Source organism: Ascidiella aspersa, chromosome 2 (assembly GCF_963924565.1).
Source record: "Ascidiella aspersa chromosome 2, kaAscAspe10.2, whole genome shotgun sequence".
Classification (NCBI taxonomy): domain Eukaryota; kingdom Metazoa; phylum Chordata; class Ascidiacea; order Phlebobranchia; family Ascidiidae; genus Ascidiella; species Ascidiella aspersa.
The window spans coordinates 5,596,163-5,737,678 of record NC_139448.1 but is presented as its reverse complement, the minus strand read 5'-3'; the positions used below and the strand labels follow the sequence as shown (position 1 = coordinate 5,737,678).

At 37.2% G+C, this 141,516-nt stretch overlaps 13 protein-coding genes and 1 non-coding gene across 15 annotated transcripts in view; 6 read left to right on the top strand and 8 right to left on the bottom strand.

Annotated features, from left to right (window-relative positions):
- LOC146163308 (low-density lipoprotein receptor-related protein 2-like) overlaps positions 1 to 11,856 on the top strand; it is an 11,869-nt gene extending 13 nt beyond the window's left edge. The window contains exons 1-13 of the mRNA XM_083380438.1: positions 1 to 308; positions 1,423 to 1,488; positions 3,496 to 3,673; positions 4,490 to 4,720; positions 4,955 to 5,092; positions 5,950 to 6,106; positions 6,792 to 6,945; positions 8,049 to 8,177; positions 8,430 to 8,537; positions 9,695 to 9,832; positions 10,326 to 10,500; positions 11,596 to 11,735; positions 11,819 to 11,856. The exon at positions 1 to 308 is cut by the window's left edge and continues 13 nt beyond it. Coding sequence (XP_083236564.1) covers positions 236 to 308; positions 1,423 to 1,488; positions 3,496 to 3,673; positions 4,490 to 4,720; positions 4,955 to 5,092; positions 5,950 to 6,106; positions 6,792 to 6,945; positions 8,049 to 8,177; positions 8,430 to 8,537; positions 9,695 to 9,832; positions 10,326 to 10,500; positions 11,596 to 11,735; positions 11,819 to 11,856 — 1,725 coding nt within the window. The 5' untranslated portion in view covers positions 1 to 235. The remainder of the gene's footprint in view (positions 309 to 1,422; positions 1,489 to 3,495; positions 3,674 to 4,489; positions 4,721 to 4,954; positions 5,093 to 5,949; positions 6,107 to 6,791; positions 6,946 to 8,048; positions 8,178 to 8,429; positions 8,538 to 9,694; positions 9,833 to 10,325; positions 10,501 to 11,595; positions 11,736 to 11,818) is intronic.
- Positions 11,857 to 12,009: 153 nt separating this feature from the next.
- Positions 12,010 to 16,112, top strand: LOC146163307 (uncharacterized). The gene is made up of 6 exons (XM_083382639.1): positions 12,010 to 12,181; positions 13,055 to 13,227; positions 13,673 to 13,810; positions 14,173 to 14,286; positions 14,822 to 14,959; positions 15,813 to 16,112. Exons 1-6 carry the CDS (start codon positions 12,162 to 12,164, stop codon positions 16,046 to 16,048), a joined length of 819 nt encoding a protein of 272 aa, XP_083238765.1. The 5' UTR covers positions 12,010 to 12,161; the 3' UTR covers positions 16,049 to 16,112.
- Positions 16,113 to 21,004: 4,892 nt separating this feature from the next.
- LOC146163306 (solute carrier family 35 member G1-like) lies at positions 21,005 to 24,396 on the top strand. The gene is made up of 3 exons (XM_083380437.1): positions 21,005 to 21,343; positions 22,718 to 23,245; positions 24,262 to 24,396. The coding sequence occupies exons 1-3, from the start codon at positions 21,005 to 21,007 to the stop codon at positions 24,394 to 24,396; spliced, it is 1,002 nt and encodes a 333-aa protein (XP_083236563.1).
- Positions 24,397 to 28,036: 3,640 nt separating this feature from the next.
- On the bottom strand, positions 28,037 to 33,799 carry LOC146163305 (solute carrier family 35 member G1-like). The gene is made up of 4 exons (XM_083381318.1): positions 33,631 to 33,799; positions 32,305 to 32,915; positions 30,995 to 31,315; positions 28,037 to 28,183 (listed from the first exon to the last, which is right to left on the bottom strand). Exons 2-4 carry the CDS (start codon positions 32,911 to 32,913, stop codon positions 28,037 to 28,039), a joined length of 1,077 nt encoding a protein of 358 aa, XP_083237444.1. The 5' UTR covers positions 32,914 to 32,915; positions 33,631 to 33,799.
- Positions 33,800 to 40,076: 6,277 nt separating this feature from the next.
- Positions 40,077 to 42,671, top strand: LOC146163304 (solute carrier family 35 member G1-like). Its single transcript, XM_083382472.1, has 2 exons — positions 40,077 to 41,360; positions 42,102 to 42,671. The coding sequence occupies exons 1-2, from the start codon at positions 40,428 to 40,430 to the stop codon at positions 42,237 to 42,239; spliced, it is 1,071 nt and encodes a 356-aa protein (XP_083238598.1). The 5' UTR covers positions 40,077 to 40,427; the 3' UTR covers positions 42,240 to 42,671.
- Positions 42,672 to 46,560: 3,889 nt separating this feature from the next.
- LOC146163303 (sodium-dependent phosphate transporter 1-B-like) lies at positions 46,561 to 68,396 on the bottom strand. Its single transcript, XM_083380436.1, has 15 exons — positions 68,052 to 68,396; positions 65,285 to 65,439; positions 64,541 to 64,700; positions 63,708 to 63,848; positions 62,948 to 63,033; positions 62,437 to 62,533; positions 61,960 to 62,091; positions 60,810 to 60,916; positions 57,593 to 57,695; positions 53,075 to 53,118; positions 52,648 to 52,728; positions 52,030 to 52,172; positions 51,094 to 51,279; positions 47,752 to 47,836; positions 46,561 to 47,209 (listed from the first exon to the last, which is right to left on the bottom strand). Exons 1-15 carry the CDS (start codon positions 68,098 to 68,100, stop codon positions 47,054 to 47,056), a joined length of 1,725 nt encoding a protein of 574 aa, XP_083236562.1. The 5' UTR covers positions 68,101 to 68,396; the 3' UTR covers positions 46,561 to 47,053.
- A 3,398-nt stretch (positions 68,397 to 71,794) lies between these two features.
- On the bottom strand, positions 71,795 to 79,656 carry LOC146163302 (uncharacterized). The gene is made up of 4 exons (XM_083381974.1): positions 79,308 to 79,656; positions 76,511 to 76,664; positions 73,231 to 73,368; positions 71,795 to 72,595 (listed from the first exon to the last, which is right to left on the bottom strand). The coding sequence occupies exons 1-4, from the start codon at positions 79,437 to 79,439 to the stop codon at positions 71,988 to 71,990; spliced, it is 1,032 nt and encodes a 343-aa protein (XP_083238100.1). The 5' UTR covers positions 79,440 to 79,656; the 3' UTR covers positions 71,795 to 71,987.
- A 348-nt stretch (positions 79,657 to 80,004) lies between these two features.
- Positions 80,005 to 93,312, bottom strand: LOC146163300 (regulator of MON1-CCZ1 complex-like). 2 transcript variants are annotated; one of them, XM_083381093.1, is made up of 18 exons: positions 93,121 to 93,312; positions 92,453 to 92,614; positions 91,804 to 91,863; positions 91,642 to 91,728; positions 91,150 to 91,221; positions 91,000 to 91,068; positions 90,259 to 90,362; positions 89,704 to 89,790; positions 88,832 to 88,937; positions 88,354 to 88,465; positions 87,624 to 87,787; positions 86,864 to 86,933; positions 86,089 to 86,195; positions 85,239 to 85,427; positions 84,620 to 84,793; positions 83,811 to 83,864; positions 83,163 to 83,328; positions 80,005 to 80,753 (listed from the first exon to the last, which is right to left on the bottom strand). In XM_083381093.1, the coding sequence occupies exons 1-18, from the start codon at positions 93,229 to 93,231 to the stop codon at positions 80,683 to 80,685; spliced, it is 1,965 nt and encodes a 654-aa protein (XP_083237219.1). In that variant the 5' UTR covers positions 93,232 to 93,312; the 3' UTR covers positions 80,005 to 80,682. The 2 variants fall into 2 exon arrangements, with proteins under 2 accessions (XP_083237219.1, XP_083237220.1); XM_083381094.1 differs by lacking the exons at positions 80,005 to 80,753; positions 83,163 to 83,328 and adding an exon at positions 83,640 to 83,729.
- Trnaa-ggc (transfer RNA alanine (anticodon GGC)) lies at positions 85,726 to 85,800 on the top strand. Its single transcript has one exon. It is a non-coding gene; the product is annotated as a tRNA-Ala (tRNA).
- Positions 93,313 to 93,818: 506 nt separating the features above from the next.
- LOC146163299 (RING-type E3 ubiquitin-protein ligase PPIL2-like) lies at positions 93,819 to 95,450 on the bottom strand. Its single transcript, XM_083381096.1, has one exon. It carries the CDS (start codon positions 95,402 to 95,404, stop codon positions 93,851 to 93,853), a length of 1,554 nt encoding a protein of 517 aa, XP_083237222.1. The 5' UTR covers positions 95,405 to 95,450; the 3' UTR covers positions 93,819 to 93,850.
- Positions 95,451 to 95,464: 14 nt separating this feature from the next.
- LOC146163298 (mitochondrial inner membrane protease ATP23 homolog) lies at positions 95,465 to 96,627 on the bottom strand. The gene has a single exon (XM_083381092.1). The coding sequence runs from the start codon at positions 96,571 to 96,573 to the stop codon at positions 95,809 to 95,811; it is 765 nt and encodes a 254-aa protein (XP_083237218.1). The 5' UTR covers positions 96,574 to 96,627; the 3' UTR covers positions 95,465 to 95,808.
- A 1,675-nt stretch (positions 96,628 to 98,302) lies between these two features.
- LOC146163297 (uncharacterized) lies at positions 98,303 to 105,024 on the top strand. The gene is made up of 8 exons (XM_083380435.1): positions 98,303 to 99,729; positions 100,443 to 100,573; positions 101,227 to 101,340; positions 101,902 to 101,993; positions 102,394 to 102,624; positions 103,532 to 103,664; positions 104,342 to 104,469; positions 104,908 to 105,024. The coding sequence occupies exons 1-8, from the start codon at positions 98,414 to 98,416 to the stop codon at positions 105,022 to 105,024; spliced, it is 2,262 nt and encodes a 753-aa protein (XP_083236561.1). The 5' UTR covers positions 98,303 to 98,413.
- Positions 105,025 to 108,320: 3,296 nt separating this feature from the next.
- Positions 108,321 to 114,947, bottom strand: LOC146163296 (ficolin-2-like). Its single transcript, XM_083380434.1, has 6 exons — positions 114,518 to 114,947; positions 113,900 to 114,024; positions 113,158 to 113,254; positions 111,250 to 111,346; positions 109,261 to 109,328; positions 108,321 to 108,579 (listed from the first exon to the last, which is right to left on the bottom strand). The coding sequence occupies exons 1-6, from the start codon at positions 114,945 to 114,947 to the stop codon at positions 108,341 to 108,343; spliced, it is 1,056 nt and encodes a 351-aa protein (XP_083236560.1). The 3' UTR covers positions 108,321 to 108,340.
- A 9,552-nt stretch (positions 114,948 to 124,499) lies between these two features.
- LOC146163295 (uncharacterized) lies at positions 124,500 to 127,360 on the bottom strand. The gene is made up of 4 exons (XM_083383104.1): positions 126,901 to 127,360; positions 126,218 to 126,320; positions 125,703 to 125,818; positions 124,500 to 124,706 (listed from the first exon to the last, which is right to left on the bottom strand). The coding sequence occupies exons 1-4, from the start codon at positions 127,358 to 127,360 to the stop codon at positions 124,621 to 124,623; spliced, it is 765 nt and encodes a 254-aa protein (XP_083239230.1). The 3' UTR covers positions 124,500 to 124,620.
- Positions 127,361 to 141,516: the final 14,156 nt, after the last annotated feature.

Here is a 141,516-nt window from a genome sequence, read left to right as displayed (position 1 = left end):
TACAAGAGATTATTGTGTTAAAATTTATTTACTAGTTAACGGAGTTCTAGTGCTTTTTGTTATCAAAATCTGAAAAAAGAGTACATGTTTATTTAATTTAGACGACGATTGAACTAAACTTACCTGATTTTAAAACTTTGGAGCAAATATCGTAGTGTAATAGAGTGATAAATTATTATCAGACACTTTAATATCAGTTGTAATTTGTACTTCCATACATTAAGGCGGCATAAAAATGGAGGCGTTTGTGAAATTCCTTCTGCTTGTTTTTATCAGCGGACATTTAATGGAAAAGGTTTTATCAGCAGGTAACTACTTTAGTCGTAATGCTTTGGTACAGTATACTATACACGGATCTGTAATGTAGCTTGATAATGAATGTCAAAATTGTCAAGTAAATCTACATCATACAGTGTGTTACGCACTTGTATCATCATCATCGGTTAATGTCTTGTATTTTGATCTATAATTCTCATTACCAGTAATGGTTTAATGGTTTTCATATATCTTAACGTTTGCAAAGTCTACCTGCCTGACCCAGGTCGTGTAAAAACGTGTGGCGTGTGTGCTTTTAGGTCTTTGATTGTTTCTGCAAATCTATTTCATGGTTTCTGCATATCAAGCGATTTTACGAAAAATGGTTATTGTAACAAGTATAAACTGGAAATTTGCTAGGCTAATTTTGGAAGTTGTATTTCAATTTGCTGCTGTCGTTTCGAGTACGAAGCGTGTATATCGCGATGCCTTTGATAGCCCCAAGCGTTCATATTTACGCAAAGTCTAAATATACGAACTAAGTGCGTGGTTCTCACGTTGTGCACACATATCAAGGTGACAAAGCATGCTTGACACCAAAAAGGCGACAGACTGCTTAACAGGTATATTTTCACTTGGCCTAATATACATACCACATTCACAACGAATCAAATTTAAATAACAGATGATTAAGGATTTCAATAAAACTACCAAAGCCATAATGTTCGATAAAATCGACATTTCGCAATTTACAGACGCTTCAGCAATAACTCATGCGATCATTAGTGTAAAAATCAAGTGAAGAAAAAAGCGTTAAAACGAATATTATGGCTTGGAGTTTTTATTAAAATTACTGAAATTGTGTTCCAAAAATCATTAGGCGATTTAGGGAATTCTTGTTTTCTTAAATTAAGTGTTCTAATGCATTCTTCTAAAAATTAAAAAGTCACTTCATTGATCCGTAATCTTTTTTCAACGTTTTTAATAACAAATCTAGTTTGCGTTTCAACAAGAATATTTTTTTTAAGTTTTCGAATATATTTTTTTATAAATCCAAAATGCTTAGTTTGGAAGCTTTCAAGCAACATTGCACATTTATATTTCCTTCGACTTTGCACATAGTAGTCTGGATATTTTATTTTTCATTTTGTTTTGGTTTGTTGTCAGCTGTCTACGCTGGGGCAAGTTCGGGCGACGGAGATCCATCAGCCTATCTGGCGAAAAGATTGACAGGTAAGAATTTAACGAGGTGGAAATTCCCTGACGCATTCCTAATGTAAAATTAAAAGTCAATTTTTCGTTGAAACATGGTTTCTTTCTCAATACCGTACTCAACATAGGTTATTTTCTGCTTTATTTCTGTCATAATTATGCTTAAAATCTTAACAGCACAGCTGACTTGAGGGTCTATTTCAGGGGTTCCTAAACCTTACCCTTAAAAACCCTTAAAAAAAATATTATTGCCTTGCCTGAGCCAGGGCGGACAAGTATTTTTAAAGATGACGTCATGAACTGACGTCACAATACAAAAAAACTTCAGAAATCTTGTGTTTCAGGTCCAAAAAATGTGAAACTGAAATAGAGTCTAAATACATTTCAGTGCAAAAACATTTGTTTCAATTAAACTATTTTCTTAGAAATTAATTTATTTTCAAATAGACACTAATATTTTAATAGGACCTTCAAGGACCCCATAAACAACTTCACGAATTCCTAAGGGGTCCACGGACCCCAGTTTAAGAACCCCTGGTCTATTTAGACCCCTCAATGTGCCGGCCATGTTAAGAATGCAGTTTAATTTTGAATTCGACAGGTGCCTATTTCTGCCTATCGTTAACATGGGTGACAACTAAAACTTCTTAGTAATGGAAAACATCTATTTTGGTTGTGACGTAATTTGATGCCTAAGCGTGATAACCTCGATTTTTTCGGATCTCAATTTAGGTGAATATTTATCAACGTTTTGATTGGGTGGTAAAGAAGATCTCTTTTATTGCACTAAATCTGACCACATCTGTGGTTATGTTTGGAATTATTTTTGTAACTCTGTGGTAAACAATTTTGTTCGGGCAAACCGGTTCACATGGGTTAGGGCGAATTCGGGAATTTTTTTGGCGTGACATTTTTCGTGCGTCACAAAATTACACCGATAAAAATAACAACACAAAACGAAAAACTATTCTGGTTTATCTGCGGTCGAAGTTTCGCACTAAGTTAGCTGCGCCCACTTATACACGATTTTGCAATTATGATCACGTCTATATACATTCCGGTCTTTTACGCCGAGGGCTTAATGTGATGCAACGGCTGCTTAAAATTGATTGCACGAACTTCAAAAAGAATGCACTTAACTATAAGCTACTATATGCGGCCACTAAATAATGGCGTATAGACAAATTTAATTTCCAAGTTTAAGTATAGGTAAAATATTGGGTTTATCTCCGTTGATACAAGACAAACAGATGCCTTACCGATATTGAGCTATGAATTTTTAGGTATACGCTAAACTGTCTGTTTTGGGTACCTTGTTTTGGGTAATCGAGTTGGGTTAACCTGAATCCGGTCCCCTACCCTTACGCATTGAAAATTGTTTATGCTAAACTAATCGTTTGATTGGGAACGACTGAGCTAAAAGCAGGGATGGAAGCAGAATAATTTTCTCACCAAAACGATAATTTTTTTTTACCGAAACGCGTTAAAACTTTTAAAAATTACGTCACAAAGTTACGTCATAACAGGAAGTCTGAATCAAGTAACATCAAAAAACCTAGAGGATCGTTCGATGTAGTGTAGAGTCAAATATGCAACCGAAACGTTAGTTCAAATACATTGATGGCGAAGGCGGAAAGGCCTGGTAACAAAATTATATTTTACCGGATGGTTGTTCCGCCAGAAATATATCGCCGGAATGCCATTCCGGGCTGTACCGATTTGCTTTCCCCATTTGCTAAAACAGTGGTCGGGAACTTTTTTTAGCTAAGGGAGCCATAAAAGTCAAATATTCTTTGTATTTCCATGAGAGCCATATAATACTTTTTTACATAAAGTTAGGAGAGCGGTCGTGGCCGCTGGGAGTTTTATTAAAATTATACTTACAATGACAGGTTAGATTTCTCTGCAAGCAATATTTTTTCATCAAAAGAGACATGTAGCGTTAGACAAAGAGCCATATACGGCTCGCGAGTCACAGGTTCTACAATGTTAATATCTTTCAGCTAATTGGTCGATAACATTGAGCAGAAAATCCACCTCAGCTGCTGATGTCAACTGGTAGCGAAGGAACACAACTTTGCTCAGTGCCACTGAACATCTCCACTCTTGAACCCGAAGTTGACAAAGTAAAGTTTCTTACTTCTGGCGAGTTCGCGGTTATGGAACCGAAACATGGAACCAACAAAGTGTATTTTGCAAGCTCCGGGTAAGTAAGCTTGAGCGTTTAAGCTGAGAGAGTGTTGTAAAAACTTAAGCTAATGACTTGACTTTAGTGGACTAAAGTCGCTCTTTTTCAAGTGACTTGACATGACTTAATTTCTTTCGGTAAAATCACTTGACCTGACTTAAGTTTTATGGACAAATGGTTTTAAATTATTTAGTTAAATGACTTTTTTGTACGTGAAACGATTTGCCTGCTACATGTTACCTTGAAATGGGACTTAACTAATTATTTTTGCAAAAGATTTGACTTGGACTAAACTATACTACAAATTTCTTGACTGAGACCTAAGCAATCACTTGTTTTCCACACTGGTCTGAGAAGCCTACCTGACCTTTGAAGCGCACAACTTTAGACCATTATATGCAATAGGCTTGTTATGGGATTTGTGACATTTGTGAATTCAGCAATTGACCATGCTGTTCTATTTAATTATTCAACTGCGGTTGTCATCACTGTTACGTCATAGTGTATACTTGGCGTTTTGTGATGAATTAAGTAAGGCACAGCTATTTCAAAATTAGAAGCTGACACCTGTGTTAAATATAAAAAGTGGTGAAACAGTTTAATCAGCTTGTCAAACTATAGTATTCTTTACAGTTTATTTATACTTTACACGTCTGCTGTGTACTATGAACAGTATAGGTGCCACACATAAGCTGCCTTAATGGTTGTCTTTCCAATCATAAAAGCAAGTTCAATCATAATATCCAGTTTGAAAACGTCTGGTATGAGCACTGTGGTGCGCAATTATTACGATGACCCCTTGCCTTAATTACGACTAACAAGGAATATTGTTAGGTCGTACAAAATCGGAATCTACGACACAGGGACAAACACGACCGAATATCACGTGCCCGGCGCCGGTGCTAGCTTCACGGGGATCGCATACGATTGGATCAACAGAAACCTGTATGCCATCGACCCTACCATGCAGGCCATTCTGGTTATGGGCGATCGTCTCCGTTACTCCAAGACCATTTACTCCAGCACGGCTGCGCTTAGCGTTATCGCTGTACAGCCGCTGAAAAGGTGGGATATGTAGATCAACCAACAAGTGCCGGTATTAGTACACACCAGTACATACTCAAATGATCTCAGTTAGAACCCGATATGAATTTAGTTTTCCTGTCGTTATTGATAAAAGTTTGATGGCCCTTGTTTAACTAGTAAAATGTATGATTTTTACGTTTGACAAATATAGCGCTGAATTTTACGATTGTCAGTATATCCCATGCCTGGTCAAAAACAAAGAAGTATTTTTAGGTACTTGTTCTTCTCGTCACTCTCGAACCAATCGCAATTAATCCGAAGCAACTTGGCAGGCGAAGAGAGAACGGCGATACTGCAGATTCAAAAACATCACCGCATTTTGGCCATTACTGTGGATTACGGGAATGACAGGTAGATCCTCGTTTAACATCCTTGAAATGTTGTAGTTACGTCGAAAGCATCAAACGAGCTGGGGTAGTTTCACCAAAAAACCCCGTTTGTACCCCGGTTTTGTTTTTACTTATCAGTGTAACCGTGTTATATGCATTTATTTCAGTCCACCTGCTCAACAAATGATGTAGATTACGCGAGATTGTTGTTTAAATTGTTGTTTGTTTTAATTTCGAGTACTATAGGTTGGATATGGTTTGAATTCAATTACTATTTGTGGTTCGTTTTTTTTTTTAATATAGAAACCTTTAAAACGTTATTGTACCCCAAATGTGACGTTTTGACAGAGATTAATTTAAGTGTATGAGAAGCTATCTTTTAGCGCTTGATAGCAAATCAGGTAGTATCGGCCAACTTTTCGAATACATTTAATTTTAAACCAATAGATCCGTGTTGGTTTGTGCTTCCTGCACAAAACGTCAGGTAATAATTTGTTATCACTTAAAAGCGAATGACAAAACTAGGTGAACTTATCATCAGAGAAAAGTTCTCCAAAACACCTGCTACTTAGTTCTCCAAAAACACCTGCTACTTGATTGAAACTGCCGCGCATGGAACTAAAGCGCAATATGCTTAAACTTTGATCAAAGTATTTTTTAAAACTTATTCTTTAGACTTTACTATCTTTGGACAAAGGCAGACATCATAAGTGTCTATAGAATAATTTTAAGTCTAAAGGAGGAAGAATATTTGCTGTCATTTGACGTCATTCAGGGGCGATGAGATATCTTCATATTTCACACATTCAGTTTGTCAATGATTTTCATAAATTCTGATATATCCCTGCAGCAAAACTGACTATTTTTTTACACCATCAGATTGTATGTTGTCCACGAGTTCACCGATGATTACGAAGAAGAATTTCCGTTGCATTCCGTTGCCATCACGGGAGTTTCAACTGACGGATCCCAGAAGAGAATGATGGACCGCTCTTACGCCTTTAGCAACCAGTTGCGGGGCATCGTGTCATACAAAGTAAGGAGAAACGCTGCTTTTGGAAACTTAAAAATACTTTTAATCATCGGGGTTGTAATAACTTAATTCAATCATTGTCAATGACGATGACTTGACATGAGTGCACTTGAGTCACTGTTTTTAAATGACTTGACTTGAGACTTTTTAGCAAATACCATGATTTGACTTAAATCTTTTGGACAAATAGCTCGGGTTAAAATACAGTTTTTCATTAAGCATATATAACGCATTTTATTTATAAAATTGGGTTATTTATCTTAATTTTTGCAGATAAAACAGTTTGCTTGCTGAGTGTTTGCGTTTATGATATATTTTACTTAGAGTGTTGCTCATAAGACGAGTATATCAGTTAACGGTTTATTTTATGACAAGGACTTGACTTTAAGGTAACTTGCTATAATTATGACTTGAGTGGGACTTGAATTGGGCAACCTATGACTTGAACGTGACTTGTCTCTTATTCGAAACGACTTGACTTGGACTTAAGTTATTTTAAGAATGACTTGATTGGGACCACATATTCGTCAATTTCCTGAAAACCATTGTGCACACGCGCACCAATTTACCGCCGTTCTAATATAGATTCGCAGTTTAGGATTTTAATTGGGAATGTCCTGTACTCTTTCTAATACGATTCCGATTGCGAAGCTAGTCATTCTATTACAACTCCACGATTTTTCTGCAGGAGTACATATACACCGGCGAAAATCGACACAGCTCAGCCTTTATCAAGCAGATTGGTATCGACCACATGACCAGAGCCCTGATTATCAGCGACAGTCCTGTCCGCAACCTCGTCAAGTCAGCAAAGGTTTCAGAAAATTCTGGAATTAGCAAAGGTAAGGGGTCGGCACAAGGCCCGTCTGAAAATAAGGGTGGCAGATATTTTCGAATCGGAGACGACACCCAATGGCAACTGTGAGTATCGGTGCACGTCCGATACTGGAGTGTTGTAGCTGCCTACTAAGTGAAAGCCAAGGAAATTCAGAGATTCAACGTAGGTTTTCCATTAAAAAGTTGTTGCTGTTTTTCAGACAAAAAGTAAATTACCAAAGTAAATTACCAAAAAAGTTTCACAAACGTTAGCGCTGACGTTTATGGTTGTTTCTCGACTCGTTCCCTTCTGACCCTGCATAGCTCAGTTGGTAGAGCGACGGTCCCGGCTTGACCGGAGGTCGTGAGTTCGAACCTCACTGCAGGCTAGTTGTTTTTCTAGTCTGCTCTGCTTGCATCATAGATCAACAGATTCGGTAAGTCTGCGATGGCTTTTGTTGTACTAATTATACGTAAGCCGTAGTCGTTGGTCAAAAAGCAGCTTCGAAGGGCTAGATCTCAGTTATTAACACACATATGTGTGAATGTTTCACAAACCTTAAAGCTGATTTCCGTTTTGAATCTGGCAACATTTCCTTTGCAATCAAATTTTTACCTAATTCATCACAAAAATTCACCTAACTCTTCACAGAGTTCATGTGTTTGGTAATTGATTGAACGGTCGAAGTTTTTGCCGAACATATCGGGTATCGTGTATCGGACATTTCTATCCGTTGTCTAAACGTTATCGCAAAATAATGGCGAAAATGTACATTCAAATAACTTATAAAAAGGGTAAACGTTGTTTTTCGTATTTTAATTTGAAATGCAGTATTCTTAGTGAACAGCAACTTTTAACCTTTGTTCACAGGCCTCATAAGTTAATAAAAGACAATTCAAACACTTACAAATATATTGGAAGATTTTTCCGCAGCCTATAGCTTGCTAAATTGGCATAAGGTATTTTCTACGCAATTATCATGAGAAATAAAAGAATGCAAAGCTAAAATATACGCTGATGATTACTAATTGACTGTGGAGATTGTATTGAAAAATGTTTGATGTTTGTTTATTTGAGTGGCCCATTTTTTGTTTCGTATTCAACGATTTTATGATCGTTCTTTACCAGAAGGACTTGGTTCGTGCTCTGCCCTGCCACCATGCGAGCACATTTGTCTGGCTCAAATGAACACTAGTAGGATATGTGTTTGCTCTGATGGATATCGCAAGGTTGGAGATACTGGATGTCAGAAGTTAGGTAAGTAAACGAAATTAACCTAAACGTAAAATGCAATTTGTCAAGATCCACTGTTAGCCAATGTGTTCAAGCAGTTGTCGACGAAATACAAAATCTTGGTAAAATGTCATGGCATATATATATTAGAAAAACACTATTCAAAACGCGAAACAAGGTTTTTTAAGGTTTTACTGAATAAAAAAATAAATGAAAGCTTATGTACGTTGTTTTGTGTTTTTTTTTTCAATACTGTTTTGTTGTTTCCGTTCACAGAACCATTGTCTGACAACTTTATGCTTGTTAGCGACGTTGGTCAGAACAAACTCTTCCAGTTATCAATGACGACAAATTCTAGCAAAAACTTCTACAGCTACGACAAACGTAAGTCTTGCATTTTGTGCCTTATATAACCGTTCGTGTTTTGGTGTGCATAAGTATAAATTTTTCACTGCAAGTATTCGAAATGAATACCCCGACCGTTTCACTTTTGTTTGCGATATGTTTGCTCTATGCCAAGGATGGCCAACCGTTTAGCAGAATGGGCCACACTGCCGCGATTTAAAATTTCGATGGGCCGCAAACACTATTCAATTAAAGGGGTGACGTCATACATCGTAAAACAATTTAGCTTATAAACACCCGCTCTTCGAAAGTGAACGTGCGCAAATATGCAAGTAAATCTTGACCTCATCGCGCGAAGCACGAAAATTTGAGTTTACATGCCGACCGTATCATGTCATGGTACGACACATTTGGGCTGACAAATTTCCTTAAAATGGCCCACAAAAACACACATTTTGTCTAACAATGACAGGTTCACAAGTGTTCGATGGATGTTGAAATGCGACATTAGACTCGAAAATAGTCTCTAAAAAAATATAATATTAGGCCTACATCAAAATTCTGTCCGTTTAAACGGACAGAATCCATCGAACACTTGTGAACCTGTTTTAATGATAGTCAAACAATTGTTTTAAATAAAAGGCTAATGAAAGTTAGAATAACCGGTGGCCCCCGGGCCGCGGGTTTGACATCCCTGTTCTATGCGGACCTTGCAGCTATAAAATAGGAAATATTTTTGATACACAATACTAAATTGCCGTTTGAATCCCGATTATTTTCTTATTCTGAGGGATAAATTTTAAGGGAATCACGAAGCAAGCGACCATTTAGTGTTGAACGGACATATTATATTATCGAAATAGGAAATGGGATATGCAAATATCTGAAGTAAAAACAAAGTTCAAGCTGAACCTATATGCTGCATAAAGCAGGCCTGCGTGGTTAATTCTGTCGGCTCACGAATACAGTTTAAAACTGAACCATACCTTCAAGAAGCTTAATAAAGATTTGGTTAATTTTGTAAACGATTTTTGTGCACTTCGTAAACGAGTTTGACTTGAAATAATTTTGACTAATTTGACATAACGTATGAATTTTAACTATATTTACCAAGTTGAAGAATGATCGCCCTACACAATGGGAATAATACCTTGTGTTTCTGTGCCATTTTTTATTGTTTTAAACTGCGTTTTCAGCGTTTGCGACAGAATGGTCTTTGGTGGTCGCCGATGCCTTAGATGCAAGGATTTTCTGGGCGGACAAGATTAAGAAGCAAATTAACGCCATGAAGTCAAACGGAGAGTCGGCCAGCACCTTGGCCAGCAACATCACTGGTAAATGTTTATCATATAGTGTTAGTATTGGCCAGTACCTTGGCAGTATATCGTTAGTTTATTGATCTTTGTGTCCAAATATGACATCATAGAGCAGTGTTTCGCAACATTTTTTGGCTTGCGGTACAGCTCAAAAATAATAAATAGATTTTCGGCACCCGACTTGCGTTTTCGTTGAGTATTTTAGTGAATAGTCGCTATAAATGAAAATGGAACAACACAATCAACTTTCAACATGTAGGAAAATGTCATTTAAAATAACGGTTTCTAATCGTAAACAAATGGTTGTATCAAGAATCCTACCAATTGAGCAAATATCAGATTCTAAAAATTCGCAGCACCCATTGGCACCCTTGGGCATTCGGAATGGCACCCCAGGGCGCCGCGGCACCCGGGTTGAGAACCACTGTCATAGGGCTTTACCATTTTGTGTGACGTAACTTCCGTTTCACCACGGCGCCAAACCGTTTCGATAATTTGTTTTCGCCCGCAGTGCGCGACATGGTCTACGATCCTCTTGACGGAAACCTATACGTCATCGATGATGTCACGCAGAACATCCTCATGATCGGCGGGACTAGCGGTCATGTGGCCACAGTCCTCCCCTTGGAAAAGAAGCTTCAGGAGATTAACACGCGCAAGAAGCTGGCGGTGGATGTTGAAGGAAGGTTATTGAGCGTTGTATTTATTTTTTTTTTCAAGAAAGTTTTGTGTGTATTTAACTTTTTTTATTGTATAAATGTTTCTCACTATTTGTTTTATTTTTGGTGTTTGGAGGTGCTGTAAACAAGTCATTGAAATGACTTATTTCCAGTCATTTGTAAAAACTAAAGTCCAAGTAAGTCAAGTTATTTAAAAAAACATTGCAACTCCGAATCAAAGTCATCAAATGCCCAAGTCAAGATCCAACCAAGTCATTATTAGAGCAAGTCGACTCCAAGTCAAATCATAAATATCAAACTAAAACGATAACCTTTTAAAGTTAAACTCGTACGCTTGTCAGAAATAAGTCAACTATCAAATACCCCCAAAAAATTCATGTAGCAACATAATTGTTCCAAGTGCAAAACGTTCGATAACGTTTAATTGTCTAAAATCTTGCGTTGAACGAAACAGATTAACCTATGTCAATATTTTGACAGTTATTTTTAGTGCTGTGATTTAACTTATACATGATTAGAATAAATATGCTCTAAACTTTTTGTGTACTATAATAGTTACCTCGACAAAAAATGAGACTAAAAGTAAAAAACTTTAAATAAATTGCTTAATTTTAAACAATAATGCTAAATGAAACACCTATTTTTAACCCAAGTCATTTGACTCAATAGCTTAAGTCCCAGTCAAGTATTTTGTCTAAAAGACTTAAGAAAATTAAGTCAGTTCAATTTTACCAAAACGACTTAAGTCAAGGCAAAACATCTAAAAACAGTGACTTACGTCATTTTAACACTGGTGTTCGATATGCGAAAAGTTGCTTTAAATAATATTAATTTACTAGGTTAAAGGTCTGACATTTGTTTCTGATGTCTATGACTTGAATTGGAATTGTATTCGATATGGGGCAGATTACTTTGGCTGAGACTTTAGTTTGTTATTTGTACCTTGACTTGAACTTAGGTCATTTTAAATGACTTGTTTACCACACTAAACTGTGCATTAACAAAATATCTGCGTGTCTGTACATCATTTGCACTGATACGTTTTGTATATTATTTTGCGTGACGACACTTTAGGCTACTATTCTATTCGTTTTTACTCAGGTACATCTACTGGAGCTTGATAAATACAGTGGCTGAACCTGAGAGGGGAGAAATCAGGAGGGCCAAGTTGGATGGTTCTGAAGAAGAACTGTTCGTTGAGAATATTGTCCAACCGAACGGACTTGCCGTCGATCAGATCCGTAAATTTAAAATAGTGATGTTTTTGTCTGTTTTCAATAGTTTATGAAACAATGAGTTCTAAAAATCACCCTTCCTTCGACAGACCAACCCAATCTGTCAAAGGTTTTCGGTGTACCATGATACGTAATTTGCTTTAGCGTTGAAAGCATAGTGTCAAGGCAAGGAATTGAGACAGCAACGAATTACATCATGTGATTTTATTGCTTTATAAATAAAGACTCTATTTCTCACCGACAAGTTCTTACCAAAAAAGTCAAAACAAAAATACGACAACAAACCGCCATGTTTCTGTTTTTGTTTCAGGAAAAACTCTTTTCTTCACAACAAACCCGAATTACGGCGTATTAGAAATTAACGCTATCAAGCTTTCTGCAACACCGTCTCCAAGCCATGAGCAAATTGCAGAGCTAAAATACGACAATCTAATGGAGTTTGAATGGAGCGAGTGAGTTTTTTTATTATGTGCTAGAGTATTTGCCAATGTTGTAAAGCATCGATAGGCAACCCGTGGCTGCTGAAACCTATGTGTCTCTTTCATCTCTTTGAACTGTGAGTCAAAGACAGTGCATGGGCTTATTTTAAAAACTAAGTTTTGTCTTACGTTTATGACCGAAAGGGTTATCCTATAAAATTCAGGTGCAAGAATACAATAACTATAGGTTAAATAATTAAAACACACATATGTTAAAATAATTTATCAGGCGTTTTATAACATTGTGTTGTGACAAGGTGTGTATCCCAATCAGAAATGCTGTTAGAATATGGGATGCTAACCAAAAAAACACAACCACTCTGGCAAAAGTCAGTTACTCCACTTAAATGTACCTAAGTCACTGTTTCGAATGCTTGACTTGATGTAGGAAATTACTTACAAGACATATTTCTTCAATTGGTTGTTTTCATAAAACAATTTTCACAAAATTTGTTATGTATAGACTATCATTTTAATGCATCTAAACTATTTGCTTGATGTTTTGTTTTAGTTGACTTTTTGCTATAATCGGACGATTAATCAATTTTAATAGTTAGACGTTTAATTTTTATGTCAATGACTTGACTTTGGGCTTGACAAAATACTTCAGTTACTTTATTATTGACCTAATTAGGATTGAAGTCTTTTCAAATGACTTGTTTACAATACTATCAGACACACGCATTGTACGATAGCAAAGCATGAGATAACAACGGAATTATGAATATAGGCTGCTATAGTTGTATTAAGACGCTAGATCTTCCTAAACTAAACTTTTATTAGCTTTTCTAACATGAACCAATGTTATGTTTGTCTTTTGCTCTTTAAATCATTGCCAACCTTCAGTATAAAGGCCATCAACGGGCGCGTGTACATTTCTGGACAATCAACGATCCACGTGGTAGACGCAAACCTGTCCCCCAGTGACCCGGATTACAAGAAGAAATTCGTTTCAACCAGATTCCGAAAGATGTCGAGCATCGCAATTTACGACCAAGTAACTTCGGAAAAAGTTACAAGTAAGGTTTCTTTTTTTCCGTTCTCAATTGAAATTTTTACAAGGTATTACAATATTAAAATGTGCTATGATGAGGCCATGACTTGATGTAAGCATTTTAGATAAATCTTACTTAAAATTTAAGCCTTTGATGAAGTGTACAGTCATATTAGCTTTGTATAGGCTTTCTTATAAATTATTTTAGTTTCATAATAAGAATATCAAAGCCCACACAGAAGTAGGTATCATTTTGAACGTTCTGTGTGGGCTTTGATATTCTTATTACGTCTTACTACAACCTCCAACCATTATGCTCCAAAATATTTTAGTTTCATTCTTGCTAAACAGCGATATAGGCTACTATTACTACTATTGCGTCCTTTGAGTAATAAGATACAAAAGAATGAATTTAACAAAAATCGAAACAGCGCCTTCAAGTTGTTTAAACGTAAATTTGATAATTCCAGAACAACTTGGATCACTCTGCGAATTATCAGGTTGCCAACATTTATGCATTTCTACGGGAACACATGAAAGCAAATGCCTGTGCAAAAGTGGATATCGTTTTGTAAACCTCACGCATTGCGTGGAATACATGCAAACTGGTAAGGCTGGGAATGTTTATAGTGATGTACTGCTTGTTTTAATTTAATGTAATTTCACACTGGTTGTGTAAAGTATACCAATTACCATACGTGTACTTAACTAACCTTCAGAAGTAACCAAAAAAATTAAGAAAAAGCCCTCCATCAGGCCATTTTATCTGACTGTTAAACTAGAAACTAAACATGTTCCAATAAAAACACCAATGTTGTATTTCACTTTCAGTTATTTTTCCGAAACCATAAGATTACATACAGATTTTAATTCAAACGTCTCTTTTTTTACATCTTTTACAGTTCTTTTTCAACAACTTTTTTCATTAGACTACCAATATAATATATTTACTGAGCAATTTGTTTCGAAGATTATCCACCCACCTACGTCACATGCCCACGTGATCAAATACTTTATCAAAATCCGTGTTTGAACGTGACGTCATTCACTTGGGAAACTCCGACATGGTTGGATGACCACGACGGTATAAGCTTATGGTTAATGTACAAATTTTTTACAAGTAATGCAGCAGTTTTATGTCACGCAAGCTTTAAAACTAACAGTTGGTTAACAAACTGGATTATTACTCAAAATACATACCAGACAGTTGTAATTACTTGAGTCATTTACTCCACTTAAGTGAACTTTAAGTCACTGTTTTTAACTGAGTTTAGTTTAATTATTGCTTATGATCGGACGAGTTTACCAATTTTAATAGTTTAACAATTTACTTTTATGTCAATGACATGACTTGAAATTGACTTGCTCTCATAATGACTTGACTGGGACTTGACTTGGGCAACCGATTAATTGACTTGTTATTTTTGGAACAGACTTGACTTATAAGTTATTTTTAAACAATCTTGACCGGGACTAAAGTCATTTCAAAATGACTTGATTACATCACTGTAACAGAACTATTCATTAAACGACAAAGGCAAATGCGAATCAAATACTTTTATCATAAACGAAAACATCTTGACTCCAATAGTTTGTAAATAAGTCAAGTTTGATTTCAGCTGCCGCAAATCTGATCGTGACGTATCCTAAACTGACGTCACCAGCCAGTCTAAGAATCGGCGTCCACAATTTCAAGTACACTGCAACCGACTCGGCGGGCAACGTTGGCGTCTGCTCGTTTAAAGTCACTTTGCGAAGTAAGTTGATTTTTTATTCAAACCAAAGTTTATTTTAAGTTGTTTACTTAAAGACCTTTAACTAAGTAGACTGTTGACGCCTGAATTTGCTAGAATTCGGCCACTGCCTTAAAAACCGAATTTTGTTTGCGCATAGGTCGAAATAGTCAAACTAAAATCTTAAACACATATATTTCGATACTCCACAAAATCACAAGTGTTATAAAACAAGGTGTAAGACCTAACTTCAACTGAGGCCGATTATAACAGTTTTTCCTATGCTTGGACAACAATTTTTTATATTTTTTTTTTTTGATTTTGCTCAAACACTCACTTTAAATAACAACATCGTAATCGGTCAAACTATGCACGGATCTGTAATGTACCTTGATAATGAATTGCAAAGTCAAAAAGGTCGAGTAGATCGACATCATCTCGTTTAGGACGTTTCGATGCGAGCTTGTACCATGTTTAGTTAATGTGACTGAGAAGTAATTCAAGCATCACTTATGAAAGGTGAAACGCAAGTGTTTTCAGTCTGAGTTTTCTATGGTTTGGAACATATCGTAATCAAGATGATGTCGATCTACTCGGCCTTTTTGGCTTTGCAATTCATTATCAAGTTACATAGTAATCGTTTTACGCAGATTTCGAAACAGCACACATGGAATATTTAAACCAATTCCTAGCTTTTTATACATGTAAAATAAACAAAATGATGCACCAAGACGTGTTTCAAATAAAACAATATTATAAAAAAAGCTTCGTTTTAAGGAAATTTGAACAAAATGATGGGAACTTTCAACTTTTTACATCTTGAGATGATTCTTGTGCAGCTCACGAAAACACTAACATTCATTTCACTTATCGTCAGAGTTCACGGCCAAGTGCTACTTCGAGACCTACACATCAAGTCCAGCGTCCATGAAGACGAGTAGGGAATGCGTAGGTCCTCATCTCTTCGTGACACTCACCTGCCTAGAGCCGCCCAAGTACGGATTCGGAACGACCAAAGCCCCAGTCGAGTTTGACCCCAGAAGAAACGTTTGTGTTCCTGAGGACGACTGGATATTTCACAACTATTTCGATTGTAATAACTCCTACTATTAGATCGATGCTTCTCAACAAATTGAGCGCGACCCTAAATTGGGTTAATTGCTTTAAGTCGGGTCACCGACAGCAGACTTGGACAACTAGATTTATTTTAGCTTTTTAAAATTAGATTAGAATTAAAATTAGAGCACTTCAGTTTGTCCAAATTAGATTAGAATTAGAATTAGATCATTTTAAGTTTTCTCAAATTAGATTAGAATTAGAATTACCGAATTCTTAAAAAAACGAATTTAAACTAAAATTACATTTTAATATTCACAATCAATTACATTTAAATCGAGAAATATTTTATTAGGAATGTGCATGTCAATTATGTGTGTGCTAATTTTTAAGCATTTTAGCATAGCAAATGATTTTTAGTCCGTGAAAATTACGTTTTAACCAAAGAGGTTGAATTCAAATTCTTTGTTTTTACTAAGAGACTAAAAAGGTCGTTGGACAAAGTAGGATTTTTGGTAAAATCCGAATTAGATTAGAACTAGAATTAGAGCAAACAAGCGATTCACAAATTAGATTAGAATTAGAATTTGCCGCATTTTGCTCTAATTCATTGAATTAGAAAACTAGAATTATCTAGTTGTCCAAGGCTGACCGACAGTATAGGTGTTCACATTGTTTTGCTTTAGATTTAATGAAATTGGCTCTGAGAAAAGTGCTCAAAAATTACAAACCAACAGTCAGAAGTTTTAGAATTCGGTGAGTTGAATTTTAGTAAAAATCATGGCGAGCACAAAATCCTAACCCTGAAATTACAAAATTAATAAAACACAGGTTTTCTTCAGTATGTTATACAACATGTTCTTTATTGCCAATTATTTTTTTTGTGTAAAACCTATCTGCAAGAAAAAAGGTTTACTAATGGTGTGGTCCTTGGGGCAAGTTATTAAAAAATGAAACTCGGCCCTCTGCGTAAACTTTCGCTTAGTATTTGGGTCGTCTCAACAATGCGTTTGAGAAACGCTGCTTCTAAAAACGCGTGCCCCCAAAAGCAAGTTTTGCAGGCCAATTTTACTCCCGTTTGAAACTGCTTTAAAAAAATATTTTTGGGGTTTTTGTAAAATATTTTTAGTTTTGAGAAATTTTGCTGCAATTTTTTACAGTTTTTCTTTATTACTTTCCCAAGAAGCGGTTCTTAAAATTGTTGCCAAGGCTACAATTTTACCGGAAATTAACAATTTTTTTAGTGTATGAAGCACTACTTGCCTTTTTCCTTTTAATTCGACAACAACAGTGCATTCAGGATTAAGTACTTTTTATTTATAAATAAAGGGCCCTAGGTTTGCATGCTTATTGATTCGGGTTAATAGTAAACTACTTTAAAACTACGACGAGTAAGCTTGATAAAAAGGGAGGCCGTATTCTAAAATAGGTTTGGAAACACTGCTTCCAACGTGAATAGTTTGTCTATTGTTCGTTATCATAGTAGGCATGTGGCAGTAAATATCGTATGACCAACAAAATTGCGCAAATACGCTTGTGGAAACCTTGGAGATGTAAACATTGACAAGAGGCACAAATTCGCCAAGTCTTAACATCCCGCATAATACTTCATTGTTCACAAACTGATTTTTTTGCCTTGCCTCTAACTTGACTTTCGCCCGGGGGTGAAAATGGAATCATTTCCTTACCACAAACTTGCGTCACAACCGGACGTCTAGAACAAGAAGCCAGAAAAAACCTAAGGTTACCTTTCGATGCAGTGCGCCAATAGGATACTGATCATATCAGATAGTTTAAGTACATTCAAGGATATGGCGGGGTGGCTGGGTGAAAAGGAGCATAGCTCGGCATAAAAAGAAAATTGCTTTACTGGTACCGCGTCCTCGAAAAAATTATTTTACCAAAATCGTCCCGCCTTACTTTCACCATTGCTTCGGTCTGCTTTCTATGTTTTATTGAATCCCGTTTATTCATTTAATGCCAATTTACTTTGCTTTTCATTTGTTTTCGTTTTTGCGAGCTTTGCTGTACAGCTGCTGAAAACAAGTCAATTGATGAATTTGAAGTCCTATTTTGTCAGGCAGTACTTTAAAGTGGCAATAATTTTGACTTGTAGAAAGTCAGGCAATACGTTCTACAATCACGCCCCACCTTTTATAAGTGATTCTTTGATTTACTTCTCAGTCTCATTAACTGAAGATCATACAAGTTCATATCAAAACGTCTTTATCAAGATGATGTCGATCTACTTTTTTTCGCTTTGAAATAATTATTATTAAGTTGAGCAATTGTAAAAATATAAAATACTTTTTTTAGGAGTTAAAATTAGGAGTTGAAGTTAAAAGCCCAAAAAACAAACGAAGAAAAATCACATAACATGTACAATCTGCCAAACATCTTTACAGTGCTCCAAAAGAGGGCGTTTTTGCCAGCAATCACAATGCGAATGTACAGTATAGGCTACTGTTTGGTTTAAAATTTTTATCTTACCCTTCATATACTTACAAACGCCGCAGAAGTAACGTTAAAACAGCCAAAACAACGCAAATTTGTTTGCTCGATTCCAACCATAAAAGTTGGTGGTTGCTTAAATTGTTTCACCCAAAAAAATGTTGAATAAAAAAACGATTGCCCGACACTGTATGAGAAAAGTAAATAGGCTTGACTATAGGGCCCGACGTCTAAACAGCACAAAAAATATGTTGAAAATATAAGAAGTTAACCACAAAATGCAAAAAAGGAGGACATTTGGGGATGTTTTGTTGTCCTTGAAGGTCATTTATTTAAAAAGATCTACAGTAGATAGAGTAAATAATAAAAACTAAATAAATAATAAAAATATTGCTGTTTTCGCTATCGAAAACGGGAGCGACTTTGGCCGTGTATCCTGTTAGGTAAAGGTTATACTGGCATCAAAATTTACTGTGCCAGTTAGTAAATCCTTGATAGCTTTTTGTTCAGTAAAAGATATAAGAACATACAGGCAATGTGTTGGTTTGTTGGGACTGTAAAGTTGGTTTGTTGGGACCTCAATCGTGTTTTATTCTGAACAAAACCAACTTATTATTTACTGTTTATGTTTTATGTTGATTAATCAGAGTTGTTTACTGGATGCGGAATAAGTCGCTTAGTAGGGAAGGTTATCTAAAATGAAGTGCAATATTTTTCATTTTTTATAAACAAGACTAGTAACATTTGTTTAAGCTTCGTGCGAATCCTATTTGTCTGCAGGTGGCGATTAGTCCGTTTTACGGAATCTCTTATTGTGTTAAAAAGACGTGTTTGTATTATGGCAATCTGTAGTTTGTAAAATTAGCCGATGTATTTTTTCGCGATTAAAGGGAGCTTGTCTTTTAAATAAGAACAAAATAACAGCCCTATTCAAATCAATATTTTACCAACAAACTCGATGTTGAAACATGTTAAATGACTCTCATCGAAATACAACCAAAAGTATTCCGCTTTCATGGCTTCCTTAGGTGAAAAGGTTCTCGACCCCTGCTATATATAAAACAAGGCAAACCAGCTGCATATGAAGCGCCCTTCAAAACCGACTGAGGGAAGGGCAGTAGGCACAGCGGCGTGGTCAAATATAAAGGCCGGCATTTGTTAAAGTAGACAAGTGTGGGTCGATATCCTCAGTAATGGAAAGGCACTACCAGTAGCAGCTGGTTACAAAGTCCAATTACCAGGCTTTTAACACGCGTACTTCACGTTGTTTGTTTGTTGTTCGATACCCGCCAAGCCCTTTATGACGTTTAACACGTTCAGTCGAACGTTGTTTGTTTGATTGTTCGATCTCGTCAAGCCCATTATGACGTTTCGCCGAATGCGAAAGACTGAATGCCGATGAGCAAAAGTCCAGCAGCCTTATTAGTGGTTGACCTGTTCAGTTGCGAAAGGCTAAGAGCAGTTGCGGGTCAGTTGAGGCGAAATTCACTGGCGCTTGTCAAACATTCGAGCGAGGGAAATGCTACGGTCAGTTATATATAGGAATTTGGTGTTCTGCAAATTTGCGTTGGAAGTGCGCTACAGGTCTCAGGTTAAAGCTACTGTTCATCGATTATACTACATTGTATTATTATTTTTAAGAGCAGTTTTGTGTAGATTTAACAACTACCAACATGCATAGAAGACTTAGTCCATTTAAATGTTGTAGCTGTACAGTAACATTTAACACGAAATTACAATACTTTTACGGTGTCTAAGACTTAGCTGCAGCATTCCCGACAAAGTTGTACAGATTTTTGCAGCGTTGTAGACAAATAATTTGTAAAATAACGTAAGTTCCAGTCAAGTATTTTCAAAAATGTCAAGTCACGCTATTATTAGATCGCGTCAATTTTCAAGTCGTTGATGTAAGAATAAAACGGTTAACTGTTACACCGCTTAATATATGTATAAGCAAGTTGTTTTATGAGCAAAAATAGGCATAAATAACCAAATTTTATAAAACATGCTAAATGAACAAACTTAATTTAATTTCAACCCATCATTGTACCGAAACGACTCAAGTCAAGCCAAGTCATTTGAAACGAATTAAGTGCACTTGAGTCAAGTCAATACAACTCTGGAAGCTTACTAGGGAAAGCTATAATCACATCAACTACAAATTAGCTGAATAAAATTATCTTGGGCTTATGCTGCCAATATGTTTGAATGGTTTTCATGCGTTTTTCGATGAAAGTGGTGTTTGGTTTACAGATAAGAGCAAAATTACAGACGAGAAAGTTCGGCAGCGTGTTAACTATTCCAAACGCTAATGCAGCTAAATAGCCGAATATAGTTAATGATTAACTTGTCAGCAGAACAAACTAAATGGGCGAACATTTAAAGTGTTACAGCCGAATGCATTGGCGAATATAGGTCACAGGTTAAGGTTGATCTGCTTTCTAAACTGTCAGCTGCAGCTGCTGAGAGGGTATTTACATGATCGAAACCGTCCGCCCGTGCTCGCCCAATGCAAATGCAAGCGAATTGGAGTAAGCGACCGACAAGCGTACGAACGGAGCCATGGCATATTCCGGCGACCATACATCCCAAGAAAACAAATCAAAGTCAACCGAAAAGGACCAAAAACCAAAACCGCCATTTCCAGGGGCAGGAGTGCTGTGCTGCATGGGAGCCAGCCTTGCTCTGTCGTTTCAGGCGCTCGTGGTGAAAATGGTGACTTCTGTAGGCGCCATGCAGATGTCCACGGCCCGCTGCCTCGTTCAGTTCGTGGCCCTGCTGCCCCTGGCCTCTTTCGGGCGCTTTTCGGGCGACGGGGACCTGACCGGTTCCAGGCCCCTGTTTAAGTATTTGCTGCTACGCGGACTGCTGGGGTCTTTTGCCGATGCGCTGCTCTTTCAGGTAAGCGTTAAAACGACAAGACAATTATTATACGTTTTAAGTTATAGAAAGCTTAAACTGCCCAAAAATAGAAATCTAATCGAATTTTAAACATAGGCGTAGCCAGGTATGTTTTTTGTAGCATTTATGAGGAGTACCACAACAGTCGATCAAAGGATCACACAGATCACCACACCTTCAATTGATCTAGTTATTACTACGTTTGCTATACTTATTAATGTAGTTTTACTACTTTTTGGTCATTTTGTTTTTTCTCTTTGAACGGTTTTGGAGTTTTGCCTTAAAAGTCAGTTGGTTGCTGCCCGAAACGGTTTGCTAGCATATTTATTTGTATTCGATACGGCAGTCCATACAAAAGCTAAACAAAAAAGTTTTGGGTTTAGTTGTCAAATCGTTTGTCTTAAATGTGTACTTAATTCATGAAAGATTAACACTATATTGACTATATCATCTCCACACCTGAATGGCGGCACCCGCGATCACGTAAAACGTTTGTACGAAACACATAAGAGGAATACATTACGGTAATCATGTTTTTTTTAACTTTTTCCCCCTCCCAAAAAATTTCGGCTGGCTACGCCAATGATTTCGAAACACGTTTCTGCATTAAACAGTGTGAACAGCAAAGACAATAAATTCCAAAACTAGGGTGACCCTAATTAAACAAATAAAGATAAATTTTCAAATTTAAATTCATAGGAGTGAATCAGAGAATCTTTAGCCAAGGAAACGTTTGAAACCCTGGAATCGTTCTATTTAAATAAAATGAAATATGCGATTTACCGCAACAAAGAAGTCTAACTTTTTAATAGTAAACTGGAACGCTTAAAACATTAATTTTCGCTTTTTTTCATACAATGTTTGCTCGTTTTGAGTTGTTTTTTTGATAATATACAAGTAGTTTATAAAATTGGCTGACAAATAAATTGTAAAAAATCTGCACTCGATTTGTGTTTCATCGTATTTTCAAAATTGCACGACGTTTGGGACAAAATTGCACGACCAGGACTCGGGACTCGAGGACTAAGTCTTCATAAAACTGTCCGAGTCCCGAGTCCAACGTGCGCATACGCATTACCAAATTTCGAAAGTGATAAGGCAGCCAACTTTAAATTCTAAAAGTGTAATAGCAAATGGTGGAACATTTTCCAACCGTGTATTGTGTGTGGATCAGTTATGTGACACCCCTATAAATGGATTGTTAAATATCCACCTTAATTAGTTACGTATTGGTGAAATGCTGGCTGTAGTGCCAGAGTCGGACTCGGGTTATTTTAAACCGACTCCGCAGCTCTGCGTTAAAACAATAAATGCAGGCGGGTAGATGTTTTACCCAAACCAGCTTTATAATCAAACAACTATTATCTTCCTCAGGCCATCACGCTCCTGTCGCCTGGCAACGCGGTCAGCGTCATGTTCACGGTGGTCGTTTTCACAGCGCTCCTGGGTCGTCTTTGCCTGGGCGAGGCCTACACGCCAGTAGACGGACTCTTAAGCGTCACAACCCTACTTGGCGTTCTGCTCATCGCGCAGCCTTCGTGGATTTTCGGCAGCTCGGGGGATGAGTTTGACTTTTATAAAGCTGTCGGAATCGCGTGCGCTCTGGGCGCCGCCGTACTCATAGCGTTGGCCTATGTAGTGCTGCGTAACATTGTCAACCGTACGCCGACCGTACTCAACGTGATATACTACTCCGTGGTCGGTTTTGTGGTGACCCTGGCCCTGACTCCTGTCACCGACCAGTTTCGTCTGCCCTGTAGCTCGGATTTGGGCTACCTGCTGCTGATAGGGGTGCTGGGAATCGCTGGACAGCTGCTGCTGACCGTAGCGCTACAGTACGAGCGGGCAACGACTGTAGCAGTGCTGAGAAGCTGTCAGATCGTGGTGGTCTTCATTCTGCAGGTGATGTGGTAGTGAGTTATATGTCAAATTTGGTTTGACCTATAAATGCCTGCGAAGGTTGTAAAATGTTGCGGAGAAAGCTAAATATTTGTATAATATGTTCTTCAAAACAATGCTTGTAATTAAATAGTTCCTACAATTTATAGTTCTATGTAAAAGTTTTATGCCAGTACGTTAACTTTACATGACTATTAATGTAAAGTCTCGTTTCAAACTAACATGACTTAAGATTGTTAAGAAACTTGTGATTTGGACTACGACATTTCGTTGCATGTGTTATTAATCATAACCAGGTCTGCGAAGTCGGACTCGGGACCCGACGGTTTTTTTTTTGAAAAACAAACGTGATCAATTTTGTGCGACTCAAATATTAGGACACTTTTCAGTCGAATGCGTCCAACAATGGAATGCTCATAGTCTCAATATTTGCGTTTGTCATAGTTTGATATTGATCCACGATTGCTGGACTCTGGTCAATCGGAAATACCAAGCTCGTAATATTCTCGTCTCAGAAAAAGCATTTATAGACAAGATCGGTGTTAAATCAACGAATTTGCCAACGGTTTTTATAGTTTAACCCGTAAACCCCACCAGGTCTTTTAATGCTTCAGGTTTTAAATATTAAAATAGGTAAAATTCGCATTAACTGGGCTTTTCTTTTCTTAGTGACACCAAGAGGCATGGAAATCACGACCTTTGTAATAAACTCAATTTATTTTATTGTATCCAGCGTACGCAAATTTTGTTCACAACATTTGGGCGCAAAAGGTTATTTTATATTAAGTAAATAAAAGATGGGAACCAATATAGAAATCAGTTCTTCTTTCTAGTCTTTAATTTTTTTTTTCTTATTTCGTTACAACCTTTCAATAAAATATTTTGTCACTATGAAAACTACGCCAGAAGCAATTTTATATACGTATCGACAAAATTGGTCGGCCCTCACAAACTCTAGATTTCTAGAACTATATTCTCATCAAGTGATAAGCATAACCCGACATGTTGCTATATTCCAGGTTGTCGTTCTTGAAGATATTCCGTCTGTTTTAAGTCTGGCTGGTTCGGCGGTCATTCTCGTTACCGTAACGCTTATGACGCTGCGGAAGATTTGGAACTCAAGGACAGCTGGCAAGAAGCAAGGAACCATTTAAGTTTTTGAGGTCCTGAAACCACTTTTCGGAGGCTTCTTTTTAGGAAATGATTTTAATATACATATTTTTCTTATATGTCGGGTTGCTCATTTCACCGCCAGGCCTTGCGCCTCTACACAGTTGGCATATTTGTATTAACCAGGGAGTCGAACCGTTTGACTTTTGCGTTCAGGTTCGGTTCGGGTTCAAGGATATTTTCGGGATCCGGTTTAGTTTCGGTTTGGAGCAATTTAAAACTTCCGGTTCAGCTCCGGTTCGACTAAATTTAATTTCAAAACCGGTTAATAAAATTTCGGTTCGGATACAATATAAGACGCGTTCAATCTAGAAAATGTGGGTCAATAAACGTAGAGAATAATTATTGAATTGTAACTCGTATTTAAACTACGTTTCGTGACGTATCAAAAAACAAGCAGCTCATTATTGAAGTATGTGAAAATACAAAAATGGACGTTTTACTTATTTAATATTCATTTTTTTAAATAAAACTTCGAGCACGGCATAACCTGACTCTGTAAAATATAAGTTGTGACGTCATGCTGGAGTGAAATATCAAATAAAGGTCGACCAAATCACTCAGAATAAAGGCAGGCGTTTCACTCAGAATAAAGGCAGGCGTTTCACTCAAAATAAAGGCAGGCGTTTACACAGAATAAAAGCAGGCGACCGAATCCTGTTTAAAGTTCTCTTTGTCTCAAAATCTCCCATTCAATTCATTTGTAAAAGTAAATTAAGTCCCAGTCAAGTCTTCTGCAAATATAACAAGTCAATTCCCAGGACAAGTCACAATTGTCCAAGTCAAGTCATTGTGAGAGCAAGTCAAGTCATTGACATAAAAGTAAAATGTTATAAACTATTAAAATTCGGAAACTCATAAACTCGTCCGATTACGAGGAACAATTCAACTGAAAAATAACACAAATGTAACACAAAGTAATAAAAGCATTTCATTTGCAAAACTTGAGATAAATTTTAGGAAATTGAAAAGTTATTTGACAAAATGAAATCCAAGCCAGGTCAACATTTTGTCAAACGACTTAAGTCATTACAACCCTAACTTCGACTGGGTTTTACACATGTTGGATTGATGGTGTTGTCGTGCAATTAAATTACTGCCACTTTGGCCATAATAATTGGAAGTTTATTTTATTTAGGCGTTTTATTCAACTACAGCTAACTCCTCTTGTAAATGACAAAAAAACTGAAGACTCGTCAAGTCAAACTGTTTCTGCAAAACCTTTTATTATCAACTTTTTATCGAATAAAATGTCATTATTGTGTCCATCTTTCAAAAGGCTGATATTGTTTTTTTTTTGGAGTGAGTGCTAATATAACTGGTGCTAGACCAGTGGTTCTCAAACTGGGTCCGCGGTCCTTTTGTTGTCCGCGAGACAATTTCTGGGACCGCGAAGCACCTAACAAAAATCAATAAGACTCTCCTGAAGAAGAACATTTTTTGTGCAATAAAATTTTTAGGCAACTTACTTTTCCAAACCAAGCTGATTATTATTATCATTAGTTGTTCATTCACGTTATTGCACGCTTTAATTTGAATTGTCCATTGTGACGTCATAGTGTTGCGTTGTGCTAATTAGAATTACTTTTTACAGTTTGCTGCGCTGGCATATTGTGGGCAATACGCGTTTATACGGTCACGGTTGTAAGACTGTTCGTGATTGCTTCACTCAAATAAAGTGATTCGTTAGAAACATAGCCGAACATATAGCAAGCAAAGTGTATCCGTCTCATTGATACCATTAAAAACAAGGTGTAGTTTTGTGTTTTTTGCGTATATTTTTATGGGACCGTGATCAATTAAAAAAAATTGCTGGGGGACCGTTGCGTAATTTTTTTTAAAAAGTTTGAGAACCACTGTGCTAGAGTGTTCAGCTAGTATAGGCCTTAAACTTTTCGTTTATCAGAATGAAGGCGTTCGTGCTTTTGCGTGTTTATTACAGGGCGGAATTTGTATGACGAATGCAATTACGTTTGAACACCAGGTGGAACTAGATTGGGACAAGCAATAAGTTTACACTAAGCACAGCTGTGGCCATTTCAAGCTGTACAAATCGAATTCTGCCAGAGAACTTTCTAGAAAAAACATCAGTACGGTACGATTATATACCTAACAAGGCGAGTTGCAACCAAAAAACAGGGTTTTGGAAAAATACTTCAAGAACTTTCCATAAATGTCATGCACAAAGCAGATTCATTATTATCTAATCGTATAAAAAACAAGTTGTAAGTTACTTTTAGAACTTGAAAAGGACAATCCGCTGCAAAAATAAACAATATTTCAGCGCAGCGCGTATATAATGCTACATTGCACTTTTCTTGAGTTAATAAAACGATACAAAAATGATAGCACTGCACAGAAGGATGGATCAATTTAAAGTAAGGCTGAAGACGTTAAGTCACGTTGAAAGTGCGATTCTAACGAGCTAATACGCATGCCGTTTAAAAGACAGTGTTTTTATATGCAATTATAGTTTTTACTTTTAGGCAAACATTGAATAATATTTATAAAATTATTTTTTTAAGAGTTAAGTTACCAATAAATAACGAGTTGTTGTAGTTTACAATGCGTAAGCGAAATTATTTTTTCAGTTCGAAGTAAAAAAAAAATTGTTTTAAAAACTATGAATAAAGGTTGGGCAGTAACATTTCACTTTTTTTTTCAAATGATTACAAAAAAACGAGTCTTTGTGTGTAAGAGAAAGGGGGGGGGGGGTCTTTTTTGCTAAAAAGTGTTTTTTTTTGCTAAAAAAGCGCAACCGTACCGTTCTTATTGCATTCAAGCGGCAGGCAGCAGTAAGACCAGTCGATCACGTTTAGCTAAGTCTAAAAAACTAGAACAATTGAAAACTAGAAAGCAGTCGCCTTAAGCTCCACAGTATTACAACAATGCTGGGTGTACAGTATATCGGTCGTAGGACGCGAGTTTGGCAATTTAGGATGTAGCGAAAATACACAGAGGGAATACATGTGCTGTTAGTTTGACTAGTAATTACACTTGGGTGGTTTGGACATCGAAAAAGCAGCACTAAATAGATATCACCTTATACACAAGCTGCTTCCAGTTTATGCATGTTATAAGTAAAGAACTTTATGGCAAGCATAGTGTTTTAGGTGGTATGTAAGTGATTGTCAAATTGTGTAGGGAAGGGAAGGAGGAAAAAACAAAAAAAAATCATTTTTTTGATAGACCATAATTTACCTACATCGAAAGAAAATTATCGTTGTTAATTCCAGGTATTAGCCTGGTTGAAGAATGTGTCCCTACAAGATGAAAACAGAAAGTAAAAAATGTTATACTCTTAATATATGGGCGATTACATTTTTAAAGGGGTTAATTTCGGCAACAATATAGAATGATATATTTTCATGCTGAGTAGCAAAAAGTATACTAACGTTAAAAAAAAATTAGTCTATAGGTACAAAATTAGGCTTTTTCTTATACCAACTACTTGCGGCCACAACGTAATAATTTTTTAAAGTGTTAATTAAAATTTACGTTATTTCGCTTTAGGGGTAACGACACTACAAAAGGCTTAGAACCACTGTTTACTGTATATATAAATGTACAAAAGCAAAAACAAGAAAGAGATTAGCGCCTTCTCTTTTCAGTACCCGTTTAAATCTAGTTGTCCACGACGATTTTATTATTGTTGTTATTAGCACGTCGGTGGTTGTGGCATTTTCTGGCTGCCACCACAAGCATAGTGAGCAGTATAAGAGCTGATCCACCAATGCTAAGAGGCGTCGGAATGTCGTTCAAGAACACCACCTGAAAAACACAATACGAGACCGTTTATAGAACAGTAGTTCGTTTTCATTTCACGGCCATAGGCGAGTAAACATCTTAAATTGATAGTTTTTTTTCTGGCCTACATTTCATAGATAAGTAGGCGGTACGCGATACTAGTAATATAATTGGATTGTCGATATTATGTCGTATTAGTCCCGATCCCATAACAAACTGAAGAATATAGTTTGTTAACGGTTTTGAGACACGGTAATTTTTAACTTAAAAGGTAAATTTGTGACAAGCCGAACGGGGAATACTATTCTGAGTAATTCGCATACATTAAACACCCATTAATCCCAACACGCTTCATAACCGGTAGACCCTGACCGTTCGCTTCCTGCTAGCTATTGATTTAAAAGAGGAAGCCCCAGACTCTTAAAGACCGCAGAGACCTTTCGTTGAGCGCAAAACACTCGCGTCACCTTCTCCAATTTCACCAGGCGTCGCGTGTTTGTTTAGTTGAACTGGGCGTAAGGTCAAAAGCTTTTTCTGCGCTTCATAACTGTAGCGCCAGCGAAGCTCATTCAGGTGGGCCTTGTTCTATTTATAAAGATCATTTTGACCCATTCGCATATTTTAGAATGCTTGTTGATTTTTTCTATGGTCAGATTTTACAATTAAAGTGAACTACGTTATTTTGTGATATTTATGTTTGGCCATGTCTTTAATAATTGTTTAAACCACTTGGTCAGACAGAATCATATTTAAATTTACCGATGTCGTTGTTAAAAAACACACTCTTCTTAAATGTAAAAAAATTGTTAACTTTGTTAAAAATAAATAACAAATTGCTACTTTTTTTAAATAAATAACAATTATGCCATACAAAAAATATAATTTGTAATGAAATTAGACAATGTTGAACACTAAAAAAATTACATGAAAAACGTTTAGTGATGTTTAGGGATGTTCAAAGTAGAATCCCAAGGTATTCTAGAATACCGAATCCTAGTATATTTTTATTAAATTATTTAACCTCGATTTTGTTTGGGGAAGGGATTAATCTTAATCTACCCTACAGGGCCCACAATCACAGCAATAAATCGTAAACAATTTGCTAACATGTGTACATTATAATAAAAAAATCTGCCATATGTTTAACATTATTAACAACTGTCATTTGAAGCAGTTGTGTAAACTGTATTATGTCAACTGTACAAGTTGTTGCCAAAACTTATATTTTTGCCAATAGTGAGTACAATGCAACGCTGCACACAGAACACTTTAACAATTCGGTCCTGTTTTTGAAAGCATTGTTCGGTCTTAGTGCTTCTTTTTTGCCTAACATGGTCTGTTATGCAGTCAAATAATGTACTGCAAAGAATACAAAGTTACTATTGGCATAAGGAATACTTGACAATCACGCTGTGAATAACTCCATAACCTCACTGAATATTGGCCTAAAGTTGACCTTAAGTAACCCTATAGCGCATTATGTCGACGGCCAGCACGTTTTGCAATGCATTGTTACTTTTGCAACTTAACGCACTTAGGGAAATTTCGAACTCCGCACCTGGCATTACACGTTAGTCGCTCGCCCAATAACGCTTGATTGACACTTAATTATTAGACGAACGTTATCGCGAGACGCGAAGTAATTGGTCGCCCGAAAAAACGCTGACACTGCACTACGAGGCTACGTTTAAAGCAAGCACTATAAATGTGTTGCCGCAGCGACTGGCCAACTTACCACACGCGTTTGTACAATTAGGCGCAACAATCAGCGGTAAAACATTAAATTATATCGGTTCCAATTACCCGAAATAAACGGCAGAATTGGATTCGATATTCTACTTTGAACATCCCTACTGATGTTTTCCGCTTATGTATTTTCTTGAACATTTCTCCAACTTCTAGCTACAACCTATAACCAATAATTGATCTATACTAGATTGTTCAAGTAATTCAAGTAAAAGTTCAAGTAAAATTTAAGTTTGTATTTTAAAATGACGACCGGTGCGCTATCACAGCGGATTTTTAACACTTTTAAAACCTTTGCACGCAAAATCGATGTTGACAATCATTTAAAGGCGTTGTAAACTGGCAATCAACGGAAGAATGTGTATTGTGTATACCGCGTAATATCCGTAAATAAGGAGGCCGTCATATGTGCAAAAGCAAAAAAGTATCTCAAGAAAACAAGTAATTGTACCTGAATATACTTTTTACCGGGTATTTTTAGTGTATTTTACTTTTTAAGGTTGCGATTTTTTGTTTTTTTTAATAAGTTTTGCAAAGGGTAAGAAAGATTTCCATAATTTTGACAATGACAAAACTCCGTCTGAAACGTAAAAAGCGTTATTAATTTACGACGAAAATGTGCTAAAGGTTTTGCTACAATTATTTCAGACTTTGATAACTTACACGCGTGAATCTAACTTACATAAACAAAAGTAACACGAACGTTATAATACTAAAAACGATAGGTGTACAACTGTACACTCTGGATGACGGTTTTCTTTCCTTTGTCTTAATTCCTATAGTTTAAAAGACAAATATGGGAGGTCCAGTGCAACAACAAAACTATTAGGTGCCCGCGGTTTCCCGTTCAACTGTCGTTGTCTTGTTTTCGCTTTAGAAACACCGCAATTTGTTTAATACAACGGTGGACACCTGCGCGACGTCAAAAAACAAAATAGTCAACTCTACACCGAAAGCCATTGGAGACTCACCGAATAATATGTACTAATGATACGTAAGGTTTAATCGTTGGTCAAAAAGAAGCTTCAGAAGGGCTAGATCACAGTTGTTAACACACATATATTTTTGAATGTTTCTTTGTGTAGTTACCTGTAGTACGAAGACGATCAAAATCTGGAAAGACCTCAACACGGCGAAGGTGCCCGATCTTTCGTACTGCAAGCCAATGGTGAGCAAAATCTGAGCTGCTACACCAAACATTCCCAAGAGAAATACGTAGGGCAGTTCATGGTAGCAGGGATATTGGAAGGTGGACGCGGCGGCGGTGTAAAGGACGGTGATAAGGGATCCTACAGTTGAATAGTAGAGGACGCTAAGCACGGGGTTGGTCTGCTTTCCCAGCTTTCGTACTGTTACGAAGGTGACAGCGGCCATAAAGGCACAAGCCACCGCACAAAGAACACCAATCACCTGAGAATGCAAAGAAAAAATGCGTATTTTAATTTATTATGCTCATGGATTTTGGGCACGCTTTATAGACGTTTAAACTAAACCCGATTTTTTGCATACTTAAGGTCAGTTAAGGTTTAAATACAAAATTTTAAAACATTATCACTAGGGCAGGGGTTCTTAAACTGGGGTCCATGGACCCCTTGGGGGTCCGTGAACTAGTTTTAGGGGGTCCATAAAGGCCTAATTAAAGAACTAGTGTATACTTAATAAGTAATTAATTTTTCAAAGAAAACACTTTAATTAAAAATTAAACAGTTTTGCACTAAATGTATAGTTAGATTCCATTTAACTTTCACATGTTTCCTACCGAAATAACAGTTTTATGAAGTCTATTTATATTGTGACTTCAATTTATGACGTCATCTTGGAGCATTTCTTGCCTACCGGGGTCCATGCAAAGCCAAAAAAAATTTAGGGGTCCGCGGTAAAAAAAGTTTAAGAACCCCTGCACTAGAGTAATTAGAATACTAAAGCAAAAAAAATAAAAAAAAAAAAACAATATAACTTCTGTTTAAATATCATCAAAAAAGCAAAGGTCAACTATACTATATAAAATTGAAATAACTAGGAAGAAACCAAATTACACATTTAGATTGCTTTAGTTAAACAAAAAAACTTATACTAAAAAAAGGGTGAAACAAAATTAAAAAAACAAAAAGGCTAATTAAACACAATTAAAACCAAGTTACTTAAGCTGAATTAATGGAATGTTTATATTTTTATTTACTTTATAGTTTAGGCAAATATTGCATGGACGTTATGTTACAAAAAGCAAAGGAAAAAGAAAGATGAAACCTAACGTCTTTAAGATATTGAATGCATAGCAATGTTATGTTTAAAATGACTAGCTAAGTTAGGTTTCTGAAACAACACTAACTCTAATATCAATCAATCACTGATTCTTAGACCGTGAAACAGTTTTTATCTGTTCAAAACAACATATTCACCTTTTCAAGGTCAAAATCCTGTCCGAGCCCGCCAAAGATGAAAGATGGCTGGGAGATGAGCAGAATACCGACCATAGTTATAACAGCGAGAAATCCATCAACCATTGTGAATGACTCGTGAAGGAAAAAGAAGGCAAGAATCGACGTGAAAACGATGTTGGAAAAGGAGATTGTAATGGCGTCGCCTAGCGAAAGTCGAACGACTGACTGGTAAAGCAACATAGCAGCAATAGAGCCAGTTGTCCCACGAAGAATCAGAAACTTCAACATTCCTTTTGGGCCAAGCAGGTCGAGATTTCCTCTCCACTTTTCGAAGGTCACGATCGGCAGCAGAATGAGAAACTGCACAAAACAGCGTGAAGCCATCATCTGCATGGCATCGATCGATGTTATAAACTTCACCACCAGGGCATTGAGCGAGAAAAATATGCCGGAAAGAATGCAGCAGAGAATGCCAAAGCCCAGGAAGGGTTGCTTTATCTTGGGGACAATACTCTTTCTTTGGTTCCCATTTGGTACTTTCGAATTTGGCGATCCACTAGAGTCCAGTATGGAGGTCAGTGATGACGAGTCGGACTTGCTGCGACGATGTTGTTCTGTTAGCTCCATAGCTTAATGAAAAAAAGGCATTAAACAGAATACCGAAAGAGTAAAATTTCAAACAATGGGACTCTTTTTTACTTTTTGAGTTAAATTTCAATTTTAGAGAGTTAACTTTTAATTTTTATCATAAAAATCCCCTAAAATACCCTAATTTTAATCCCCTTATAGTGCGGCCCCTTTTAAACACCTTAATTGTTGCCCCTGAACCAGGTTGCATTCCAATGCTTTTTAGCCAAATATCTTTGGGGCGGAATGCTTGCCCAAAACCATGCCAGTGATGTCATTTGGCATAAAATATTGCCAGCCTAGATAATTTAGAAATAAAATTAAATATATATTGTCATATTTTGGCATGGGTTTTGGGCCAAAAACATTTTTGGTGTGATTCTCCGACGGCCTGATGGGAAAATCAAATATTTTTTTTTATTATGTTTTAACACAATCCTTTTTAAGACACCACGTTGGATGTATCATTACAATGGCATATGTTGAGAATTATTAAGTAATGAAATTTAAAAAAAGTGTTGCTTAGAATTTACAAGCTACATTCCTGCATAATATAACATAATTATCCTTTAGTAAAATAAAAATTTTAAATAAATTATTTATTAGATTATTTTTTATTGGTGAGTGGTGACCAATATTTCTAACATAGAAACTGCTTACTACTTTGACAAACAAATTAGAAGGTTACAAATTTGACACTAACATGTTGCATCTTACCCGAACTTTAATAATGATGTTGATAAAAATGCTGTTATGTTCTGCTTTTCCATTCCCGTTACGGAATCTTGTTTGTTGAAAAGAAGGTTGATTCGAAGATTAAAATAATGATTAAATTAGGGTAGGGTAAATAAACGTTAATTAAAACAAACAGGTTTCAGTGTTTTTGGCACCTGTTGATAAAACAAGAAAAATAAGTAACTTTTTTAGAAAAAGGGGTTCTTGAATATTTTTATAACGCAGACCCTAAAATGATTTTTGGTTTGCATGGACCAAAGACAACAATGACTTAATTAAATAATAGAAATCTGCAGTTTTTTGTCTGATAAAAGGTAAAATTCAAATAAATTCAAGAAAAAGGAAGCAAAACAAAATTTATGACAATTTTCAAGTTACAATCCACAGTTCTAAAGCCTTCATGGACCCCCTAAAACTAGTGCATGTTGTTTCGTTACTGTAAAAAAGTGGTAGGATTGTAGGCCAGCATCTTTTCTAGAGATCGGCCGATATCACTTCTTTTTACCGATACCCATAGCCGATTTTTTACAATTTTGTCAACCGATACCCGATACCGATTTGTTTATTTACCTAAGCCTGACTGCATTCCAATACGACGCAAATACGCAAAAAAGACAATTTTGTCTTGGTAAATCCACTAGGCTGGCTGTATTTCACGCCAAATGACTTCACTGGCGTGATTTTTGGCAAGCATTCCACGCCAAAGATCTCTGGCGGGAAGGCAATAGAATGCAATCAGGTATTAAGAAATGTTCAAAATTTGAATTAATTGAAAATGAAATCCAAATAATGTTTTTTTGTTTATATACCTTTATTAATTAATTAACTATTATTTTGCATATTAACTTGACTTGATGCTAAAACTAATTTTTTATTAAAAAATAGGTAAGTTGTTTGTTGTACAGGAAAAATTATATCATATTTTCGTACTAAAATATCCGCCTAAGTATCGGCTTACGTTTACCGATACCGATATATCTAAGGGAGCCAAATATCGGCCGATATTATCGGTCTATCTCTAGTCTTTTTATCATATTAAATAAATTAGGGTTACTCTAAGACTCTATTGCATTCCATGGCAGATCTTTGGCATGGAATGCTACGATTAGAATGCCAAACCCAGTGACTTACTGGCGCTCTTTCACTATTGTACGTGAAAAGTGTGCTCTTTCACTATTGTACGTGAAAAGTTATAAAAAAAAATTCTTCAAATGCCGCATCCCACAACACATATTGTTTGAGTTAGGGTGCGGGTTAGCGTTTGGGTGAGGGTGGGTCAAGTAATATTATGTTTATTATTAATAATAACTTGACCCACCCTCACCCAAACGCTAACCCGCATCCTAACCCAAACAATATGCGTTGTGGTATGCGGTATTATTATTATTTTTTTTTTTTGCATAACTTTTCACGTACAATAGTGAAAGAGCGCCCAATTACTAAATTAGCTACGCCTTTAACACCAAAAAAATAGAAATAACTTTTAACTACCCACCTAACAAAAAAAACGCATGTACTACCAACAGCAGTATCAAAGAAAAATGCGTATTTAATTGTACATCAAATGTTAAAGACCAATTCTTGACTTGTTATACCATCAGCTACAGAACAGCTGTCTGGGTTGACTCTGCTCTTTCTAGGTGAAACTAGTGACTAAGCGAAAACTGCCTTTGTTATTGTGACCTCGCCAGCGATCTTCACGCTTCAGTGGGCCTAAGAAAGTGAAAACGCGAAAAGGTGACGCAACGAAAGGAAACACGTGATTGTGATGCAACAGTCGGAAAACGCCGTTGGTGACGCAATTGGCCGGTAAGATAAAATACCAGCAGATAAACTGTGTGGCATTTTCCTGTAATACTTGCTGGAATTACATTAGCTTTCCTAACATCACGTTTGTATTTTACATCCACTGAGATGTGACCAAAGCCAAAGTTAGCATTCTCTGCAGTTTTCTCTACACTTGCATCACAGCGTTAAGTTTGTGTAGCCTATATGCTAAAATGTAACTTTCATTATAGTCGAATAGCAATATTAACTGGCTGTAGTGACCCTGAGAACACCTGACGAAGTTGAAAAAGGACAAGTTTACTAGCGGCTCGTTCAGTTGAAGTCACATATGTACAAAATCATGTATTGTAATAGACTTATAGGCAGCTATCAGACATTACTCGCCTTGCTTATCCTGACAATACCAATCACTAAAACTGTCAAATGAGGATTTACTTCGTTCGTCCTTCGACTGGCTTACAGTTGCATGATTTAAAAATCTTGAAACGGGTTCTCTTAGCACAAAATAACCCATCCAGGGTTTCCTAACAAGGATATGGCTTAAACGCAAGTGATTATTTCCACCAAAATTGTATTTGTTGCCAATGACTACGTGACGTACGACTCAAATACGGTATACGGCGTTCTTATTGGAAATGCCTTGTATATTGTACGTTAAACTTACCATACCAAACTGGCAAAAAAACGCTGTTTAACCAATAAAGACAAACATGTTTGTTTTTTAATTTTTAAGCTGATTTGTGTTTGGGAACATACCAACATCCACTTTTGTTTTAACAAAAATAAATAGTTAAATACAGGTTTATTTTAGTAAAATATTATTAATTTTTGCAATGATGAAATCTAACCTTACACAACTCAGCACAGAACAAACACTTTATAATTGCTTAGGGCTTGTTACGGTCGATTACCGAAATAATATTTTACTACACACATTGTCCTGTTTTTAATTGCGTTCGTTAGTGTCTGCTACTCGGAACTGGTGTTGAAAAAAGGCAGCACATTAGCCTACTGCAATACCAGTATCAGCTATTGCTTTCGCATATATGCATATATCCTTGCAGTGTAGGCCTACATTAACTAATAATAATTTCAGGCCTAGTGACTGATGGAATTAACAAGGAAATTATTAAAACATAACATAAAATAATCAGCTAGGACGCTGAAGAAACCGCCCGTTGACATCAATAGATTTTTGTTTATACACTATGATCTTTAATATGAGAATCTCAAGCGTTTGAAAGCATTTTTAATTATTTAGCCAAAAACAAATATCGATTACGTCTGTATGACGTCCTGAACATGATATTTTTTTAGGGATTTTTTTGTTGCGAGTTTCTGGCATCTTTCTTTGATAAAAGAACAGAACAAAACTTCTGTTTTAATTATTTTTGAGGTTTGGGTCCTTTTTAGGTTGCTTTCGCATATATCCTGACAGTATACCTACATTAACTGATAACAATTTCAGGCTGTAATGACTGATCGCATTGACGAAGAAAGTATTGACACATCCAATGAAAGAATCAGCTATGATGACACCGAAAAAATACCGCCCGTTGACAGTAATACCGAAAATAGTAATAACGAAATCGACGACAGTGACAAAATGGTACCCCCATTTTGGGGCTTCGGAATCCTGTGCAGTATTATGAAAGCGATACTGTCAACTTTCAGCACATTATTTGTCAAACTTATAACTTCGATTGAGCCTATTCTAATTACAGCCGGTCGCTGTTACCTTCAGTTTCTTGTATTTTTTCCAATTCTATGTTATCAGTGGCGAAACAGCGGACTGAAGGTCTTTGGAACACCTGGAATGTTCAAGTTTCTGGTCCTCAGGGGTATTACTTTCCACTATAATGCTGCACCAAAGTATTGCAAGGTTGCCAATAGGCGACGAGGTGACAATATCGTTCACGAATAGAGTGTATGCCATGTTTCTGGGCTGTATTTGCCTGGGCGAAGCTCTCATCCTGATTGACATTGCGTTGACAGTGCTTACAATGGCGATTTCTTATGGGAAATACGCTCTACGGCGTTGTGTTCGTCATCGCATCCGCAATTGCACGCATCTACTTTTATACTCGTGCGAAAGCTGGGCAAAACTCCAGCGCAGCTCAATATATTTTACTACTCGCTGGTCGGTGTAGTGATCACTTCTGTCATGACTGTAGCGAAAGACGTTTTTCGCTTTCCTTGCACCACTGACCTGCCTTACCTCGTTCTGCCCACCGCCTTTGGCACTCTGGGACAACTGGCAATGATAACTGCCCTGAAATATGAAAGGGTCACCACTTTTCCCATCCTGAAAACAGCGCAGATTGTCTTCGTATTCGTTATGCAGATAAAGATGGGATTGGAAACCTCCTTTTGTTCGCAAATCAATCACGTCTTGAATTTTAATTTTTTTTTTTTCAGTTGAATTCCAGCAATAGTTTTTCACGTCTTAATTTTAAAGAAATATATTCTTTCAATAGGCAATGTTATAACAAATTTAGATTGAAAAAATTACTGAAATAAAAGTTTATCACATACTCTCGTCTTAGAACTTTTGCAAACTTTCCTGCTAGCCACATGTCTTAACGCCCACGGACTACGGTTATTTATGACGTATTGTTCCCACAGGTTGTAATTTTGAACGACGTACCATCACTGATGAGCATCATAGGAGCAAGCCTGGTTTTCCTAGCCATGTTAATGATGTCAATCAGTAAGATATGCAACCAGCAGCGAAGGGAAAGAAAAGACACTAAAGACGAATAAGGCGCAAACTCAAGCACCCTGTTTTACTTGATTTCTCGTAAAGGACGCAAATATAATAAGGGAATTGCATAAGCCGCTAGCACGTGACCTGTTTAGAACAATTTAAAGTGTATTTAATAGTGCTATTGAGTACTTATGCACGATAATTATTTTAATCTAAAGTTCTAAACTATTATTGTTTGCTTTATGTCTGTTATTAGCACTTCTCTTTTTGCTTAAAGTCCAAATCAGTTTATTTTGTTATATTCCAAGTCTAAGACTATATGCCTCTAGTCTGATCATTCTCGCTTTTAAAAACTCTTCAAAATTTTGAAAGTATAGGGGCTCAGCTTAACAACTATAGTTTTTTTTTGTTCTGTGCTTACACTTACAGTTTATATGTAAAATGCTGTTTTGCTTTTGGATTTTATAGCCTTGATATTCGCTCTGGAAAATTGAAACTCCTGATTTTGACATGTTGCAAAATAAAAGGGAGCCTGACAATAGCACATTGGATTGGCCTATTTTTCGTTGTATAAAAAGTGATAGCTTTGTCGCTGACAGTTTAAACCAGCTGCTGTAAAAGTATGTAGGCCGATTAAGGAAGAAATTTCCAATTCGTTGACAATCTTGTTTACCGGTATACAATCAACGTAGTTTTTTGTAACATAATGTATTGTACGCCAACTAGCCAAACTAAAATGTTCAAATATTACTTTTTTAACTAGGTAATAAAGACAAAAAAACATTTTTATAGCTGATTTTAGCTTGGTGATATGCACACATACACTATAGCGATTCATAAACATTTTATACCATTTCAAATAAATGCAGGTTTAGTTAAGGAAAGGATTCATACTTTTGCAAACAAGGACAAATTAAAATTATTGTATTATAAAAATGATAATGCTTGTGAAAAACTCGTAAAATGGTTTTATACGACATGATTTTACAGTTTATAGGTATCAGCAGGCATGTCTATTGCATTGTCATATAGCTCCACCCTTTGCAGACATATAAACACAAATACAGGCTTAGGAGTTGTTCAGTTAGGATAATGAATGTGCTTCCGCTGTAAACGACTGACAATTAATAAGTTCTCATCAGCGTTGAGCATCTGTTTCCTTTAATAAAATCAATAGCCTCTTCACTTTTATGTTTTTGTCAGTCAATAATACTAAATCACCACAATGCAACCAAAATATTATGCGAATCACATCTACCGTAGAATTATAGAATACTAATTACAGCATTCTATGGTAGAATTAATTAGTATTCTATGGGTAGAAGATTGACGTCCTGGTCACCTTCATGCTTCAACGGGCAGGGAAAAAGAAAAAGGCGAATGTCAATATGTCGGGTTAATAAGGCTTGTATAAAACATTAAGAAACAACACGCAAAACGGCTGTAAGGTGAGGTAGTTTTCGAAATGGGCTTATTTCGGTTTTCAAGTAGTTCAATAACCTTTGACCACTCTGCATTTCAGAAGACAGAAATTTGCTAACAAGTAAAGCACTTCAGCTGTAAACTGTAAATCATATCTAGCCGGTCACCTAGTTTTGAAAAAAGAAAATTTTACAAACTGGTTTGTTTAAATTTGATGTGTTTCTACGGCGTGGAAATTGATGTTGAAATTTCATACGCCCTGCCTCATCAAAATGTCAAATTCAACCTTCCTGTTTAGCGAGTGAGTAATGAAGAGATAAAACCAAAATAAATAGATAACCTCGGTCAGGTCGCATGACAAGCACCTTTTGTTTGTAGAGCGCTAGTCGACTGCGTGCGCTGATAAATGACCAAACATCTGTTTAATGATAAAAATTGCCTGCATTGCAAAGGGTGTTTTTCGTTCAGTCGAAAAGTTTAACAATAGGTTTATAGCCAGGTTTATCGCCTACTGAGTACTGACAAGGCCAAACCTAGTTGTATAGCTTTTACTGGAACGGCTCACTGTAAACTATACTTTAGAAAGGTACATTGTAGCCTGTAACGGAAAGGTTCGTATTAACCTATACTGGAAAAAGGTTGATTTTGGACTATAGTAGAAAGGTTCATTGAAATCTTTACTGGAAAAAAACTTCATTGTATTCTTTACTGGAAAGGTTCATTGTATTCTTTACTGGAAACGTTCAGTGTATCCTATACGTAAACGGTTCATTGTAATATTATCAGGAAAAAGCTATACCACCTACTGAGACATTGTTATTGCTGACAGCCACGCAGCCTAAACAGGTTGCTGTTCATTGTTATGCCTGTCGCCTACAGCCATGCTGATGACGAAATCGCAATTGCATCAAATGAGAGCAGCACAAGTAGCACCGAAAAGCTATCCTTATCCAGCCGTAGCGATGACGAAAGCGAAAAACTGGACGTAGACCTCAAACCGGTGCCACCGTTTTGCGGTTTTGGCATTCTGTGCAGCTTTGTCAATTCGTTATTGAACGCTACGAACTCCTTATTGGTGAAACTCATTACCTCGATCGAGCCGATTGAAATAACAGCGGTCCGCTGCTATGTGCAGTTTCTCATCATTCTGCCAGTTTGTTTCTACAAGTGGCGAAAGAACGGCTTGGACATACTGGGGGGACCTGGTATGCTCAAGTTTTTAGTTCTCAGAGGCTGTACAGGCTCGGTAGGCGCCCTACTGCTACACCAATCCATTACCAGACTACCAGTTGGCGACGCCGTCACCTTATCGTTTACTAATACTGTGTTCGCGATGTTCTTTAGCTGCATTTGCCTGGGCGAGGCCCTAACGCTGGCGGACGGGTTTTTAGCCTTACTGACAATGTCAGGTGTGGTTTGCATAGCAAAGCCGCCCTTTCTTATGGGAAGTGACGCTGCGGCGTACGACTCTCAAACGTTGTACGGCGTTCTGTTTGGTATTTGTGGTGCAGCCTTGCACGCATCAACTTTCATCGTGATTCGAAGGCTGGGCAGAACCCCGGCGATTCTCAACATTTTCTACTACTCGATAATCGGAAGTCTGATCGCTTCGGTTGTAACTCTCGCCACCGACGTTTTTCGCTTTCCGTGCACTTCTGACTTGCCCTTCGTCTTTATACACGGGGTTGTCGGCATTCTGTGTCAGGTGGCTATGACCACGGCCCTGAAATACGAAAGGGCAACGACCTACACGATACTGAGAACATCGCAGATTATCTTCATTTTTTCGATGCAGGTAAGTCTACTGTAAAGCATCATTAAAGCGGTCGAATTCGCGAAAATCGCAAAATTAAAATGTGCAGTTGAAATGCAATTTTTTTTGCGTGAAAAATTTTATTTTCCATCGCATTTTTACTGAGTATGTTTCTATGAAAGCACTTTTTAACCTAGTTAAAGCTGCAATGTATCGCAAACCAAGGTCTAACGCGTTTCGGTGTTCGAACGGTATTGATACGCTGGCGCGGTTTAGAACTTAGTTTGGGGGAGACTATGAATTTTTTTAAGAGATGACGTCACAAGTCACGTCATAACATGACGTCACAAAGTTATAGATAACGTGAAGCCACAAAAACGAATTTTAAGAACACCACACAGTTCGTTTATCGTGATAAATTTTTAGTTTTTATAAAGATGTTATCGATTCGCTCAAAGCGCAAAAAAATTATATCGTAAGTTTCGCAAACTTTAAGTTTCGATGGTGCGAAGGATCGCTTGACGCTTCTGAGCTAAAATAATTTAAGACATAGTTGAAACGTAAATGAGATTTTTTTCATTAAGTATAGTTAAAATAGACAAAACATACAGTATGGGTAAGGGAGAGTGCCCCATTCTCCCCTCCCCCTCTTTGAGTCGCAACTGGTTATACCATTATAATATCGAACGAACAGTGGAAACTAACACATGTCATCGGGTGTGAGCTTCACCTGAAATATCACCTATTTTGTTTCATAGAAAATAAGCTTTTCTTTTTTAACAGGTTCTTTTATTGCACGACATACCGTCACTGATGAGCATCATAGGAGCTAGCCTGGTTTTTATCGCCATGATAATGTTGTCAATTAGAAAGATATACAACCAGCAAAGGCGACAAAAGGCCGAAGCCAAAGACGAATAAGCAGTGAGCGAAAGAATCATTCTGTCTAATTCACTCGACTGCCTTCCATAACTTTGGATTTTACTCAAGCGATTGTCGCAATACGATACAATTAGTCGCTAGAGCCTTTAAAAAGGGATGATACTGATAATCCGTTTCTGATAACTTTAAGCCTCTTCGGCACATGGTTTGCGAGTCGACCCGGACCCGAACCGGATATTTGTGAACTGGTTGTTTCATAATTTTTCCGAGCCAAAAACTAACCCGAACCTACTTCTGTATGGGCTTTGATGTTTTTACTACAAACTATGACCAATATAACCCGGCCAGTTTTTAATGAGAAATAGTAAATCCGGACTAAACCGAAAATTTTAAATAAACCTTAACCAAACCAGAGTCTCCATCAAAAAATGCAGATCACCCCAGCATGACGTCAAAAGTTATGTTTTGAAGTATCAATCCTTGAATTTTGTTAGTGACCAATGTTTTTTCAGTTTTTTATGTGGTTGTGTGCGCCATTATAGACATTTTTTAGATCAGTATAATACATTTCTATTTGTTATATTAACTTAAGTACGTCACTGCAAAAATACCATGTATTTTTTACTGAACCACAGTTAGCGCGGCTTGCCCATTTTTGAAAATTCTTGACGAAAGTGCCTTGTAATTTCTAATCTTTTTTTAAACAGCTTTTAGCTGCCTGCTTAACTGTGTTTGATACGTCTTAGGGATTTATAAGACCACATTGGCTGATTTTTTAAACCCTCAGACTGATTTTCGAATTTGGCAGTTGTCGTAACTTATCAGCTTTTTTATTGTCTTATATAAACGGTTACTGTTCGGTATGATGTACATCAAACAGCTCTTGATACCATTAAATCTAGTATTGAATCAAATTATAATTGTCTCAAGAGCTTGTTTGGATTGTTTCTCATATTTTACTTTGTATTATCCAAGTGTATCTTACTTGCATTGTAAAGTGTCAAAGAGTAGCAGTTATATGGGTGCAATATAATTGAAAAGTTTCAAGTTCCTATGGCTGTGCAAGTTTTCGCGTATTTCGTTTTTATTACGAGCTGTTTGCATTTGTTAAAGTATTTTTCATGGTCAGAATTTTGTTTTATTGCCGGTTTAGGCAAAAAAACAACGATTGAGCGTTTTTGTCTATGTTATTCAAGAACAAAAAGGACATAATTATATCGCGAAATACACTGCGACAAAACACCATAAATTTTTTTTTATTAAAGTGAAACACGATGAGTTTGACTCCAGCCTTACGAACGAAATAACAACAAAATCAACGTCGGAATCAAATACAGTTCGAAACAAGACCAAAATACCACCTTATAGTTGTAACAACGTCTAAATCACAAAAAATTCTATATGGTTATGATCAGGCATATAGAACCTTTCACCTACTAACCCCACCCCTAAGTACATTACTAACTGTCGTAATAATTTAAACGACCCAATTCTAACCTCAAACAGGGACAAAACATACGGAGTCAAAACAGCGGCGCCCTAACAGCGCCGTTTAATTATGGCGCCCAAACGTTGATCAATTAACGGCCAATGGCCCCCGATCGTCCCATACCCTGTCCCTCCTGTTTCGGGTGTTATTTTAGGGATTTATACCTTTCCCGGTGACATAGGAATTGGTCTGACTGGTTTTGGTCTTAGTCAGGCGATTGAGATATTTATTCTGTCGTGGATAATACTGGGTATTTGTCTTTGTTATGTCGTTGGTCGTAATATTATAGATTATTCTGAGTAGCTTGGTAGGTCTTATGATGTGTTCCCGATAATTTGAGTTTCGACTATTTCGAAAGATACTCACCGTCTAACAAAAGCACATCTTGCTGCTTACTAACGGTTTCTGATTTGCTGCGAGGTATTAATTTATAATCGTCACAGTCCAGCGTCGAAAGAACTTCACCAAGGCTGTTTTTTTAATCTCACGAGACATATAAAAAAACAAACAAATCCAGTCCAATTGAAACACGCCTATTATGGCACGGATCAGAAACAAACTGCATGGAATATTACAAATATACATTCTTAATAAATAAGTAAAACGCATTTTACGAGTAACGACACCAAACAATTTAAATTCACTTGCTATCTACTACCGCGCGATGGCAGAAAAGAGCTAGAAAGCTGCTTACCTGAAGGAATGCAATCTCAGGTTCAAGGAGCAATAGTGAAAGTCAGTGGTGTGATTTAGCCGGTTCTATAGAATCGTCTCACGACATTTTACGGATCAGCGAACCGGTTAGCATCACTGGTTACTGTCAATGGATTTTTTGCATCTCATCTGATACACCGATTTTTGAGATCCAAGTAACTCATGTTTTTTTAAATGTGCAATGGTCAAGTTCGCACGTATCAGTTATACGTTGTGTTAATTTTATAACTGCAGAAATTTTCAGTTTGTGATTGTTTGTTTAAAAATTTAATTAGTGCCTCATAAGAACAAGTCATGAGACTTTATGCATCAGAACCGGTTGGAAAATATAACTTTTGTGATAGAACCGGATGACAAAAAATTGAATCCCACCACTGGTGAAAGCACAGCATTGCAGAACAGACTCAGAGTGACAAACTTAATATTTATTCAAAAGAGATTTTCTTGCTTTTGCAAGTAATTAAAGGGTATGACTTTAAATTGAAACAAGTATTATTTTTCTGTCGTTATGTAAGTAATTCAATTTAGAAGATGTGGACAGAAATATGGTTATATTGACAGAAAAGTTTACAAAATATTTAGCTTTTTTCATATGTTCAGATAATAGAAAGTTTCCTTAAAATTTATAATAGTTTATTAAAATATGAAAAACGAGTTTTCAGATATCGAGGCAAATTATAAAACCACGGGTGCAAATTGCTTTAAATATTAATGCCATTTCAATTCTTGTCAAAATACCTGCTTTTTAAGTTAACTTAAACTCAACTTAAAAAATGGCAGCTCTATGGGACTTTAGTTTCATTACCATTTTTGTAACTCTTCAATACTTTGATTAAATTTTCATTCAAAGATATAAAGCTCAGACCTTAGAACAATTTAGCTGTCCTGTAAAAGACCGCTTTCAGACTGACGAGATTGTTTCCCATTAAACAAGCAAAAATGCTACAAAACGTCGTTTATTGAGCTTAACTAAGCGAGGGTATACAAAACGCAAAAAAGGGTAAAAGACAAAGTAAACCTCTGCAAAATATTAACCATTGAAGCAACAATACTTTCAAAAATATGGCATTTGCATTGAAAAGGATCTTCTGTAAAATCATGGGTTCAACAATTCGGTCGACTTCTCCAAACAAAAACGTCACAAACGTGTTGCATCAACTTGTATAATGCAAGTGATACAGTACATTGTATATTGTAGTACTATACGTGAACAATCAGTGTCATATACGTCTTCGGTTATTAGCAGCAAAACTTAATAGTTCGCCAAAAAAGCCGAATTCGGGATTCAAAGAGGTTAACTCAAATGATAAATGAGCAAAAAATTGCCCAAAACACATGAAGAAAGAAATGCCAAACATTACTTCAGTCATGGTCCGAGTACTGACGTTTAGGATTGCGTAATATTCGTTAAGGTGGATTAAAGTGGAAAACGTATAAAGCTGTATAGTTGCTATTTCATAAAATTAAACGTTTCTTACACGACCGACTGTTACTTCAACCAATATTATCAACAGCCATAAAATAATTCATTCAAAATGTGGAAACATCTAAAGTGCTGTGGATATTCGAAACGCCTCACATACCACTATCTAAAGGCAGTAGGACCGTTTTTTAGGGATAAACCATCTCTCCAAAACAATTTATACCGAGTGGACAAGAAAAAAAGGTCATTTATCTTGTTCTACACACGCGGCAAAAAAGCACAATGATATAGGTTAAATTGTGAGGTGACGGTGTTTTAATTGCTCTGTTGTCGTTCGGGAAAAACTGTACACGACAAATTAGGCATCGTATAGTAGATTTCGTAACCGCAACGTTGTTCTATCCCAGGTGTAGCCAACTTTTGTTTGATTGCAATCGACTGAAATATTTTTTAAAGCCTCTCGATCAACTGGTTCGGTAAAAAAGTCACAAGAACACCTAATAAAAATGTTGAGAGTATTTCAAACCAGCAACGGAGGTTAATTTGTTACGTCAAACAACAAAGCCTAAATATTGCCGAAATAGTTGAAAACTCGCAAGCAGCGCGACTGTATATTTGAGGAAGCTGTTTTTACTGCACTAAGATTCGGTAAAGCGACGACAAATTTAAATAGCAGAATATAAACGCGAATGCACGGTAAAACCTAAAATCGTTTTTTTTTCTATTTTTTTTTTCTAGCGACAGTCGAAATTACCGCTCTGCTTTTAAGCCCATTTGTCCCTATATATAAAACAATAAAAAAATTTAAAGGTGGTATAAAATTTAGTTTTATAGTAGCTGAGCACGTAAATTATATTGAAAAGTTAAAGTCCCTTAAGAATAAAAACGTTTGAAATTTTTTTATTTTTTTTTTTTATTTTTTTTTTTATCTGACGTAGTTTTTAGCGAATTGCCTTGCAGTTAAGTATCCCAAAAGTTGAGTTAACTTTCCAAGTGGTAAAAAAATCCAGGTAGCTAGAGTTGTCATTACGCCGCATAAAAATTCCCGCTTCGGAAACCACCCGCCGGGAAATCCCCAAATCCGAAAACAATTGCCGGCTAAAAAACTGGAACGATGAAAAAAATCACGCGTAAGAAAACAAATACACAAAAAATCAAATTAAAAAACAACAAACCAGGAAAAAAAGCACGCGTCATATAGCGTGACGTTCCACCGATGCTGTGACGTCATAACGCGACGGTCATAAGCAGCCACATGGCGGCGGCACTAAGCAGGCCGGACACTGGAAGCGTAACGAACCAAGCGAGGGCAATGTTTCGCGCCAGTGACCAATCAACGGCCGTCCTGGAACGTAACCAGCCAACCGAAACGACGGCACCGACCTGAGAAAAAATGGCGGGAGGTTAAGTTTAAGTGAAATCGTTGACGTGAGTTAAGTTGGTAATAATTAAACTTTTTGGATCATTTATTTAAGGACCATTTTAAAAAGTCGGGAGGTTAAGTTTAAGAAAAATCGTTGTTGTGCGTTGTGTTAATAGTTAGGCTTATTAGATCATTCATTGGTTTTACCCGCTATTTTTACTTAATCTTTTTAGTTATCGTTTTAGGGTCTTAGGAAAGCAATGTTTAAATATATATAGGGGAAATGAGAGCTTTCTCATAATAAAATTTAAGAGTAGCGGTAAATAAAGCTAATTACTCCTTTTATTTTTTTTGTGATGGTCTTCTTGAATCGATTTTTGTGTATCTATTGCAGGGTCGTATTAAATCTAATTTATTTGTTTAATTAGTTTCTGGACGGCTGCATATTTTTATTTTTATTGGGTAATATTAAAATGTAAGAAAAACACCTTGTTTGTTTATATTTGGTAAAACAACATACCAATACTTTTTGAATAAAATAAAAAAAAAATCGCCCGTTCACCTTGCAATGAGTAGTGGACACGGGGATTCCCGCATTGGAGGCGACCAGAACGGTGATGGCAGTCATCAACTCGATGCAGAAGCCACTGAAAATAAAAGGAGTGTAGCAGTGTTATAAACAGGTAATTTCGAAATGACGTACGTTATGTCCCAGTCAAGTATTTACAATACAATAAATCAAGTACAATACAATAAATCAAGTCCCAGTTTAAACCAGGGCTGCGGAGTCGTAGTCGGGACTCGACGGAGTCGGTTTGTTTTGCCGGAGTCGGACTCGGGACTCGAGTAAGACCGCGTAAAACTACCCGAGTCCCGAGTCCGACGTGCGCATGCGCAGTATCAAATTTTTTAACTGTTAAGGCGGCAAAATGTAAGTTGTAAAAGTTTAATGGAAAATGTGAAATATTTTTAAACCATGTAATGCGGGTGGATCAATTATGACACCAATATGAGTGGATTGCAGAAAATCCACTTAAATTTAGTTGCGTAAATAGGTAAAATACAGGCTGTAGAGTCGGAGCTGAACTCGGGACTCGACAAAATCTTACATTTGGCCGGAGTCGAACTCGGGACTCGGGACTCGAGAGTCGGACTCGGGTTGTTTTTAACCGACTCCGCAGCCCTGGTTTAAACCTGGTTTAAGGTTTAAATCAAGTCAATGTGAGAGCAAGTTAACTTCAAGTCACATCATTGACATAAAAGTAAACTATTAAAATCGGTAAACTCGTCCGAATATGAGCAATAACTCGACTAAATAATAATACAAGTCAATATACAGGAATAAAAACGATTATCGAGCAAAAACTTTTTATGAATTTAATAATAAAACACTTAATTTTAACCCCAAGATATTTGGCAAAAGTCCAAGTCAAGTTATTTTGGTGCCAAGACTAAAGTCAAATCATTTCAAAACGGTGACCTAAGTGCACTCAAGTAAAGCCAATGACTTGAGTCAAATCAATGATTGATTGTCATTCCAACACTGACATATACTGTTAAAATAAGGCAGGTGAAGCAAGTTTTCGGCGAAAACAACGGCCTACGCGAAGGGGGTGTGTCGAGGGCGTGTCTATGGCGAGGTTGGAATGCTGCGGTTAATTGCTCAACATGTGTCTTTTTAACATGTGCGCTAGCCGACCTATAACTGCCTTGTAGACGCTTTCCAACGACAAGTTATAGTAATGCCTCCTTCCACGCTTTGAACAGCTTTTTACCAAAAACAGTCATAACATTGTTTTTTTGATTTTATTCCCTAATAAGCGATTGTAAAGCGTTTTAAAGACCAGCTGAAACCTTCCGAGGATTTCCTGATCGTCCTACACGTTTTCTTTAGAACAAGGAGGCATTTGCCTTTGTTTTACGGGCTTGGAATTCATCATAGGTTATTGTGCGGATAGAGCTACACTCATAGGGTCTTCACAAAATAGTATGGAAACAATTTAAAGACATTCAAAGATTGTAGGTTTTTACAGACGACCTAAAATTGCTCGATGTTTTTTTAATATAATTTTTAAAACAAAACACTATAAATGCCATAGTAAAAAATAATAATAATAAAAAAAAAAAATAAATGCCATAGTAAACACTATTCAAACTAGGATTTTAATTGTTTTTTATAACGACAAGACTCTTCAAAGACTTTTGAAAAACAAAGGTTTTTTTAAAGACTTTTCATGTAAATCACATGTAATCAAAATCAAAGACATTGAAAGACTTTAAAGACTGAAAGACTTTTTGGCAACCTTGCACACCGTTTCGCACGGTTATGGAGCGTAAGTTTGGCCGCGAAATGCGGGTTACGCAACTATGCAAACCACGTTATAACCAGGCGTGGGAATGCCGTGTAATTCCTGGCATAAAATCATATTTTGCACCGCAAACCACAAAATTGAGAACGTGCGAAACATTTAACCACCGCCACCTCAATGCTCTCACGAAAATTAGCGTCCACAAAAAAGAACGAGCGCTGAAGAGCCCTGGACTGCTTATTTTGCGCCTCGAGTGGATTATGGAACCTCTGATAAGGTAGTGCAAAAAATGTTGGGCTATTCGTCAATTCGCAATTAAAATGAGTCGCTATTATTTAATTTGGCCTAAGTTACCGGCCAACCAAGAAAGTTAGTGATAATGTTAGGGCTGAAGTTTGGGGTTGGGTAAGAGGTTTTCTAGACCTTATTCCGACTATTGGGTATTATTGCTATTTTGGTGGATATAAACATAAGCTTTAATTCATGAGCCGTATGATTTTTTCACATGCTTAATATTTAAAAAATGGACAAAACTTTACATTTTTTTATAATACATCTGGTGTAACTGTACATGGTTACAATGTGCAATAGGAAAACATTTCGATACTACATTTAATAAAAACAAAGTTAGGTGTTATATGCTGGAATGAGGTTAGGCTTTGTTAATACAATAGTAAGCAGTAACCGTGTGTAATGTATTTAGTTTAGTTAATATCCGCAATGAGACAAACTAAAAGTGCTGAAACAGCATTCCAACACGTTTCGGCACCCCATACGCCATACAGGTGTCGACCTCCCATGGCACTAATTCCCAGTAATCAGCAGCCGTCTGAAATCGAGCAACCTCAGTAGCCACAGTATTATAATAAGTCAGTGTTGTAAAGAATTATGCACTTGTTCACTGTTTTCAAATGACAAGCCACTGTTTTTCAAAAGATTTGATTTAAGCGTTTGTGTTATTTTTTAGTTGAATTGTTGCTTATAATCGGACGAGTATACCAATTTTAAAAGTTAAACAGTTTACTTTTTAATGTCAGTGACATGACTTTGACTTTTATAATAACTTGAAAATTGACTTTTATAATAACTTGACTGCGAACTGACTTGGGCAAACGACAACTTGGACTGGTACTGGACTTGTTATTCTTGCAAAAGACCTGAATAGACGAATGATTTGACTGGGACTGGAGTCATTTCAAAACGACTTGACCGGGAATTAAGCTAATTCAAAATGACTTGACCGGGACTTAAGTCATTTCAAAATGACTTGACTGGGACTTAAGTCATTTCAAAATGACTTGACTGGGACTTAAGTCATTTCAAAATGACTTGACTGGGACTTGACATAAGCAACCGATGACTCGGACTGGGACTTCGGACAAAGATTTGACTTATACTTAAGTTTTTTCAACTGACTTACCTATGACTTAACTAATTTCAAAATAACTAGACCGGGACTTGAGTCTTTTCAAAATGACTTGACTGGGACTTAATGACTTGACTGGGAAGTCATTTCAAAATGACTGGGACTTTTTTTTACATGACTTAATTGGAACATCAAATGAGTATTTAACAGCATTAGCATAAGTACTTACCGCGAAGGAGTGACCTTGGTGAGTTTGGAGCCGATCGTTTCAATCACGCGCCTTCCGAGAATCCAGAGACCCGCGCAGATGCCGACTCCACCGTACACGAGCAGGTACCAGGGCGTGAAGGCCTTCTGGACCACCTCCCCCGACCAGAACACGATCCACAATGCGATTAACGGCCCGATGGCGTTGCTGCGACAAGCGACACACGTTTAGAATCGAGTTTATTCTACGGCCGTGAAACAAATTGGCACAAATCTCAAAACAATTGGAAAAATTCGCGTTTTTTGTGCGACATTTTCAAAAATCGTTTGAAGAGCGTAAAAATGAAACAATGAAATTTTTTGAAAACATTGGAACAATTGAATGTTTTCCTGCGACAATTTTAAAAATCGTTGCCTATATAGTTTTGTGCGCATTGAAAAGTTTACTCAATATAAAAAATGGTAGCAAAAAAATATTTGTTTATCTTTAATTTGCAATTGTTTGTGCATGGTTTTCACGCGACACATCTGGATGCGAGTTTTGTTTCAGTTTGTAAAATGAGACGCAAAAAACACCAAAAATTGGCTAGAAACGTTTTGCCGCAGTTTTGTTAAACGTACATGTGAAACACCGCACGTGGTTCATAGTTTTTTTTTTAAACATTATTTCTCCACTATTTCAACTTTTCTAAAGGTTCAACTTTTTTTAACCTTTCGTAACCTTCATAAGTAAATGTTCAATACGGTTTGCCATTTTTCTCATTTTCATCACTATTGTTATTTGCACTCTTTCACACCACTGTACAAATTCTTTTTACTTAAGACATTTTCGTTTCATCCATATTTAATCATATTTACATTGTGGATCATTTTCTTACTTTTTTCTCGTGAAGAACTCATTTTCGTGATAATATTCTCAATTTTTTTTAGTGATAGCTTTCGTGATGTGGGCTCTCACCTGACGTCATTGCCGCCGTGAGCGAAGCTGGCAAAGCAGGCGGTGAGCACTTGTAGTGAGGAGAAGAGCACTTTCACCTCGGGAGCCTCCAACTCCTCCTCCTCCTCCTCTTGGTCGCTCTCACTCTTTCTCGTTTTTTTGCTCTGCAAGATAAAACATGATTTTAACCCAGCAGAAACCAGCCGTGGGAGTTTTAAAATAAAAAGTTACTTCCTTTAAAACGGAAAAAGTTGTTAGCTTAATTTAACTTTTAAGCTGGTTGACCTGACACCAGGAAACGTGGCTGACTTCATCAAGTTTGTACTTAAATTTGTTGGCCAATATTGTCGCCTGATTTTCAACCATATTATATAGGACAATTCGGCTAACAACTTAGATTATTTATTTGGTCAGTGTCTTTTGTTTGTCTTTTCTGCTAACTTTCACGGAGAACTTATAACAAAAAAACAGGAAAATCTTACCTTTTAGTTATTCTAATTTTTGACAGAAAAAACTTTCAATTTAGTTTTAGTTAACTCTATAAACTGTAATTCTTTTTTTGGGGTGGTGACAGTTATACAGTTATATACAACAAGAACAAAATCATCAAAATGCATTTCAGAAGGATAACTAACTCACCTTTTTGCCGCCGTCTTCCATTTTTACATCTGTGCTCATTACGATTAATTCGCTTCGGCTGTTGTTTTGTTTCATCCACGTCTAAGAAAAAAACATTTTATTTAAAAAAACAGAAACCAGCGTTGTGGGGAAAACGATTTTGTACGGATATTTATTTCTGGGGGCTGTAAACACAATTAACACTTTATTGTTAAAAGTTACTGTAGGTTTACGTAATGTAAAGTAATTACCGAAAGGTTGCGTTTAACATTATTCGTTATTGTGTAAAAAAAAACAGCAATTCGGCATGTAATATTTGACTAATGAAACCAGCTCAAAGTTAATCGCAAGATGCTGAATTTAGATTAAAACCAAATCTAGAGGTAATTCTAATATGCTTATGTCAAAAGATTACCAATTATTAAAAAATAAAAATAATAATACTTACGCTGTCATCGGTTTCGTTGGATAGATTGGATTGGTCAAGGTCATCTAAATAAATAAAAAATACATTACAGGTGACCTCTAAATGAGTTTATGTGTGTCATTTTTTTATCGAATAAAAAAGAGTTCATTAATTTTCGTAAGAATGCTCGCGCGCGTGAAAATGTGTCATGGGATGCAAACTGAAGAAATAGAAATAAATTTATCACAAATCCGTCAGACGGCGCTGTCGAGTGTTAACCACAAACTAATTAGCAGAGCGAAATGTGCGACAAGTCTTTACTCAAGGTACAGTAGCCTTGTCAACAAATAGGTAGTTGGGTCAGTTGAACTTGGATTAATTGGGTAAACTGTTCCGGGACTTTGGGCAATGAGTTAAATGGTTGCCTGTCAAAAAATTCACCGCCAAAATGTTGCTTGATTTTCAACGTAAAAATGCTGACCCTCTAATCCAGTGTTTTTCAACCCATGGGTCGCGACCCAAAATTGGGTCTTGGTTTAATTTGGTTGGTTCGCCGACTGCACTAATAATGCACTAATAAAATTTGTGAGATTGGGTTTGAGCAGAATTTATTCAAAATTTGAGGAAAGTGCGGAGGTAATACGATAACATAGCTCATATTATATAAATCAAAAACAGCTCCTCTGGTAATTGTTACAATTTACCAGAGGAGCTGTTTTTGATTTATATTACCATGCCTGGTAGCAACAGTTTATATATCGCTCATATTAATTAAACTCGCATCTATTTATAGTATTCGTCCTATGTTTTGTTCAAAAAAAAAAAACAGTGAAGAAAATTGGGTCGCCAAGTTTCGCTGTTATACTGACGCTAGGTATTTGGGCTGCCGCCAAAACGTTTGAGAAGCACTACTCTAATCAGTTCAGGGTCTATAGGGAATATTGGATTACCCATAACTAAAATGGAAGGACGTTAATGGCATTGGCGAACTTTTCTGTTAAAGCAGTGTTTCACAACTTTTTTCGCGGGGACACAAACACTTAGCGAATATATAAAGCAAAGATTTGGCAGCCCAAATTGTCTTCAAATAACTTGTTGTAAGCTTGTGAACAAAACACAAGAAATTAGCATAAATACGAATTAATTAGATTTATACGACCCATACCTTCACATTGCTTTCCCAATTGTCTTAAAGTTTGGAGAAATATTTTTCGGAAAAAAGCGAACTATTTTTAACTATCGCAGTTGGCGACTTATCCAAATCAAGTAGTCACCCAAATTGTGGTCGCGACCAACGGGTTGAGAAATACTGTGCTATAGTGACTTTTAACGTTAAGCTATTTAAAGAAGTTATCAATTCCAAGGTTATAAACACGACAGTCCCGTCGTTTATTCTGCGTGTTCGATTTGATGAATCGCCCTGTTTCGCACAGAGCCAAAATATTTTGCATCGCATATACGAAATGCGAAGCGGAAATGAGACTGTGCCATTAATAGCGCATGTGCAACGGGCAAACTTCCACAACTACGACCAGCACAACAATACACTCCAAAACCGTCGTCTAGAATGGAAACACGAATGTTTGCGTGTTTGCCGAAATCTTTTCCGCGAGCCAACGGCAAAACAAATATTATTTCTGCCGATATCGAATGCACTGGCAAACATGGGCGGGGCAGGTCTTTGATTAAACGTTGGCTACTTCTTGACAAATTTCTGTTACGTTTTACGAACCGGGTGTAACCTTTTTTTATTGATACTTGACGATAAGAGCAGGTTTAGGCTTCACAATAACTTCCATTGTCGAAACAATGTGGCAGTCCACATTTTCAAAAAGAACAATTTTACAATTTAAAACAATGACTGACAGCAACAGTATCTTCATTGTTTCAAATTAATAAAACTTTAAGTAGAGTTGTCCGTTACTTGGTTGACAGCTATACCCTATTTTGTAAGAAAAAAGATTCTAGTCAAAGTGACGGTATTACTTTTTGGTAAGTTCGGTATGTATTTCGCACAATGCCAATTATTAAAATCGGTAAATAAATGAGGCTTACATTTGCAAAAGTAATTTTTCTCCTAGTCGCCTATAGTGCAACATTTTCTGACGGTTGTCGCATGCAAGTGTAAAAGTTTAATATAACATAATACGCAAATAGCATTCGGTTCATCTACCTATTTAGCCATACAACTCTTATTTTACTTAATAACGTTGCAGTATGCGGAACACAGTTATCCAAACACTATGTTAAATCATTTAATCATAACAGTATTAAGTAAAGGAGAAATTTGCAGGCTCAAATAACAGAAATTTTGTTTGTTTTTAAGGAAATCTGTATAATATTTTAAAAGTAATATATCGGTAAAAAAATTAGCGATACAAATGGAGTAATATCGGTGGATATTATCGGTCAACCGATGTATCGGTCTATCTCCATCGTAAACTACGTAACTTAAGTTTGCTATGGTCTTCCCCAAAAACACTCTCGTTACGTAACCCAACGACTCGAGAACCAAAAAAGGGGCGGGGCTTGGAAAAAAAGGCACCGCCCACTTTTCAAAGCCTCAGGTCCCGGGAACCCGGACCTTCGACAAAGCTAAATCGGCTTACGGCTGACCGACGCGTGATAGGGGCATGGCGTGGGCGTGTGCTGGGCGCGAGACTCCGCTGTTGTTCGCCTGCACGCGCGTGTGCGTCGTGTGTGTGCGTGCGCTTGCGTAGCGCTTCCTGTAATATTGGCGCCCGTTTTTAGGCGGGATTTCGTTCGCGTAGCTGGGAGACGTGTATTTTTTATGTTGACGGACTTTTTTTTCAATGCGTTTCCGAAAATTAATAGAATTAAAAAAATATCGAAATCAGTCAGTTAAAAAAAATGAAAATAAAATTATTTAAACCTTTTTTGCTTTTAGGAAATTCTGCTAAAAAAAAAAAAAAAATAAAAAAGCTATATATATATATATATACAGTTTCCGGCAATATTTTCAGCTGCCTTTTAGTCGCCCAACAAAATCCTTTTCGTTTGATTTAAATATTCTTCTGAAAATAACGCAACTGAAACTTCAAGTGCCTTTTTTGTTCGATCAGGCGTTCATTTTTTGTGGCCAAAAATTAAGTGCTTTTTCGATCACAGTTAGACAATTTTCTGGACACAATTTGTTTAAGGTGCGAAGCGTTGGTTAAAATTATCCCTTTTTCGTCTGTCAAACATAGTCAGAGCTTACAAAACACTGTTTCGCCGTTGGTTTCCGTTCAGTAACGTCTGAAAAAAGTTTCTAAAGCGGAAAGACACCAATCAAGGTTTAACCCTTTATTCACGATCAAAGTTCAAAAATCCCTTACTCAAAGGGCAGAGGAGCGTACTTTGAAATCGTTCTTAACCACGCAATAACAAGTATTTCCCCATGTTTGAGCGAGGGTTGCAACATGACCTGGAAACAGCGACGCGGGTGGACTTTGCATTTGTTTACAACCGTAGACTGAACAACAGCACCTGCTTGCAACCGGCCCGACCCACTTTAGTGTGTAGGCAAATGCGAAAACGAACCATTGGTATTTGCGTCGCACGTATTTCTTGTCGCTAATGTTGTGTGGACTTTAAACCGACTGATGTGAAAACGCTACGGTGCGCGAATCTGGGGGGACCCCCCACATTTAGCAGCACGCCAACTAGACTGTTTTGCTTTTATGTCCTCGAATAAAAAACATTAAACATGTTCCTTTATGTTTCTTGTTGGCCTCTGTTTCTTTTTTCGGCAGTTAATCGGGAACAGTTGTATTATAGATATAGTCCAATTGACACTTCATTTACTAACGAAAAGCAATTAATATGCTCCTTTTTGTTTCTTCAATGGTACAATTGTTCTTCCGGCAAAATTTTATTAGAGTGCCAACGTTTCCACCATCTATTCGGACAATCTTCTTCAGGGCAATATAATTGCAACTAAAGGCGAAAATGGATAACCGATTTATTTTATCCAATGGATAACCGATTTATTTGATGAAGCAAAGTTCGCCCTAAAGCCCATAGAGGAGAAAGTACCATATTTTGAACGTTCGAGTAATTCTTTAAGCAATTAAACGTTCAAATTATATTACCCATATGGGCTTTGATATATATTCAACGCAGTAATAGTTAGTATCGCTTTAGTGTTTTAATCTGTTAGAACTGCATAGCGCTCTAACAGCCGAGCCCTAACGCATTCCAGTATCAGTATTTTCTTTGGCGTGAAAACCTCGTTCAAAAGTTAACCAGTTACGTCAATTGGCGTGAAATATGGCCGGCCTGGTGAATTTACCATGAAAAAGGTGAAATTCTAGCATATATATCGCAACTTTTTGGCGTAGAATTTCGAAAAAACAATTATTGGTGCGAATCTTTGGCGGCCACAAATTATGGAAAGCAATCGGGCACATTACATATTTTTACACTAGGTGACTAGGGTATACAACATATTCTTTTCCACTTGAAAAAATGGTCAGTTAAAGCAAACGTTAGAAGCAGCCTTTTTCCTAATGGCAGTTCGAATACAAGATAAAATCTTTGTTTTTCTGCTCAACTCACCTTTAAGGGACTCGAGGCTGTTCTCAAAGTCTTCCTTGTTTTTTTTTGGCGAGAGGTCGTCAATTTCGTTGAGTAGCGACGTTTCTATTGTCGTGTCGTTCGCCTGGCAATAAAACAGCAGGTTTACGGCCAGTTCAGGGTAGAAAGCAACCGGCTCTTTTAAGTTAAACGAAGCAATTAGAACTTAACAAGTTGTTTGGCAAAACTCATCGGGGGTCGCATAAAGTCTAGCAGACAAAACCTTTTTCGAAATTCGTCAATTTGAACTCGTTAACCACCCTGGGAAAACAGTTTTTATTACGCAATAAACGCCTTTCGCAATTAGGTTTCGACAAAGCATGACGCTTGAATCCGGCTTAGTTCGTTGGCCGCCAGTTGCATTCGACATTTTTACGAGCTTTGCCATTATTTGACCACGCAAATTACGTAAGGAATGCACACATTCGCGGCGTGGTCCCGGGATCTTGTTGTTTTAGCGAAGGGCACGGACAGGTCAGGGTTTTGTTTGCCCTTCCAAAGGCGCCCGGGAAAAGGATTTTAAACGGTTTGGAAAGCAGAACTCTGTCGGTCGTAAATTTTCGCTGCTAGCTTCTTTACTTTTTAAAGGTAGGACCCTGGCTGCTGCAAATCGGTGAAAGCCTAAACCTGTTTGGATTTGGAGCATAATGAATGGAGGTTGTACTAAGACGTAGTAAGAATATCAAAGCCCATACAGAAGTAAATATCATTTTGAACGTTTCGAATCACTCTTTTTTCATTTTCAACATCAATGTGGTGTTTAAAATAAATAAGTTATTCGAAACGTTCAAAATAATACTTACTGCTTTATGTGCTTTGATAATCTACGTCATAAAACTTTTATTACATAAATAGGCAAAATAACCCTATGGTTGTTTTCAGTTTTATTTAAAGTGTGACTATGGTGATCGCTAAGATATTTTTAGGACCGGGACCGTGACTGTTTCATTCAAGTATGTAAATAGACCCATATATGTTAAGTAAAATATATTTTAAGTGGCTGTTGGGTAAATTTAAAACACTGTTTCTGTTTTAAATAATATACGGCTAGCTTTATGTTGCCAAAAAATGTCATTCACTTTCGTTTATAGTAGTAAAGCGGGTTATAAACAGCTACAGACCTACAGTAGTATAGATACAAAAGGATATATTTCAAGATACAATAAAAAGATATCAAATAAAACCAGGAAACCATTAAAAGCATATAGGAAAATTTTGGGGGACAATTAAAAACAACACAAATATATCGGAAACCCCAAAATACTCAAAACATAGCAGGAAACAATAAACAGATATATCGGGAGAACATTAAAAATACAATATAGAGTTTATTTATTAAAAACATCCCGAAAATTACTACTTGTACATATTACGACTCTACGTTTCTTGATCGGCGAGTTTTAATGCCAATATTTGTTGACAGCCGTATTTGGCAAAAATCTGGTAACTAGTTGGACTGTTTACCGACAGTATGTAATAAATTGTATTAAAATCTTGACAAGCTTTTGCTCAACTGTGCTTTATCAGTTTTCTACTTTGACCTGATGAAGCACGGTTGGATCAAGCTTCAATGCATACAAGAGTGTACGCAGTAGTTCGATGTACGTGCCTCGAAACACGATAACCAACACCGAGCATCGTCAGTTCCTTGTTCTGGTATTTCCAACTAATCAACACCTGGCTGTATTGCGTAAGCGGGTGACGCGATAACTTGTAAACAGGTTAGCAGTGAAAGGTATAGCCAGTGTCCGAAACGGTCCCCCAAATTTCTCCAGTGGTTTCCCAAAAGTTGGACTTTCAACTAAGATGGCTATTTTTTGGTATCTAAATGAAACACTTGCGGTCTCTTAAAACTACTTAGCGGTCACCCAAACCAAACCTGAAAAAAAACATGGGTATAGTTAGCCTTACTTGACCGCAAGGGTCAAATTGTCAGGGCCTAAAGGGGATTTTTGAAACTATACTTATTTAAATTCTGTGTTGCTAAATAAACTAAAAAAAAATAGCTAATAAACTAAAAAAATAGTTTTCCACATATTATCTTGACGCTATACTTTTTTCCCCTTTTATTAATATTCTTTCGTCAAATAACATTTCAATCGAATTTTAAGTAGAAATTTACTTTAGATTTACTAAATTATTAAAGGCTTTGTTGTTTTTCTAAAATCATGGGAACACCTCTTCAAAATAAACTCCTGCGATTTCAAGGTTTTTAGAACTCTTTTATTATTTTAAATATCTACAATGTTTCGTAAAAAAACGGAAGGTAATTAGTTGATTTCAAAAAATAGAAATGGAATTGCAAACTTGCTAAGCTGTACAAAAAAAACAAGCGCTCAATAAAGAGGGGTCTGACTTTTTTAAAGCGATCGACCAAAACCGGTCAAGTTATTCTAAAAGGCGCGCTATTGGTTCGCAAAAGGGGGCGTGGCGCTTTTCGCCTTGCGGGAGTGGCCACGTCACGAGCCAATGACGTCATCACAATTTGGCGAGCACGCCGCTGAGCATGCGTCGGGTTAAATGGGACGACGGTAAGAGCTTTATTGTTCGGAATGTTGACGAGCTCGTTAAGTTATAGTGAGGCCGATTAATTATTTCATCGCCGTGAACTAAGCACTTTCACATTGCACTTTCGCAAGTTATATTGTTTTAACTTTAAAGAGTCTAAACTAGACTACTTTGTGCCCCTTTCCTCCATAAAAAAGAAGATAAAAATATGCCAAAGTTGATAATATTTGCCGTGACTCTGTTTGCCATTTTTTATGTTGTAATCAACATTTTCTGACAAATTACTTCTGTTTTAAAAACATTTGCACAAGTTTTCAGAGACAAAGTTTCGTCCAAAAAGCAAATACACTTTTAGGGCTCTGTTTAGATTGACTGAAATGTAGGAGTTGTCGGGGCCGTGGCGAATTTAGTGAACAGGCGCAGTATGGTTAAAATGTCAATTTTAAGAGTTCCTTCTTACTTCCTTCTTACGAAACTAAAAATCGTCAAAAACAAAAACGAAAATGCCGAAGCGTTTAGCTGCAAATAGTAGGTCAGTTTGAAACTTTAAGGGGCTCTTTAGTTTGTCTGAAAAACGATATGCAAAACACTTCTTCAAAAACAAAAACAGGTCGGTTTACTGAAAAAAGATCGCCTCGTTAGCCATAATATTTGGATCAAATTGTTCTGGAAAAAAGACGAATTCTCTTACCGAGGTGTTTTTGTCGACGGGGGTGTCGTACCCCGAATCAGGGGGAGCCCCGCTTCCACGAGTCCCCTTCAATTGCATTTTGCCGCACTCGAGTTGACCTTCGACCTCTGCGAAAAAAGGAAAAATATAGAAAAAATAGGATAGAGTAATTTAGTCAAGTTACGAAAGGGGTACAGATGGGTGTATTTGACTGCAATTTGCTAAAAGCATTTTACAAAATATCGGTTTTTGGACCGTGTTGTTTCATTTATGAGTTTCATCGCCAAAAGGACTAAAATTTTTCCTAAAAAAGCTGCACAAATGTAAAAGCAAACCTATGGGCAAACAACGAATTAAGACAGATGCAAATCAAAATCTGCTCCAAAGACAATAAAATTTCTAACAATTTCTTGTGTAGAACATTTGTTCAATATTAATGTGCAAATCAAATTTGGAGTTCCAAAACGTACTATTAGAGAACCCAGGCTTTTCTACACCTAAACCACCATCAGGCAGAAAATTTTAGGCGTAGCAGAAATAAATAACTCAAACACTTATTAAGAAAAAAACACAAAAATCGATCAATGTTCGACTCCGGCAAAAGCCGAGAATAATTAGAAAAGCATTTGTAAACTTCGTCGTCGCCAAGAACCGCAATATTTTAGGTTAACGACACCGACAGTGGAAAACCGCGGGTAGTTTTCCATTGGCGACACGCGATGCGTCAACCGACCACATTAACAACGCAATAATTTCGGGCGATTCTCTTTTTCGCAAAGGTTAGGTTGACTGTCAGACAACGAAAGTTAGGGGAATCCCCGCAAGAAAACGGCTCTACGGTATTTCTGCGACCGTGCTGGGATTCTTGACCAATTGCTTCATTTTAAGGGACAATTACTCATTGCAAAGTCTTAACTGAGTCATAGTAAGAATATGAAAGTCCGTACAGAAGTAGGTATCATTTTGAACGTTTCAAGTAACTCTTTATTCAGTTTCAACATAGACTATTTTTCAACATAGACTGAAAAATCATAACTGAGTGTTTTTCGACCCTTTTCCGCGGCGACCTAAACAAAAAGCGTAAGTATACCAACAAAGCTTTGGCGAACCAATTCCCCTCACTGAACTTTTTGTAGGCGGACGGAACATAGCACATTAGAGTTAGACAAACCTAATTTCTTCTGCATTGCCTTTCTCTTGATCCGCGGCACCATGAAAATGCGAACCAGCACACCAACCAATAGGCCGATGCCCACGGGGATCAGGATAAGTGCGTAGATGGGAAGCTTGTCGAAACCCAGAACTGGAAAAATATCATTTTTTATAATGCGAAAAACAACTGTTAATATAAATTTTGTTATGTTGGAAAGCCGAAATTATTAGGACGAATTTCCATTAAAATTAACCTTGGTTTAAGCTTTTTTTACAACGAATTATCTATCCCTACTACATCTTAAAGCATCCTAAAAAATTTATTGGTAAAGTTGTATGTCTGCTTAACAATAGTAAAGAGTTAAAGTTTGCGAAATAAGGTATTCTCGATGGTCTTAAACGAAAACTTTGAACGCTTCCTATTAAACAACACTTGCTCGATAAAAGGACTATTTCAAGTGGTAAAAATAGGGCTGAAAAAATGGATTTTACTTACGGGGAGCTCCAGAAAACATTATGGAGAAAAAGTTTATGCCGATGGTGATCGCGTAGAATATGGGGAGAAGGAATAAGCCGTTTTTCAGCGGGTTCTCCTGCAAGTAAAACAAAGAAGGCTTAAGTGAGGTTCGAACCAGTGACCGCGGGTAAACGCGACCGCCGCCCCACCGAGTGAGCTATTAAGCATATGTTTTGACGCAAGTTTTACAGATAATTACCTACTGATTTTCGAAAACATTTTTACATTTCAACAAATTTAGAATTTTATAATAAAAAAAAAAAAAATTAGATCATATTTTGTGTTTATCAATGAAATGCTTGTAGTTTGACACTGGAATGGTAAAAAATAGATACTTGTTTACTAATTTAAGCATTTTTACAGTTAAGCAAAATCTGAGGTTTATAAAAAACATCACATACTATTTTGTTTTTATCTATGCAATGCGTGTAGTTTACCACTTTTTATTATTTTTTTAAGGGGGCGCAAAATGGCAAATGATGACACGTACCCTAGAGAGGACCAGAAACTTGACGAGAAGAAAGAGTCCGACCGACATGAGTCCAGAAAGCACAGGCGAAATAAACCAGCTGGAAACTGTGGAAAAAAAATTAGACGGGGTTAAGCAAACGAAGTAGAGTTGAAAAATGGGGCGTAACAGGATCAACAATTGAATATGGTTAAAAACGAATATTGTTGAATCCAATAACACCGGCGCGCAAATATATCGGTTTTACGACATTTCGTTTAAATGTTGTGTGTTTTAAATGCCTGGTTCTAATATTTAGAGTTTTTTTCGTATAAAACCTTATTAATGGACGTTGGTCTCCAATAATCAACACCAAAGTATTTCAGAATAATCTAAGTAAACAAACAAAAATCCCTATAAAACCACATTCGTTAAAAGAGTACTGGAGAATATACACGACTTTAAAATTATGCCAACAAAATAGAACGTTATGAAATGAACTTTGGTACACTTTTAATGAAATGTCGTTTCCTATATGGATTAAAAATGAAAAATGCACACTAAATAGCAACTTTGTGAAACTAAAAGCCTAAACTTAAACTGATGATAAGACAAGGAGGTATCGAAAACGTTTTAATCAAGATGATTTTTGAGCTGTATCTTTTTGGCTGTACAAATCACTATTAAGCTTAAAGTTTACCTTCATTAAATAACATTGATGGGTCAGCAGTCAACAAAATAATTAAACAACCTAATTTGTTTTATTATTTTTTTACTAAAAGGCGAAAGATTTACAACTTACCGATTAAACCCAGTTTGAGCCAGTTGATACCGGCCGGTCCTATGGCGACCAATGAGAAACCGAGGCAGGCTCCCACAATGCTGTGCGTGCCCGACACTGGCAGTTTGAAAACTGTGGCGATCAGCTGCCAAATGGCCGCACCTGGAGATGGAAAATTAAAACGCTTTTAACACTCGTTAGAGATTTTTGTAGGGTTTACTTTCATAGGCATGCTTGTGAAATTGAATCTATTTTTTTTTCGTTTGCGGACAGATTTTTGTCGCTTTTTGTGAGATTAGACGCTGTGGTGGCCCATAGACTGCGCGAAATAAATTTTACTGGCAATTTTTCGGTTTGGTTTGCTTGCGTCGTTTGAATTAACTGTCGCGATAAAGACAAAAACTATTATAAAAGTCGGTTCACACTAGACGCGTTTTGCTTCTAGCGTAAGCGTCTGGCGCAAAACGCTAGCGTCGTCCAGTTCACACATAACGCGTTGCTAGCGTCAACGGCAAATTTCCTCGCTTCTAAACGAAAGCGTCAAAGCTAGAATAACGCTAGACGCGTCTAGTGTGAACCAACCTTAAAGTCTGTCAGTCAAGTGTTAGCTTACATCGGCATTTGATGGAGTTTTGTAAAACTAATGTATCCCGATCCGTTTAAATTTTTAGGAAAAAAAGAAAAAAAAGCTGTCTGCAACTTTTATGCACTAAAGAAGACACAGAAAACGCATGCAGTAACTTTACATTAAGATTTATGACCACCGCAAAATGGAGATCTGTTTCGTTTGTGGCGCGCGCAATGCTCTCTGAATGGTTTTAGCGAGCGTTTTTCAGCAGCGGTGGAAGGCCTACCGAACATGGCGCTCAGGTTTCCCAGCATCAAAATCTCGACGCCGTTTTCGACGTCATCGTAGAGCGTGACGTCAGTGATGCCCTTCCTTATTGTCTCGCCCACCTTGGCGCCGAGAAAGACCGCTCCGGCAGTCTCGAAAACCGTGGCCAGGATGCACGCCTGTGGGTGGTTGACGAAACGTCAGGGTGGAAAAAAACGCCTTCCTAACTCACAGAGAGAGGACCGGGGCCTAAACTTGGGGCTGGAAAGAGCTTTTTGTTTGTTTTTTTGGGTTGGATTTGGAGTTGGTCAAACTTGTCAAAAAAAAAACGAAACAAAGCAGTTTTGGGGGGAAAAAATAAAAAATAAAATAATGTGCACAAGGCTAACTTGGTAAAAGTAAAAAAGGGGGAAATAAGGCTTAACTTAGTAAAAAAAAAAAAAAAAATAAAGGAACTTTGCTGGAAAAAAAAACCTGTTTTAATACCTTCAGATAAAATTTGTCCTCATTTTTGTTAAAAAGCATTTTTTCTCTATTTCAAAGACTTCGGAAAAAAGACGACTTGTGTTTTTACCTCCACAGAAAGATTCACTGCAGGTTTTCATACAGAAAGAGGCAAGAGATTCCATTTTTCGGAATGATACAACCGCCGTTTCAGAACCTTCAACACCTTAATAACAACCGTACAGCACTCCTGGAATTTCACCGGTAGCCCTTGGCGCCGTTTCCAGCCCCGCGATTTGACCCTTTGACCCCTACTCACCTGCTTGAGGTTCAGGACGCCGGCGCCGACCGTGGTTCCGAAGCTGTTGGCCACATCGTTGGCTCCAACTGCGAAGGCCAGAACGAAAGCGACCACAAAACCGACGACCAGGATCCAAACCAGAGACTCGTTGTTCCAAGGAACGGCCGTGGTGCCTGCGAAAATATAACGTTTAAAAATCGACTCTTTAAAGCAAAGCTTAAGTTTTTTCTTCAACGCTTTAGTAGGATTATATAAATTCTTTTTTCTTCTTTTTAATATTTATGTATTTTTTGGAATTTTAGGATCCAGCCCACCACCTTTTTTATAAACCGGACACGAGGCCATATCGCATATTATTTGCCTGAGTTTGACTAAGCGATGCGAAAATTTTTCGACTTGGCGCAAATATGGTGTTCAAGCTTGTGTGTTTGCGTTTTGAGGAAATCAGACGTTTCTTGGCGTGGTTTTAGCTTTGACTAGAATAAGTTTGCCCACCTCTACACTATAGTGGCGCTGCCAATGAAATGCTGCTTTTAATCCCTTAGGACTGTTAGGAGTATAGAAGAGTAATGAATAATGACATAAGTGGGAGACTTGACTTGACTGTGCTCATGTAACTGCTTAAAATTTACTTCATTTGACTTTAATATGTGGGACATAAAAAATTATCAGCTGACATTCCTTGAAACATGCGGTTAGGTTTGACTCTAGTGTTCATTAAGAATTCAAATTGTTTCTTCACCTTATAGAAGAATTTCGTAAACAGCAATGTGCGGTGTGTTATGTAACTGACACATACATCAATTCATTATGCAGGGCATTAAACCATAAGCATAATTTTAAATCTAGAAATATATATATGAGCGCCATGTAGAACCATTATATTATCTTAAGGATTTTTGAAAAGCACGACTTTCGTGCTTTAACAAAAGTCGCCAGCGGCAAAAAACGATGTTATTTAGATTAATTTATAATAAATTTCAATTGGTTCAAGGTAAAGTATGCATACACATGAAATGCTACTTGTCCAAAATGGGTTTTTCCAGTACACACCCACAGGCAAAGTTAATGCAAATTGTTAACAACTGGGTCGCCAAAGTTACAAAATTCCAAACCGCTTTGCAAGCAATTCGATGTATGTGGCTAACCACACCAAAAACTAGGCCGTGTTAGTGAGTCATACCCATGTGACAACGCAGCTAACACAGGTTATTACATCGACAGGTTGAGTTACATCGTAGGTTGGACGACGCGTTTTACCGGCATACCGAACATGCCTTTCTCCTTTACATAATGCAACGTTAAAGAACTCGACGTTCCGTATGTTAAGGATATCGGTATGTAAGGTTAACGCCTATATCTTTGCGCAAATAAGAACCACTTTTAAAGTTATAACCAACGTGTGATACCAAGAGTCCAAGAGGTGAGCTATAGAGTTAACCAGAGTGAAACCAGTTCAAACAAATATGTGATCTTGTTTCACTGGGGCTTCAAATATGTTATCGAACGCTTCAGCATACCAAAAACTACTGATTAAACGGCTTCAGTTTCTCGAAAACAAAAAACAAAAACAAAAAAACGATGTCTGACGTTTTTTGAGAACAAGTCAGTCCGTGAAACATATTTTTTTGTGCGTTTTTCATTATAGTAGTCTCATTTTTTCACGACAGCATTGCATAGCTTAACACCAAACGCGCAGTGTAACTTCCAATTTGCGAATTAGCGTCGTCTTCAGTAGAGCGGCTTATAGCGCCTTAAAACCCTTTTCCGCAAAAGGTTTATATTAATACTGAAACGGCCATTTTCAGAGAAAAAAAATGTTTTTGTCCTTAACGAAAACCTCGCGAAATCGTACTGCTGGTAAATTTTTCGTACGAAAAAAGCACGACTGGGTTTGTTGAGGCTTTAATTTACAATTATATGATTTTTGTAGTAGTGTGTTTGTATTATTTTTTAATTTGATGTTTCGAATCAATACATATGTCCATCTATCTATACCGTTTTTTTAGTTATTGTAACGTTTCTATAGCCGTTATAATCGGGGTACAAGTATAAAGCACGACTTAAAAAGGCGAGCAACACATTTCAACCCATGGATTTCAGCGTTAAAAGCGGTGCGAATTTACCCGCCCTTTCGCCCACACGTTTTTATGCCAAAGTGGCGCCTTCCAAATCCGCGAACCATGCCGTTCGCGTTCGTTCGCGAACCTTCGCAGCTCCGCCCAACGCCAGCGTCCAATCAGAGGGACGCTCCAATGAGCACACGTGGGTCAAGCGGCAAAAAAGGCGCTCTCGAGTTTAAAGCGGTACGCGCGCTCCGGCAAAAAAGCGCATTTTGGCGGCTAAACAGCACAGTAGCGCCGGTTTGATCGTTCGGTGTGCTTGACAGCTTGTGTGCTCAATTCGCTTTCCTCGGTGATTTTTGTGGATATTTCCTGACACATATTTGCTACAAGGTGCGGTTATATGCCGTCATCGACTAGGCAGTTACATTTTAACCAACTGCGTTTTAAAAGAAGCCGCCTATTTGCGCGAAACCAACATTTGGTAAGCACAGAATGCAAATTAATCATTGATTGCTCAAAATTGAAAACATTCCACTTTAGGGATAATAACACAGCGTTGTCTACATACATACGACTTGAAGCTTTTTAAGAACAAGTTGTTTAACCAGCTTTTTAAATTAGATTTTTTAGAGGATTTCGACTTACTAAAAATTTTAGTTAATGTTAAGTTAAAACATACCCAGAAAGGTAATTTGTAGGAATCAGAATTTGAAACTTACTTTCTCCTATAGCCGACAGCGCAGAGCTGAATACTGAAGTCACGTCCATCTTGGTCCAAGTAACACTTGACACTGATTTAGACTTCAAAAAGTTCTCGATAACTGTTGTACGTTTGTGGCTTTTATTCAGTCACACACAGCTTACAATCGGCACACAGCACCGCTCAGTCGCTTATATATCGAGCCTGTATAACTTCCGCCCGGCCTGAAAACGCACAAACAAGTTGCACAAGAGTGACATCACCAATCGTGACGTAAGCATTGCGTTGCGCACACGCAGACCGCGTGGACAGTTACAAGGTCGAAAGAAAAACACTGAAACCGCCCCTCTCGTAAATCTGTCCACATTGGCTTAAACTAAATTGTTCTAGCCTTGGCTTGCTAAACGAACAATAACTGGCAGTAAAGTACAGTTACGAGCCAGTTCAATAACTCTTAAGGCCACTAACTACCTGCCGTTAAATGTTCCAGTAACGACTTAACAGGCAACAGCTGTCGACTGTCGAACTGCCAGCCAGTCCATAGACCTATCTGTTTCGTCACAGTAGAGTGGTGACGTGCCCTTGCCATGCCTCTATCACGCCTTTTCCACGCAGAAGCCGGCGGTTGGAAAAAAAGCGGAAATCGTTAAGAAGCAGCGATAGAGGGAATCATTGCGCAAGATAGCAAAAAGAAGGCGTGTACGTTAAATTACTCGAAGTTCTCACACGGAATTTGGCTGACCTATGCTGGACTTGTGCTACTAACACTTTAAACGACTGTGTTTGACATTGATGGCGTGATAAAAATGATACGGTCGTTTGAACTTTAATTGGCCTGAATAGAACATAGGCGACACTCTACATGCAAAATATGCACACAAGTGTATAGCCAAAAACTTTTTAATGAAAGATAAGTTTTAAAATTATTTTTATTTGGGATGTTTATGTTATTAGACTACACACACAGTAGCTGAAATCTAGTCGTCGATGCCCGCCAATTGTTTTTTTCACGTTTACGTACAAGACGTGCAGAGTTTGTAAATTCTTGACGGCGAAAATATCTGCTTACACAGGAAACGATTCCCTGCCCTAATTTCGGTACAACTAGCAAGTTTCTTGTGACTCATTCATTACGTAATCTATTGATCGACTTTATAAGCTCAAATGGGTGTTGGTGTTTGGAACTGTGGGAATGGCGTTCTCGTAACTTTTTTTCAAGGTTACAAGGTCATATTCGCGATGGCTGACTGACACGTTTAAATGCGTAATTTTCGGAGGATTTTTGTTTAAGCATGATTGCAAAATGTTACAATGGGTAAATTCACCCCAGGGCTAATTCCTTCATCGAAGGGATTACATTCTGATAGAGATAAAAAAATCGTGTATTTCCGGAACGCTTTTCAGGGTCAAGTTTTAACAAAAAATGCTTTTTGGTTGGTTTTAACAACTTATATTTAATGTAACCTTTCTATTCTAAATGTAATTAAAACGCTTTGGTGGCAAGCAGGTGGTTATTACGAAAAAACTAACCACTGTTATTTGGTAAGGTAGAAAAAGTGGTCTAAAAAACAGTTACAAACGCAAATTTAGGCTGAATTTGGTTCTAACATTTACACTTAAACACGTTTTGGTGCCCACGGCGAAATTCTAAGCATATCATCCAGACTTCGCTGCATTTTTTCTCATCTGTGCGCTATATTTAGAAATAATGGTATAATTTTGAGGTTAACCAGGGGCTAATGATACGTGTAGCCGCGTTATTAAACAGAGGTGCAATCACCAATATGGGTAAGCCTTTTAACACACTCCAATGGTTTCAAGTTTTCAGATAAAGCAAATTTGTGATAGGTATGTTGGAACAATATTTTAAAGTCGTTTACTTTTTTCTCAACCTAAAAAAAAGTATGACTGTCGAAAATCTCTTGATGTTTAAACAAACATTTGTGGTATTTTGTGGTACGAGTTTTTTTTATATGTGAATCACAGTAAATCGTTGTCATTGGGAACCATTAATTTGACCCTCTATTTGACCTTCAGAACCGCTGCTCTTGTGCACAAATATGCAACTGAAATCTAACTTTAAATACATTCAATGAGAAAGCGGGACAGCCTGACAACATTAAGGAACATGGTCTGGCAAAAAAACAACATTTTTTCACCTGTAAGCCGTACCTGCTGCATAAAGAATTTTACCGAACACCGTTCCGGACCATTTTGGTTCACTTTCACCACTAATTGGAATACTTTTGACATAAAATTGCAAATATGTTTCAAACCTAAATTTCGCTATATGGCACATACTTAAGTTTAATTACACTTTAAAGAATTTAACACCGGCACGAAAGTATGAGTTATGTATTGCATCGTAAAATTAAACAAAAAGGCGAAAACCCACAGTTGAACGGTATTTTATAAAAAAAGGTAATAAACGTCTGAAATAAACACATCACAGATCATAAGAAGTAGGCCAAACAAGACACAGACTTTTTGCACTACATATAAAAAAAAACTGGTCCTTTCTAAACACTTGTTGTGCAATGTCACATATTTTGTCCGATAGTCACACCCGTTATTTTGATCAAAAGTACAGCTGTGTTATAAGATGACGATTTTTATCATTACTTAAGTCAAGGTAGCAGAAAAGACAAAACTGAGAAATAAAGTGTTAAATTTTATCCGCGCAATTTAATTATAATTTGCTTAAAAACTTACCTCAAATAGTAAAATGAAATCTACCGCGCACCCCATATAAGGCATTATTTAAATACAGATTCGCATTTAAGCTTTTAAAAGTACTAATACTTCTTGATAACTGATACACCTGATATCAGGAATTTGCTATTATTTGAATTTGCGACGACACACCCTGTGACTGTGACATCACAAGAAGGCGAGGCGACCTATTGAGAACCGGTGAACCGCACAAGTCAAAATTATTACAAACTAATACAGGGCTTCTAGCTCGTCTTTAAGCGTCACATTTTCTCGCGCTGCCAATCCAAGTAGGTGCCATTCCAGGCTAATTAATATTTAGCGGTAAGGAGCTGTCATCAAGTTTAGGGAAAGTTTAGCGGCTTAGGCACTTAGCAATGCTTTGACCGATAGAGTCAACTGCGTTCGGCTTGGAAAACTTCAAAGGTTCGTTTTTTGATTGACCAGGGGCTCAGTTCGACAAATGTTAACCCTGGATTCGTATTAACATCAATATTCGATATTACTTGGTAAATCCGACTCAACAACTTTAAAAATGCAACTTCGGAACACCGAAAGCTCTTTGAAAACACAGACACATACATGGTTCCTGTGCTGGTCCATTTTTTAAGTGTTGGCATACCGAGGCTACGCAACCAAAGGCATTTTGGAAAAAAAACTTTTTATTGTATTGTTTCAGCAAGTATTTTTGGCCAACTTCTGAGCGAAGATGGTTTGTTCTGGTCAGTCAATCAACACTTATCCAGTAGTTGAACCACCGATGTATACGCTGTTCAAAATCGCTCGGGAATCAACTTTGCGATAAATGTTGGCGAATAAACGCATTGAAAAAATTAATTCAGAGTTGTAATCAATTTTCACTACTGAACATTTGTGGTGAAATCTGGTCCGTGATTAAATCTTAGTTTTAAACCGGCCCGTATAGTGCAAAAGGATTGACGATCCCATGCGTTTACATGATTTTTCAGTTTTCGAATGTAGCCAATCTTGAGGGAACATCTTTTTTTGAAGTATGTGTATTTAAAATACATGTTAAAATAGAGTGGGCTTAGACTTTTATTCTTTAAACATTAGTAAACATTTCCCTTAGGAGCAAAGTGCGTCCAGTGAACCACATTCATTCATACCGTCGCCGTTCTCAGTAAACCGCTTGGTATTTTTTTTACAGGAACGATTTTGCCAGAGGATGTGTCGCCATTTCTTCCGTTCAATCGATACCCACCGACAAAAATCGCAGCAAATCTTACACTGAGGTCAACTGCTGGTCGTTTCTCGGCGACCCTGCGAGCGACGGAGGATCATCAGAAGAAGAAGACGAGGAAGAGGTGACATTTATGTTCCTCTGCCAGCAGCAACAGGAGGAGGAACAGCAGGATCTACTGCAACATCCGGCTCTTAAAATCCGATCCTTTAACACGCGGACAGCGAAGAAGATAGTGTGTGTACAAACCGAACAAATGAGCAAAGCGGCTACAGCTATAGCGACTGCTGTTTCCGGGTGGGTCCAATCCAGGACTGGGTACACAGCCGACGTGACCCCGCCCCAATGTAACCCCAGGGTGAAAATGATAAAGACGAGGCCGAAAGTGGCCGACACGTAGAAGTGCATGAGTCGGAACGGCAAGTCGTTCACGGCCAGCTCGATCGTGAGCAACGCCAGGTTCATGGCGTGAACGTGAATGTTCACGGGCAGGATTGAAGGCCATTCGTTCACGATGCCGTGCTGTACTCCGTACCAGTAAAAGATGCTAATGAATGGAGCCGTGTCGGCGTAAAGGTAAAAGAGCGCCCAGCAGACCTGGTGGTACCACTTCAGGTCCGGCTCCGGATTGTTCATGGCGCTCGGAAAAGCTGAAAAATGTAAATGAAATTTTAAAGTGGCGGGGCACAAAGGGAGTAATATTGACAACTCCTTAAATGTGCTATATAAAGTTATACTTACATGTACAAACTTTTAGGGATATAATGGAAAATACATGTTTTCTGTTACGTAACGTTATTGTTGAGTAACAAACGAAGCATAATCCATTAAAAAATCGTTGTGTAACCTAACAGTATTATAAAACAAAGTCATTTTGAAATTACCTATAAGTACCAGTCAAGTCCTTTATGAAAATAACTTAAGTCAAAGTCAAGTATTTTTAAAAAATCAATAAGTCGAGTCCAAGTCCAAATCATCAGTTGCCCTATTAAAGTCCAGGAAAGCCAAGTCATTGACTTAAGTCATTACAACACTGCAAAGTGCAAACATGTTAACTATTAAATTTAAAGCCTCACAGCGGCATAGACATTTGGATTACTAAATCGTTTTTTTTTTACATATGTCAATTGGACATTTGGGTTGAATTGCGCACAAGTTCTACAGTTTGTTCTGTAAATGTTTTATCGATTACACTAAAAGGGAGCCTATACATGGTCATTTCGGCATTTGTGTTTTTTCAAGTATCCCCTGGTTTATGGCAACTGTAGAATTTAAGCCGGGCTACTTGTTGGAATGGCTGGCAGCGGTGTTGAGATCGACACACTTCTGACATCTAACGGCGACGACGTAAAGGGCGAGTCGACGGATAGGGGGCGAAAGAGATCATCCACGGATGGCAAGACCACGCAGAGCAAAGCGAATGCTACAAAAACAATAAAAACATCAGTCGAAGTGAATCAATGCCTCTAACTCGACAAAAAACAAACAGGACATGGTGATACATTAAACAAAAGTTATCTATACGAAATGATAACACTTTAAGAGGAATAATATTGGAATATTGTTGTATTAGTTAAACAAACATTTTGTTAGGCTTGCATTGGATTTAATGCGTACGTTTGATTTTTGTTTCAATGCTTAGAAAGTTTAGAATATATTCCAAGCATCTTCAAAATTAGCGCTATTTCGATGTGACACTATTTTGTAAACGTAATAGTTGCGTTACGATTTACTACTATAACTTTGAATACATTGTATAGTTTATGCCGATGCCTATTATACCAAATATTTAAGGTAAAAGTAATACGGTTCAAGTCGTGTCAATTCAATTATCATAATAGCCAACCTGGTAAAAAACAAGATTGAGTTACAGGGCTTGAAACTTACAGCTTTTAGCCTTAATTTGGTCAAAAATTGCCTTTAAATTTTGAATTTTGTTGTTTTGTATGAAATGTTTTGCCAGGTAGATGATATTCCCGCGTTAGACAAATAGTTTGGATGAACTGCCTGGAATAACTCACTAAATAAATAAATCGCTTAACTTGAGTTCACTTAAGAATAAATCACTAAATAAATAAATCACCTAACTTGAGTTCACTTAAGAATAAACCACTTAACTTGAGTTCACCTAAGTCACGGTTTTAAAATTACTTGACTAAACTTAAGTGGTTTTGATAAAATTACTAGACTTGAACTAAGTCATTTGGACATTTGACTTGACTTAAGACATTGTGTTAAATAACGTGCGTTTAAATTAAGTGTTTTCATTTGACATTTTATCTTAAAACTGAGCCATTTATCCCACATTTTGCACGTAAAACGATTCGGTTCAAGCAAAACAACAAAGGTTGTAAAAAAGATTTAAAACAACTTTATTCAACAAAAGCAGAATACTACAGTTACGCAAAAAAGCATCGTCAGTTCTGCTAAGATTCTACAAACACAACGAACCACCAAAAATATAAATAAATAAAACTATTCAAAAGTTAAAAAAGCCAATAACAAGAAAACGCAAACGCAACAAAGAAACGAAATTCTTCGCGTTTTCTTGGCGGTGTTTTGCTTCAGGCATTGTGATACCTTTTATTACAGTAGCTCTTTATTTTGCCATTTTAACGTCAGTATAGGTTTACAGCTCGACTGAACTGTATTGCAATTCTGTTATTGGCTTTTTAAACTTTTGAATAGTTTTATTTATTTATATTTTTGGTGTTTGGTTGTGTTTGTAGAATCTTAGCAGAACTGACGATGCTTTTTGCGTAACTGTAGTATTCTGCTTTTGTTGAATAAAGTTGTTTTAAATCTTTTTTACAACCTTTGTGGTTTTGCTTGAATTTTACGACATGGAGAAGAGATCAACAACTAGCAATGTTGGAGCAGGCTTAGCTCCCAAAATTAACAAATATAATAATAATATTATTATTATTTCATCAATTAAAATTCGATTGCTACATGTTGTTTTTCTAGTAAAGGTATTGTGCATAAGAGGACGAGATTACCAGTTGCAGAAGTTTAACGTTTTTTTATCTCAGTGATTTGAATTGGACTTTGGACCTGCTTCAATGATAACTTGACTGGAACTTAACTCGGACAACTGATGACTTGCACTGGGATTTGATTTGTTATTTTAAAATGCACTTGACTTGTATTAAGTTTTTTTTTACAAAGACTTGATTGTGACTACATTCATTTCAAAATGACTTGGTTCCAATACTGTACGAAACCAAGCAAGTCTCAAATATTTGGGTTTTGCGGTTTGATTTTTCGAGAAAAATTGAAGCGAGCAAAAACAGATACGTAAGTCGGTGTTTGTGGGTAGCTATGGTTGGCTGAACACCGGCAAAATTTTCCCATCCACAAATACCCGTAAAAAGAAAGCCGTTTTCAACAGTTCAACGTGGTTTCAACTCAAGGAAAACGAGTACAACCAGAAACCATTGATGTCAAGAAATTTCGCTCTCCGACGTAATTGAACTGAAGTCGCATATTGGATGCAAATTTTTAATGGGAATTCGAATAAAAGGCGATATGCCAAGTAGGTTTCTATGGCGGCAGAAGTAACAGGAGGCGAAGAAATCTTCGGAACAATGGATGGTGGGCGTCTCGTTTCGAGTGCTATTGTTCAAAAGGGCTCTGTCGTTTCTCATTGTCGTTTATTTACGTTTCAGTAACGCTCCAGATTTAGGTATTTCTTTTAATTGAATCGGCTGCGTACGAAAATTCCGTGCTTACGTAATGGATTGATCCCCAAGGTCAATTCCTACAGTTCTAGGTTTGTTACGAATCGTGGTTGTCTACTGCAAGGCTTGTGAGGTGAGGAACCACAGTGTTTCAATGTTTCTCAACCTTTTTCGCGGCGACGTCAAAATTAAAGCGTAAGGAGGCTACAACAGCGAAGCTTTGGCGACAAATAATCTTTACTGGACTTTTTGTAAGCGAACAAGGCATAAGAAATTAGCAATAATTTAATTAATATAAGCCATGACTCGTATTGTTTCCGCAATTTTCTAAAATCTTGAAAAAATTCTTCTCAGAACTATAACCATATAAAACTACTTAAGTCAGCAACCATACCAAATCGAACGGCGACCATAGGTTGAGAAACAATACTGACAAATGAAGTAGGGAAGCTGTACTATAAGAGCTGAAATACATGCATTTTATTTGTTTGGTACGAATGAAAAATTCAGCAAATGGCTCGCGAAGTAATGACTTGCAGGCTCGCCCTAAAATGCACACCTTCATATTTTTGCAACCATCGGAAAACCAAGCGCAAACTAACTATCGAAAGCTTCTAACGCATCAATTTATTTGTTAGATTTCCTGTGTTTTTGCAAAGGTTTTAAGGTCTATTGCAAAACTACTGCAGTCGATGACCAAAACAAACTACGTCCCAGTCTGAGGTTGCCTGGGTAATTATGCCCGAAGTAATAACACCAAACAAGTTGTCTTTACAATCGTAATCTTTATTGGCTAAATTGGCCAAGAAAGCCGTAAAAATCTTAGTTCCTTCATATTCAAAGTTTTTCCAACTTAAAAACAGAAGCACTAAAGTAAATGCTTACTGAAATAGAGGCACATGACCACTTCGCCCCAGTTTGTGAGGTAGACGTAGTAGATTGGGTCGCGGTTGAAAGTCAGGTCAGTGATAAGCCAAGCAAGGCAGTAGACGCAAATGCACACGCGGTATGTTGCAACAGCCCAAAGCTTACTCGTCCACTGCAAGACAAAGAGAAAAAAATCTGTTGAAATCTTGTTTTTACTAGGGCTATAAAATATGGACCTCTAAATAATTAGCAATTGTTTTTGTTACGAACAAAGGTTAAGCAACCAACTTGAATATATGCGTAAAACTTAGCTGACAGTCCCAGAAGTGCTTAGTTCCAATATGGCGTATAGCACCTTGTTTAAAATATGCATTTCGTCCAAACATAAAACGTAATAATACTTTTTTGAGGTTTTAGAGTAATTACATTAAGTTATACCTATAACATAGTATTTTGCCGAAACCGCATAGAATATATTTGCTTCCACTAAATGACACCAAAGACTTGTCTTAAAATCCTTCTTCGTATAAATAGTTTAGAATTCGTTAAATTACTAAATGAAAATAACGACACCACATTGTACAACAAAGGGTTTGCGGGAGTGCGCAACAACAGTAGATAACACGTCGGCATTGCACCAAGAGCTGAACCTATTTTCAAATGCCGTAACGATAGGTGTATTTACTGCCCCCTGCAGGTATTTTAGGCTAAGGTTGAATAGGCAAAACCAGTTGTATCAGTGACCTTAAGATGGCTTTCAGCACTTACAAATCCTACACGCGCAACAGGTGCATTTGAGCGCCGCGTTGCAAGGGGAGTTTGAGTAATTTAGGCCACTGATGCATTTGTGACATTCTTGTACGTTTCTATAGAGAACAGATATCCAAAAATTTTACCTCGTATTTTAATCCATTGAGCTTTCTTATAACCAATTCAAAAACGTTAAGCTCAAAATCTTTCGCTAGAGATTCATGAAATAACTAGAACTGTATTTGTTAATATTAACTTGTAATTACAATAGTAAGACCGACTGTATTGAAGACTACATGTATGAAAACACGTAATATAGCTTAAATAAGAGCATAACCAAAAATCATTCGGGACTGTGGGTTATGAAATGAGTTGTCCGATACATGAGATGTTGCAGAAAGTAGCGCGAACCGATCTTATCCCAAATGACGTCACTAGTCTACTATGCCTACTTAAGCAGAATGGGTGAAATTGGTACGTTATAAGGTTTTCTGTCCAGGTTTTTAGACCGAAATTTGCCTTAACATTAAAACGTTTAGTTACCCCCAGTTGTTAATCTACTTTTCTGATGAAATTATCTTTTAAGGTAAAATCGCGGCGTTGGGTAGCAAAAAAATAACTGAAATTATGTTATTAATTGCTAACGGCACCGATATCACGCTAGAAATGTCCAATGAAATTACGTGACATCTAGTAACTACTCCGGTCCGATGTTTTAGGACAAAATCATTATGACTCTATTGGTCATTGCGTCTTTCCTACAGAACGCAATGCAATGTATTAACGCCAAAAAAATAAATGTTATTCCACAACGTATAACATTTAAATCACAACGCTGAGGTATGATGACATTGACGTTCCAAGCGCTTTTTAGGCGTATAATTGGTAGCTCCACAAAATAAGTATGACCCTATTGGTCATTGTGTCTTTCCTATGGAATGCAATGCAATGTACTAACGCCAAAGCAACAAATGTTAATCATATATGGGCGGAGCGAATCGTTTTCTATATGGGTCAGTTTACGCTTCAATGTTGTTTTAGTATGCTTTCAATCATTTATCAATCGGGCACGAGTAGTGAGCGTTTAAGTTTAGTGGGTAACCAACCTAGGCTTTTCCGGAAGTTTTGACTCCGGGGCCACTATGAAAGCGAATAAATTCATTGGCAAAAACAGGTGGTAAGCTTATACAGAACACAAAGTTTATCGTGTAATCATTCCCTAGCATTACACAAAGAGTTTTACAGTCCGTCAGTGTTGACATAATAGAAACGTAATACACGGAGCCTAAACGAAGCGATTTAAACCAGATACCAATCAATGGCTTAAATAAAGCTGCTGTTAAAATTGTCCACAGTAACGTAGATTACTCATACTTCCAACGTATATCATGCACTAGCGAATATCGGCCTGTAGACAAATGCTAGATTATACAAAGATTAATCCAAGTATTTATACCTTAACTGGAAACCTCGTATTCGTAAGAGTTAGATCTCAAAGTCAAAGCAGTTGCTATAATTTAGAGTTACCGTACGAAATAATTTAAATATTATTAAGTGATCCCAACCTACTGAAAATCTGCAGTATTCCACTAAGTCTGCTTGGTGTACCTCAACATATCTCCTATATATACGTGAACTAAAAGCTCCGCAATAAAACTTAAAAGTCATGTTTTAATTAAACAAATTAAGTAGCCTAGGCCTGAAAGACCTTTGAACCATGGGTCCCCAACCTTCGATCACTTACGGCACACTAACAGGGCTAAAAACCGTGGCCGGCACACCCACATAAAATATGTCGACGACAAAAAATACTTGAGTAAGTTATAAAGCGTACAATAATTATATGCGATAATACGTCAAAATATATAGGCTTATACGTATTACTTTGTCTTGTTAAATCTATTATTAAATTTACCTTTGAGAACATGCAAGTAGCCTAATAAGCTTCCAGCAACACCGCGGCATACTGCGATAACTATACTAAACACACACACCATAACTCTACCAGCTGATCTAACCTGCCAATCGTAATGGCCCGGTTTTTAAAAAAGGATTAATTGCCTACCTTGAGATGGCGAAAGGACGAAGCCGGACAATCCTTGAAACGGAATTTTCTCCAATCGAACTCGTCGGCCACAGTTTCTCGTAAGGTCATGGCTCCTTTGCACTCAGTGGCTCGCCAATTGCCATCGAACATCGCATTAAAATGAACTTGAAAAACGCGAAAATCTGCCAGATGTAGCCCAACAGCAGCCAAGCTACCGAGGCATAACTGCGCAACTGTGAATAGCGTCCAATGCCGATGTGAGTTTTTTGCGTATAGTGCAGCGAAATCGGCGACTTTTTAACGGTTAACTTGCAGGAAAAAAACTTCTCGCGCTGTTGGAACTAGGCGGTTTGTAACCTTCCCTACATATGTCTACCGTACTTTTGGAGTGACTGGAATTACCGGCAGCTGAACGGCAGGTGTTCGGTTACAGCGGTTTACGGTGGAAATACACCTCTGCTTTCACAACAGCGCCGAACCGGCGTAGATGCTTGCGTGGGGTATCTATGGGTTTATCTCTTCTCTCTGCAAGTGGACGAGCGCTTGTTGTAATGTCCAGGAAATGTGCGCTTTTACACTGTTTTACGTTTAAACACATTGTAGCCCTTTTTCGGCGATGAAATTCTTCATTTTTCTTTCTGTTCTGGTCTGCTATGAACTGGACAAAATTTGGAAAAGGTAGACAATATATTGAGCAATAGACTTTTACTGGAACTTTTCTCACGTGATATTGCAACGTAATAAAAACAAAACAAGAATAGCACGGCGCCTAATCATAATGGAAATAAGTTCAAATCAGAGGACATTTAAAACCACAACGCTGAGGTATGACGAGATTGACGTTCCAAGACATGAGAAAGTGGTCACATTATCCCAAGGGCGTGAGTTCAACTCTCACTCAAACACCAGTTTAACAAATCGGTTTATGACGTTTTGTTTAGCATAACTTATAAGCCTATTTTAATTTTCATTACCTTGTTTCAATATAAACCACTGTCTGAGCATGTTTATGTCTCTTGACCTTCCGTTTTTAACAATATTTATTATTTTTCGTATTGTACCACCTTTACACATCAACTTTTGTGCAACAGAAGTGTGTTTTTCATAGCAGAATTAAGTGCACTAATTTGTCAAAAAAACACTTTAAATTGTCCGTAGCGCAAACGGTTCTCAAATAATCTCTAACTTATGACGCAATCAAACAATTTGATGACGTCACAACCACCACTGAGATCCAGCATTGACGTCATCACGGGTTGGGTAGTGTGTGGGGATGCAACGCCACTTTTCTGCCAGGCAGCTTGCAATGCGCTGCGACGACGCCTCGTTTAGTGGAAAATCAGTTCCAGCTCTCGTTTGGGAAACGCGTCATTGTGCGTGTGACGTCATCATGTCAGTCGTCATCGTTGTAGTCGGAGGCGAAGCGGCTGACGTAGTGGATCATGAACTCGTCGCAACGTTCCGCTGAAACGGGGTCGGGAAAATATTAAAATGGACGAGTAAGCGAAAAATATTGTTAAGGTAAGGAGACGGGAACCTTTTTACCTAAGGGCGGAATACTTTTGGTTGTATCTCGATGAGAGTCATTTACCATGTTTCAACATCTAGTTTGTTGGAAAAATAGTTATTTGAAAACGTCTGTTTAATTTGTTCGTATTTAAAAGGCTACCTGCCCCTTACAAAACTTTGATTACAGAGTACCGTGATACGAACGTGACCTTTTAAACATTGAATAAGAGATTCCGTTAAACGGACACATGCGCTATAAACTTGCTACTAATCTTGTCTAAAAAAAAGACAAAAAATACAGTTGGAAAGGGGCCATGCCCGAGCAAAATTCCTTTATCAAAAGAGCCATAGGTTCCCGACCCCTGAGTTGAGGTATGATTTGCGGTAAAGTAATTGGGATTGTGTGGTAAAATTTTTGAACAAATATTTTTAGAATAGCGTTTTTCTAAATTAGTAAAGTTTCGCACCAATTGAGATTCATTCGGAGCATAATGGTTGGAGATTGTAGTACGACGTAGTACGAATATCTTACTTTTGTATGGGCTTTGATATTCTTACTAATTTAGATTTGCTTTTTGCGCTACATTTGTTTTTATTTTTGAAAATCGCTCATAGGATGTTATTCTTCAGGTTCTGTCAAATATATCCAAGTATTTGTATTTTACGGCCGCACTAAGGTAATGAATAGCAAAACTATTTCAACTATTTACTATGAGTTTTGCAAAAACCCGAAATATAACTGATTTGTGTTCGACAGGCACTGGGTTGTAGTGAGCAAAGCATCAAAAACGTGTGATTGACGACGCCAAGACACTAATGCGGTACTTCATACAACAATATGTTGTTTAAATCAATGTTTAACTAATAGGTAAAATTTTTGTCAAAAAAATAGTTTTTCAGGTCAAAATTTGTCAAATTTTCAATTTTTGCGCAAAATCACAAATTAAACCCTAAAGGATTCGTCGGTGTTCTAAATAAAGTCATTCAGCCCAAGTCATTGTCACAAAAAGTCATTTGCATCAAAATAAAATTTTACATTATTTAAATTTGTAACTCCTCAACAAAAACAAAACACATTGCGAGCAAACTGTTTTACAAGCGGAAATTGGGGTAAGAATATCCAAAAATAAATAATTAAAACACCTCATTGATATTTACGTCAAGTTATTTGTCCAAAAGACTCGAGTCAAGTCAAGTCATTTAAAAAAACGGTGACGTAAGTTATTACAACAATAGCATATCGTCTAAAACAGTACATGCCAACCAGTGGGTTGCGCGAAGCATTTCTAAATGCTACAGTTTTCTATTAGATGGGAAATTGTTACTTTATTATTACGTAACTTTTACGCAACTATGTAACAAATACGTAACAATCCAATATGCAATCTCAAGTTTCGCATTAATAGTAAATTGCATGCGTAATGTGTATGCATTGTTTCTTTTCTCATTAATTTGTTTTTCATTCGTATTATCAGATCTCATTGTGGGTCGCACAATAGAACTTGCATTAAAAGGTGGGTCGCGAACTGAAAAAGGTTGGGAAGCACTGGTCAAAATAAGGATGGGATGAAAACTAACTCCAGTCGTTCACTTTCTCGCATTTTATAATTTCAGAGTCCACTATAAAAGCGAACCAATATCAACGGTTTGAGAGGTCTTTCGCGTAACAAAGTGATTTACGTCACGATTCAATTGACGCCGGGATCCCCAATAACCTCGCTAAGTGAAGCAAAACAAAAAGCATTAGTTTAATTGTGCGCAGTCGGAAACGTAACTTGATATGCTTTTGGCCTCAACAGAACCCAACACAAAAAGAACGGTGTTGGCGGAAATTAAGGAGAAACGCACTTTTCTTTTTGTTATGTTGTGACTGGCCAGTTTGGCCAAGTGACCCCGCAGTTTGATGAAAAGACCGCAAGTTGTTTATTATTGCGCTTTCAAAGGTTCTAGTGTTATTGTTGACCAGTTCTGCGTTAAGTGACCTTTGGTTCCAAGTCTTTGCGATTTTAATGATTCAACGTGCTCAAGAGATTCTTAATGGATCCAAAGACCAGGGCGATTGGGTGACCTATTGCACTCTATTTAAATTAGTATCTTATATACTTGCTGTATATATAGTTATACGTTTTATTATATGGAATCATAGATTTGCCCTATTTAATTTAATTAACTATTCGAATAAAAACTATTGTTAAAAAATCAACTGCATATTTCCACAGCCATTTAAATGCACCACGCGTCCGCCTAATGCCACCACCTAGCAGCTAAGAAATGGGTCAAATTGTCCGCCCGGGAATTTGATTCTGTCGATGTAAAAAAATGAACTTAAAAATATAAACTGTGCTACGAGTCTCCATCGCCCACCTGCCGTAAATTCAGGTTTTCCGTTCAGCCGCATGTTGCGCGCCTCGAAGAACTTGTACGCGTTGTAGAAGAGCATGTCGTCATGCATGGATGCCTTTAGGAAGTCACGTGCCGGCACGAGGTCGATCATCCCGACGGAACGAACGAATCTCAATGCTGCCATTACCTGAATGGGGAAAACAGCGTTTTCGTAAGGTATTTTTTAAAGGCAGAACGATTCTTTTAAAGTTTCTTCTGTGGAATTTAAGTATCCACACACGCACATGCATATAAATTCGCAGCGTATTTTTACGTTTTTTAGGTTGATTTTAGGAACACATTTTTTGCAATCAAATTTAGATTTCATTTTTTACTATTTTCAATTTTTTGCAAATCAAATTGATAGATTTTTTTTAGTACAAATTCCCAAATTTTTGGACATTATTTGCTTTAAAGAAAATCTTTTAAAACAAAAAACAAAACAGAAACTAATTAAAACCTTTATTAAATTCGTGTGATTCCCGTCGACCCACCCAAATCAAATTACTGCATTAGAGTAACGATACGAAAACAGCCCAAAAAATATTTCTATAAAATAAAAATATTTTTTTAGCAGCGGTTGGGAAAACCAAGCCTATTCGAAAGACACAGCAAACCAATTACACTCACCCTTTTCTTCGTGAGTAAAATGTCAATTACTTTGTCGTCGCAGGTTGCCAATTGCTGGAGAAAAAAAATCAACTTTTGAGTTTTTTAACTAAAAACGAAAGATTGTACACTTTTAGGAAAATGATAAACTAGGACAGAAGCCTAAAACTAACGTATGGGCTAATAGGCGAGTCTATATTGTTCTAATCGGGATATGTGCAATACTTGGCACAGTTTACTATAAATGAAAATAAAATATTGAATTAGCAATTTCCACTACGAATTTAAGCGAAATTTCGAGCGGATTTCGAGTTTTCACTGGGAATGTACAGCGCTTATTTTAGGGTACGCATAGAATTTACACAAAAATTGTGTAAAAATTTTAAAAATCGGTAAAATTGTCTCAGCATTCGGCAAACAGTTTTCTTATAATTCGGGCAAAACGGTTTAAATTTCCGCGAGAAAACAGAACTCACAGAAAATAGCGTAAAATATACAAAAAAACAACAAGGGTATAAATATGCTGTTGCAACCAGGTATAATATATACTGGAAAGAAGTTCTTCCAGTACTTATATGTTTTATCCAACGTTCGGGCTTTCCATCCAGGATAATTTCATCAGGGAATGTGTTTTATTCCTTGAAAGACTTCTGGATATAGGAAGCCCAAACGTCGAATGAAATGAATAATTACCAGAAGAGCTTCTTTCCAGTATATACTATACCAGGTAGCAACAGCACATTTATACGCGTGTTTTTTGTATATTTTTACGCTTTTTTGTGTTTTTTTTAGTAAACACAGATAGATTCTCTAAGGATTCCTAATCTCACCTTGTACATTTCGAGCGCGAGGTCGTAGCAAGGCGGGTGTTGTGCCTCGAGTGAGTAGAGTAGAGCGGCCAGCGGCTGCGATATCTCGATTGCATCGTGCCAGATTAGTTGCTGCAGCTCGTGGTAGCACTCGCCCTTCACTAGGCTCTCAACTAGCAGCTCGTATATGAAATGCTGTGGAATGAAATGTAAGCTTGTAAGTGTGAGAGAAAACTGTGTGTGTTGTGGGGTTTTATAACATGTCAGCTAGTAGATTATTTTTCGTCTCCAAGTCAGTTTGACTCAAGTCGTTTTAATCCCAAATAGTTGTGATTCTAAGTTCTACATAAGTCGGTCCAATCACGTTTGTGTCGACACAAGATCATTTTGTTTTTGATTCCCAAGTCGTTTGGACACGAAGACACTCTTTTGTTGCTGCATTGGCTGACAAAAAAACAGGGTTTTTCGATCAAACATCAATTGGTATCGGAACAGATCCGCGATACATTCTGCTGAACATATCGAGCATCGGTATTGGTATGAATTCATCCCAAAATAAACGCTGTTTCAGAAACGGGAAACAAACAAAACATTAAGAAGGGACCGGCTGTACTACGAACAAGCAAAAGAAAACGCGAACCTGAATACTGAGCTTGAAGTTATCCAGCGATCGAACGTACTCGATGAGAACCGACTGCTTGAACTTCCAGCTGACCCCATCCAGCTTCACGAAGGGGGCGAGGACGTGAGTGAAAAGGTCGTTCTGGTCCACAACCACCCAGCTCTTGTGGGTGGCCGGGGTAGGGGACTCACACTGGTTTTCCAACTTCTGCAAGGGTAAACGAGTTAGGAGTGGTTAGGTTTGTGAATTAAACGACAAGTTTTGGAATATAGAAAAACTGCAGTGGGTCGGAAATTTGATACAGACTTTTTTTTTTTTTGACAGAAAAACGTAGGAATTATAGATGTAGATGTATGTGTGCTTACAACTGAGACATATATGTGTGTACATATGTTTCATTGTATTATGATATGATACTGGCGATCCCCTTCGTTATGAAGCTGCTTGTACTAACAGATTGAGCAAGCATTGGCGTATGGTTGTTTCTCGACTCGTTCCCTTCTGAGCCTGCATAGCTCAGTTGGTAGAGCGACGGTCCCGGCTTGACCGGAGGTCGTGAGTTCGAACCTCACTGCAGGCTAGTTGTTTTTCTAGTCTGCTCTGCTTGCATCATTGATCGACAGATTCGGTGAGTCTGCAATGGCTTTTCGGTGTACGAATTATAGATGTGTTTCACAGATATCCACCGATATCACACTTTTTTCCCCCGATTTTTTCCTTTTTTTGGCAAGCGATACGCGTTACCGATTTTTTCATATACCTGAAATAAGGTGAAAATTAAATTATTACGAAAAAAAAAAATTAAACAACATTTCAGTTTATAACCTATTTTATTTTGCAATTTAATTTGGCAAGTAAAGCTCTTAACCTCGGCATAAGCTTGTTCGGCCTCCACGTAATCCTTGTAACGCTGGTTGAGTTTGGAAAACATCGAGTCAATCTCGCCGATGGGAAGCTGGTGCTCAGGGTAGATGGCTGGAGAAAAAATAAAAAAGTGCGTTGTTCACCAAATGCAGGTATGTATTTTTGTGAGGTGTGAAATTGTCCCTGTTAGACTGCATTCAGAAAAAGGCGTTAACACAGTTTAGTCAGAAACAAACAGAAGTCATACTCCGTTATAATCACATGTTCGATGACATTTTATTCTGATACCCGATTCTTTAAACCAGTGGTTCCCAAACTTTTTTCGCTCACGGCACACTAAAAATATCTTAAATATTTAAGGGCACACTTTTAATAAAACAACAATCATCAGTCATTTTACAATCTCCCTTAACACACGACAAACTATATGTAAGTATCTTAATATTATTAATTTGTAATGGATGCGCATTCAAGTCTAAAACGCTTGCGTGTATGCCTATTGGTAAAACAAATACTTTATTTTCCAAAAGTACAAAAGTTTCGCGGCACACTTGGCAATCTCTCGAGGCACGCTATTATGCCGCGGCACACAGTTTGGGAATCACTGCTTTAAACAAAAGTTCCGCGACCCGATGCCGAATGACGTCATTACTACGCTCCAACGAGCAAAATAACCCTCAGAGAATCAACCTCAATTTGCCTATAACGATGAATTTGCCGAAAAGGAAAGATGAAGTAATTTTTTTTAAATGGTTAGACACAACGGATATCATACTGACCTTGCCGGCAGACGCACAAGATGGAAGATTTGCTCGATTTTCGCGACAACAGAAAGTCGATGAGGACGCACTGTGACGTAACAATTAAAAGCATTGTTTAAACGTTTCGGCCTCGTGCAAGATTGTTATGGATTGAACGAATCTTTGCGCGTTTATCCAGATACAGGCACTTAGTATTATTTTAGGTAAAAAATACACTATTAAATTGATCTAGTGTCTTAAAACACATGATAACCAGCTTAATTTAAAAAGATAAAAACACTGTTTCAATATGCTAGTCGAACGATCGGCTTGTTCTAGCATATGTTTATATCAGGCCATTTTGTGTTTGCCAACACACTCGACTACTTTACAATTTATGTACGTTGCTTCGTATATCATTAAGATATTGAAAATTTATAAAAAAAATACGGACGTCCCATCATAAACCAAGTATTTATTACAAAACTAAACACTGCAGGCGAAACACAAAAAATTGCCATGTTAACCACATACTATTGAGCTAAATTCTTTTTTGGAATTAAATGAAAATTTGTTTCTAAAAAAGAATAATTTCCTGCATAAAATGTTGAACCGTGACTAAAAAACCTACGCAATTGATACCACCCTCGCATTGTACGAGTACCGATACTGTCAATTGGTATCGGGTATCGTACCCGATTCGATATTATCGGACATAGCCAGTCAACACATTCTCACTAAGTTTTCATCAGAATGTCAACTCGAACAATGTTGTAAACATAAAACAAAATATATTTACCTGGTCGCTGAACATGTCCAGCATGTCGCTTAGCGCCACCTTGAGGTACCACATGCAGCCCAGGGCAGCGTCGATTATGACGTCAGGCTGGAAGACAATCCAAGTGGCGGAGTAGAGGTCGCACTCGCGGTCGGTGAGCGCCGTTTTTGACGAAATGTCGGATGCTGGAACAAGGTTAGGGAGTCGGTTAAAATAACCCGAGTCCGGCTCCGGCCAAATGTTTGATTTTTCCGGGTCCAGAGTCCGGCTCCGAATTTACAGCCTGCTTACCACCCAATTTCGTAACTAAAATAAGGTTGATATTTACTAATCCACTTACAGGAGTGTCACATAATTCATCAACTTACAATACATGGTTGAAAAACATTCTACCATTTAAAAAACATTCTACCATACCATATCACGCCTTAACTATTTAAAGTTGGCGACATTATGGGTTTCGAAATTTGGTACTACGCGTGTGCACGTCGGGCACGGGAATTAACGTGGTCTTACACGAGTCCCAAATCCGATTCTGCAGATCTGCTAGTTAGGATAACGCTAATCGAGCATCCCTATAAAACATGGGGCCATGATACAGAAACTCAAGAAGGTAACAAAGGTTGTAGTTGCTTTAAACCAAGGGTAATTTTATGCTAGGTCACAGGTCAGTCCCAAATGCATTGACCATCGTTTTTTAGAAATATTTCGGCTACAAAACAAGGTTAATTTGGCTCGACTAGCTTCCTACCTGGCCCTTTCAAGAGGAAAGGTCGTATTGGAAGTGGGTTGAGAAGTGGATCCAGGTAAACCACGTTTGATTTTGAAACCCCGGGTAGCTTGACGTCGAACAGCATTGAGGTCTGAAAGAGTGGAAAATACAAGGTTAGCTTAATACCAGCTTTCAGCGTTTAACACAGTGTTTTTCAGCCTTATATGGCTAGGGGCATCCATCAGAAATAATAAATAGATTGCGGCATGGCTACAAGATTTTTCCGTAGGTAATTAGAATGTCACAAATGGCTGCGAAACACTTGAATGTCACATTAAACGGAACTGGAACAACACACATCAGCTCTACACAACGTAGGAAGTAAAAGTTGGATTTATTCCACTCCAATCTTACACAAAAAGTTGTAAGATTTCAGCAATTAGATTCTTAAATATCTCGCAAAACCCTTTAGCATTAAATGGGTGCCGCGGACACTGGTTTAACAGCAAAAACCAACCTTTGAGACTTGATGGTGCGACACAATAAGGTTGTCGACCACACTGAACGCGAATCGTCCGACCATTCCAAGCCGAAGCACGTAAGTCTTGCGGATCACTGTGTCTCTGCGAATACACGAGGCGAAAACTGATTGTGGCAACAAAACTCGATTCCGGAAACGGTAAGAAAGTGGTTCACAAGCTGTGGTATAGGTATCATCCAGCAAGATAAGGTTTATTGTTGAAATCAGGCATGTCCCATGCTAAGCCTTTTATTTTGAGGCCGATATCGGGGGAACTTAAGCAAGACTGTCCTATCCGATTCTATAACACGTAATTGCTTTAAGGTACACTAAACGAAATATTTCTAGCTGAAATGTGCAGAAACTAGTAATTTCCTATCATTTGGATTATATTTCTCTACCAATGCCAGATATTTAAAAAAATACGCCCGACCTATCCGATAACAAATTACAACATCAGTATGGTTAAATAAACAAAATATATGAAAAGAAAATGGGCAAAGGTATGTACCATTTAATGTGTAAGCCCAAATGTACTCGTAGAAAATTTGGGTTATCTTCGATTGGTAATACTTTTTTCTGAGAAACAATTTGGATCTGATTGTGTTTTTTTTTTCAGTGAGCCGGGTTCATGAGGGCCTTCATAAAGATTGTAAAGTGGCAATAACTTTAACATTGGGACTACTACGCATAGATTCTGTTAAGTATATAATTCTTTCTACACAGCATATTGACCAAAACCGTTTAATACTAGTTATAGTAAACTCTATTGGATTCACTAAGTAGACAAAACTATTAACAAATCAATCGCACAAAAACAAAGAACTTACTGCCGGTAATCACTTTAAAAAAAAATACTGACCACAAACCTTAGCAATAAATAAAGTGAGAGAAGACACTTTTCCGTTGAGCTTGGAGGCGGGTGCTTCAGAATGCCGGCATACATGTTGCCATATCTGAATGATTACAAGAAAATTCAAAACGTAACCAACGCTTGTTTTGCTTTCTTCCATTATTCATTATTATGCTAAAGGTCTAACTTTGGTTTGGTTACCATACCATTCAACTGATAACCTACATAGCTTACTTGTGTATTTTAATTTAAGCGCTAACGATAAATAAACATTCCTTACTTACTTACATATAATTAAAAACAGTCAGTGCTAGTTGAAACTAAGGTTACATTTTTGAAACATAACATACATTGAAGAAGGCGGGCCATAGTGTTACTAAAATTTACAAAACATTCCTAAGGGCCAAAAAATTTTGATTGGTGGAAAGAAATCTGTCCCAGGGGGTTCCTAACTTCCAAATTAGGCATTATCCTACTTTTAGAAGGTAGAAATCATGACAAAACGGAGGAGTTGTATAATAACACTTACATAAAGTAACAGTGATTATTACAGTTTAATTCATTTACATACACATTTAGAAGAATGACATCTCTCTCTTGAAGTTTAGATGTTGTTGGTTTGTGGCTGTATGAAATGTCTGCCTCAAATCTGTGCAACTTGACAATTTGACCAGCCTAAAAAAATATACACACATACACTATATGGAGGGAACAGGCGGCACTTTATAAATATAAATTGTATTGAATTCTTGACAAGCTTTCGCACAACCATGCTTCATCAGGTCAAAGTAACAGTATATATATATAAAACATGATAATTAAGGTTACACAACACATATATTACACAAGCCATCTAATACAGTGGTCGGCAATCGCCAGTCCGCGGACCGGTACCGGTCCGCGAGGAGTTTATTACCGGTCCGTAGCAGGGTTTCCAGATGATATTTTGATAAAAATATAACTCCTCGTACGTACAATATATCGAAAACGGGCTATATATAAATTTTTTGGATGTTCAAGCGTACTCACCCCAAAGTCTAATAGAATCAAATCATGCAAACAATGTCTATAAACAATTTTGATGTTCAGACAGGAAATTTTAGAAAAAACGCATGCATTTTAATTAGGACATTGAAAAAAGCTGTTCCTTTACTGAACATTTGTTGTTTTAAGGCCGGTCCGCGACAAAATTTCAGTTTTAAACCGGTCCGCAGTGTAAAAAAGGTTGCCGACCCCTGATCTAATATACTGATTACTTTACCAAAGTCTAAATTTAAACTTGAATGGTAGTCAGAAAAGTTGAATATTCTACCTGAAACTGAAATGGGGCCAGCATGTCTGCTGTTTCTGTTGTTGATGCAAGGATGATTGAAGAATCTGGCTGTCAGAAACAAACAAGTTTTAAATGTTAATAGTAAATGGTTAATAAAAATATTTCATCAAAAAATTACTTGAAACTTACCGAAAATAAAGTCCAGTTTACAGTCAATGGGTAGCTCTTTAAAAACTTCAGAAATCGTTTGTCAATGTTTGCCTAAAAATATTAATTGGCTCATGGTTAAGATCTGATTCAAAGAATTTTAAATATTTAACAGAGCAAAATAAATAACAACCATTTAAAAAATGTACTATCAAAGTCAATTAATCTGACTTTAGTTAAAGCAACATTTTTTTTATTAATTTTGCGAAAATTAGGCAGCCGTCCTTATACTGAAAAAAAAGCCTTTTGTTGCGAATTTATTTAAAGTGATTAATATAACAGAACCACACAATTAAAATGTTACACAAGCGTACACAAGTATAGATGCCTTATTAAAATCTAGTAGAATCCTGGAAAAGTCTTGCACAGATTTTAGGAGTAAAACTAATACAGAGAAAATTAAATCAAGATGATTTCAAATGTAGAATGCTACAACTGGTAAAGTGTTTGCCTGGATGTCCAGTGATAATTTACCTGGTAATACTCAACACCCATTTCAGTTACAAACACAATGTCAGTCGAGCTAATCCAATGGAACGTTTTGATCTTATTTGTCCTTCCCTGCAAATTGCATTAAAAACAACAAATTACTCTTTGTTCTCATGGCAATAAAACACTTTTCAGAATTACTATTACCTTGCATGTTTGGGAGTATTCAATTGGATCTGTCGCTCCATTGATAAAGTTGGCAAACTCCTAAAAAATGGAGAAATTGTAAAATCCATTTTTTTCTTAAAAAAGAGAATTGTAAAATCCATTTTTTTCTTAAAAAAGAGAATTGTAAAATCCATTTTTTTCTTGAAAAAGAGAATTGTAAAATCCAATTTTGTTTAGCTTGAAAATGAATGTCAAAGACAAATAAGTCGAGTAAATTGACACCATGTTAATAAAGACGTTTCAATGTGCATTTAGGTCATTATAAGTTCATGTGACTAAAATCTATCCATCCTTATTTATAAATGGTGGAACACAATTCTTGGCATATACAGAGTTTCTCATCATTCAAAATGCAAACATTTTTGTTCATCTAAAAAAGCGTAAAATAATTTCAATTTCAAGCAGTCCTCATCCTTCAGATTGACCTTATATACTTACAGAGTGTGTAGATTACTTTATTTACATTTTAATGCAGGGAATCAATGTTTTCAAGCCTTTTTGTACACAAGTATACTATAGTTAAAATAGCTTAGGAACAATATATACGGATCTGTTCAAAAGTTTAATGATCTATTTGGGCCGTTATTTTCATCATTAAAATAGCTTCATTTGAAAATAAGGAGATTACCACAGCTCTTTCACTTCTCTGGATAGCCAAAATCTTTTGTTTTGCTGAGAACTTGATTGAGATTAATGGGCCCTTGTCTTTGATTTGAAATGAAAGTGAGTTTTTGTCTGTGGGCCCTTTAACGGTTACAATTGTTTCTCCACCAGAACGAACAGCAAACACCTGAAACCCAACCGACAAAGGTTAGAGTATGTCTAATAGAGTTATCCAACTTAAAATGAAGTCAAGTAAGCAACACATACAAAATTTGGACAAATATTACAGCATAAAAAATCCAGCAGCAGTGACAATTTTAAACGAATTCATTAATAACCTAAAAATTAGTGAAAGTGGGGAAAAAATGGATGTTGATAAAGCCTGGTCCAGCAATGCTAGTCTAACGCGAATTGTGTTAAGGATCACTTCATGTGAATAGGCTAGAAGGTTTTATTTAAGGTTGTTAATAGGAAAAGGACTGCAAATATTTCATCTGAGCATGAGTAACTAGTTTGCGCTAAATACTAGGTTTGATAGTAGTACACAAAAAAAATAAAGAAAGCTGTAAGTTATCAATATTATACGGTCATGGCCTTTAAGATGCACTTTAAGAACATTACCTTATTATTTGTCTAACATCAGATACAACAAATCGAGTAGCTAAAACATGAGGTAAAGTTGTTATTATGAACCTGTTTGTTGAGATCGTCGAAGAAGACATTTGTGGCAATGCTGACTGGATCAAATCTGACCGGGTTTTGTCCCAGTTCAAAACAGTGGGAGCTTGGAGACGAAGCAGCCATGAATGCCAGATTAACTTCCCAGTTTAGATATCCATCCTGGCTTACTCATACAGTCTTTTATAATATCATATTATACAAACAAGCTAACTTTACAAGTGAAGCTATACAAATCAAAGAGAAGAAAATTCAGGACATTTTTATAAAACATCACAAGATACCGATCAGAAAAAAGAAGCAATTACAAAGCATTTCCACTTACAATTTACGAGTAAAAAACAAACAGAGCTCCAATGCAAACCGTCAGAAAGCTAACTGATTGCCTGAGCAGATAAACTTAGGTTTGTTTAAGCCAGTGGTTCCCAAACTTTTGCAGCGTTTGGCACGCTTTAAAAAATAATATAAATATGGCACCCCACTAGGATTTTTATGGAATGAAAATCCACAGTCAACTCCACACATGTAGGAAAATATAATTTAATTGGTAGTTTTGTACTCTAATTATACACTTACCAAAAAAAAAAGAAAAAAATCAGATTCTTTAGGATTCCCAAATACCTCCCTGCACCCTTGTGCCTTAGAAATGGTACCCCATTGTGCCACCCCGTTTGGAACCACTGGTTTAAGTAATGGCAGGAAAACTACTTTCAATGTGATAATAAAAAAGCCAACTGTATCCAAGCTACCAGGAGCTGAAGTCACTAAGTTGTGATCCTAATTTGGAAGGTTTCTTTTTGGATGCCTCTATCATGGTAACTTCGGTTTCCTTTGCTTTTGTAACAGCTGCGTTAATGTACTTTCCAACGCCCTTCTTGTAGACTTTGGGCTTGATGGCGGCTTGCTTGGCAACACGCAACTTTTCCTCTTCTTTTTGTTTTGCCTCAATCTCGTCTTGGCGAAGACTAGCAAGTTTGGCGTCAGCCTCTTCAAACGGATCGACAAAAACGACGGCACGCTCAAGCATGAGTTTTTGAAGTGGCGTGTCAGTCTTCCGGTCCGTTTCGGTGGCCTCCAGTTTGCTCAGAGTCGCGAGTCCGCCGACAAGTTTGCCGAAGATGGTGTGTTTGCGGTCCAAGTGCTTGCACGAACGGAAAGTGATAAAGAACTGCGATTTGTTTGTGTCTTTGCCGGAGTTGGCCATGCTTAGGACGCCCCGCTCTGAGTGGGAGAACTTGGATCGGAACTCGTCGGCAAACGGCTCCCCCCAGCACGACTCACCCCCGCTTCCAGTACCGGTCGGGTCACCCCCTTGAATCATAAAGTTCCTAATCAGCCGATGGAAAATCGTTCCGTTGTAATATCCCTTCTTGCAGAGTCGGATGAAGTTCTCGCAGGTTTTCGGCACACTTTCGCAGAAAAGCTCAAGGTTGAGATCGCCGAGATTTGTGGTCAAACGTACGTAGCCCTTCTTCTTGACGTAGTCGTAGCGAACCGCGTCGTCTTCACGCACTTTGACTTCCTGCTCAACTTCTGGCGTACTCGCCGTTGACGTAAACGATGATGAGACCTTGCCAGTGGAAAAATTCGAGGTGTTAAACTTGTCAAGTTTTGCTTGTTTGGCCGAGGGTTTGCCCTTGAGTATTTCATCTCCCTTGTAGTTCTTGTAAAGCTCCTCTAGGGTCTGCGAGGTTTCTGCGTTTGTGCTTTTCATAAAATACTTTGGGTCAGATCGCGCTTTCAAATCGTCATCGGGTAGCTTCTGGTTGTGCTTGAGGTGGTAGTACTTCTGCAAATTAAACTTATCCAAATTGGTTGGGTCCTGAATTTGCACAATGTCAGCCCTGGTGAATGGTTTGTCGGTTATCAAATCCTTCCAGTTTTTCGACTTTATATTGAGCTGCTCGATTGCCTCGTTCGAGTAAGCATTTCCGGTGGTTGCAATGGCTACAATGTGGGTGTTTTCGTTAAAGATTTTGTAAAGAACAGGGCAGTGGTACTTGCCTTCTGAGTTCTTGTGAAATGTAAGTTTGAACAGTGATTTCGCTTCCAGCTTTTTACCAGTAATCGGGTTAGTGCCATATTTTTTTATCCATGGGACGATGTTTAGAAGGTCAAACACATGACCTTCGCGAGTGCACATTGCATTTTCGACTGGCTGGAGGGAAATGCTACAGCAGAAAAACGGAAGCCTCCGGAAATCTGAGTTTTCGACAGTTTTCTTGTGGCCGCCGTAAAAGGCTGCCCACTCCTTTCCAGTTATGTACATTTTGTCGCTTTGATGCTGGCGCTTTCCCATGATTGGATTCGATGTGGTTCAGAACAAAAAAATCAGTTTAGGTAAAATTTGATTACCAACCTAAATATAAAGAAAAAATGTTTTATATTCAAATAAAAATTTAAATCAATTAAAAGTCTCTAAAAACAAGTTAGCACAATGGTTGGAAGTTGTAGTCAGACGGTCTAAGGATTAAAGCCCATACAGAAGTAGGTATCATTTTAAATGTTAATATTTCATTTTCAAAATTAATTCATTTTTATGTTTTATGTTAAAAATGAAGAGTAATTTGAATCGTTTAAAATTATACCTTCTTCTGTATGGGCTAAGATATCCTAACTAAGTAAATTTTTTAAATTAATTGTTGAAGATCGTGTTGTTGTAGTATGTAGAATTTATTACAGACAAGAATATTGAAGAACATCTTAGTTTACTGAATATCTATTTCTGGATAAATACGCCTTGTAGGACATTTGCGCCTGTTTTACAGTCAATGGCATTCTGTCAAATGGTTCATGGTCATTGTAACATGAAGGAAAAACTTCTTGCATAAGATCGGCGGTTTTATCGACTCCAAAATTGGGATGCAAAGCCATGAACGAACGCAAGGCCGCATCGCGAACACAGTTCTGATGGCAGTCTTTAACACCCGACATTGCAGAGTTCAGTTTGTGGAATTTTAACATGCACTCCCCGCTCAGCGCAGCAGCTCGTATCTCCGAGCACATGGTGTGCTTTGGATTGTCATAGAAATCAACCTTGGCTCGACAGAAATCGTACGCATGCACAAGTTCGTGGCTGAGCAAGTGAGTCATCGTTAGTTCTCTACCCTTTCGAGTGAAAAGGTCCATGAACTTATTTTGACACAACACGATTTGATTGTTGTCGGGGTCGAAAGCCCCAAACAGGTTTGCATGGGGGTTGCACGCTTCTATGGCGATGTGGGTATCAGGGTTTACAGCACACCCGGCGTCAGCCATGGCCGTCATCATCAGATTGACAAACGGAGATGAGTGCTCAAAGGAAAGCACCTTATTGAGAATTTGCCTGGTCTTGTCTGCGTTTTCCTCATTCACGTCTTTGCCATAGTAAAGCAAGTCCCTCCTCGACTGAGCGTCTTTGGTGAAAAAGTCACGCAAAGATTCTCCCATGTTTTGAAAGCTCTTCTTGCCTTCTTCTTCTGAGGCCATTGTTAAATTCCACCTTTTCACACAACATACATACAAAATTTACTTGCAAAATTGACTCCTAGAATTATCAAACAATATTTAGGGTGGGAGATTTAGCGATTGGGTGGGTCAAGTATAATTTATTCTGCCATTAGGTATTTTACCCTGGCCATGGATTTATCTAATATGTCCCTTTGTTCCCCTGAAACACTACAGACTACAGAGTGCATTGGGGGGGGGGGGGGGGGGGGGGAGTTGAAAATAACATAGTATTTTAATTATGTGCCATTTAAAGTCAAGTCATTTATCCGAAATACTAAACAATAAGTATGGTGCATTTACATAGTCAAGAAGTTATTACTCTATTCAAAAATATACAGGGGGTTCTTAAACGTTTTTTACCGAACAGGGGTTCTTAAACGTTTTTTACCGTAGACCCCTAATTTGGCTTTGCGTGGACCATGGTAGGCGTGAAATATTCAGAGATGACGTCATAAATTAACGACACAAATGGTATACTGATGATAAAATGAAGTTTAAATACATTGCTAAAAAGTTTTATTTTTAATTAAACTTATTATTTTGAAAAATCGATTACTTCCTAAAATATACACTAGTATTTCAATTTGGCCTTCATGGACCCATGAAATTAGTTCACGGACCCCCAAGGGGTCCACGAACCCCAGCTTAAGAACCCTTGATATAGAAGAATAATCAAGTTTTGTGTCTTAATAAATCAATGCATAAAAAAATAAAGTTTAATTGCTGATTAGATTGATAACTAACGCTCCAATAACGTATTTTTGACAAGCATAAATCTAGAATAAAACAATACAAGCATTTGTATTGTTCTTAAACTTTGTAATATTTGTGATTTACATATAAAAGCCTCAGGAAGAAGACGTTTTATCGAAAAGAGAAAAGTTCAAAATTATGAAGAAACAGGAACGTACTGTACTTTTAACCTAATTGATTATTCTTAACTTGAGTATTAATCAAAGTAATCTATGAAAACACACACGCACATACGTGTAGTACAACAACTGTGACCTAGCCTTGATCAACGACAACGGTTCACATAAGTCACTGTTTATTAACGTTTTTTGCGGCGCCCTAAATACGCGTAAGGCGTAATTATAACAGCGAAGCATTGGCGACTCAATTCTCTTTACTTAACTTTTTTGCATGCTTAAAGCAACGACTTAAAGTGAACACAAAATATATTAGGGAGTAGCATTTTTTAAGTCAACTTTGATAAAAATGAGTCATGATTCGTATTGCTTCCGCAGTTTTCGTAATTAAAAAAAATCATATTGAAAACCAATTCCAATAAATCTAACCATATAAAATTACTGCAGTCGGCGACCCAACAGAATCAAACGGCAATACAATTTGGGGTCACGACCCATTGGTTGAGAAACATTTTCGCAAGTCTTCAACAGACCAAAGATATTTAACAATTAAAATCTCTTTGAACAGACTAACTAACTGATTGATCATCTGATTCGGTTAATCTGTTGAACATTTTTGGTGGCAAAGTCTTTTACTGAGAAAAATCTAAAAAAATATTTACGTTTTATAAAAATGCATTCAGCGGAACATAGTCGTCAGACTATTGACGTATTTTATTCATTTGACCGAAATGTAAAAAAAAGATTTAAAGTCAACATATGAAGCTTTTTAGTTTGGTTTTGTAAAACTCCCTTTAACATTATCTAAAGCCCTCCCGACAAATTGTTCACAGCAGGCTACAGATTTTACATTAACACTTTATTGTTTTACTGAAGTGGTGCACTTTGCTAGAAAATCGTGATGTGAGTGACATAAACTCGTCTATTAAGCCGCTACGGCAGCAAAAGAGATGGAATATCCGGAGTACGCGGTCTCCGAAGGCACGAGCGGCACCGAAAATGTCGTAATCGTTCCCGAGAGCATTTTGCAAGCGATCAAAAGTACTTCGAGCTCGGATAAGGATGGTTCGCAGTTTGTGCTCACCCCCGATTACAGGATCCGACTCTTGGATCCGAGCGAAAGCGACTCCGAGGCAAACTCAAGCAACGCTTTGGGCACTTGGCTCTCTGTCCCCGTCGACGCTTTAGGTCAAGACGTCGCTTTGTTGGACGGCCAGGGCAGCAGCAACTCCAACAAAATGGTGAATGTTTTAATTCCTCCTGAATTTGCACATGCTGTCGAAGCTACGGATATTGTAACGGCTACGGAGGAGCAGACGGACTTGTCTGTTGGCGATGTTGAAGCGGAAATACCGATGTTGCAAAACATTTGCTTTCTTCCTTCGAACGGAGCGTCTTTTCCTGGCCTTAGTTTGACGCAAAACACCAACAACACCCCCTATGTGACAATGCGCATTGAAAACATCGAAAGCGACGGTGAGAATAGTATTTACACCTTTGCCCCAGTCGGCAATTATGATCAGATCAACGCCAAACTGATTGATACGACACCTAAAGAGAAAAGTAGCGGGGACGATCAGACAGCGACCATCAATTCGGAAAACAAACTGACATCAGACAAAGCGACTCACACAACAGGCCCGAAAACGACACACTGCTGCGCTTACCCACTGTGCAATCGTTCTTTTGCAACCGCCGCTCGACTCAACGAGCACAAGGTGACAGTGCACGAAGAGAAGAAACTGTACAAGTGCCAGTTCGCGGGGTGTCCCTGGTCGTTTCCGACACCCTACAAGCTGAAACGACACCTGGAGTCGCACACAAAGGCCAAGCGCTTTGCGTGCACATTTGCCGGCTGTACTCGCACCTTCTCGAACAGCTACAATCTGGCCACACACGCCAAAGTGCACTCGGACCTGCAATTGAACCTGTTATGTCAGCACTGTGGTCTTGTGGCTTGGGGCAAGCGACAACTAGACTTACACATACGTCGGGAGCACAACAAAGAGCCGACGCACCTGTGCACAGTTTGTCGGCAGAAGTTTCACACAATGCAGTCATTGGTGATTCACAGACGCACGCACGACCCTGACAAACCGGGCCACAAGTGCCCGATCTGTGGCCAGAAGTTCGTCAAACGCTGCGAGCTGAAGATGCACCTCTACAAGCACACAGGCGAGAGACCGTTCCAGTGCGAACAATGCGAATGGACCTTTACGACGATGTCCAGACTTAACAGACACATGAGGACCCACAAAGCAAAACGGTGGGACTTTCTTTTTTAATTCTAATTCACCACATGTTTTAAAAAACATAGACCTACATAACTCACTTAAGTGGTCTGGCATGTAAGAAAAAGAAAACCAATACAATATAGTTTGTTATGAATCACTGGTATTTATTACCAATTGAAATACATAGGTCATTACAGTTTCATGTGTACCACAAATTGCACCAAACTAGGCTGCATCACTATATTTTGTACTGCATGCTTTCATGTGATCCCTAATACAAAAGTCTTCATAAAGACACAAAAATTCAAAGAACACAAATATACATGTTGATGATGTAGTCTGTGATTAGGACAAGTGTTTAGGACTTTTAAGATGACATAAAACGCCTAATATATATTACAGATATATATATTTCAGGCCTTACTTTATAATCATTCAACTCTTATTTGGCACTCTCAGTTTTTTGTTTGGGGTAACCTGTTTAAATCTTGCTTAAGCTTACAACTGAACCATACATATACACAATGTGTATTCTGTGATCAAGCCTTCTAAAGTCGTACTGGCCAATGATATTTGCATACATTTTAATATAGTACACTGAATGCTTTGGTTTGCGAAAAATGTTGCAAAAATCAGTCCAGTCTGATCAGAATTTTGGTAAAGGTTTCCGAAGGCATCTGATGTACCTAAGCTTACAAATGTTTATTTCTTATTGCTAAGGCAATTTATAATACTGTGCTTCTAGGTATACTTGCACTGTTCGAGACTGTGGGAGGCAATTTCATCGTAGAGATCAGCTGGCAACCCACATGAAAATACATGTTGGAAGTAATGATAAGGGGGAGCACCTAAGAGAGCTATGTTCAGCTGTCACAGGTTGGTTACCTTTTGTTTTACTTGTGTTGTTTGTGTAGCCTTTGCCATATAGGTATGATGGAATATAGTTTATATAGCATATGTTCAAAACTATATAATAATATTTATGTATCTATAAATAAATATATATATATATATATATATGTAGATTTACAAAGTTAAAGAGTTATCACTAGGGATGTCTACTACATTTTATTCAGTTACTTTTTAACTAAAAAATCACAATCAGATACTAATTGGAAGTCATTATTAAGTAAAGCAAGCAAGATAGATAAAACTGGAACAGGATTAAGAGTTGAGAAATTTAGTTCTCCAGTTGCAAACCTACTGTGTTTTAATAAACTTAAGATTTAAGGTAGAACCGCTGCATTGATTGCAAATCTTGATTGAAATTCCTGCATCACGGAAATGATAGCCTAGTATCATGGAAGTAGCAATACTACCACTTGACCTTGGTCATTGGCTTGCACCCCACATTATATTCCTAGTTATGACTTTTCACTAAATCTCCTTACTGCCAATTTGTAACAACTAGCTCCATGCCAATATCCTGTTTAAAAAATCAGTCGATCTTCAAAGATATGTATAACCGATATTCAACAGTAATGTATGAAACTATATCAAAAAATAATAAAATTACTTTTATTTGCAAGGAAAGGGAATGGAATTTTTTACGTGCAGCCGCTGTGGATTCAACTTTCTGTCCAAACATGGTTTAGAGAGGCACAAGTTAAAATGCCCCAAAGGAAAAAATAACAACATTGACGGTATTTTGTTAACAATTGTTTATTGTTTGTTTTTGTGATTATTGTGCCACAAATTCACATTTCTGATCGAACCTCACTAGGCCACTAAACTAGATGTCAAAGTCTAAATTTATAGGTTGAACATTTTTACCACTTTGTCCTAATACTTTGTTTTTCATTACCTGGAGTAATAAAGTAAAAAACGAAGAAAATTTTCCAAATACAAAAAAGGTGTATAAGCAAATCAATTAAATTGAAACATTCAAATATTTTTACAGGTTAGTAGGCGCAAGTTTGCTGTACATAAGTAGTTTAGTCACATCCCTTCCCTATATTAACTAAAAGTTTTTTATTTGTGTCTAGAAACAAAATTAAACCAGAATAATAAAATTATGAAGGACAATACGATGCTATTTGAGAAATTCATTTATGTAACCCATGTTTGCTTTATATGGTTTGTTTCTTTATTTAACATGTCATTTATCTGAAAAAAAAAAGAAAAAAGTTAAGCATGTACAGTATGTTTCTGATTGCTAAATTAGTTAAATTAGCTATATAACTTTGTGTGTATAAATGTTGCAGCTGGACTCTCGAATGATTTGACCGAAAAAAATACAACGGAATCTGACTCCCAAATTAAGAAGACTACCAACTCAAACGACACATATGCAGTGGTGAGTGCAACAGATTTTGTTTTTTTGTTTTTATATTTCATCGAAGAACTAAATTAAAGCAAAATCTAATTGAATAAAAAAATTTAAATAAAAAAACTAAAATTATTGAAAAATAAATACGTTGCCACATTTATTAAAAGAATTAAAAAAACAATATATAACATTTGATATTTTAATGCTTAACTAATGACATGCCTTGAATAAAAACCTAAAACAAAGTATATATATACTCTTATTCTCTTTCTTACATAAATAAAACACAGCTTTAAACTTGTTTTAATAAATCCAATTATTTGGATGCTAAACTAAAAAAATATGCCAAAGTGTCCGCCTTTAGTAAGGCCTGCTCCGCAAGTAAATCAAAATCATCATGTGAAAAATAATTTTTATAAAATTACAGGAAGTCATTTTGGACTCGTCCAGCCAATCCTACCCAGCCAGCGAAATGACTTCAGTCGACAACGAGGTCGAAATCGCTTCGCACGAAACCTCGGAGCTCCCAGACCTTGCGATCCCCTCGTCCAGCATTGTGCAACCCACCTCCGGAATCGAGGGACTTGAAAGCAGTTGGTCGGCTTCTCTTCTTTCTTCTGATAACGCTCCGCTGGATACAAGCGAGTATCTATCCCAGGTAGTGGCCAAAATTAAGATTTTTTTTTAACAAACTTCCAACTTATATTATTTTCGGATTGTGAATACTATGCAGAGCATCTATCCTTATTTAAGGACTTAACTGTTTTGTTTTAAACTTCTAAATTAAATAATACTTAGCATATTATCAATCATGTTTTACAATTAGTCACAAACACAAGTTTTTGTTGGGTATTTATTTGACTATGCGCACTAATGTTGTTTAAGCACTATAAATGAAAGATATCCTTGTACACAATTATTAGGTTTTTCCTAAAACTATTTCTTGGAAGCTGCCACTTCTCGCTTGGTCTTATTTTGGGCATATCAGTGAACTTTTATCGTACACAAACATTTGTATTAATAAGCTTACCAATAAGCTTTAGGCAAGCATTGGGAGTCCCAAATAACCCAAGGTCTATTTCGTATACCATTGAGCATATGAAAAGATGCGGAAGGGCGGATCCCACTGGCAAAACATTTCCTTCATATGTTGCTATATGTTGCTATATAACAGCAACAGGGGTTAACTTTCTTTACCGTGGACCCCTAATTTTTTTTTTATTGACCACGTTAGGCAATAAGTTTTTAGAGATGACGTCATAAATATACCGTCACAATACAAATAGACTTCAGAAATCCGCTGATTTCGGTCCAAAAAATGTGAAAGTTAAATTTATGGAGTGTAAATACATTCAGTGCAAAACTGCATTATTTTGAATTAAACTTTTTTCTTTGAAAATGTGATTACCTAAATATACTAACATTTCAATGTCATGGACTCCCTAAAACTTGTTCATGGACCCACAAGGGGTCAATAGACCCCAGTTTAAAAATCCCTGCTATATAAGTTTACACAGTAACTTTCCCACGATACAGGACATTTACATATTTGTTTTGTTGCCTAGGGTCAAGTAAGCGGTGTGCCACTTGCCCCGTTCATCGACGACATGGTGGTTCTCACCGACAGCAACACACACCAGTTCCTGCAGCTGGGAAACGACATCGGAATATGCGGCGGATCGACAACAACCGGTCGTGGTAAGAACACGTTTGATGTTAATTTCGTTTACTTCCGTTTTTTGAAAAAAAATTTCGATTTTTTTTGTGTCTTTCCTACAGGCTTGCCACAAAAAGGCTTCGTGTCGTTACATGCTTTTGAGTTTGTTTGAACTGATCTGCTTTTTTTAAACTACATCAAAATACCCTATTGCTTGAAAGTCTTTGGAGTTATTTTTGTTTTGTCAATTCTTTGTCGTTGTGTTGGCCGTGGAATTTGTATTGATTTGTCTCGAATTGTATTAAAAACGCGCCAAGCGATCAAATTTTACTTCTTTTGAGTTTTTTTCTTTAAGATAAGTCACAACATAGTTAAGGGGGAGAATTCTTAGCCCGTATTTTCAAAAAATTATCACTTATTTCGGTTAAACGAGAATTTATCTAAGATCATAAATGCATGATTTATATGTTGGCGTCAAAAAGTAAGTGAGTGCTTAATATTTCTAATATAAAAGTCTCTGTTACATGATTATTGCATTCTTTCGCATGTCTTAATTTCAATTGTTTAATTGTAAATTGTTTAAATTGGCAAGTAACTTTGAGATGAGACAGTTTTAGCACATCTGACCTTTTTCTACCGTGACATCTTTGCTTAATTGCTATACCCGGCAATTAGTTAAACTTCAAACGGCTTCAGTTGTATGTTTTTCGATTTTTAGGTTCCGACATCGCTGAAAATCCAAATGCTGACGTTTTGTGTCAATACGTGGTCGACGTCAGCAGATTGGGGGAACTCCCCGATCAAGCCGAAGCAAGCGAGAACAAACAGTTCAGTCACAACAAAACCGTAAGTGTGAAAGCAGTATAATCGGCTTAAAGAGTTTAGGGAATTAAACATCGGCTTAAACAAAATCAAATTAAAAAAAATGGAATTAAATAATCGAGTCCATCTCTCGAAATCTTTGAACTCATGCATTCTACCCACACCACAGCAATGTACGAATAAATCGCTATGAGTCCAACGCTGGGTAAAAAAATTAAAAAGGAAATATTCGTCTTGGCCAAAATTAATTCGATTTATACATCAAGTTTACTTCAATTAAAAAGTTTTTTTTTAACTGAACCGTTTTTTTGCATAACCCATTTTTGAGTGAAATGACAAGAAAATACATATGCACCCACAGTAAGGATGTCCGATAATTTGCTTTGGTTAAAGTCAAATGGCAATTCAGATTCTTCCAACCACATTTATTGTAAACTCTAAGCGAGTTTTCAATTTTTCCAGAGCGCCAATCGTGAAAGCGGGAATTTATTTGCCGTCCCGACCATCGGCGAACCGCACTCCATTACCTCCGGTACACATTTTTCCGGCACCACCATCAACCTGAATGACCTGCAGTAACCTTTCAGGCCGCAGAGACGACCCATGGTAACCTTTCGTAGGGTAACTGCTCAAACTTCACCACCGCCGCATTTGCAACACTTTCATGGAGAATCTCCAAGAATAATGAAACGATTATGTTTAAAAAACGTTTTATTTTACTGCTGCAAGAAATGCTTAAAGAGTCTTTACTCATAAATTTTCGAGTAAAAATCAAACCTTTGCTAGATTATCGAGTAACTCAATTACTTTCTTGATTATCGAGTAACTCAATTACTTTCTTGATTATCGAGTAACTCAATTACTTTCTTGATTATCGAGTAACTCAATTACTCGTTAAATTATCGAGTAACTCGATTACTCTCTTGATTATCGAGTAACTCAATTACTCTCTTGATTATCGAGTAACTCAATTACTCTCTTGATTATCGAGTAACTCAATTACTCTCTTGATTATCGAGTAACTCAATTACTCTCTTGATTATCGAGTAACTCAATTACTCTCTTGATTATCGAGTAACTCAATTACTCGTTAGATTATCGAGTAACTCGATTACTCTCTTGATTATCGAGTAACTCAATTACTCTCTAGATTATCGAGTAGCGAGTATTACTCTCTTGATTATCGAGTAACTCAATTACTCGTTAGATTATCGAGTAACTCGATTACTCTCTTGATTATCGAGTAACTCAATTACTCTCTAGATTATCGAGTAGCGAGTATTACTCTCTTGATTATCGAGTAACTCAATTACTCTCTAGATTATCGAGTAACTCAATTACTCGTTAGATTATCGAGTAACTCAATTACTCTCTAGATTATCGAGTAGCGAGTATTACTCGTTAGATTATCGAGTAACTCAATTATTCTCTAGATTATCGAGTAACTCAATTACTCGTTAGATTATCGAGTAACTCAATTACTCGTTAGATTATCGAGTAACTCAATTACTCTCTTGATTATCGAGTAGCCAGTATTACTCGTTAGATTATCGAGTAACTCAATTATTCTCTAGATTATCGAGTAGCCAGTATTACCCACTAAATTTTGAGCAGCGAACTCCATTTACGTACTGGCTTGCTTCTTAAGTAACGAGTATAACTCATTTACTCGTTTAATTTTCGAGTACTGCTTTAATATTTGCTCGAAAAACAACTGAAGGAACTAATACTTTTCGTTTTGAACAGGGCTGTGGATGCGGTTTTAAAAAAGTCCGACCCCGGCCAAATGTGCCGAGTCCGCTCCGACTCTACAGCCTGTAGTTCACCCATTTACGTAACTAAACTAAGGTGCATATTCAGCAGTCCCCTCATAGGGGTGTCATATAGTTTACCCACAATACGCAGTTTGAAAATGTTCCACCATATGCTATTCCACCTTTGCAAGTTACAGTTTCGAAATTTAGTACTGTGCAGGACTGTCTCGGATAGTTTTACGTAGCCTTTCTTGGATTGAGTACAGCTTTCACTTTCTATAGAGTTGTGAGTTATCAGTCAAACTCAAAAGTAATATTACAGCTTAATTACTCACTGCATTCATTTGTAGTGCAATTAATGCTTTATTCTTATTTATCGTTGATATTTTCTATTTTCTGTTGTAACCGAAATTCATTTTACCTTCAGGGTCAACTGACTCGATAAACACTTTGTGGCTCTTCGTTGACCCTTTGCTACTGGGTTCGCATTGTAGCAACAACTAAAAACATTTATCTAATCTTCTTGTTTCGAAGTGACGTAGTTTGGCAAATTTCCGCAGTCGGATTCTGAATCGTTTTCCTATAGTGGAAATCTGTTAAACAAGGCTCACAAATTTTTGTTTGAAAATTTTTCAAGGTATGTTGTAAGATTTCGAGTTGAAGTTATCCTTTCCGTCGAGGAACCTAAGCTATTATTTATCTCCAGCGCTGCAACCGTGCTGTTCCAGCTTTACATTTTGTCCTGTGTTTGCGCTTTTTTCGTTTATTTATATCGCCGAATAAAAATATCCCCCCTTATAACAAGTCTGTAAGCTTGTTTCGTCGTCCACACCAAGTCATTGAAGTTAGTGTTGTATTTAAACGTGTATCACAAGCCATTGCATACAAGGAAACTTTCTAAATAAAGTAGACCAATAACCTGTTCGCTTTTACAATGTACTTATTTATTGTTGTTTGGTATGAATGTGTTTGACAACTCTTTTATTTAAGAAGTATTTACATGTGTTTTTCGCCATACCTAATGTTGGCACTATATATAGGGTTGTTCAAGACTTGATATTTTTATTCCTATACCCGATATTTTGGACAAAACGTTCGATACCAAATGACGTCATTAAGATGCTGAAATAAGCAAAACAGAGTAAATTACCACGTCAAAAGTTTTTTTTTGCAATTTTTCCGGAAAATTTGTCTTTGTGTTCAGAAGTTCGGTTACCTTCCGTGGTTAACCTACTTTGTTTGGATAAATTTAACTTTCGTGTTAGAATCGCTGCGTTGTATCATAGACCATGGCCGAATTTCCTATAATAATTTCATATTGGATCGGCACTGATACCACCCTAGTATAGGACCAGTACCGATACTACCGCTTTGCATCGGGTATCGGCTCCTATCCGTTATTATCGATAATAGCCTACCTAGTAGTCACTGAGAAGTAAATTGACTGTACATGTGGGCCGCAGGAAGTTTGTTGGTACAAGTTTACTGCGACTCTTACCAGGTTTGAAAGCATTGTTCTACAGAAGTCGTTCTTCAAAAAATTTCTACATAACTCGGAAAGATCTGCAAACTTGATTGAACCAAATTTAAGTTACTGGTATGCCATTTATTTAACCTGTTACAACAATGAAGATGACATTACATTTTTACCTTCTATACAAATGCGCACACACTATTAACTTACTCAAGTAAAATAAAACTTGCCGTCATATGCAGCAAATATATATGCTAACTAAAAACGATTCCGACCCCTGGTTTAACATAACGCAAGAGTTTGTAATGCTTATTACCTTTTTTAAACCTTAAAGTCGGGCTTCCGGCGTGGCCTATTTAGTTATGCGCCGTTGTCAGAGTTGGATGAATTACATGAATTTAGTTCAATTACAATTACTCCCCCGATTGTTTTAATTACCGTACATTATAAGTAAAAATTTCGGCATGGACTTTAATTTTCCAAAATCAATGTATTGAGCCAAAGTTTTAGCAAATTACAATTGCAATTAGAATTACACAGAAATAAAAATGCTTCAATTATATTACAATTACATTGAACCTGTAATTAATTACATCAATTACAAATTACAATTCATTTAACTCTGATCAACATATTATAGATTGAGATACAACAAGTTTACTAAAAGTTACAAAGCTCGTATCTTCATTTCGGTTGCCTTGTTTGAACGCGCATTATAGTAGCCCCATAAGTTGTAGGACCGATCGTTGGTGCTAATAGGCGAATATCTCCCATTCAGGTTTGAACCGATGCAGGACTTGTACCACCAGCCACCTCTACGTGTTACTGCGCAGTGCTTGCTGGATTTGTCATGGTCTTGGTTGCGAGTTGAGAAAGACATATCGTTGTGAGCCGACATGTGGTCAGCTGTGAGCAGTGGATGAATTTAGTTTCACATATAGCCTACGGTTGGTTGTCGTATACGTCCGCCTATTTCAAGCCCTGGCCAGGATTTTAGCGTTATATGGAATGTTATTTTTGGATTGTTGATGTTAAAGTTGCTCTGGTCACATAAAATGCTTATGATATTGTTTACTTACACTGTAGTTTGTCGAAGTGCAAAGAGCAGTGTTGTAATAGCTGAAGTCAATGACTTGATTTAAGTCTTTCGGTTAAATGACTTGACTTGGGCTTAGTTCGGCAAGCGCCTTATAATAGATACTCAAGTACTTTATTTAAATCATTTTCGTAAAAATGGGTTTTACCTTATAGTTTGTAGACCGAAAAGCCTTGCCTGCAATTTATTTTGCTTTAGCTTTTTACTATTCGAATTATTGATTGGAATGGATTGAATTTAGTTCTTTTAGTTGTTTAATATTTATTTCTCACGCCAATGGCTTCGCTTAGTGTGACAATAATTTTAACTATGGCTATGCATAATGACTTGAGCTAGGACTTGACTTGTTAGTTGTTGAAATTGACTTGATTTTGACTTAAATTAACCAATAAAAAAATTATCAACCCCTAATGATAACGATTGGGCAAAAAGCCCAATTTCTGCGCATAAGACACTGTTTTTTTGCTTTCAAAGATGACAAGTTCACCTACTTGTATTGCCGCTGTGTCCGGAAACCGTAAGTTTGTAGAATGTTGCAGGTGATCCAACGACAAATGTGCTTGAAAATACGAAAACACAAATGTATTATTTAATAGACACTTTTGTATTTACAAATAATGTTAGTAGGTTCTACTCATTTATTTTCTATAGCCTCTCCTGGCTTGCATGAAAACCCTTAATTGGTCGAGTAATTCGGTTAGTATGACTTACGATGTACTATATACGTAAGCCGTCAACGTTTATCAAAAAAGGACTTCAGAAGGGCTAGATCAGAAGTGGGCAAACTGCGACTCGCGACCCAAATGCGGCTCGCCGGCATGTTTTTTGTGGCTCGTCTATTCGAATTGTAAAATTCCAAAAATACTGTAACGGCTACCAAGAGCACCGTTTATGAACGTTTCTCTCTTTTTCTTTTTTATTTAGGCTAGCATTTCGTTTATGACGTAACACTAGACATAGAATCCAAATAATTAGTTAACAGCAAGTCAACGCAATTTCATTGCTAAGGATCAGGGAGTCGAACCGTTTGACTTTTCCGGTTCAGGTTCGGTTCGGGTTCAAGAATTTTTTCGGAATCCGGTTCAGTTCCGGTTTCGGTTCGGAGTAATTTAATATTTTAAAACCGGTTCATTAAGTTCCGGTTCAGATACAATATAATTTGCGTTAAATCTCAAAATGTGGGTCGATAAATGTAGAGAATAATCTTTGAACTGTAAGTCATTTAACTCAGTTACGTGACTTGTTAAAAAAACAGCAACTCAATATTGAAATATCTAAAAAATAAAAAATCAACGATTTTTTCATTCAATATTCATATATTTTTCATAAAATTTCGAACACGGCGTAACTTGACTCTGTAAAATAGAAGTTGTGACGTCATGCAGGAGCGAACCGCTTTAATTTACAGGTTTGGGTTCGGTTAAGGTTCAAGTACTTTAAAACTATTCGGTTCAGTTCCGGTTCGGCTCCTTAAAATCTTATAAAAACCGGTTCAGGTTCGGTTACGGTTCGAAAAAAATTGACTTAAAACCGGTTCATAAAGTTCCGGTTCGGTTCCTGTTCGACTCCCTGCTAAGGATTGATATTGATTAACATTGTGCGTGTTATTTTGTATTACCGTTATTATTATTATGTTAAATTGATACCGTTTTGTTATATTACAATTCTGTTCTTATTGCTGAATTTAAACCGTTTTTGTATTGAAATAATTTTGAGGCTCTCTGGTACTTTTGTTTTCTGCAAATGGCTCTTGCATTGAATACATTTGCCCACCCCTTGGGTAGATCATAGTTGTTGCACATATGTCGTATGTGTATGTATCTTTCATTGACTTGGCATGGTAGCATACTCAACCCTTCATTATATGGTTGTTTGTACGAATATAATGCCAGTAATGGTGCTATGGTCGTTTCTCGACTTGCTCCCCTCTGAGCCTATGTATCTCAGTTGGTAGAGCGGCGGTGCCGGTATTGCCGAGGTCGTGAGTTCAAACCTTATCGGAGACAAGTTGTTTTTCTTACCACGCCTTGCTTGCCTAAAAATCCTCATTTTAATGATCGATTGGATTAGTCCGTTGAAGACTTATACGATGTAGCCTTTATCGTTAATCAAAAAACGACTTCTAAGGGTCAAGATAACATTTATTGTACACGAATGTATTTTTTTTTATCATTGATTCGACTGAATGCTTTTTTATCCTCTATATTTCGTCTTCTTTGACAGAAAAATAAATACTTTTTGTTTGACGTCGCGATAATATGTGACTGTCTAACGTGTTTCTCCGAACTAAAAGTATTCGATTGTGCAATTACGAAGAGAAAAACGCATTTATTGATTTTAGAGAAATACATGCCTCGATATGTCTCAAAAACTAAAAAAAACTAGTACACCATTTGTCTAGGGTCAGATGTAGAATTGGGGCTAACAAGACTTCGCAATAGTTAATTTTATAGTTATGAAGGTCAGGCGGCGAAAATTACCTGTATTTGACATATGTTTTTGTATCATCGTAGTCTGTCATTTCTATCATTAGTTCATACGGCCTTAAATTAGTGATTTGGTTGAGCAGTCGCAAACCTAAAAAATGCAACAAAAAAAACGCTTAAAATTAAAAAAAATGCCAGAAAAAGTTATATGGTAGCAAGTATGTTAAATTATACGTGGAAAATGTAATACAGCAAGTAACCATAATTTAAGTAAAGCTTTCAATCGGCATTATTCAATTAAAACCTAGGAACTATGTCCAATAATATCGGATTGGAGCTGATACCCGACGCCAAGTGGAAGTACCGGTGCCGATCCGATCCAGAATTAGCAAAAAACTTTCAGCAATCATTTGCCTTCGAACGTAGCTATACGACCTTATTAAAAAACTTAATTTCACAACCGGAGGTAACTAAATTTTATAACATTAAAGCGAAACATTAAATTTTGACTTATAACCTATAAAAAATCACTTTACAAAGTTTCAATGTCATTTGTTTATACTTATATAAACTGTTGCTACCAGGCATGGTAATATAAATCAAAAACAGCTCCTCTGGTAATTGTAATTGTTAACCAACGTTTCGGCAACCTATACAAGCCGCCTTCGTCAGGGTGAATGACACTGAACGCTCGTACAATAAATGGAAGGCAAAAAAAGGAAAAAAACAGAAATAAACGCGAGCAACGAAACGATAAGAAAATAATTAGCGACTGCCTCTAGTCCTTCAGCAGGTGCTTGTAGCATGCAGAAAGCATCACGTCAGTTTTAAATTTCATGCTGTTACCCTTCTTATGGATGTTCCAAGATTCCAAAAAATAATATTTTCCTGTAGTCTGATTCTCGTGCTATTATTGAAGCGCCACAAAAATCAATTTGGTGGCTTCGGGAAACAGAATGGTATGAGAGCGCAGACTTCTTTTGCGTCGTTACGCTAATTATTTTCTTATCGTTTCGTTGCTCGCGTTTATTTCTGCTTTTTACCTTTTTTTGCTTTCCATTCATTGTACGAGCGTTCAGTGTCAATCACCCTGACGAAGGCGACTTGTATAGGTTGCCGAAACGTTGGTTAACAATTACAATTACCAGAGGAGCTGTTTTTGATTTATATTACAATGCCTGGTAGCAACAGTTTATATAAGTATAAACAAATGACATTGAAACTTTGTAAAGTGATTTTTTATAGGTTATAAGTCAAAATTTAATGTTTCGCTTTAATGTTATAAAATTTAGTTACCTGCGGTTGTGAAATTAACTTTTTTGATAAGGTCGTATAGCTTCGTTCGGAGGCAAATGATTGCTGAAAGTTTTTTTTAGCTGTTTTTGATTTATATTTGTTTTACTTGTTTGGGTCATTTGGCATCGGATCGATTGGATTTAATTTTTAACCAAAATATCGGGTATCGGCACCAAGTACAGTCTTGATATAATTATGCCACCTTGCTTTGCTGGACACCAAAAGTAGTCGCACACTAACCGAATCTGTCGATCAATGAGGCAAGCAAGGTCAACACAGCTGTGCGTGTATCTGGATTGAATGATGTGGTACTGAAGTCAATGTGAAGTTGTTTGTACTAACAGAATGTAGCACGCGGCGTCGTTATGTTTTATTCTCCACTCGCTCCGCTCTGAGTCTGTGTAGCTCATTTGACAGGGCGGCGATCCTGATAGGTTCGAAGGTCCTGGGTTCGAACCTCACTGAAAACTAGTTGTTTTCCTAGCCTACCTTGCTTGCATCATTTATCGACAGATGCGGTTAGTCTGCGATGACTTTACGTAAGCTGTAATCGTTGGTCAAAAACTGACTTCAGAAGGGCTAGATCACAGTTGTTCAGCGAATAGGTGCGCGGTATGTGTCGTTCGTTGCTTAACATGACGATTAACCGTTAATGTAGAGTCCTACCGAGCCAGAATTCTCCTTGGAGTGATCCAAAGCCATTCTCGTAATCTGCCCAATCTCTATAGAAGTCGACTGAACCGTTAAATCGTCGCTGGAACACCTGCAAGATTTTGTTAAGCGATTTATGTTTTCTCACTGTTGTTAACAAGTCATTTTGAAATGACTTAGGTCCGAGTCAAGTTATCATTAGAGATGTCTTCTTCAATTCAAGTCACCGCTATGATAATAAAATGATAAACCATTAAAAATATTAAACTTCGATTATCATGTCCAATATAATTTAACTAAAAAAATACGAAAAACTACATATGGCACTCTAATTGTTTTACGTGCAAAACTTAAAATATATGCTGGCTCAAAAATGTTTCTAAAATGACGTCACAAAGGCAAAACATAACGTCACAATTTGTGTGACAAAGTTGCGTCAAAACGTGACAATTATTTTAAGAGACTGAAAACAGCGTAAAAAAATGCCGTTGTATAATTAAATCCTTCAGGCTGACTTAAAAACACTTGAAACATAACTTACATTCGCACGACGTGAAATGCAAATTGCGTTTACTTAGTTCAAATAGAAAAAAATGTTTTATGGATAGGCATGTATGTAAATAAGTACGCCGCCAGCAATGTCAGACATTTCCAGTTTCAACTAAAACCTCTGAAACAATTCTCCTAAGTTCAATCTTAAACGTTCAAGTATAGGAAACTATTTGAACCAAAGTCATATTTTATCACAATCACTTACCAGCCACCCTCCCCCGTCAATCTCCATGTCACAAACTCCCCGGAAAGGAACAGGAGAAGTGAAGTTGTAGATTCCCGGAAGTCGCGAACCGCTTTCTTTCAATTCCTTGCAGGTTACGAGGTGGTCTATAAAGCAGATTGAGAGATTGATTTCATCTTGTGTTTATGACAAACACTTTATAGTAATTTAAATAATAAATAACGCACATTTGTGTTCGGTAATTCGCCAAGTTGACTATATTCTGTTTCATATAGGTATCTAATTTTTTAAACATAGTTATTTAAATTTCCAAACGGCCCGTTTGTTATACATCACAAAAATTCACTGTATACTGTAAATATACTGTACGGATTATTGCATTGTATCCGTTTACTAAAACTTATTGAAAACCAAGAGACAACTTGTAATCTAAAAACATAGCGATAAATTGTAACTCAAAATAAAAAAATAAATATAACTTAAAAACTAGGTCTTAAATTACGAATTAAAAATAAAGAGATAAATTACAACGTAAAACAAAAAGATAAATTACAACTTAAAAAAGAGATAAATTACAATTTACAACAAAAAGATAAATAAATTAGAAATTAAAACTACGGGATAAAAGGTGCAACTCACGTTTTTGCACAGATGGTAGGGTGGGCGCGCCTTTCTCCAACAACCCGACTCTCTTTTCGAGTTCGTGAAGCGCTGCAACCCACACATCGTTCACCCCTGCTTCACCCTTCTCACCCCTATCGCCCTTTTCACCCCGCAAGCTCGATTGACCACTTCCTGGTTCACCCTTAAAACCACGCGGCCCCGGAAACCCAACATCACCCCTATCGCCTTTCTGACCCAAGCTGGGTTCACCCTTTAAACCGCGTGGTCCAGGGGCCCCATGCGGTCCCCGAACGCCCCGCTTTCCAGGCAGGCCAGGTTTAATTGGGGCAGATGGGGTGACGGGGGCTGACCCACAAGTGAGAACCACCTGATTTGCATATTGACCCCGGCAAAAGTTCGCCCCCACCAAAATTAGAAAGGCAAGGATTGCAATGATCAAATTCATAATGTGCAATGTTAAGCTCAGCCTTAACTGCGGAGAAAATAGAAGATACTTTTGCATTATTATTGCAACGAACAAATGCAAATAAATTATTTGTGAAGCGTTAAAGCCACAAAATACCCTGGAAATTTGTGTAATTATCTTTTAAAGGCTTAAATATTACACCGAATGGAGGTAAAAGCTGAAATATTTTACAATTTTGAACGCAATAATTGTACTCAAACGTTTTTAGATCATTTGTTTACTAAAGTCCACAAAACATCGGCTTTCGACTTTCCTAAATTTCGTTTGAGCGCATAAGGTTTGTTGTCTCAGGCTCAAACTAGGGCTACTGAGTTGGTTAAGAACAAACCTAATCCGACACCGGCCAAAAAAAGTTTAGTCCAGTCGGACTTCAAAGCCATAGTAGTACCGCGCTAGACATTGAACCCATTTACAGTTTTATATTAAAATTGTAAATACTTAAAACGCACGCATTTATCCGGGAAAAATCTTAAACTTCTTCTCTGACAAATATCCATGTAGGCTACCCCTTTAAACAAAAATCTCATCCGCTCATGTACTTAATGAATGGTATTTGAAAGTTTCACACTCTGTTATGTGTTGCATTTGAAGGAATGACCAATAATTCTTAACCTGCCAAAAGGTGTTAATACGGTACTGTGATTGTGTTTTAACCCGAAAAGGTCATTGGTTAGCCATCCTTGTAGTTCTGTGTCTTGTTGTCGCAAAGGTCAAGGTTGTAAGTTCAAATCCTAATGAAAAAAATTCCAACCTTTACCGCAAAATAAACATATTTCATACATCGAAAATGGTGTAGTTATCCTATAGGTGTGTTTATAGCCGCAGTGATCATATTCCTCCTGCATTCTATTAATCGCCTTTTTCTCGTTTCTGCAAATACCATTTGTAGGCCTACTTACTCTCTTAGAAAGAGATCGCCCTGTCTTTTAGCCAAGGCCAGGAAATACACCTCTGGTCTCTTCGTCTCCCTTATTTTGTGCGACCTTCTGTTATGGAAAAAAATAAACAACCTAAAAGTACACTTAGTAGTCGGCTACACGATGTAAGATTTCCTACAGATATTTTATAAATTGTTGCGTTTCACCAACAACAAACGTGTCTTACGCCCTTTGTTGGATTGCTTCAAATGGAGATCTACATGCTACAAGGCTTGAATATGTTTTCCTTATTGTTAATTACTTCCTGCTCTCATGAACTTGGAACAAGTGAGATGAATTACGGCGACATGCTGTGAGCAATTTGCATTTCAAATCGTCAAATCGACTTTAAAAAGTACCCACCTTAACAAAATCTGAAAGTTTGTTTATTATTAAGTCTTTGGTTGGACATATGGGCAGATCCAGAATGTTTGTTTGGATGGGGGATAATATTTTCAGGGATATCACAAAGTTGAATCATTACATAACGTCATAACACAGCTAATCTAAAAACGCCTGTTGTTCTTAAGGGAACTCGTACGCAAAATGTAGACAAAAAACAGTAGGCCAACATTAGTCTATATATTGCGAGAAGCAAAAGTGTCGTCATTTGTTTTAAATGGGCCAAACTTTAAAAACGTACTTGCACATAAAAGTTACTTGCATATTGTTAGAAGTACCGGTATTTATAGTCCAATGCTAATCAACTGACATTGATGATTTGTTTAATTCTTAATTGGTATTACACTTGCTGGCAAATTTGTCTTCCTTTTTGCAGGATGAAATTATGTTAGACCTCCCTGTTGTAAGACGTTGTTTTATGACGTTTTTGCCAACATTAAAAAAACATTGCAGGCGCGGCTGACATTGTGCCTGCAAAAAGTCGTGAGATTTTGCAGATCACGAGAGAGAAACGCCAATACGTGACGTAACGCAATCGTGGCTTGACTTAATTTAGCCAATCGGCAAACCGCCAACGGTATTCCCGCTTACAGATACGACGAATAATCCCCTAACGCTATTATGGTTTACACGCTTTGTGAGTTTTCAATATAAACTTGCCACGCTAGAAATATTTTGCTTGAAGGCAATTTCATTGCACATAAATTAACAAATTCACAATCATTCAGTCAAGAAAAATATTTTCAATACAGTTCACAAACACAAATAAAAAACGAAAATAGCTAGAAAATAATAATTTCGATCGGATTACTTCGATTCCTGTCAAGAACAACCGTTCATTTTTTTAATTTAAAGCGTTGGTTTTTAAAACTTTGCGAACTTGAAGTAGAGACAATCTCAAAGTCCATACAAAAGTAGGTATCATTTTGAACGTCTCGAATAACTCTTTACTTGAACGTTCAACATAATACCTACTTCTGTATGGGCTTTGGTATTCTTATTACGTCTTACTACAACCTCCAACCATTATGCTCCAGAGAGAATCTCGTTTAATAATTAAGTTAACATTAGCCAAATTCGATGTACGCTCCGTCAGGATAGCTGACTTGTCCTGGTAATTGTAATTGCGATCTGTTGGGAACGAGGTAGCCATCTGGAAAAAGAGTTTTACACATTAGAAGAGCGAACTTTACTTATGCTCGTTCAAATTAAACACCCAAAATATGCTTCCTATGCTACTACAGTTTCGTTGATCGTGAAATGACTAAAAAGTATCACTTTCTTAATACTCAAAATAAAACAAGAGGCGCAAAAAAAAAAAAAAACTTTATTTATATTTACAAAAGCACGTGTTTGTAGCACTATATTTTCCTTCAATTATTTAAATTGGTTCGGCTATATTTCTGTTTATAGTTCTAACCATTACCCCATATCTTACAAAGGCTATACGAAAAGTATGTTTTACGTTTTCGTTCAAGCATTTTTCATTATGAAAAAAAAAAAAAGTTTAAATTTAAATGCGGTTTGAATGGATTTTCAACACTTGTCTATCACATTTGTATATGGCTTGAATAGACAGAACGATAGCCATGCTTTTTGTCTATCATATCATGAAAAAATGAGACAGCTGAACCGTATGCTCTTTTGCTGTCTCTTGGGAACGTCAAATATTGCAAAAAAATATTATTTCCTCGATTTTTATTTTTTTTTGATTGCCCAAATAAAATCATATTATATCACATATGGAAGACGAACGACCGTTAGGTCATTAAATTTAACTGCTCTCTGGTCGCATTATCAGAATACATGTGTAGGCTGTACACGGTTAAGAATGAAATAGGTACACGGTTAAAAATGAATCACAACAATTAAAAGAACATTAGCCATTAAACTTTTTATATTGTATTTACCGCAATCCTCTTGAACGCCTTTCGGTGACTTAACCAACTCCAGTTGGTGAGTCTGCTCTGTGTTAATAGTTGGTGAAGTCGGTGTACTCATCAAGTTCTTCCTCTTTTTCGAACTGTAAAAAATAAACAACATCAGCGTTGGTAGGCCCATTAGATCAAATCAAATCGTAATGGCCGCAGCGCTGTTGAAAAATCACTAGTATGGGCTACAGTTCTATAAACATTAGTTTTGATCCTTAAATTAGATACTGATTTACTCAAGACAATCGTTTATTAAACCCTTCTCGGTCACTCCAGCAGTCGTCAAACATAGAAAGGTTTTACCGCTTACTTGCTAACTTGTCTTTTGTGACGAATTGCAAGATGGCTTTACGTATGCTCGTAAACGAGTAAATAAACTAGCCGTTGAATATTGCACATGTACAATTAAGTGATCTATTATAGTCCCTCCTAAGTCGTAATACCCAACGATTAAGGAACTGATGTTAATAGATAGTATTGGGTGCTTTCGGGAACACTTGTGCGAAAATCAGTTGATGAATAAGACCTATCTTGCTTTCAAGGCAAAAATCAAGCATACGGTGGGGTATGAATTGACCCATTTGGGTAACTCGTAACCGATTTTTCGTCTCGGCGTTCTCAGCAGGTAGAGCACCGATCCAAGCGAGAATAATAGCTTGAGTTCAAATCTCAAGGCGTGCTAGACTTTTACTTTGCTTGCATGGCAATCCTTCATAATGACTTAGTTCGGTTAAACCTTTCCAAAAACACCCGGTGTACTGTTGTACAAATCAACTGCCAATTCCAGGTGGGTACTTACAAATTCCTACCTTCTTTTTACTTTAAGGCAGAGGACAAGATTGGCACAAATCGACAGAACAAGCAGCGCTGATAGGCCAGCTATTATGCCAATGTACAAAAGACTGATACCATCTGCAATATAAAACGTGGTTCGGTGAAGTAGGTTCGTTTAGCAAATTTTAGAAAAGAAAATGTTAGATTTAAATAGAGCGACAAATAGGACAATAAAAAGATTTATATTTTTAATGCCAATTAATTTAATCCATGATTTTATGTAGGTTTATGTTGAAAAAATGCTAGCCTTAATGGTTAAAAAAATAATGGACATCTTTTTTATTTTTAATGCCAAGTTAACGCAGAATTTTATTCGAAGCAAGAGATGCTTTGCAGTGATATTAAACAAGAGATTCTATTTGAATAAGAAACTGACGATTCCAGTGTATGCGAAATATATATTCCTTTTACAAAATATCCGATCCTGGTTTTACCCAGGTTTTAATCAAGAGTATTTTTATCACTTCAGAAAAGGCATTTGAAATATACACTGAGCAAGATTTTAGACCCAATTCACTTACCAGCAGTCGTGTTTCTCACAGTCGAATCACGTTTGGTGGCTGTAGTAGTGGTGATATACTCTCCGCCCAACGAATAGTCATCAAAGTTTGGAAAAACTCTTCTGAACCACGGAAAATCGTCATTGGTTTCTGGCAGAGTCGAGGATGTCGTATTACTGTCACGATGGATCGCCGTTTTCAGTACTTCTGTAGCTTTTGTCGTTACTTTGGTTGTAACCGCCGTAGCTTTTGTCGTTGCTTTGGTTGTAACCGCCTTGACGTTTCCTTTGGCGTATTTGACATATCCAACCGTTGTTGGCAAAATCGTATTGGCATTTGAGGCGTTTCGCACCACTAAAAGTAAAAACAATTACACTTTATCAAAAGATTCCATGTTTTTAGCCAATACGGCAACTTTAAGGCACCAAAATAGTAGTTTTTTACATAGAAGGTTTCCACTAAAATTTACAAAAATATTTTGCGCGACGCACAAACTTTTCTTTTTTATTATACTTGGTTCGATTCAATAAACTTCAGCCCCAAATTCAGTCCAAAGGCGATATGCATTTTATGGCAGGTTTTAAAGTGCGTTTTTTGTTAATTAATATACACTCAACAAAATATTTTTGTGTTCATATTCTAAGGCGTCACGTATCCGCTTGTAATAGAAGTTTTGCCAATTTCAGCCGAAATTAAACTTAATTTGAGCACATTTCCCTCAGGAATGACGGATTTTAAATGTTTTTGAATAATTTATTTTATAAGGTAACTTTGTGACGCCATTCCTGATAATTATCATGCCTCCCATTAACAAAAATCTTGCATTCAAAGTTCTAACTTAATCAGGGAATGCCACAAAAAAGTAAAACGAAATTTTGTAAAAAAGACCGCTCTAATCCCTTTAAAAAACAAACAACTCACCAGGTGTTCTCTGACAGATGTAGCCGGCCTTCAAGTTGCAAAGAGAGTCGATCCAACGAGAACGACCGAACTCACCAAACGTGACGCAATTCTCGTTCATCTTCCAGTTATTAGGCTCTCCGGATCGCCAGTTTGAGAATCCCTGAGCTGTGTGCAGTCGACCGTCACTCCACCTCCACAAACCGTAACCGTTTAAGGTTCTTTTAAGCCCGATGTACAATGGAGGAGAAAGTTCTGTTAAAAATCAACATTCTGGACTTAAATCGCTTTCCTCTGAGTTGTGTAGCTCAGGTGGTAGAGCGACGGTCCGTGTATGGCCGGAGGTCGTGAGTTCAAACCTCATTGGAGGCTGCTCGTTTTCCTATAATCTGCCTTGCTTGCATCATTGATCAATTGATTCGGTTAATCTAATTTATCTAGTTTTGCATGGATTTGTTGAAAGAGAATTGGGCTGCCAAAGCTTTACTGTTAGACTTACGTTTATATAATATTTGAGTCGTCGCGGGATAAACACTTTGGAAAACACTGCAATAAAGTTTTCAATAGGTAATTTAGCCGTGTAGCGTTACCGTACTGGGCTTTTTGCTAGAAAGTAATGTTGTAGGATATCATCTTCTTATAGTTTAAGCAACACTTTTCATCATAAAAAAATAGTGATACCACTTATGTTAAAATGGTTGGTGCTCAAGTTTAAATTTGTTGACATCAGGCTGAGTGTTAGTTTAAATAAGAAACAAAATCTAGAGCAGTGTTTAACAATTACTAGGACGTTACGGCGTACAGATTGCGTGTTATATTAAATAAGTTTAGAGTAAGTTAAAGAAGATGGTCCCTTATTGGAATTTGCATTGTGTTCCTATTATTGTTCCCAATTTCGTTCCGTGGAACGAAGTTCGTAATTCTGCGTTGGTGCTCACGTTTAAATAGGAAACAAAATCTAGAACAGCCTTATAAACAATACCAGTGTTAAAATTATTTAACACATATCGTTCTTACTGGACATTTGACGTATAGTTTTGACGAGAAACTGTTGTACTGTATTGTTTGGGATCACTACTAGAATGCCGCCTTTTGCTTGGCAGTTTTGGGAGGCTTGTTTGTAGCTGTTAACAGTTTTAAGAACAACGTCATATTCCAATCCGGCGAATAACTTCCAAGTTCTCTGAGAAGCCACGATAGAGACAGAGAAGAATATCAGTACAAACTTAGTAACTATATTTACACCCATGCTGTGCCCTGCTAAAGTAAAAACGCATTCAAACAACCATCTGCGAATCGCAACAAAATATTTACAGCCAACTAAATTGTTTTGTTTTTCTCGTGTAGCTTACAAGTATAACTTTGTATTTTTCGCAATTATTTTAAAAGCAAGGATTCCGCTGAAAGTAAACGATTTTATCTAATGGAGAATCGGCCTAATATCTTACAATAACAAGGCAGCAAAATTTTGTCTTTGTTGTTGTCCGCGTGCAATATCTGCGACATCAATTAAAAGTTTTCGATAATGCTACAACTTTTAAATTGTATTCACAAGAGTTTAAACGTGTCTCCATGTTGTATTGAATTGTCTTAATTGTGACTTATAGACCGTTAAATGTATTTTGGGTTTGACCATACTTTCCCTAATTATGATTTTATCGAACAACTCTTCGAAAAAAACGTGACATTCACAATAGAACTTATCTTATCGTGATAAAATTTTCTGCCTCTACTATTTGACTTTTCCTTGACTGAACAACCGACCATAGTCGTTTCTACTGGAAAGCTAAGAAGCCTAAAACAACAAACTCTTAATATAATTTATGGATTAAGGCTAATACTTTATTAGGGCTGCTTTGCGAAACATACAAGCTGCATAAAACTATACCATTCTAACATTCTACACGAAGAATTATTCTGCAATAGACGAGTCTAAAATGAAACTATTTTGTGAAGCAAGAACTGTAAAATGCGTGTTGCGGATAAAGGCATTTGGGACTTTCCCAAATCTCAAAAGCGCCTGCAAAAAATACTTTTTTATATAATTAAACGGAGCCAGACTTATTATTCACTGCAGCTGCATTTAATAATAGCGTTGCCCCGGCCGAACGTGATATTTCTAATTTCACGTGCAACGCTTCAACCAAAAAGAATCAATCCTCCATTTTTCTGGATTAAAGATAGTCCGTGGTTATATAACATCCGCTTATAAATAGCCCATTTAATGCACAACGTCAATTTTTGTATTCTGTCTTCCGAATATATCAAATAACCCCATGTGACCTATGCACTCTGTTTCTGTCAATGAATAAACTGATTTATTCCAAGTACAAATTATCACAGTAACTGTAATACAGTTGATGTATTTAATGTGCTTATATATAGTTGTTGTAAGTCATTTTACTCATTGCATTTATCGTATTTGTTAAAGTTTGATACACAATTCTAAAAAGTTGATGTTAAAATAACAACAAACAATTAAAAACAAAACCAAAATGAAAATATAATAGCTTAAATAATATACAAAAATGAAATATAATTGACGATATATTTTTTTGACGAGACAAAATCAAAGTTACAAACAAACCGCCACAATGTTTGGTTGTTTAAGCTCGTTAGCTGATTTCAAAAATAATACGAACCTGTCGAAACTGCGAAAAAAAAAAAATCAATTCGACAGCAGTACAACTTTTAAAAGGTTAAGCTTCAAATAAATAATCCGAGTTTCTATAATGTGCGTGAATCAGTCTTAACCAGTGGTTCTTGAACTTTGTGACGCGGTACACCATTGCTTCTCAAAAGATTCAAAGAGCAATGATGAAAGCAATTTAGGCCAGAAAAACAACTATAGGCTGCAGTGAGGTTTGAACTCACAAACTCTGGCCATGCAGGGACCGTAGATCGTGAGTTCTAAGCCTGTATATCAGTTGGTAGAGTGATTGTCCCGGTTTGACCGAGGTCGTGAGTTATTTTTGTAGCCTGTCGTGCATACATTATTGATCGACAGATTCGGTGAGTCTGCGATTGATTTCAGTGTACTACCGTATTTTACGGACCATAAGGCGCACCCGATTATTAGGCGCACTGTCAATAAATTGTTGTGATTTGAATTTTGTTCATACATAAGGCGCACCGGGATATAAGGCGCACCGGGCTATAAGGCGCACGCGGGCTATAAGGCGCACGATCAATTTATCCAAATCGCTCGGCGTCCGCAGCACGCTGAGGCCCCCACAAAAAAGCCGAGACTTCAGCCGCGTGGTAAACCGCTTCGCTGTTTCTCCTACTCCTCCCACTTTTTCTCCTCCCACCGCGCTCCTCTTTTTCCTCTATCGGTACTGGTTTTAAGTGTAGGCAATAAAGTACGTACTTGATTTATACATTAGGCGCACCGGCTTATAAGGCGCACGATCAATTTATGAGGAAAAAACGGATTTAAACTGTGCCTTATGGTCCGTAAAATACGGTAATAATATGTAATCGTTGGTCAAAAGGCAGCTTTAGAAGGGCTCGATCAGAGTTATTAACACATGTATGTGTGTGCATCTTTCATTACAAAAAATGCTACAATTTTTTTAAATACTTATAGGCTTACAGGCTAATATTCGAGGCTTGAACGCGCAGAATGGCATTTGCTTATTATTTCGCCGTGCAGTAACCTTTAAACTTTTCACAATCTAAAATATAAAAGATTAAGAACCACTGATCTCAAGAACGGTCAGCTTTGTTGCGAAATTGTGTCACAAAGCTCGCGACTGTTTCTTGCCTTCCTAGTAGGGATGTCCGATTATATCGGATGGAAGCCGATACCCTATGTCAAGTGAGTATCGGTAATCGTCCGATACTATATAGGCTGGTATCGGTGACGATTTGATAGGAATTTCAGGCATGATTTGCGATCAATCGCAGAAATTTCTATCTTAAAAAGTAAATTTGATAAAAAAATGGTAGGGGACCTGTAACAAAAATAGAAACAACTAAACTTCTCAACGCTAAAGCAAAATGGCTTTCAACGTTATACGTTTTTATGATTTGCTTGTTTGAAAATAGTAATGACGTCATTAGGTATTGGATCGGATCGCGATAATTTTTGTCCAAAATATCGGGTGTCGGTATCGGAATAAATGATCGAGTATCGGACATCCGTATTCCCCAGTATGTTGACGTTCTACACGCAGTTGTTGTAGGTGTCCTCTATGACCAAGTTCTCTTGCCCGCGCAGTTGGTCGACTTGATTCGCCCTCACATATCCACCTGAATGAAAGTAAAAACGTTACCAAACGAACGCAAATGACAGAAATGGGAAAAAGCGGTACTTTAGTGGTAGATCGTCTTACAACCTAGAAAATTACTGTTAAAATAACCGACGCCTTTGGGCGAAAACCATTTGACCAAAATAGGCTTAGACATAGGGGAGAAGTGGGACCACTGCACCAGTCCTGTAATTTGTCCCCTAAACAATGTTTAAAAAAATTTAACACATTTATTACTATATATAATCAATATTTTTTCAAAACGTGTATCATCTGTTTCTTGTCCTCTATTATAATCATAACACAGATTTGAATTTTTTGTATTTATGTTGTTAAAAAAGGCAAAAAAATACAGTTTGGGAGGGACATGGTCACGTGCCTCCCCCCTGGGTCCGCCACTGGCTGAAATAACTTTACCTACTTCCGCATACTTTAAATTACACCAATCTGAGCAAGTGAGAAGCTATTCTTGCTACTCGACTCGCATTTAAACCTGCAGCTGTTTGCTTTGAACATTTCCAGTAACAGATCAAAATTTATAATTGTATATATGTATTGCTGAAGCAGGTACGGTACTCTTAATATATTTTTAAAAATAAAGCTATTTTAATGCAGTTTAACTGATAAAAAATAGGAATGTGAACTGAAAATACTGCTTTTGAATGTCTCGTATAGTTAGTGCACCAGATGCTTTCAGGAAATCTAGCCGAAAATAGTCAGCCTATTAAGAAAACGCAGCTAGCCAGATGTGAGATTCGAATTTCTAATCTCTGCCGTGTGATTTTAAAAGGGTAAGGTCACAGAAAAACATAAAAAATGGTTTAGTTGTTTCAAAACAAATCTAATTTTTCTTACACTTTTCTTTCTTATAGTGTGACTTCTAGTTCAAAGCTTGGGAAACACAAAATTAGTAAAACAGCAACTCCGCTGTTAAGATTTTCGTTGAAAGTGTTTGCTTGGGTTCGAGAGAGAGGCCAGTCGTGCTGGAATCACCCACCTTCTTTCTCAATGTCCTCATCATCTTCCGTCTTCTTTCGTCGAAACGACTTCGCCATTGAAATGCCATTGTCTTGGGTTTCGGGATTGCTTTTCGGCGAGAAAGATCTTGGTGAGCTGGCGGTTTAATAGAACAAAAGTTACCAACAACTAAATTCACGCCGTTTAGATCTAGGCATTTTTCAGTTTTGTTAACGACAGCATTCAGCTCGTGGTTTGCTAGCCGGGCCCAGTGGTCTCTTAGAAATACTCAGTGTTGTATACAAATCATTTTTTTCGTAATAATCAGGTCGTTTGAAAAATAACTTTGTTAAAAGTCAAGTCATGTCATGTTCAACAAATAGCAAGTTTAAATCTAAGTCATTGTTAAATCAAGGCAATTCTAAATCCAAGTCGCAGTATTTGGCATTGGGATATTACTTCATTCATCACCCCTATCGCCTTTCTAGGCCCCCATTCTTATGACATTGCCCCACTAATTGCCCAATTGCCCCGTTTAGTGTCCTGGGTATTTACCTGCGCAACTTGCACAGCAACGCAACGTTGACACAAATCGACAAGAAGAGTAAAGTTGAGACGGTGGCCACCACTGCAACCGGGTATTCACCAGAACTGGAACCTTTATACAAAATAATAACCAAATGTAAGTGTTCAGCAAATGTGTATTTACTATGTTTATATGCCACAACTACTTTCTTGTCAATGTTATCCTTCAACAATCTTTATCTTAATAAACGTTCAGACTGCCTGGTCATAACAGCGTAGATTATATAAAAATATGCACCCTTTTATCAGATATTATAAATATATCCGTTTGTTGTGCTTTGTGTTAAACACTTTAGGTAAAGCAGTGCTATAGGAATGTACAAGCTATAAGATCACTTTATGTACAACAGTGCTACGCCATTTGGCACAGCACTTATACGTCAGTGGTCGTCAGTGGTATTACAGGGCGCCTTAATGAAATATTTTTTCAATTACATAGAGTTAAAGTTGGCATAAAATATAGTTCGACAGGCTCTCAGAACCACATTTGGCACGTGAGCCTTTCCAAGCTGAGCCAATTCAAAAATTCTTTGTCACACCAACTTTTAAACTAAAGTGCATAAACCTACGGCTATCACGCGGCCCACAACTAAATAAAAACACTAAACTATATAAAAGTAACCCGCGGCCCACTAAAAATGGCTCTGCGATACCTGTACCGGCTGTTAATGTTGAAATTGCTTCAGAAGTTGCAGTGGATTTTGCTGCTTGGTTAGTTGTGGGCGTGGCAGGAAGTTCTGGAGAATTGACACTTTGGTTGTTTTTCGATGTGGTTGCACTTTCTGGGGAGGGCATCGACTGGCTCGGAGTAGGTGTAATGGAACCCCCTTCGGTTGTTTTGGTTTGTATGTTTGTAGAACTAGCGGTAGTTTGTATTGTTAGTTCAGGCATCGTAGAACCCACTGTGTTTGATTTTTGTGCTGTTGTCGTAAAACTTGAAGGAGGTGGTATTGTTAGGTTGGTTGCATGTGTTGAAGCAGTTGTAGTGGATACTTCGCTTGTCGTCAACAAGCTAGAACTTGTCTTGTCTGTAGCTGCTTGCGAGTTCATTGGTGTTGTCTTCAACGAGTTGGTAGTTACTTCTGATGTGGAGTCTGTCACTGCTGAAGTCATTGGTTCTGAATCTATTGGTTCCGACATCATAACAGTAATAGAAGGAGAAACTGCGGGTGACATTAACACCAAGCACAATATCGCGGATGCTTTCATGGCTAACATTTTATTAACTAAAACCGGATTATAATCTATAGAAATCTTAGATACTGTGTTGGGTGAAACTAAATGTAATGGATCCAGCAAATATATTTTTTACTCTGATTGACTATCCGGAATTGTAGAATTCTAATAAAAACAACGAAGTTTTAAATGGTTTCTTGACCATTTTAGAATAGCATTTGAATTGAACAAAGTGTTAAACGTTATGGTGTAACAATTACAACACTTTTAGAAACAATATAGCCTATTTACTATTTTTTTATATAATCGCTTTCCGCCAGAACTTGCCAAACAATTACTCCAGTAATGTGGGTTAACGTAATATGTGAACAATCTTTCAAAATTGTGTGTGCAAAGACTTTTTACCCGAATCAGTTGGCCTTCTTAGGATTGTAAAGTGCAGTCAAGACAAGGCTAAAAAGCAACTGTCCTGCGGTGAGGTTTGAACTTACGATCTTAGTCCTACTATAAGTATGTCGTAGTGTTTAGCTAGATCAGGGGCCGGCAATCTTTTTCTGGTCTCGGACCAAAACCAAACTCAGAAAGATCTCTGCGGGCCGCACAAACTGATAACTAAGAATTGTGTTATTTTCATGTTAAAACAAATGTGAATCAGCCGGACCTCAGAACGTAATAACATTTAAGAAGGCTGTAAAGTATTGGCGCAAAGAGCAAAAAAAAGCGTTTGTTGGATTTGAAATTCGAATTCACACGTCGTCATCCATACTATACTAACGACAAGTAATAAACCTACTTTGGGGGAACGCGCTAACATTTAAAGTCAAGCTAGCTCAGTGTTGGCAGACCTGGCGAGCGAAGCGAGCGCGATTTTTTTGGTATACCGGCATTTCTTTTAAATTTCTTGCAAGTTTTTATTACATTGCCGAAAATGAAAAAAATGTTAAAAAATTTACATCCAACATTTTGAATACGTTTTCCGTGACGCACTTGGCTGCCTTCCACGGCGCAACGGTAAAGGAGCGCTGATCTAGGTGAAAAGACAACATGAAAACGTCAACAAACCGGATGTAGAATGATGTCGCGCGGAGTGCGAAAATTTTTCGCACTTACGTAGTTGAAATAGTCAAAAAGTATGTGAAACGGACTCGTGTCTAAATTGTCAAAGAGGCGGCGGGCCGGATGAATTACATCGGCGGGCCGGATCCGGTCCGCGGGCCGTAGGTTGCCGACCCCTGAGCTAGATCACTGTATTTACCCATTGTATGGAATAGCATATGGCATATGCCATAGCTTGTTGGTAGAATCTTTCCGGTGTAATTTATTTGGTAATTCTGTGCTTGGTCATATTTTTATAGTGGCCTAATGGAATGCACCACGTATTTCGTGACTTATCTTGTAAATCCGCGGTTAAATACAAACTTAGTGGTCGTGCACTAAGCAGCAAACAAGCTTTGGCGTTTACTTCTATTCTGCTATAATTTCGGCGCTGATAACGATATACGGTACCAACAAATAATATACAGACAATGCCTTCAGAAAAGCTTACCTAAATTTGTCGTCTAAATAATCGAATTATGTTTAAGGCGTCTATCGTTACCCAGCTCAGAATTAAATAACATGGCCGCACCTAGGGTCGTCCGGTGAAATTCCATAACCGATAACAAGCAGTACAGTTACCACTCGTCCGATACTGGGGTCTGTTTAGAGCAGTGGTTCCCAAACTTTTTTGGCTCGCGGCACACTAAAGATTTCTGAAATATTTCGCGGCACATTTGACCAGGGAGTCGAACCGTTTGACTTTTCCGGTTCAGGTTCGGTTCGGGTTCAAGGATTTTTTCGGAATCCGGTTCAGTTCCGGTTTAGGTTCGGAGGATTTTAAAAGTTCCGGTTCAGCTCCGGTTCGAACATCGTTATTTCCAAACCGGTTCATAAAGTTCCGGTTCAGATACAATATAATTTGCGTTAAATTTTAAAATGTGGGTCGATAAATGTAGAGAATAATCTTTGAATTGTAAGTCATTTAATCCAAGTTACGTGACGAATTAAAAAAACAGCAACTCATTATTGAAATATCTAAAAAATAAAAAATGAACGATTTTTTTATTCAATATTATTTTTCATAAAATTTTGAACATGGCCTAGCTTAACTCTGTAAATAGAAGTTGTGACGTCATGCAGGAGCGAACCGTTTTTATTTACAGGATCGGGTTCGGTTAAGGTTCAGGTACTTTTAAATTATTCGGTTAAGTTTCCGTTCGGCTCCTTAAAATCTTATAAAAATCGGTTCAGGTTCGGTTACGGTTCGGAAAAAATTGACCCCAAACCGGTTCATAAAGTTCCGGTTCGGTTCCGGTTCGACTCCCTGCATTTGACAATAGCCCTTAACACACGATAAACAGTATATAAATGTTTCAATATGATTAATTTGTAATAAGTAGTGCGTATTCAAGTCTAAAATGCTTGCGCGTATGCCTACTGGTAATAGAAATACTCTATTTTCCGAAATTATAAAAAGTTTCGCTGCACACTTGGCAATCTCTCGAGGCACACAGTTTGGGAATCACTGGTTTAGAGCCTTTGGCAAATTAATATGGTTCAGTCGTGATTTGCAATCAAGCACTGCGGTTTTTACCATGAAAAATTATCAAACAATACTAAAGCAACTTCGGCCATAAAAACCTAGACAAACTATTTTAACATTTTAGGTTAATACATTTTGCTTGTTTGAGCCTAGTAGTGACGCCGTTTGGTATCGTACAGGGTTGTAACATGTTTGTGCAAATTGTAACTAATCAGTATTGCAACAAAGTGACAAGTATTGGTTATCTCTTTCCGCACCCCGTCACCCTTTTTGAAATAATCAGCTCCATAATTCCCTTAAGATCCATTTTGTTCCATCCTAAACAACTTCGTCTTACTGAGCTAAGCTATTTTTTTCTTATAAAATGTCCTGAACAGGCAGGCTTTACTTGCAATAAGGCAAAATTCTGCTTCAATTCTGCTTTGTCTGTTTGCAGTAAACAAACCAAACATGACAACAACAGTTAAAGCTTTTTGAAATCTTTAGGACAGAGCTTTAACACAGTCCAAGCAATACAGCGTAGCCTAATACGCGTTTGCTTACGTCTTAAACAGCGTAATGGGTTAAGACAACACGGAAGAACGTTTTGATGGCTCCGTTGACTTTTTGTCCTTTACAAGACAGTGGCTAAATCATCAGATTTGTTGTTTTAGCTTTTGATCTTTATTGTTCCAACATATTGTTTGACGCATTTCACTGAAGGCAAGACGGAGGTTATTGTCCTACTGTTGTGCATCAATACTTTGTCTATTTTAATTCATTTGTTTCCTAATTTGAACTGATGAAGCACGGTTGTGCGAAAGCAAGATTTTTTCAGTTATGACGTGACGTCAAAAAGTTATGTATAAACATGTCGTCTAAACAAATATCCCTAAAACACCACACAGTTTGTTTATTTTGTTATAGTTTTAGGTTGGGGAGATATTACTTTCAGTACAAAAACTATTTCAACTATGATAATGTTTCGCGTAAAGCAAAAGTATGACTATTTTAAATTACCCTCGTTTACTAAATTATAGTATAGTGTTCAGCTGGACTTAAGTTTGGCAAATTTCTATAAAAACACTAGAGGGTTGAATCAAATAAAGGGTTTAAAAAACACTATCAGCAGATTTGTTATAGCTAAAAATATATTTTTTGTTGATTTGTAAAGTCAAGGTCATGGCGTAGGTCTTACACTGTAGGACTGTGTCTCTTTATGTTTTGTAACCCGAATCAATCATCTGTTTTTGCCTAACAGCTACCGGTAATGATGCGAAAGCTTGACGAACAGGAGATGTGACAGTAGGGTTGTTCAAAAAAACATTTTTTGTCGAATTTAGGTGAGGATCCCCTGGAATTGTTAGGTTGCGTCTAAAAACCCAACAAAACAAATCTGAGCACGTTTGGTTCAGTATTGACCATGCTACGTCAATTTGAAAAATCTGATTTAGGCTATAATTAAAATAATCCTCCCCCTTTTTTCTTTTTTTTTACATTGCTTTGCAATTAAATAGCTATAAATAAATCTGTTTTGCAATAAAAAGTAAATAGTCATGGTACAAATGTCACATTTCAACAACATTTGTTAGGCTGTTTTGTACGAAAAATGGCTTTTTAGCACGTTTTTTTAAACTTTTTTTTTTTGAAACGATAAGTAATTGATATAATTGTGTGAAGACTAAATGAACTATTTTATTGATTCGGTGTCATGTGTGCTGCATCTACTTTATTTTAAAATTTTAAGCCATTTTTCAATTGTGACAAATTATGTCAGGTCATGTGGCTGTCAGATACTTTATTCGTTTTGATTTTGATAACCGATATTTTGGGATAAACTACGTCCACCAATCCTATGCCAAATGACAAAATTGTTGAGTTAAAACATACAAATGCTTTCAAGTCTGTTGAACCATACTTTTCCTAATCTTATTTTACATATTTTTTTAGAGATGACGTGAGGTCACATAATTACGTATGACATGACGTCATAAAGCGGTAACCTTAAAATCACGAGTCAGTTCATTTATTATGTTAAAGTTTTAGGTTGGAGAAAGGTTACTTTTAATATAAATCCTTTTAAAAATATGTTAGATCAATAATATGACTATTTAAAATTTTTCTTACAGTTTTTATTAATATACCGAAAGCCATTGCAGACTCTACACCGAATCTGTCGATCAATGATGCAAGCAGGACAGACTAGAAAAACAACTAGCCTGCAGTGAGGTTCGAACTCACGACCTCCGGTCAAGCACTCCGGTTAAGTTTTTATTAAATTATGATAATTTTTTCCTATTTCTTATTTCAATCTTTTAGAATAGATATGCTGACCGAAGGTTATACTGGCCAGAAATGACATTCTCAAGCAAAACTTTTATTTCTCATAATCTACAGATTAAAACGCTACACGCTACGAATTATAACATACAGATTATAAAATAATATGGGCTACAAACTATAGACTCAGGATTATATAAAGCCACAATCAAACAAATAAATTTTCTACATTGGACTCTCAAGTATAGTTTTATGGCGGCTCTAGGCCCAAACCTAAAGCTTACCGTATTTTGTTTACTCTTTTAATGGCGTGATCAGTTGTGAAAAGTTCACCAGTAAAGACAACAAAAAGCAAGGCGATATACATACAAAGGCTGCGGCTTGCGTTGTTGCTACAGGACGATACACGTCGCATAAGACATTATATTTATGTGGGATTTTTTATACTTTTGTGTAATTAATTTTTACTCAAATCTCAAAAGAAGGCCGCGTCACAGAAACGTATTGAACTGGGACACGATTATGAACGTTGACCTATCAAATAAACACGCACACATGTTTTGACAACTGAAAAATGTATACACAATGCGCATAATCTATGATGAAGCCCTTCTTAGGTTCTGGATTCGCACTGAACAACGACGCGTAACACATAATACAGTTCATATAATGACCCCGGAAAGGCTTACCAAAATCAGTCAACCTAATCCTGACAATTTCTAGCAAGGCCAAGCTGAAACCACTGGCCTGCGGTGAGGTTCGAACTCACGACCTCTGGCCAAACCGTGATCGTCGCTCTGCCGACTGAGCTGCAGCAGGCAGTGGTGCTATGTTCGTTTCTCGAATAGCCATCAACTGAACATGTGTGCTGATTTGAATTATTTTTTCAAACCCTCTTGAAGGTATGATATATAGGTTTTAATATTAATGCATATTATATATTGGTTGTTTACAAAAAGCCTGCAACATAATATACATCGGATAGACGCGACAGAATTGAAAAGCGCTGATTTCAATGCGCAATGAGGAACACTCTACCAAGGTGCGAATAAGGATTCATCTGTGCAACGACTGACCCAATTTACCAGGCTAGAGTCGAAAATGTCCGCCAGGTGAAGGGCAGCTTCGCGCAAAGTAACCTCGTTGTCCAAATGGATGAAACCGCGGACGACTGGACCAAAAGCTCTGTCATTCTCGACCCACATATTTGTAGCGACCTTGTAAGGACTGCTGCTCTCCTTAAAGTTGCACCACCGTTCCACGCGAAAACCCTGAAGGGTGAAGGCTATATATCTCTTCATTGTGTAGGTGTACTCGGAATGGAAGTCGACTTGTTGCTGTTTAATGTCGCCGACCCCTATGAGATTTTTCTTTATAGCCGATTCGGCGTCTCGCCATTCGGACGGAATGACTTGGCCATCTCTCATCTTTATAAACTGGCAAGTTCCGGCCAATAGAGTACTGTCATTTTCGACTGGGGCAAACTGAATGTACCACATCTCGTAGCAGGCCATTCCGTCTTTCTCAGAGTAGAAGATTTCGTTTCCGAATTCGGAATCAAATGCCCTTTCCTCAATGGAACAGGTAAAGTGCCACACATTTGTGTCAGCCATTTTAGCCTTTAGCAAACAGGTTATTTTCCAACCGCTAAAATATCCTTGCAATAAGAAATAGAAGATGCTATTCACCTGGACGCGAAAGTAGTTACAATCGATATATAAATAGTCACGGGAGCAAGCGTAAAAAAGCGATACGGCCAAATAGCCTATAGGCACTTCCTAGGGCTATTTCCTAGGGTACCCGGTCAATAAAGTAATTAAATCGATTTCGAAATAAGTCGTTGAAATTATTCAAAATTACCTAAATTACAATGTAATACTACCACTTCTCAAACCCAAACCCAACCTTAATCGAAATCAATGAATAATCACGTATCCGGTCATACAGCCACTTCCTTACGAAATTTTCCTAAACGACAAAACAAACTTAGGAAACGCTTCTTTTTAATCGAAAGGTATAAAGCTAGATAAAGCCTCCGAGCACGAAACATTTTTTTCTAAAATCCTAAAAAGCACCATTAGTTGAAATACTTGAAAAACATTTGAAAATCGGTTCCATACGTTACCTGTATAATCCCACCATTCGCCTGTGTGAAATAGCGCTTTTCAGCTTTTGCTTTTTTTCAGCTTTTTTGCGCCATATAGTGCAATCTTATCGTAGATGCGTGTTGTTGACCTTACAAGTTTGCTTGACCTTAACGCGACGCCAACCCTAGCCAATCAGCGGCCTCTGAAAGAGGTCACGTGATTTTACTTGGCTTCACTTATTTCAAAATCACCGTTTCTTTTATGCGTCAAAATTGCACACAGCGAATTTACTGTTAGAAAAATGTTTGGGCAAATTACCAAATTTTGCAAAAGTTTAGTGCTGCGGAGTTGCCTTTAAAATTTCCGTTTAAGGATTTTTTTGGTAATATCGTCAGCTAAATGGCACATCTTACCTGAAACTCCCAACTTAATTATATCACTTGATTTCTGGCATCAGCTGCAACCCGATATTATAGTCCATACAGCTGGCTCAGCTAGGCTCGCAAATTAAAGTATATCTAGTTTTTCCACATAAAATGCCTATAATTGCAACGACCTGCCCTTTTAATGGCGACCATTGTTCCAAACATGTAGAACGTTCCAGTTTTTGCGCGATCTTAATAACATATAATCTTATCCAATAGTTGCGTATTCACTCACGGCAGATTGATTTCTATTCGTAACTTTCTTAACAGCCTGACAGGGCACGCCTTCGTTCTATTGTGCAGCTTTGTAGCGCAGCGCAGCGTAACGTCATTCCACTACCTTTTTTTCTATGGCGAGCAGCGATCCTATAACAGACATTCGTAAAGCCGTAGATAAAATCCGGCATACAGTGCTTAATGCTAAACATGAAGCAAATGTTTAAAACCATCCCAAACCAGGTAAAATATGAATTTAGATCTTAAAATGTCAACTGTTAACAATGTTCATACTGTTCTGGCACCGTGTGATGGAAGTCGACTTGTTGCTGTTTAATGTCGCCGACCCCTTTGAGATTTTTCTTTATAGCTGATTCGGCGTCTCGCCATTCGGACGGAACGGCTTGTCCATCTCTCATTTTTATAAACTGGCAATTTCCGGCCAGAAGAGTACTGTCATTTTCGACTGGGGCAAACTTAATGTACCACATCTCGTGGCAGGCCATTCCGTCTTTCTCAGAGTAGAAGATTTCGTTTCCGAATTCGGAATCAAATGCCCTTTCCTCAATGGAACAGGTAAAGTGCCACACATTTGTGTCAGCCATTTTAGCCTTTAGCAAACAGGTTATTTTCCAACCGCTAAAATATCCTTGCAATAAGAAATAGAAGATGCTATTCACCTGGACGCGAAAGTAGTTACAATCGATATATAAATAGTCACGGGAGCAAGCGTAAAAAAGCGATACGACCAAATAGCCTATAGGCACTTCCTAGGGCTATTTACCCGGTCAATAAAGTAATTAAATCGATTTCGAAATAAGTCGTTGAAATTATTCAAAATTACCTAAATTACAATGTAATACTACCACCTCTCAAACCCAAACCCTAAACCCAACCTTAATCGAAATCAAAGAATAATCACGCATCCGGTCATACAGCCACTTCCTTACGAAATTTTCCTAAACGACAAAACAAACGTAGGAAACGCTTCTTTTTAATCGAAAGGTATAAAGCTAGATAAAGCTTACGAGCACGAAACATTTTTTCTAAAATCCCGAAAAGCACCATTAGTTGAAATACTTAAAAACAGTTGAAAATCGGTTCCATACGTTCCCTGTATAATCCCACCATTAGCCTGTGTGAAATAGCGCTTTTCAGCTTTTGCTTTTTTTCAGCTTTTTTGCGCCATATAGTGCAATCTTATCGTAGGTGCGTGTTGTTGACCTTACAAGTTTGCTTGACCTTAACGCGACGCCAACCCTAGCCAATCAGCGGCCTCTGAAAGAGGTCACGTGATTTTACTTGGCTTCACTTATTTCAAAATCACCGTTTCTTTTATGCGTCAAAATTGCACACAGCGAATTTACTGTTAGAAAAATATTTGGGCAAATTACCAAATTTTGCAAAAGTTTAGTGCTGCGGAGTTGCCTTTAAAATTTCCGTTTAGGGATTTTTTGGTAATATCGTCAGCTAAATGGCACATCTTAGCTGAAACTCCCAACTTAATTATATCACTTGATTTCTGGCATCAGCTGCAACCCGATATTATAGTCCATACAGCTGGCTCAGCTAGGCTCGCAAATTAAAGTATATCTATTTTTTCCACATAAAATACCTATAATTGCAACGACCTACCCTTTTAATGGCGACCATTGTTCCAAACATGTAGAACGTTCCAGTTTTTACGCGATCTTAATAACATATAATCTTATCCAATAGTTGCGTATTCACTCACGGCAGATTGATTTCTATTCGTAACTTTCTTAACAGCCTGACAGGACACGCCTTCGTTCTATTGTGCAGCTTTGTAGCGCAGCGCAGCGTAACGTCATTCCACTACCTTTTTTTCTATGGCGAGCAGTGATCCTATGTCAGGCATTCTTAAAGCCGTACAAAAAATCAGGGATACAGTGCTTAATGCTAAACATGAAGCAAATGTTTAAAACCATCCCAAACCAGGTAAAATATGAATTTAGATCTTAAAATGTCAACTGTTAACAATGTTCATACTGTTCTGGCACCGTGTGAGTTTTGTATGATACAAAAATAACTAAACGAATACAACTGGCGTTACCAGGTGAAATAGAGTATTTGCGGTGACTGATAAAGGACTTTTAGCGTTGCCTCGGTGATATTAAATAATTACCGTTGCAATGATTGCTAAAACACCTGAATTTTATGTAAAAATTCGTCATACTGTGGACTCTTCATCAGTACCACTTCATCACTATTGCACACTATGCTGTAACATTGTCTATATAAATTTGCTAGTGTAGTGTTTTAGTCGATAATGACAAAAACGATTCTGAAAATTAACATGCAACAAAAGCATAATGTAACAGAGAGCATAAAATATTTTTTATAAAGCGAAAAAAAGGGCAAAATAGAGCGAATATGCCGTTTTAAAGGCAAATTTTTTTTACGTATGCCTAAACATTACACTACCTGACAGTATCGTTCATCTCGTTCATCTACCAACAAAGAAATCTGTTGCCAAATAAGTGAGTTTTTTAACTGGTTTTCGCAAGCGCAATTATTTTTGCTATGCAAATCATTTTTTTTGCTAGACCTTTTTTTCAGGAATATTTTTCACTGATAAACTGTTCGATAAACTTATCGAACTTGTAAACCATAAAGACTCAGTGCTTATTTATCACGAGAATCTTAGCAAGGCGGATAAAAAATCTTTTTTGGGATGCGGTAGGGGGCGTGGATCTTGGAGTCATAAGCGCAAAAAAAATACACCATGACCTTGATCTACAAATAATTATTTTTTTACCAACAAATATAATAATAGTGTGTGTTTTATACCATTCTGTGATTCTGCCCTCAACTGTTTTTCAACAAAATTTGTGAGACATACGTACCAAATAACGCTTTAATATAATTTACTGGACGTAATTTAAAATCTTCAGATTTTCGCTTTATGCGATCCATTATAATGTCCAAAAAATCCTTTGTATTGAAAGTAATATTCCTCCAACCTAAAACTATAACAAAATAACCGAACTGTGTTGTGTTCTTAACAATATCTCTTTTTGTGACGTCACGTCATAACTGAAAATAAATGCCCCCTCCCCCCCAAAAAAAACAAAAATCCTGGCTCCAGGTCTGTGCGGAGGTGGTCTTTGGATTATTGATGTCAAGTACCAAGTGCTTGTACCATTTTTGTCCTATGCTAGGAACTGCGGATGCCGTCACGCTCCAGCAACCCTACGTGTCCATACCTCAGCAATAATTATGTAACCTATACATGATAGCGCAAAGACGAAGTGAGCTACACAACAGGACAAAGAGATTGAGAAGCGCCACTTGGTTTAATGACTCGTTTAGTGAAATTGTTACTTCCACCGTTTGATGTCGCCCTTGAGTCCGATTAGTTAACCGCCATCAAATGGCTGAAGCTTAATTTGGACATGCCTAACCTTAATCGGTATTTCAAAAGCAAATGTTGCAAACGTTTGTTCAATGTGAACTGTTGAGCTACTGTTAAATTCGTCCTAAGTTAATAGGAATTTAATGTTGAAAATAACGGCCCAAATAGACGTAAAAAGCGACATGTTTTATTGTTCAAACGTTTCGGCAAATGTTCATGCCATCAACAGTGATATTTTGCAGAAGCGAGGTATAGCCACCAGCGAGTGTGCGTCTGACGAAACAAGTGCAGAGCAACTTAGACATACAATATATTTACAAGCCAAGAAACAATAGTAGGACAGTACATCACATCAAAAATACTCAATAAGTTAATTAGGTATTAAACAAATTCAGGGGAACCGACGTAGAATCAACGTTTAATTTCGGTTTATAGCGTTGAATGGAAATCGATTCCAGTAACATTAGTCGATAGCGGTCCCTTGCTGTTCCAAGAACTTCCGGGTTTTTAAAGTCCACTACATGGTCTTTGTTGGCCTGAAGGTGTTGACACACCTCGGACGTTTCGCTTCGTTGGTGTTCATAAACTCGCGTTCCAAGGTTTCGCCTGGTTTCCCCAATGTAGGTTTTTCTACAAGAACATTTCAGTCTGTAAACAACCGAAGATCGGTTGAGCAAGTGTTTATGCACAAACGCCTTCACAAGCTTCTGTGTTTGGTGGAAAAGACGTAAACGGAATCTTTGCATTGGGCACGAAATAGCAAGTGAAAGAACTACAAACTTAAAAACTCGCGAAATATTGCATCGTTATTCACTTCATAGTGGCCTACTATTCCACGCAAAAATATTTGAGATTAAATAACTTCTATATACCTACAACTGCATCGTTTGACAGGACAAGAGCAGCGCTGTCAACTATAGTGGCGACAGTTGGCGAGCAGAAAGTAAAGTGCCAGAAAGCGAAAGTGCAGCAATATATGTTTATAACAACGAGCAAAAGCTTGATCTCGGAATATTTGAAAAATAACTCTGATTTTGATGCAAGGTTAAGCGCATATGCAATGATAGTCATCTCTTGTCGAGCAACTAAATATACCTTATAAGCTGAGTTGACATCAGAGAAGTACGATAATATCGGATCGTAACCGATTCCCGATATTATTATCGGTCATCGTCCGATACCAGGGCAGTGTCGGTACCGATACGACACCGAATTAATTTAAGCGTTTCCTCGATGATTTGATGAAACTAAACGTTTAAAAGTAGTTTTGTTTTTGGAAAGTAGCATATTAACTATAAAGGCTACGAAGTGATCAGAACCAATGTGTTTTTGGCTGAAAAAGCACGAAAAACTTTTTGTCTGCACGTTTCATATTGTTTTGGTGTTTTGTTGCCAGACTAACGTTGTAGCATAACCATCACCCATAGAACAACAAGTGAACAAAGGTGTTAGACAACTTTTAAAGATTCCCTTTCTTTCAAAAATTCTAAAGATATTTCCATTACTTTTCGTGACTAATTTCTTGGTCTTTTGCAAACCGAAATAAACGGCCTTGCGATGAGAAACGGGGTTTGTGTAGGTTAGGAAAGGGTAGAATTCCACACGGGCGCTTAAAGAGAAAAACAGCGATAATGAACTAGGAGAAGCCCAACAACATCGTGTGACTACTTTCAAAGGCCGCGTTTTTGTTTACTTTTCAGGCAAAAGCAAAAATAAATCTTAGAGGGGCGAAAGCGGAAGGGGTAATTTAGAGGGCGAATGACGGTAATTAACGGGCATATATTAAAATGGGATTCTTGTTGTACATCGCCATGACCGTAACATTAAGCATTTCTGTTCATTATTTTCTATTTTTTTCAATCGGGTTTCTTTGATATAGCAGGAATTACTTTTTAGCGGGTTCGCAAACAACACTTGGGCTATTGGCAGATTGCTACGGGAATAAATGTCGAAAACTACAGAGAATTTGGTCCAGTCCTCCGCGGTCTCATCACTACGGACAAAGAGATAGATGATTTATAGGAAGCCAAACTGGCACATAGGTTTAACCCTTACGTGCCTATTTTGATCAGCCGTTGCTTCGATACCGGTAGTTTGCCTAGGTATTCATAGCAAGCTTGCATTAAGTATAGTTCGTTTTTTGTCATGGTTCACAAAATTGTTCGAAGCGGCGTGCTTTTTAAGTAGTTTGGTCACGCGTCTTAATCTAATGCGAAACCGAAATCGAGCGCAAAACGCCGTTTTTTGCGTTTTGTTTGGTCGACCGTAAACGCCGGATAGTTTTTCTTTTTCGTTATTGTTTAGGTTGACTGATTAGCAAGTCTGTATTCGACAATCGACTATACGTTAAGTCAAACTTTTTTTTCTTTTTTTCGCGCTAAAAACGTCACGTTTTGCGCAGTTTAAGTTCTTCGCTGCTCGCTCTCTGCGCTAATATCCGATGTTGTTGATGTAACATCGGCATTTGTTTAACTGAAGCAGATTCTCAAAAGGAGGTATAATGGTGACTGTCGTGCGCGTTTCAAAGCCTCCATTTTTATGCATACATAGTTAAAGAGAAATTATGCTCTTTAGGCATATTCTGAAATCACGTGTTAAGTGTGCAATTAATACAACTTATTTTTCATAAACCGCAGCTTGTAATTTAGCTGACTTGGAACACAGGGCGCAGATGTTGCACTAATCGTGGCATAATAACACCCGGAAAAAACGATCTTCTTTAATATTACAGGTGACGAAAGACGTGCTTGTAATTTAGCGCTAGTCCCGTTTAACAACGCTGCTGATAGTCGAATTATAATTCTACCACGATTAATCACACATATTTCACAGTCTTGGTTTATTCTTTCTCCTGAAGGTAACGATTACACACTAAATTGTTTTTGTATTTGGCGCCTTAAGTGTTAGCGACGCACTTGTTCGCTTGGCGTCTAAAAGTTTGCATTTGCTTATACGTTAATTGGCTGTTTCTGATTAGTTTTTTTTATCACGTCTTGCAATCACCATTTTATGACGTCATACGGTCACTATTTTATAACGTCATTATTCAGTAACGTCAAACGGAAAATAGGGGAATTCCCTAAGTTAAAAATGCAGAACCCCCCTTTTTTGATTTTCTGGATACGCCCCTGATTGCTCAACCCCCTAGA

What these genes read in the sequence shown, in the direction of transcription:
- LOC146163305 (XM_083381318.1), bottom strand. Translation starts at nt 32,913, where the DNA reads ATGGAGCTAACAGAACAACATCGTCGCAGCAAGTCCGACTCGTCATCA. An exon ending in AGGATTTTGACCTTGAAAAG is followed by an intron (nt 31,316 to 32,304) that starts GTGAATATGTTG and finishes TTGCATTCTCAG; the next exon opens with GTGATTGGTGTTCTTTGTGC. An exon ending in TGATCGTCTTCGTACTACAG is followed by an intron (nt 28,184 to 30,994) that starts GTAACTACACAA and finishes TGTGTTTTTCAG; the next exon opens with GTGGTGTTCTTGAACGACAT.
- LOC146163302 (XM_083381974.1), bottom strand. Translation starts at nt 79,439, where the DNA reads ATGTTCGATGGCAATTGGCGAGCCACTGAGTGCAAAGGAGCCATGACC. An exon ending in CGTCCTTTCGCCATCTCAAG is followed by an intron (nt 76,665 to 79,307) that starts GTAGGCAATTAA and finishes TTTGTCTTGCAG; the next exon opens with TGGACGAGTAAGCTTTGGGC. An exon ending in GGTCATGTGCCTCTATTTCA is followed by an intron (nt 73,369 to 76,510) that starts GTAAGCATTTAC and finishes TTGTTTTTGTAG; the next exon opens with CATTCGCTTTGCTCTGCGTG.
- LOC146163304 (XM_083382472.1), top strand. Translation starts at nt 40,428, where the DNA reads ATGCCTGTCGCCTACAGCCATGCTGATGACGAAATCGCAATTGCATCA. An exon ending in TCTTCATTTTTTCGATGCAG is followed by an intron (nt 41,361 to 42,101) that starts GTAAGTCTACTG and finishes CTTTTTTAACAG; the next exon opens with GTTCTTTTATTGCACGACAT.
- LOC146163298 (XM_083381092.1), bottom strand. Translation starts at nt 96,573, where the DNA reads ATGGCCTCAGAAGAAGAAGGCAAGAAGAGCTTTCAAAACATGGGAGAA.
- LOC146163300 (XM_083381093.1), bottom strand. Translation starts at nt 93,231, where the DNA reads ATGGCTGCTTCGTCTCCAAGCTCCCACTGTTTTGAACTGGGACAAAAC. An exon ending in TGGGTGTTGAGTATTACCAG is followed by an intron (nt 91,222 to 91,641) that starts GTAAATTATCAC and finishes TAATATTTTTAG; the next exon opens with GCAAACATTGACAAACGATT. An exon ending in ACTTCAAGCTCAGTATTCAG is followed by an intron (nt 84,794 to 85,238) that starts GTTCGCGTTTTC and finishes TTCATTCCACAG; the next exon opens with CATTTCATATACGAGCTGCT.
- LOC146163299 (XM_083381096.1), bottom strand. Translation starts at nt 95,404, where the DNA reads ATGGGAAAGCGCCAGCATCAAAGCGACAAAATGTACATAACTGGAAAG.
- LOC146163297 (XM_083380435.1), top strand. Translation starts at nt 98,414, where the DNA reads ATGGAATATCCGGAGTACGCGGTCTCCGAAGGCACGAGCGGCACCGAA. An exon ending in CAAGCGAGTATCTATCCCAG is followed by an intron (nt 102,625 to 103,531) that starts GTAGTGGCCAAA and finishes TTTGTTGCCTAG; the next exon opens with GGTCAAGTAAGCGGTGTGCC. An exon ending in ATCGACAACAACCGGTCGTG is followed by an intron (nt 103,665 to 104,341) that starts GTAAGAACACGT and finishes TTCGATTTTTAG; the next exon opens with GTTCCGACATCGCTGAAAAT.
- LOC146163303 (XM_083380436.1), bottom strand. Translation starts at nt 68,100, where the DNA reads ATGGACGTGACTTCAGTATTCAGCTCTGCGCTGTCGGCTATAGGAGAA. An exon ending in GCTGTCGGCTATAGGAGAAA is followed by an intron (nt 65,440 to 68,051) that starts GTAAGTTTCAAA and finishes ATATTTTCGCAG; the next exon opens with GCACCACGGCCGTTCCTTGG. An exon ending in CACGGCGGCAATGACGTCAG is followed by an intron (nt 51,280 to 52,029) that starts GTGAGAGCCCAC and finishes CGCTTGTCGCAG; the next exon opens with CAACGCCATCGGGCCGTTAA.
- LOC146163307 (XM_083382639.1), top strand. Translation starts at nt 12,162, where the DNA reads ATGGAGTTTGAATGGAGCGA. An exon ending in ATGGAGTTTGAATGGAGCGA is followed by an intron (nt 12,182 to 13,054) that starts GTGAGTTTTTTT and finishes GCCAACCTTCAG; the next exon opens with TATAAAGGCCATCAACGGGC. An exon ending in GTTTAAAGTCACTTTGCGAA is followed by an intron (nt 14,960 to 15,812) that starts GTAAGTTGATTT and finishes ACTTATCGTCAG; the next exon opens with AGTTCACGGCCAAGTGCTAC.
- LOC146163306 (XM_083380437.1), top strand. Translation starts at nt 21,005, where the DNA reads ATGGCATATTCCGGCGACCATACATCCCAAGAAAACAAATCAAAGTCA. An exon ending in CCGATGCGCTGCTCTTTCAG is followed by an intron (nt 21,344 to 22,717) that starts GTAAGCGTTAAA and finishes TATCTTCCTCAG; the next exon opens with GCCATCACGCTCCTGTCGCC. An exon ending in TGGTGGTCTTCATTCTGCAG is followed by an intron (nt 23,246 to 24,261) that starts GTGATGTGGTAG and finishes GCTATATTCCAG; the next exon opens with GTTGTCGTTCTTGAAGATAT.
- LOC146163295 (XM_083383104.1), bottom strand. Translation starts at nt 127,360, where the DNA reads ATGACTTCAGCAGTGACAGACTCCACATCAGAAGTAACTACCAACTCG. An exon ending in AACATTAACAGCCGGTACAG is followed by an intron (nt 126,321 to 126,900) that starts GTATCGCAGAGC and finishes TTTTGTATAAAG; the next exon opens with GTTCCAGTTCTGGTGAATAC. An exon ending in TGAGGACATTGAGAAAGAAG is followed by an intron (nt 124,707 to 125,702) that starts GTGGGTGATTCC and finishes ACTTTCATTCAG; the next exon opens with GTGGATATGTGAGGGCGAAT.
- LOC146163296 (XM_083380434.1), bottom strand. Translation starts at nt 114,947, where the DNA reads ATGAATTTGATCATTGCAATCCTTGCCTTTCTAATTTTGGTGGGGGCG. An exon ending in TTGACGGGGGAGGGTGGCTG is followed by an intron (nt 113,255 to 113,899) that starts GTAAGTGATTGT and finishes AAAATCTTGCAG; the next exon opens with GTGTTCCAGCGACGATTTAA. An exon ending in AAAACATATGTCAAATACAG is followed by an intron (nt 109,329 to 111,249) that starts GTAATTTTCGCC and finishes CGTATTTTCAAG; the next exon opens with CACATTTGTCGTTGGATCAC.